The sequence below is a fragment of the Salvia miltiorrhiza genome, chromosome 3 (genome assembly GCF_028751815.1).
Source record: "Salvia miltiorrhiza cultivar Shanhuang (shh) chromosome 3, IMPLAD_Smil_shh, whole genome shotgun sequence".
In the NCBI taxonomy this organism is placed as follows: domain Eukaryota; kingdom Viridiplantae; phylum Streptophyta; class Magnoliopsida; order Lamiales; family Lamiaceae; genus Salvia; species Salvia miltiorrhiza.
In genome coordinates, this window is record NC_080389.1 from 45,963,939 (window position 1) to 46,087,263 (window position 123,325).

The 123,325-nt window shown below is 37.3% G+C and overlaps 8 protein-coding genes and 5 long non-coding RNA genes across 36 annotated transcripts; 8 read left to right on the forward strand and 5 right to left on the reverse strand.

Annotated features, from left to right (window-relative positions):
• Window positions 1–27,804: 27,804 nt before the first annotated feature.
• On the forward strand, window positions 27,805–28,788 carry LOC131016145 (uncharacterized). The gene is made up of 3 exons (XR_009098868.1): window positions 27,805–27,974; window positions 28,465–28,547; window positions 28,610–28,788. It is a non-coding gene; the product is annotated as an uncharacterized LOC131016145 (long non-coding RNA).
• Window positions 28,789–33,865: 5,077 nt separating this feature from the next.
• LOC131016090 (uncharacterized) lies at window positions 33,866–36,386 on the reverse strand. 3 transcript variants are annotated; one of them, XM_057944667.1, is made up of 6 exons: window positions 36,027–36,386; window positions 35,144–35,481; window positions 34,964–35,065; window positions 34,726–34,768; window positions 34,399–34,593; window positions 33,866–34,309 (listed from the first exon to the last, which is right to left on the reverse strand). In XM_057944667.1, the coding sequence occupies exons 1-6, from the start codon at window positions 36,036–36,038 to the stop codon at window positions 34,061–34,063; spliced, it is 939 nt and encodes a 312-aa protein (XP_057800650.1). In that variant the 5' UTR covers window positions 36,039–36,386; the 3' UTR covers window positions 33,866–34,060. The 3 variants fall into 3 exon arrangements, with proteins under 3 accessions (XP_057800650.1, XP_057800648.1, XP_057800649.1); XM_057944665.1 differs by having other exon boundaries at window positions 33,867–34,309; window positions 35,144–36,385; XM_057944666.1 differs by lacking the exon at window positions 33,866–34,309 and having other exon boundaries at window positions 34,496–34,768; window positions 35,144–36,368.
• A 2,829-nt stretch (window positions 36,387–39,215) lies between these two features.
• Window positions 39,216–55,746, forward strand: LOC131016140 (uncharacterized). The gene is made up of 4 exons (XR_009098863.1): window positions 39,216–39,936; window positions 41,550–41,804; window positions 41,908–42,046; window positions 55,565–55,746. It is a non-coding gene; the product is annotated as an uncharacterized LOC131016140 (long non-coding RNA).
• On the forward strand, window positions 42,724–45,692 carry LOC131016139 (uncharacterized). The gene is made up of 3 exons (XR_009098862.1): window positions 42,724–42,891; window positions 44,746–44,812; window positions 45,416–45,692. It is a non-coding gene; the product is annotated as an uncharacterized LOC131016139 (long non-coding RNA).
• Window positions 52,475–55,442, forward strand: LOC131016138 (uncharacterized). The gene is made up of 3 exons (XR_009098861.1): window positions 52,475–52,642; window positions 54,496–54,562; window positions 55,166–55,442. It is a non-coding gene; the product is annotated as an uncharacterized LOC131016138 (long non-coding RNA).
• A 12,503-nt stretch (window positions 55,747–68,249) lies between the features above and the next one.
• On the forward strand, window positions 68,250–73,177 carry LOC131016107 (inositol-tetrakisphosphate 1-kinase 2). 17 transcript variants are annotated; one of them, XM_057944709.1, is made up of 6 exons: window positions 68,250–69,463; window positions 70,890–70,947; window positions 71,255–71,311; window positions 71,398–72,071; window positions 72,164–72,694; window positions 72,765–73,177. In XM_057944709.1, exon 1 carries the CDS (start codon window positions 68,367–68,369, stop codon window positions 69,333–69,335), a length of 969 nt encoding a protein of 322 aa, XP_057800692.1. In that variant the 5' UTR covers window positions 68,250–68,366; the 3' UTR covers window positions 69,336–69,463; window positions 70,890–70,947; window positions 71,255–71,311; window positions 71,398–72,071; window positions 72,164–72,694; window positions 72,765–73,177. The 17 variants fall into 17 exon arrangements, with proteins under 17 accessions (XP_057800692.1, XP_057800693.1, XP_057800697.1 ...); XM_057944710.1 differs by lacking the exon at window positions 71,255–71,311 and having other exon boundaries at window positions 71,784–72,071; window positions 72,164–72,439; window positions 72,610–72,694; window positions 72,760–73,177; XM_057944714.1 differs by lacking the exon at window positions 71,255–71,311 and having other exon boundaries at window positions 71,784–72,071; window positions 72,168–72,439; window positions 72,610–72,694; window positions 72,760–73,177.
• LOC131016104 (transcription factor MYB39) lies at window positions 71,445–73,018 on the reverse strand. Its single transcript, XM_057944689.1, has 3 exons — window positions 72,708–73,018; window positions 71,909–72,631; window positions 71,445–71,828 (listed from the first exon to the last, which is right to left on the reverse strand). The coding sequence occupies exons 1-3, from the start codon at window positions 72,962–72,964 to the stop codon at window positions 71,807–71,809; spliced, it is 1,002 nt and encodes a 333-aa protein (XP_057800672.1). The 5' UTR covers window positions 72,965–73,018; the 3' UTR covers window positions 71,445–71,806.
• A 4,343-nt stretch (window positions 73,178–77,520) lies between the features above and the next one.
• On the reverse strand, window positions 77,521–81,338 carry LOC131016115 (histone acetyltransferase MCC1). Of its 4 annotated transcripts, none has more exons than XM_057944724.1 (6): window positions 81,055–81,338; window positions 79,875–80,097; window positions 79,642–79,786; window positions 79,007–79,106; window positions 78,691–78,919; window positions 77,521–78,039 (listed from the first exon to the last, which is right to left on the reverse strand). In XM_057944724.1, exons 2-6 carry the CDS (start codon window positions 79,979–79,981, stop codon window positions 77,853–77,855), a joined length of 768 nt encoding a protein of 255 aa, XP_057800707.1. In that variant the 5' UTR covers window positions 79,982–80,097; window positions 81,055–81,338; the 3' UTR covers window positions 77,521–77,852. The 4 variants fall into 4 exon arrangements, with proteins under 4 accessions (XP_057800707.1, XP_057800710.1, XP_057800708.1 ...); XM_057944727.1 differs by having other exon boundaries at window positions 77,521–78,595; window positions 80,942–81,286; XM_057944725.1 differs by having other exon boundaries at window positions 80,942–81,282.
• Window positions 81,339–89,370: 8,032 nt separating this feature from the next.
• On the reverse strand, window positions 89,371–92,916 carry LOC131016096 (uncharacterized). Of its 2 annotated transcripts, XM_057944677.1 has the most exons (12): window positions 92,531–92,916; window positions 92,346–92,444; window positions 91,823–91,880; window positions 91,538–91,618; window positions 91,384–91,458; window positions 91,058–91,305; window positions 90,881–90,952; window positions 90,415–90,531; window positions 90,234–90,315; window positions 90,068–90,114; window positions 89,847–89,928; window positions 89,371–89,570 (listed from the first exon to the last, which is right to left on the reverse strand). In XM_057944677.1, exons 1-12 carry the CDS (start codon window positions 92,728–92,730, stop codon window positions 89,487–89,489), a joined length of 1,245 nt encoding a protein of 414 aa, XP_057800660.1. In that variant the 5' UTR covers window positions 92,731–92,916; the 3' UTR covers window positions 89,371–89,486. The 2 variants fall into 2 exon arrangements, with proteins under 2 accessions (XP_057800660.1, XP_057800659.1); XM_057944676.1 differs by having other exon boundaries at window positions 89,371–89,928; window positions 92,531–92,876.
• Window positions 92,917–94,926: 2,010 nt separating this feature from the next.
• LOC131016089 (heat stress transcription factor A-1b) lies at window positions 94,927–98,081 on the forward strand. Of its 2 annotated transcripts, XM_057944664.1 has the most exons (4): window positions 94,927–95,372; window positions 96,139–97,174; window positions 97,205–97,469; window positions 97,834–98,081. In XM_057944664.1, the coding sequence occupies exons 1-3, from the start codon at window positions 95,145–95,147 to the stop codon at window positions 97,435–97,437; spliced, it is 1,497 nt and encodes a 498-aa protein (XP_057800647.1). In that variant the 5' UTR covers window positions 94,927–95,144; the 3' UTR covers window positions 97,438–97,469; window positions 97,834–98,081. The 2 variants fall into 2 exon arrangements, with proteins under 2 accessions (XP_057800647.1, XP_057800646.1); XM_057944663.1 differs by having other exon boundaries at window positions 96,139–97,469.
• Window positions 98,082–98,254: 173 nt separating this feature from the next.
• On the reverse strand, window positions 98,255–100,579 carry LOC131016075 (pentatricopeptide repeat-containing protein At2g29760, chloroplastic). The gene has a single exon (XM_057944649.1). The coding sequence runs from the start codon at window positions 100,534–100,536 to the stop codon at window positions 98,347–98,349; it is 2,190 nt and encodes a 729-aa protein (XP_057800632.1). The 5' UTR covers window positions 100,537–100,579; the 3' UTR covers window positions 98,255–98,346.
• A 2,824-nt stretch (window positions 100,580–103,403) lies between these two features.
• Window positions 103,404–106,653, forward strand: LOC131016110 (binding partner of ACD11 1). The gene is made up of 5 exons (XM_057944718.1): window positions 103,404–103,776; window positions 104,622–104,725; window positions 104,844–104,919; window positions 105,761–105,841; window positions 105,920–106,653. The coding sequence occupies exons 1-5, from the start codon at window positions 103,771–103,773 to the stop codon at window positions 106,523–106,525; spliced, it is 873 nt and encodes a 290-aa protein (XP_057800701.1). The 5' UTR covers window positions 103,404–103,770; the 3' UTR covers window positions 106,526–106,653.
• A 6,413-nt stretch (window positions 106,654–113,066) lies between these two features.
• On the forward strand, window positions 113,067–115,239 carry LOC131016144 (uncharacterized). The gene is made up of 2 exons (XR_009098867.1): window positions 113,067–113,686; window positions 114,656–115,239. It is a non-coding gene; the product is annotated as an uncharacterized LOC131016144 (long non-coding RNA).
• The last annotated feature ends 8,086 nt before the right edge of the window (window positions 115,240–123,325 follow it).

Here is a 123,325-nt window from a genome sequence, read left to right on the forward strand (position 1 = left end):
CGAGTCAACTACCAAATGAGAGTAGCCCGGGGCTATTGGATCTGCATTCGTTTGACACTGAGCTACTTCCGGAGGTAGATTTCTTGATTTGAGAAGTGGAGTAGTTATTTTTCGTTAATCAGTATATGCTAGTTTGTGGGCGTCGGTTTTATGGGTTGTGGTTGTAGTTTATGTGGTAGGAAATGAACTCTATCTTACATTGTGGATAAAGTAGTAGCTTTAGCCGTCATGTTCGATGGTTTTGATAGAAATAGGGGTTGTTGTCAGATGACTCCTGTCTAGCAATGCAATTTTATGCTTTGTATCTTGTGTATTTGATGAGGTGGTGTTGCTTCATTGATGCTTTACGGATTTCTGATGCTGTTTTACTATAATTTTGGACGCTTTGGTTGATTCCTTATGTATGAGAATTTTGTGCCACGGGTGGCCGGGTGGGTTTAGGTTCTGTTAAGTTATAACCTGCTGCTGTTTTTCTCGAGGGGTTTAATTAAAATTCAGAGTACGCCTGATATGTTAATATACATTTGAAAGTTATAACCTCCTTCCTTAAATGACTGTTTCTCCATCAGGTGGAATTGTGTGCTGTATACTTTCTATTTGTTGTCTGACTTGTTTTAATTTCCTCTATGTAGAGTATCAATCTTGAAATGATTTTAGTATCTAAACTCAACCAGAACCCAAAAAGAAAAGTCTTGATAAAACCTTTTTCTTTTTCTTTGATGTCATCATTAATTTCTACATCCCTTTTTTGTGTTTACTTTCTCCTATTCAAAATTTCATCAATCTCTAATTTATCAGGAAGTGGCAAAACATATACAATGAAGCCACTGCCCCTTAGAGCAGTGAGAGACATCTTGAGGCTCATTCATCATACCTACAGGAACCAAGGCTTTCAGTTGTTTGTCAGCTTCTTTGAGATATATGGGGGGAAACTCTTCGATCTGCTCAGTGATAGGAAGTAAGCTGTTTTCTGGGTTTTTTGTTGGCTTTCACCCTCCAGTGCAATCTCAACTAGTTCTTGAGGACTTGGTGCTAGAACACATAATATGATAGATTTTTGTTTTAGCTATAAGATAGTTGGTACTTTCAATTTTGAATCGAAATATGCAATGATCATATGTACTTGATACTTGGTTCATTTGGATGGTAATGTATGAATATTTTGGATGATATATAATATTGTTATTGGTGATTTTATCATTTTGTTGTTTTAAAGTTATTTATTTATTTCTTGAGATAAATAACATAAAAATTGAGAAAAAATATTAAATATGCTAGTTGTAGTTGAAATACATAACAGTATAAAAAGTACAAAAAAATCGTTATATATTTCTATCAAAGATAACGGTAAAAACCGTTATAAAAAGTAAAAAAACTGTTAACTATGATAGAAAAAAACAAAAAAAATACAAAACATAACGGAAAAATCCTCATACATAACGGTAATAAATCGTTATGTATAAGCATTATAGATAACGGTTTCATACCGTTATGTATAGAAAAAAAACTGTTAACTATGATAGAAAAAAACAAAAAAAATACAAAACATAACGGAAAAATCCTCATACATAACGGTAATAAATCGTTATGTATAAGCATTATAGATAACGGTTTCATACCGTTATGTATAGAAAAAAAACTGTTAACTATGATAGGAAAAAAACAAAAAAAATACAAAACATAACGGAAAAATCATCATACATAACGGTATAAACCGTTATGTATAATCATTATAGATAACGGTTTCATACCGTTATGTATGAGCGTCTCGTACCGTTATCTATTCTCATATACATAACGGTTTTTTAACCGTTGTCTATGATACGTATCATAGATAACACCACTATACACAACAGTTTTTTTGCTCATAGATAACGGATAAAATCCGTTATCTATGAGCATTTTTCTAGTAGTGCTGTACTATGATTTTCTGCGCAGGCAATAGCATGAAACCCGCCTCCGCAGACCTCTTGCTATTCTCTCCTGCGCTGATCATTTTCTATTCATTAGAACTAGAACTTTGTAAATTCATGTAAAAATCTACATCTTTTCGTAGACTAGGGGGAGTAGCTGATAAGGGGTAAGATCCTCATCAGCGCAGGACCTGATACACACTTCACATTTTACTAGCATTGATTATTATTATTATTATTATTATTATAATGATTACCGCACAAACGGGAGAACTAACAGTACAGGTTAAAGAATAAAGATTCCCGCGCAGCCAAGAGGTCGGCGCACCCAACCAAAGATACCCGCACAGTCAAGAGGCCGGCGCAGCCAGCTAGAAATACCCGCGCAGCCAAGAGGTCGACGCAGTCGACCCAAGACACCCGCGAAGCCAAGGAGCTTGCGCAGCTACCTAAGGATACATGCGCAGACTTATACCTACCCAATTGTCCGAAGACACTTGTGCATGCAAGCATTCCCCAACTACTTTCTGAAGAAAGCAAAAGCTGCAAGGCCGTTAGAGCAAAGACAATCATCTGTGACAACGACATCGAGAGTACGCTGAGCACGTGCCACGAAGGAAAAGACGACCATGCCCCTCCACCTTTGTTCTTTATAAGTAGCACATCTGTAATAGAATAGAGGATCCGGATTTTCATTTTACCACTCCATACTTGTACTCCCAAAAAACTAATACCTTGAAAGAGAATGAAGGTTTTATTGAAGAACATTTGAGTGATTATCTGGTTTTGCACTTCAGGTTTTAATCTTGCACTCATTTACTAGTTTCTTAGGATGTTGATGAACCTACACCTCATCAGTATTAATCTTTGTGAACTTTTAAAATTGATTTTTCTAAACTTTTAAAACCATAAACATCTTTAATCAGATTTCCTTACTTCTGCATATTGATTAATGGAAGTAAATGATAAAATTTGAAGAAACATTGTAGTCAAATGGCCATAATGAAGATTAAAAATCAATTTTTGGCCCCTAGTCTTAAAACATCAAAATATGGCCATTAATTAGGTGGTATACCTAATTTGCCCTTTTTACTCGGCCGCTGGGGTGATTTCGCGACCGCTGGATGATTACGTGGCCGCTGGAAGCCAGCGCCCGCTGCGCGTATGGCACTAATAGTGCCATAAGTGTCATACGCATCATTTTATTACTTGGTTTTGTTTTGGATTTCTGTTGGCACTTATGGCACTATTAGTGCCATAAGTGCCAAAAGAACCATTTTAAACATTTCCCCGTAGGGTTTAGATGCTTCATTTAGGGTTTAGATGTTCGATTTAGGGTTTAGATTATCCATTTAGGGTTTAGATGATCCATTTATGATTTCTTGATTCTATTACTGTTGTTTCTATTGCACATATGTTACTTATGACACTATTAGTGCCATAAAGTGCCAAAATGACCATTTTACTTGGTTTTATTTTGAATTTTCGTTGGCACTTATGGCACTATTAGTGCCATAAATAGTGCCATAAGTGCCAACGGAAATCCAAAATAAAACCAAAGTAAAATATTGGCACTTATGGCACTAATAGTGCCATAAGTGTCTAACCCGACCCGGCACGCGACCCGCGCGCCTGATCCTACCCGGTTCGCCTCATTAAGGGTAAAAACGTCCAAATCAATAAAAATGGTCAAATTTTATGTTTTTTCAATGTGTGGCCATAAATTGTGTTTTATGTTTCATTTTGGCTACTTCAAAATTTTACTCAAATTTGAATATGAGATAACAAGAAAAATTGCAATTAATCAGGCCACCACACTCATTTTTGGGCCATGGGGCTCAGGCTACTGAGTTACAAGTCATTCGAGTTCAATTTTTTTCAGACTAAAAATCTTTATTTCTAACTCTATCGTATTGTCGATCTATGTGAACCTACCCATGAATTTATGGCTAGAACGACATTATAGAGATGATACTAGAAAAAATGAAAAAAATAATTTTCAAACACAATGGCTAATTCTGGAGAGTCGGGAGGAGGATCTGCCCTTTTTTAGGTACAACAGTGGTTAAGTTGCACAACATAACATTAGGAATAGGGTTGGGAAAATATACCGAAAACTCGGTATACCGGCCATACCGTACCGTAAAATATCGTAAAATACCGAATTTAAGGTATACCGATTTTTTTGGTAAGGTATGATACCGTACCGAAGATTTACGGTAAGGTAAATGTATGGATTTTCCAGATACCGGGGTATACTGGTGTATATCGATACTGCGGTATATACCGGAAAAATCAATAAATATCGTATTAAAGGTATATATCGGAACACGGTATGATACCGTATTACTGGTATACCGAATATTACTGTATGTACTGGTGATGCGGTATCATACCTTATACCTTATTCTGGTATACCTTAATATTCGGTATATACCGGTAATAAGGTACAATACCTTATTCTGATATACCACAGTTGTCCGTATATATTGGTATATTGAAAATCGCATCAAAATCTATAATTTTAAAATATATAATATATATTTTTATGTTTATATTTTTAAAAATATTTATAAATTTTATAAAATGATGAATATAATCTATATTATGTGAATATATACAATTGTACATGAATTTATAAATATCATCAAATGATACAAAAACAAATAAAATATAGTGTATAGTATAAGTCATACAATAAAATAAAATTGTTTATTTTGATATTATAGTATAGTTATAATATATAACTAAAATTATTGTTTTACAATAGATTATACATCTAACTTATAATAGTTACATATATAATAGCATAGTTATAATATTAGTATTATATTATAAATAATATTAAATCTAACATATAAAGTATATGTAACTTATAACATCTATATAATTTACTATATATTACATGAATGCATACAAGTATGTGAATATAAATGTAATACCCCGTTCCCCGAGCTAAGTTTAGAATAATTTTGAACTTAGAAAGTAAGATGATTCACGCCGGATAAAAGAAAATGAATTTACTTTAATTCCAACAAAAGTGATTTACAAATTTTTTGTAAGAAAATTTGTTATTTAAATTCTTATGCATTGCATATTTATTTAAATTGAGCATTTGAACATTTACACGAGCTATTTAATTAGCAAACCCTGACGTATTATTACAGTCCCGATATTTAATCTTGAGGGATTTTTTTTTTTTGTGTCCAATCAACCATCATATCCTATGTAGCCGCCCTACATCATCCTTGCCCCTCCAAGCCACCCCAAAGGTTAACATTAGCTATGCCTTTGCAGACACAATCCAACCCCTTCTCTGCCAAATCAAAATGCAAAGTCACTTTCTTTGGTATTTCCTTACAACTTGAGCAGCTCCCTCAAAGAAGAGTAACCACATAGCTCGATTCATTTGACAGCAGACCAGGCCGCTAACCTCTACCCATTTCTTCTTATTCACGGTTAGCATCACGAAATTTAGTTCAACACCCTTATCAAATCTGTAATGGGCAACAGACAAAAGAACACCTACATTCATGTACATATATATGTATATACATCACTCATACTCATGTATAAATTGAACCAAGGTTTTCGAACAAAATTACTTGTACAGATTTCATTTCGTTATGCACGATCTATTCATATATTGTACTACATCCGTCCACGAAAAAGTGCCCCATTTGGGTGCCGACACGGGTACTAAGAAAGCTGATAAAGTTGTTTTGAGTGGGGTAAAAATTACAATAGGGGTAGTTCTAATGACATTGATTAGTTTGTTAATATTTTCTTGTCTTTTAGTTGTTGAGAGTTTAAACAATCCTACTCTTTATTGAGTTCGATTTTAATGTTAAAGACTAGTATTTAATTTTTATGCCTATTTTAATTCTTGTGTTTTTTTTTAAATATTCATTCTTGTTTTTTTTATGCCTATTTTAATATTAAAGACTATTTAATTTTTATTTTATTGTATAATTGTAGAGCAATCAATTGATTAGTTGGCACTAATATATAAAAATAAAATTAAATTTACTTTAATTTGCCATAATATAAATATAAAAATTATTATCCACACATATATTATGTGTGGTTTAAAAAAATTAATAGAGGTGCACACCAAATATAAAAATAAACTTCATTAAATAAAATAAAACTTAAAAAGGAATTACCACCATATAATAAATGTTACAAATAAATTTTCTGCTACACATTTTAAATGTCAATAACTAATTGAAAGTTTCAAATTGTTTCACCTACACATTTTTTAAAATATGTGTGGGTAATTATGTGTGGGTAAAACATCAATTAAGATTTGCATAAATAATTAATTAAAGCCAAAATATAAATCTAGCTAAAAATATTTTCCCACGTTTCTTACATGTCAAGAATAAATAATGATAAAAATTCATTACCCACATATAGATAATTTAGAATTATGTGTGGTTAATAACTTTTATTAGTTCGTCACGTTGGCGCAACAAATTTTAAAATAAATTTTATTATACATAAATAAAACTTAAAAATAACCGTAAAATAATGAATGTCACGAAAATATTTTTGCCACACATTTTAAATGTCAATAACTAATGAAATTTTTTTGTATGAATTACCTAAACATTGAAATTATGTGTGGCTAAACTACCACACATTATTATGTGTGGGTAATTATGTGTGGGTAAAAACTCAATTTCTTGTAGTGCGGAATTCACACGTGAAGTGAAGTTAATTTTCAGAACATATTTATTATTCCATTGAGCTAATCAACAAACACACATAGCCCAAAAGCCATTAAATCGGGTTGTAGATACAATTGGAGATACAATTTGGAGGGTTTGTGTGTATTTCTTCCACTTGTTTGAGTTCAAAGAAAGAGTAATTTAATTTTGGGGGAAATGGGATTGATTAGGCGTAGGGGAGTTGGTTTCGTAATTTTAATTAGTGAGTTAATTGTGTGGGTTAATTGCATAGATTAAATAAAAGTGTGGATTTATTAATGACATAAGTTGTAAATGAATTGAAAAGTAAATGGTATGAATGTACAAAAAGGTAAACATGACACTTTTTCGTGGACAAAAAAAAAGGGGGGTAAGTAGGGCACTTTTTCTGTAGTAGCCCGCTATTTTAATTATGATTAAAACTAGTAAATGCAAATTTTTATAAATGAATCCAGTTTATGGTCCTGATTTTTTTTTATCAGAGACGGAGTTATTATTTTAGCTTTATACTTTTATAATGTATGAGAAAAACGTGACGAGAATTATTGAGCCATTCAATAATTATTATTTCCAAGTTATAACTGACTTAGCAAAGTCATGTTATTTATTAATCGAAAAACAGAAGCAGTTATATTTTATTAGTGCTACTAAAAGTCGAGGAATTATTCCGACTGCAACGCAGATTAAATCTACGGATTTAATTTAAGTTATATTACAGTTTATCAAGTTAGCAGGCAAGGAAAAAGATATCAAGCTAGATGATTTTTATTAGTAACTTCAATACTTTACAATCATCATTATTCTTTCCACTCCCTAATGTCTCCTACACTATCAACATACCATAGCATAATTTAGACCTCAAGCATGAAGCATGTATATACGTTGACCACATGAGTAACATCATAAGCCTCTTTCATACATAGCATAATCAATCAAGAAGACAACCAAATCAATTAGCAAAAGCAAAAGCTCTTCAATCACCAACTCCACTCCACCAACTCCACTCAATTATTCATTCCCTTTATACTATCAGCCACCACCCTTTGCTCCCCACCCAACAAATGCAATCAGCCAACAAATACAGTTTTCACTCTCAACTCATCTCATCCAAAAGAGAATCAAAGAATAGCCCAGCTCATTCAGCCGAAGCTCACAAGGTAAGGCTGGGCTTCAATGATTTCATTCCATTTGATTAGCACCTGCATTAACACAAGAATCATTCATTTCCTCTTTGCCAGGAACCTTAAGTTCAGTTACTCCAGTTCAACAAACAACAATATTTAACCAACAACACATTTCAAGGTATTGATTCTATTTCAAATACCATTCCAGTAAGCATTCATATTAAAGCATGAGCACGATCAGTTTCAGTTTTAATTATAGAAGACCTTATAGACATCTTGAACTTAGTAAACACCCAACTATGCGATTGAGCAAGTGACAGTCTTATGTAGTTTTAATCGAGCACAAATTGAGATGTAAGCAAAACAAAGAGAGATTACACCTCGTCCAGTTCACATTTACGAATCGTTTAAGTCGAAATAAGGGAGTTACTTAGCTTTAAAGGAGAGAAGGGCTGACTGCCCGATGATGACGACGACGGTCGGGACAGGGCGAACTCGCCCAATCTCATCAGAGCCCCGAACAGCAGCTGCCCGGCGACGAGCTGAGACCCGTGCGCAGCAGCAGCGGTCGCTCGCCGGATTCAGACAAGGAGTCGGCGGCGGCAAAGATTTCCAGGATTCAGGACTCGATTGGGTCGTCGCGTGAGAAATAGAAAAGAGATAGGGCGGCGTTAGGACCAGACGCGTCGGCAGCCGACGCAGGACGAAGTAAATGGCGGCTGAACGACTGGAAAGGAGGAGGCCGGAGCAGCGCCGCTCCCAGACGACAGCAGCCCGTCGGATTTCGGACGAGGATGCGGCCGCAGCAGCGACCTGGTATTTGACGATTAGGGCTCTGCGATGAAGAGGAAAGGGCGGCGCTGGAATAGACGCGTAGAAGAATGACGCCGGTGATAGCAGACGATGGCTGGACGGCCGGAGTAGGCGGAACCGACCGGATTTTGAGAGGAGCCGAGCGAACAGGCTGGAGAGGAAGGGGCTGGGCGGCGTCTGGTTCGAGTTTTTGAGAGAGGAGAGGGATCGTGAAGCTGAGAACGGCGGCCGACCGTCGGATTCACAGCAGGAGCAGCGGCGGAGCTCACGAGGCAGCCGTGAATCGAGAGAGAGAGATCGATTGGATTTTGAGCGAGAGAGAGATCGGCTTTGAAGAAGAAGGAAGAGCGGTCCCCTTGAGAATGAGAGAGAGATCGAGAGTTTAGAAAGAGAGAGATAGAGTGGGCTTGATTTGGGCCTTTTCATTTAATTCTTTGGGCTTGATTAATTTTAATTGTTTGGGCTTTCCTCTAATTTATGTGGGCCGAAATTTTGAGCTTATTTTTAATGAAATTGGGCTTCCAATTTTAATTGCTTGGGCTTTCATATTTAAATTCGAATTGGGCCAGTCTTTTATATAATTGGCTCTTCTCATTATTTTTATTGGGCTTGAATTAATTTAAGGAATTGGGCTTTGTCTTTTAATTCTTTGGGCTGCTGTATCATATCAACTGAGCCGAGTTTTATTAAATTTTAAGCTCAGAATAATTCATTCTATTCTTGGGCTAATTTTAAATTATGGACTGAAATTTTATTTAGTTGGGCCTTACATGATTTATTTATTTGAGCCCAACTATTCATTATTTAATCATTTGGGCCAAGATTTATTTAATTACTAAGCCCAATGAATTATTTCAATTGGACCTTTCATTTTAGCTATCCAGGCCCATTTCTACTTAATTAATTATTGGGCTACCTTATGTTGAGCCTTTTAATTATTCGAACTCATAACATTTCAAATTCTCATTATTAAGCCCGGTTGATTATGAGTTTATAAAGCGAATAAGCTGAAGTATTTAATTATTTTCTATCGACTACGAGGAGTGGGATTTATTTAATCGACGGATTAGAACACCCTGAAGAGAACGGATTAATTTTAGTTAATTATCCGGCTTCATGAGACGAGACTTAGCTTTTGTTTAAATCCGATAGCCTGGATTAACAATAGAAATTCCCTGATTATTAAGCCGAAATAATAAATTATGCATAAGAGAGTCATGCATATTTATTTTACGCTTTCTCATTAATTGAGAATTTTCCTCGAGGCAATGTCTTATTTTACATTCTCGTGATTAAGGTCAAGCGAGAGAGTAAGAATTACTCAAGGAGTCACAGTACCTTAACAAAACCTTGCTATCAGGTGGGCAATTTCTTACGCGTAAATAAAATGCTATGCAAGTGTTATGCTTTAAAATGCAAATTGGATCTTCAAGTGTGGTATGCTTTATTACGCTTAAATGAGTTAAGCTTTATTATGCTGCACGTTAAATGATTTACGCTATGCTATTTATACTATTTACGCCTATGTAATTTACGCTTATTTACGCTTGAATGCTTTACGCTGATAAGTTTATGCCTGTGATTGATGCTTGCGTCTGTTGGGGGAGGCCTCCCTCAACAGTACGATGCCGTGTCCGCTGAGGAGGGCCTTCCTCACGGCGCGATGCCCGTGTCCGCTGAGAGAGGCCTCTCTCGCGGCGCGATGCCAGTATGCCAGTGTTACAGCGTCTATTGGGGGAGGCCTCCCTCAATAGTACGATGCCGTGACCGCTGAGGGAGGCCCCCTTCACGGCGCGATGCCCGTGTTCGTTGGGGAAGGCCTTCTCCACGACACGATGCGTGTTTATGATTGTTAATGATGAAAAATGCGCTCATGCTGTTTATGAATATGGAAATGTTTAATGAGCAAAGGATTTGAAAGAAACTTATGCCTCTTATGCGAAGTTGTGTTTTGTTGTTGATATTATGTTATATGCTTGGCACTGCCCACTGAGTACTATTGTACTCAGCCCTTCGTATGTTTATGTTTGTGCAGGTTGAGTTGTGATGGGCGATGAAGTGTTGCTGAGTGGAGTTTTTGTTGAACTTAAAGTAGGCTCAGAAAGGATACATGTCTTCATACATGTATCTCAGTTATGCATTCCGCTGTAAACACTGATTATTTCAGTTACACCTTCCGTTGCAAACTCTGATAATGTTTTAGCCAAGCCCCTAACGATGCCTTTTTCCTTTTAAGGAATATAACGCTTATACAAGTTCGTTGAGTACCCTTTTATGCGAACTATGCCTTTTTCCTTTTTAAGGAATATTTCACGCGTATTCAAGCTCTTTGAGTATTCTTTTATGCGCCCCTTTCTAAACCCGCTTCTTAATTTCCCTTCCCCAGTCATGGTTTTCCCGGATTAATTATCCTTAATTAAGGCCGGTCGTGACAGAGTGGTATCAGAGCAGATCGTTTGCTCTGAGCCTAAGAGTTTATTTAAGCCAAACTTAGAATGGATCACTAAAGTGTCTAGAGTTCAATCGACAAAGCTCAGCACTTCATCGCATCACACTCAACGAAGCAGAATGGTAAGCTATTCCAAGTTTTGAGTTAATGTTTACAAAAAAGTGAGAATTATCGTAATAGCAAAGTGAGTAACTGCCAATAGCGATGTTATGTTGTTAATGAATGAAATGATTTACGCAAATATGATTAAGTATGCCTATGAAATGAATCCCTATGAACATAGAGCTATTAAGATATGGGATCACCACTACGACAGAACATAGAAGCAAACATAGAAGAAATTAGATTGTATCTTTTGGTGGCTATAGTGAAGGAAGCAAGATAAGTGATACGTATAGAATAATTTTTAAGCTCATGATATTATAGCCGCTATAAATCTCCATGACTTATGCCTAAGTATCCAGTTTAGATGATGTGATATTATATGCTTAAGAATTGTTATGACTCATAGATTTGAGATGCTAAGGACCCTTAAAGCTTACTACATCAATGCTGTCATTGGAGTTATGACTTGTTTACAAGTTATAATAAGTTGACCTTACAAGAATTCTTTTGAGGTTTGTATTAGATTATGCTAGAGTGTACTAATTGGCACATATTTGCTACCAGAATGCCGCCTAAGAGAGGACGCCCTGCGAGAAACAATAACAATCGCAGAAACCGTAACGCTGTACCCGAAGAACCACAAGATGCTCGAGGACATAACCCATCCCCTCCGCCCCCAACTAGGAGAGTCGAAGAACTCTTTTTAAGGCAAAATCCACCTACGTTTGACGGAACGAGTGAACCGGCTGAAGCTGAGATTTGGGTGCGTGCAATGGAACGCATTTTCAACTTTCTACGTTGTACTGATGAGGAGCGCCTATCTTGCGTCTCTTTCCAGCTAACAGGATCAGCTGACTTCTGGTGGGAAGCACGTCGAAAAATTCTGACACCTGAACAATGGGCAATTTACACTTGGGAAGATTTTAAGACAGGATTATATGATAAATATATTCCGAAAAGCTATAGGAAGAAGAAAGAAGCTGAGTTCTACGAGTTGAAGCAAGGAAAGAAATCTGTGGTTGAATACGACAAGGAATTCTGCAACCTGTCGAGGTTTGCTCCACAACAAGTGGACACAGAGGAGAAGATGGCAGAGAAATTTTGTGCCGGACTGCGCTACGAAATTAAGATGGCTCTAGCAAGCCACGGAGGACTCTCATACACGGAGTCTCTGAACAGGGCACTTGACATTGAAGCTGCAATGCCGTCGGACAAGTTAGCCTCACCATTTATCTCGACGCCAAACGACTTACCAGCAGTCTCACATACCCTCAAAGGGAAGCGCAAGTGGGACAACAACGAAGACAATATCAATCAGAATAGTAAGAAAGTGTGGCAAGAAAAGGAACGGGCCGAACAGTTTATTCAACCAAGGTACGAGGCACAGACTAACCTCAAGTCAACTGGGGGTAACCAAGGTCAGAAAGGAGTTTTACCTTACCCAAATTGCGGTAAGATGCATAGAAGTGTTTGTCGATCTGGGACTAACGGTTGTTACAATTGTGGCCAAAAGGGTCACTACTCCACGCAATGCCCCAACAGACAACAAGGTTCAGCAATTGGGAACACCCACACCCCCTTGCCAGCAATACGTGGACACTTGCGAAATCAGTCACATCAGAGAAAATCTTATATAGACATCACGGTCAAGAAGAAGCCACGTGGGAACTAGAAGATAAGATGAAGGAAAAATACCCCGAACTGTTTTAGCAGAGACATGCAAATTTCGGGACGAAATTTTTGTTAAGAGGGGTAGTATGTAGTAGCCCGCTATTTTAATTATGATTAAAACTAGTAAATGCAAATTTTTATAAATGAATCCAGTTTATGGTCCTGATTTTTTTTTATCAGAGACGGAGTTATTATTTTAGCTTTATACTTTTATAATGTATGAGAAAAACGTGACGAGAATTATTGAGCCATTCAATAATTATTATTTCCAAGTTATAACTGACTTAGCAAAGTCATGTTATTTATTAATCGAAAAACAGAAGCAGTTATATTTTATTAGTGCTACTAAAAGTCGAGGAATTATTCCGACTGCAACGCAGATTAAATCTACGGATTTAATTTAAGTTATATTACAGTTTATCAAGTTAGCAGGCAAGGAAAAAGATATCAAGCTAGATGATTTTTATTAGTAACTTCAATACTTTACAATCATCATTATTCTTTCCACTCCCTAATGTCTCCTACACTATCAACATACCATAGCATAATTTAGACCTCAAGCATGAAGCATGTATATACGTTGACCACATGAGTAACATCATAAGCCTCTTTCATACATAGCATAATCAATCAAGAAGACAACCAAATCAATTAGCAAAAGCAAAAGCTCTTCAATCACCAACTCCACTCCACCAACTCCACTCAATTATTCATTCCCTTTATACTATCAGCCACCACCCTTTGCTCCCCACCCAACAAATGCAATCAGCCAACAAATACAGTTTTCACTCTCAACTCATCTCATCCAAAAGAGAATCAAAGAATAGCCCAGCTCATTCAGCCGAAGCTCACAAGGTAAGGCTGGGCTTCAATGATTTCATTCCATTTGATTAGCACCTGCATTAACACAAGAATCATTCATTTCCTCTTTGCCAGGAACCTTAAGTTCAGTTACTCCAGTTCAACAAACAACAATATTTAACCAACAACACATTTCAAGGTATTGATTCTATTTCAAATACCATTCCAGTAAGCATTCATATTAAAGCATGAGCACGATCAGTTTCAGTTTTAATTATAGAAGACCTTATAGACATCTTGAACTTAGTAAACACCCAACTATGCGATTGAGCAAGTGACAGTCTTATGTAGTTTTAATCGAGCACAAATTGAGATGTAAGCAAAACAAAGAGAGATTACACCTCGTCCAGTTCACATTTACGAATCGTTTAAGTCGAAATGAGGGAGTTACTTAGCTTTAAAGGAGAGAAGGGCTGACTGCCCGATGATGACGACGACGGTCGGGACAGGGCGAACTCGCCCAATCTCATCAGAGCCCCGAACAGCAGCTGCCCGGCGACGAGCTGAGACCCGTGCGCAGCAGCAGCGGTCGCTCGCCGGATTCAGACAAGGAGTCGGCGGCGGCAAAGATTTCCAGGATTCAGGACTCGATTGGGTCGTCGCGTGAGAAATAGAAAAGAGATAGGGCGGCGTTAGGACCAGACGCGTCGGCAGCCGACGCAGGACGAAGTAAATGGCGGCTGAACGACTGGAAAGGAGGAGGCCGGAGCAGCGCCGCTCCCAGACGACAGCAGCCCGTCGGATTTCGGACGAGGATGCGGCCGCAGCAGCGACCTGGTATTTGACGATTAGGGCTCTGCGATGAAGAGGAAAGGGCGGCGCTGGAATAGACGCGTAGAAGAATGACGCCGGTGATAGCAGACGATGGCTGGACGGCCGGAGTAGGCGGAACCGACCGGATTTTGAGAGGAGCCGAGCGAACAGGCTGGAGAGGAAGGGGCTGGGCGGCGTCTGGTTCGAGTTTTTGAGAGAGGAGAGGGATCGTGAAGCTGAGAACGGCGGCCGACCGTCGGATTCACAGCAGGAGCAGCGGCGGAGCTCACGAGGCAGCCGTGAATCGAGAGAGAGAGATCGATTGGATTTTGAGCGAGAGAGAGATCGGCTTTGAAGAAGAAGGAAGAGCGGTCCCCTTGAGAATGAGAGAGAGATCGAGAGTTTAGAAAGAGAGAGATAGAGTGGGCTTGATTTGGGCCTTTTCATTTAATTCTTTGGGCTTGATTAATTTTAATTGTTTGGGCTTTCCTCTAATTTATGTGGGCCGAAATTTTGAGCTTATTTTTAATGAAATTGGGCTTCCAATTTTAATTGCTTGGGCTTTCATATTTAAATTCGAATTGGGCCAGTCTTTTATATAATTGGCTCTTCTCATTATTTTTATTGGGCTTGAATTAATTTAAGGAATTGGGCTTTGTCTTTTAATTCTTTGGGCTGCTGTATCATATCAACTGAGCCGAGTTTTATTAAATTTTAAGCTCAGAATAATTCATTCTATTCTTGGGCTAATTTTAAATTATGGACTGAAATTTTATTTAGTTGGGCCTTACATGATTTATTTATTTGAGCCCAACTATTCATTATTTAATCATTTGGGCCAAGATTTATTTAATTACTAAGCCCAATGAATTATTTCAATTGGACCTTTCATTTTAGCTATCCAGGCCCATTTCTACTTAATTAATTATTGGGCTACCTTATGTTGAGCCTTTTAATTATTCGAACTCATAACATTTCAAATTCTCATTATTAAGCCCGGTTGATTATGAGTTTATAAAGCGAATAAGCTGAAGTATTTAATTATTTTCTATCGACTACGAGGAGTGGGATTTATTTAATCGACGGATTAGAACACCCTGAAGAGAACGGATTAATTTTAGTTAATTATCCGGCTTCATGAGACGAGACTTAGCTTTTGTTTAAATCCGATAGCCTGGATTAACAATAGAAATTCCCTGATTATTAAGCCGAAATAATAAATTATGCATAAGAGAGTCATGCATATTTATTTTACGCTTTCTCATTAATTGAGAATTTTCCTCGAGGCAATGTCTTATTTTACATTCTCGTGATTAAGGTCAAGCGAGAGAGTAAGAATTACTCAAGGAGTCACAGTACCTTAACAAAACCTTGCTATCAGGTGGGCAATTTCTTACGCGTAAATAAAATGCTATGCAAGTGTTATGCTTTAAAATGCAAATTGGATCTTCAAGTGTGGTATGCTTTATTACGCTTAAATGAGTTAAGCTTTATTATGCTGCACGTTAAATGATTTACGCTATGCTATTTATACTATTTACGCCTATGTAATTTACGCTTATTTACGCTTGAATGCTTTACGCTGATAAGTTTATGCCTGTGATTGATGCTTGCGTCTGTTGGGGGAGGCCTCCCTCAACAGTACGATGCCGTGTCCGCTGAGGAGGGCCTTCCTCACGGCGCGATGCCCGTGTCCGCTGAGAGAGGCCTCTCTCGCGGCGCGATGCCAGTATGCCAGTGTTACAGCGTCTATTGGGGGAGGCCTCCCTCAATAGTACGATGCCGTGACCGCTGAGGGAGGCCCCCTTCACGGCGCGATGCCCGTGTTCGTTGGGGAAGGCCTTCTCCACGACACGATGCGTGTTTATGATTGTTAATGATGAAAAATGCGCTCATGCTGTTTATGAATATGGAAATGTTTAATGAGCAAAGGATTTGAAAGAAACTTATGCCTCTTATGCGAAGTTGTGTTTTGTTGTTGATATTATGTTATATGCTTGGCACTGCCCACTGAGTACTATTGTACTCAGCCCTTCGTATGTTTATGTTTGTGCAGGTTGAGTTGTGATGGGCGATGAAGTGTTGCTGAGTGGAGTTTTTGTTGAACTTAAAGTAGGCTCAGAAAGGATACATGTCTTCATACATGTATCTCAGTTATGCATTCCGCTGTAAACACTGATTATTTCAGTTACACCTTCCGTTGCAAACTCTGATAATGTTTTAGCCAAGCCCCTAACGATGCCTTTTTCCTTTTAAGGAATATAACGCTTATACAAGTTCGTTGAGTACCCTTTTATGCGAACTATGCCTTTTTCCTTTTTAAGGAATATTTCACGCGTATTCAAGCTCTTTGAGTATTCTTTTATGCGCCCCTTTCTAAACCCGCTTCTTAATTTCCCTTCCCCAGTCATGGTTTTCCCGGATTAATTATCCTTAATTAAGGCCGGTCGTGACAGAGTGGTATCAGAGCAGATCGTTTGCTCTGAGCCTAAGAGTTTATTTAAGCCAAACTTAGAATGGATCACTAAAGTGTCTAGAGTTCAATCGACAAAGCTCAGCACTTCATCGCATCACACTCAACGAAGCAGAATGGTAAGCTATTCCAAGTTTTGAGTTAATGTTTACAAAAAAGTGAGAATTATCGTAATAGCAAAGTGAGTAACTGCCAATAGCGATGTTATGTTGTTAATGAATGAAATGATTTACGCAAATATGATTAAGTATGCCTATGAAATGAATCCCTATGAACATAGAGCTATTAAGATATGGGATCACCACTACGACAGAACATAGAAGCAAACATAGAAGAAATTAGATTGTATCTTTTGGTGGCTATAGTGAAGGAAGCAAGATAAGTGATACGTATAGAATAATTTTTAAGCTCATGATATTATAGCCGCTATAAATCTCCATGACTTATGCCTAAGTATCCAGTTTAGATGATGTGATATTATATGCTTAAGAATTGTTATGACTCATAGATTTGAGATGCTAAGGACCCTTAAAGCTTACTACATCAATGCTGTCATTGGAGTTATGACTTGTTTACAAGTTATAATAAGTTGACCTTACAAGAATTCTTTTGAGGTTTGTATTAGATTATGCTAGAGTGTACTAATTGGCACATATTTGCTACCAGAATGCCGCCTAAGAGAGGACGCCCTGCGAGAAACAATAACAATCGCAGAAACCGTAACGCTGTACCCGAAGAACCACAAGATGCTCGAGGACATAACCCATCCCCTCCGCCCCCAACTAGGAGAGTCGAAGAACTCTTTTTAAGGCAAAATCCACCTACGTTTGACGGAACGAGTGAACCGGCTGAAGCTGAGATTTGGGTGCGTGCAATGGAACGCATTTTCAACTTTCTACGTTGTACTGATGAGGAGCGCCTATCTTGCGTCTCTTTCCAGCTAACAGGATCAGCTGACTTCTGGTGGGAAGCACGTCGAAAAATTCTGACACCTGAACAATGGGCAATTTACACTTGGGAAGATTTTAAGACAGGATTATATGATAAATATATTCCGAAAAGCTATAGGAAGAAGAAAGAAGCTGAGTTCTACGAGTTGAAGCAAGGAAAGAAATCTGTGGTTGAATACGACAAGGAATTCTGCAACCTGTCGAGGTTTGCTCCACAACAAGTGGACACAGAGGAGAAGATGGCAGAGAAATTTTGTGCCGGACTGCGCTACGAAATTAAGATGGCTCTAGCAAGCCACGGAGGACTCTCATACACGGAGTCTCTGAACAGGGCACTTGACATTGAAGCTGCAATGCCGTCGGACAAGTTAGCCTCACCATTTATCTCGACGCCAAACGACTTACCAGCAGTCTCACATACCCTCAAAGGGAAGCGCAAGTGGGACAACAACGAAGACAATATCAATCAGAATAGTAAGAAAGTGTGGCAAGAAAAGGAACGGGCCGAACAGTTTATTCAACCAAGGTACGAGGCACAGACTAACCTCAAGTCAACTGGGGGTAACCAAGGTCAGAAAGGAGTTTTACCTTACCCAAATTGCGGTAAGATGCATAGAAGTGTTTGTCGATCTGGGACTAACGGTTGTTACAATTGTGGCCAAAAGGGTCACTACTCCACGCAATGCCCCAACAGACAACAAGGTTCAGCAATTGGGAACACCCACACCCCCTTGCCAGCAATACGTGGACACTTGCGAAATCAGTCACATCAGAGAAAATCTTATATAGACATCACGGTCAAGAAGAAGCCACGTGGGAACTAGAAGATAAGATGAAGGAAAAATACCCCGAACTGTTTTAGCAGAGACATGCAAATTTCGGGACGAAATTTTTGTTAAGAGGGGTAGTATGTAGTAGCCCGCTATTTTAATTATGATTAAAACTAGTAAATGCAAATTTTTATAAATGAATCCAGTTTATGGTCCTGATTTTTTTTTATCAGAGACGGAGTTATTATTTTAGCTTTATACTTTTATAATGTATGAGAAAAACGTGACGAGAATTATTGAGCCATTCAATAATTATTATTTCCAAGTTATAACTGACTTAGCAAAGTCATGTTATTTATTAATCGAAAAACAGAAGCAGTTATATTTTATTAGTGCTACTAAAAGTCGAGGAATTATTCCGACTGCAACGCAGATTAAATCTACGGATTTAATTTAAGTTATATTACAGTTTATCAAGTTAGCAGGCAAGGAAAAAGATATCAAGCTAGATGATTTTTATTAGTAACTTCAATACTTTACAATCATCATTATTCTTTCCACTCCCTAATGTCTCCTACACTATCAACATACCATAGCATAATTTAGACCTCAAGCATGAAGCATGTATATACGTTGACCACATGAGTAACATCATAAGCCTCTTTCATACATAGCATAATCAATCAAGAAGACAACCAAATCAATTAGCAAAAGCAAAAGCTCTTCAATCACCAACTCCACTCCACCAACTCCACTCAATTATTCATTCCCTTTATACTATCAGCCACCACCCTTTGCTCCCCACCCAACAAATGCAATCAGCCAACAAATACAGTTTTCACTCTCAACTCATCTCATCCAAAAGAGAATCAAAGAATAGCCCAGCTCATTCAGCCGAAGCTCACAAGGTAAGGCTGGGCTTCAATGATTTCATTCCATTTGATTAGCACCTGCATTAACACAAGAATCATTCATTTCCTCTTTGCCAGGAACCTTAAGTTCAGTTACTCCAGTTCAACAAACAACAATATTTAACCAACAACACATTTCAAGGTATTGATTCTATTTCAAATACCATTCCAGTAAGCATTCATATTAAAGCATGAGCACGATCAGTTTCAGTTTTAATTATAGAAGACCTTATAGACATCTTGAACTTAGTAAACACCCAACTATGCGATTGAGCAAGTGACAGTCTTATGTAGTTTTAATCGAGCACAAATTGAGATGTAAGCAAAACAAAGAGAGATTACACCTCGTCCAGTTCACATTTACGAATCGTTTAAGTCGAAATGAGGGAGTTACTTAGCTTTAAAGGAGAGAAGGGCTGACTGCCCGATGATGACGACGACGGTCGGGACAGGGCGAACTCGCCCAATCTCATCAGAGCCCCGAACAGCAGCTGCCCGGCGACGAGCTGAGACCCGTGCGCAGCAGCAGCGGTCGCTCGCCGGATTCAGACAAGGAGTCGGCGGCGGCAAAGATTTCCAGGATTCAGGACTCGATTGGGTCGTCGCGTGAGAAATAGAAAAGAGATAGGGCGGCGTTAGGACCAGACGCGTCGGCAGCCGACGCAGGACGAAGTAAATGGCGGCTGAACGACTGGAAAGGAGGAGGCCGGAGCAGCGCCGCTCCCAGACGACAGCAGCCCGTCGGATTTCGGACGAGGATGCGGCCGCAGCAGCGACCTGGTATTTGACGATTAGGGCTCTGCGATGAAGAGGAAAGGGCGGCGCTGGAATAGACGCGTAGAAGAATGACGCCGGTGATAGCAGACGATGGCTGGACGGCCGGAGTAGGCGGAACCGACCGGATTTTGAGAGGAGCCGAGCGAACAGGCTGGAGAGAAAGGGGCTGGACGGCGTCTGGTTCGAGTTTTTGAGAGAGGAGAGGGATCGTGAAGCTGAGAACGGCGGCCGACCGTCGGATTCACAGCAGGAGCAGCGGCGGAGCTCACGAGGCAGCCGTGAATCGAGAGAGAGAGATCGATTGGATTTTGAGCGAGAGAGAGATCGGCTTTGAAGAAGAAGGAAGAGCGGTCCCCTTGAGAATGAGAGAGAGATCGAGAGTTTAGAAAGAGAGAGATAGAGTGGGCTTGATTTGGGCCTTTTCATTTAATTCTTTGGGCTTGATTAATTTTAATTGTTTGGGCTTTCCTCTAATTTATGTGGGCCGAAATTTTGAGCTTATTTTTAATGAAATTGGGCTTCCAATTTTAATTGCTTGGGCTTTCATATTTAAATTCGAATTGGGCCAGTCTTTTATTTAATTGGCTCTTCTCATTATTTTTATTGGGCTTGAATTAATTTAAGGAATTGGGCTTTGTCTTTTAATTCTTTGGGCTGCTGTATCATATCAACTGAGCCGAGTTTTATTAAATTTTAAGCTCAGAATAATTCATTCTATTCTTGGGCTAATTTTAAATTATGGACTGAAATTTTATTTAGTTGGGCCTTACATGATTTATTTATTTGAGCCCAACTATTCATTATTTAATCATTTGGGCCAAGATTTATTTAATTACTAAGCCCAATGAATTATTTCAATTGGACCTTTCATTTTAGCTATCCAGGCCCATTTCTACTTAATTAATTATTGGGCTACCTTATGTTGAGCCTTTTAATTATTCGAACTCATAACATTTCAAATTCTCATTATTAAGCCCGGTTGATTATGAGTTTATAAAGCGAATAAGCTGAAGTATTTAATTATTTTCTATCGACTACGAGGAGTGGGATTTATTTAATCGACGGATTAGAACACCCTGAAGAGAACGGATTAATTTTAGTTAATTATCCGGCTTCATGAGACGAGACTTAGCTTTTGTTTAAATCCGATAGCCTGGATTAACAATAGAAATTCCCTGATTATTAAGCCGAAATAATAAATTATGCATAAGAGAGTCATGCATATTTATTTTACGCTTTCTCATTAATTGAGAATTTTCCTCGAGGCAATGTCTTATTTTACATTCTCGTGATTAAGGTCAAGCGAGAGAGTAAGAATTACTCAAGGAGTCACAGTACCTTAACAAAACCTTGCTATCAGGTGGGCAATTTCTTACGCGTAAATAAAATGCTATGCAAGTGTTATGCTTTAAAATGCAAATTGGATCTTCAAGTGTGGTATGCTTTATTACGCTTAAATGAGTTAAGCTTTATTATGCTGCACGTTAAATGATTTACGCTATGCTATTTATACTATTTACGCCTATGTAATTTACGCTTATTTACGCTTGAATGCTTTACGCTGATAAGTTTATGCCTGTGATTGATGCTTGCGTCTGTTGGGGGAGGCCTCCCTCAACAGTACGATGCCGTGTCCGCTGAGGAGGGCCTTCCTCACGGCGCGATGCCCGTGTCCGCTGAGAGAGGCCTCTCTCGCGGCGCGATGCCAGTATGCCAGTGTTACAGCGTCTATTGGGGGAGGCCTCCCTCAATAGTACGATGCCGTGACCGCTGAGGGAGGCCCCCTTCACGGCGCGATGCCCGTGTTCGTTGGGGAAGGCCTTCTCCACGACACGATGCGTGTTTATGATTGTTAATGATGAAAAATGCGCTCATGCTGTTTATGAATATGGAAATGTTTAATGAGCAAAGGATTTGAAAGAAACTTATGCCTCTTATGCGAAGTTGTGTTTTGTTGTTGATATTATGTTATATGCTTGGCACTGCCCACTGAGTACTATTGTACTCAGCCCTTCGTATGTTTATGTTTGTGCAGGTTGAGTTGTGATGGGCGATGAAGTGTTGCTGAGTGGAGTTTTTGTTGAACTTAAAGTAGGCTCAGAAAGGATACATGTCTTCATACATGTATCTCAGTTATGCATTCCGCTGTAAACACTGATTATTTCAGTTACACCTTCCGTTGCAAACTCTGATAATGTTTTAGCCAAGCCCCTAACGATGCCTTTTTCCTTTTAAGGAATATAACGCTTATACAAGTTCGTTGAGTACCCTTTTATGCGAACTATGCCTTTTTCCTTTTTAAGGAATATTTCACGCGTATTCAAGCTCTTTGAGTATTCTTTTATGCGCCCCTTTCTAAACCCGCTTCTTAATTTCCCTTCCCCAGTCATGGTTTTCCCGGATTAATTATCCTTAATTAAGGCCGGTCGTGACATTTTCGTGGACAGAGGGAGTACCTGAATTTCTGTTTTCAAAGAAAAGAAGAAATAGAAGATTTAATCTTGAAGCTCTGTTTTTAATCTTCAACCTTGAATGAATTGAGTCAAGGTGGACGGAGGCAGGGCGCGGCGGCTCTGCTGCTACTGCCCAGCCACGGTGAGATAGAGGGGAAGGAGAGGGCGGCGGCTATCATGGCTGCTTGCCAGAAGTTTCACAGAGGGAGTGGTGTGCTGACGCTGGTGGCGTGGAGCCACTGACCGCAGCTGCCGGATCTGTGAACAGGGGAAGTTTGAGAGAGCAGAGGGAGAGATGGGCTGGGTACTGCTGAGGGCTGGTCTGGAGGAGCGAGGGAGGAGGCGGCGCCTCACCGTCGCCAAGGAAGAGGGTGGAGGTGACAAGGATGTTGTTTCCGCCAGGTCCAGTAACACAGAGGGAGAGAGATGGGAGTCGCGGTCGGCGGCAGCTTTTGCTGCTGTAGTCGCCCGAAATGGGCAGAGAGAGAGAGAGAGAGAGTCGGCGGTCGGCGGCTGCGTGCTGCCTGCGTCCATGTGTCTGGGTGTGTGTGTAGAGAGCCGAGGGTGGCGCGGCCTATCGCCGCTGCTCCTCCGGCGAGTTCCGCGGCGGCGGATTTCGGGATAGGGTGGGCGGTTTTCGTGAAAGAGAGAGAGAGTGATGGAGCGGCTGAGTGAGTTTGAGGAAGAAGAGATTTAGGGTTGGGGTTGCTCTGTTGGGCCGAAAATGTAGAAGGAAAGAGTGAATGGGCTTAAGTCAGTTGGGCCTTTGTTTATTTATTTATGTGGGCTGCGAATTTTTAAGAAGTTGGCCCTTACATTTAATTTTTGGGCAGTCCACATTTTAATTAATTTGACTATCACTAGTTGATTAATTATTTTAAAGACAAATTGCATAATAATATCATATTATTATTATGTGCATATTTAAGTAATTACTTATCATATGTTTAAAGCATGACATGTATTGCATTTGCATTTTGCAATAAAAGCATTTATGATTTAATTGGTTTTATTTATAATTCCATTTATAAAAGAAAATCGAGTAAGGATATTGTTGGTGTCCTTAACTCAAGGATTTTAGTTTTCAAGTATTTATTCATTAAATTTGAAAACCTGGCGTGATGAATCATAGTAGTTAAGCACACCCACTAAGACTTTAAGTTAGCTTCACGAGACCTATTAAGAATAGAATTTCTTGTAGGCTTTGTGGATCAAGGGGATTAGCGATGTTTTCCCAATGCGAGTTTATGTGATTATGATCTTCAGGCTTTGCCTAACCAGGTGGGCTTACTTTCCAAATGTATAAAGTATGATTGAGTTATTAAGCTCTAAATGTTTCAATGAAATGCAAATTATTTATTCAATGAAATGCAAACTGTTTATCCAATAAAATGTTTATGTGCACTCTGCTCTGTTTAAGGCTCGCCACAATGAATCAATTGAGGTTCTCTTATAGCCTAACACATTATTTGAGGATTGTGTACACCGTTAGCTGACTCGGTGGGTTGATCTCCATCGGGCACTAACTAAGAGGTGTTATAAGGGTGCAGCAAGGATGTGTTCCGAAGCATGTAATGTAAGGCCTGCCTGGGTAGCGTCCCGAGGTCAAAGTAAACTTGTTTGGGTTACGCCCTCAGTTCAAGTAAATGGGATAAATGGATCCGTCGGTGGCTAAAAGGTCCGGGATCGCAGCGAGTAACAGAAAGGGAGTGTGACATGTGCGCACAAATGAAAGAAATGTTTTAACATGCTTAGAAGTTCTTTCAATTTAAAACCTTCTAAGTTATGTCAAGTAAATTGGATAAACTGTGTTTACGAAAATATGAAATGTTTCAGAAAATGCATGCCCACTGAGTACATTAGTACTTAGCCCAAAAATACTTTCAAATATTTTTCAGGTTGGTTGGCCGGAGCTGACGGGACGGAGCTGAGGCTAGGATTCAATATTCTATTAAGACTTCCGCTGCAACACTAGCTTTTAACTGTCTTTTGTTTTATCAACTTAAGACCTTCATGTTAAATATTAAATGATATCCCTGATCGAGTTTAGACTCTTAACTCCTAGATTTATGCTAATGAATGTCGGTTGTTAGAAGCATGAAACAAAACTTGTGATCCAAAGGGGACTAGCCCGACTTGTCATCTTCTTCGGGTTCAATAAGGATTGTATTCTTTCAAGAATTGGGGTGTGACAATAAATATCATCAAATGATATAAAAGTGAATAAAATATAATATAGTATGTAAGTTATATAATTTTATATAACTGAATTATTTATATTGATATCATAACACAGTTATAATATAATATTCTATATTATATAACTAAGATTATTGTTCTACAATAAATTATACATCTGACGTGTAACATCTATGTATATAATAGCATAATTATAATTAATATTGATATTATATTATAACTTAGATTATATCTTAAATTAATCTCATATAACTTATAACATCTATATAGTATATACTATATACTATATAACTTATAAATTTATATATATCATCAAATGATTCAAAAACAAATAAAATATAGTATATAGTATAAGTCATACAATACAATAAAATTGTTTATTTTGATATTATAGTATAGTTATAATATATAACTAAAATTATTGTTTTACAATAGATTATACATCTAACTTATAATAGTTACATATATAATAGCATAGTTATAATATTAGTATTATATTATAAATAATATTACGTCTAACATATAAATTATATGTAACTTATAACATTTATATAATTTACTATGTATTACATGAATGCATACAAGTATGCGAATATAAAGTGCGGTATACCGATTGAATTTTTTCGATTTCGGTAATACCGATTATTTTGGTATATCGTTAAAGTGCGGTATACCGTGAAAGTACGGTATACCGAAATTCGGTAAGGTATATCGAAATAAAGGTACGATAAAGGTTTTATATATTCTCCATACCGTACTTAAGGTATATCGAACTAAGGTATACCGTAGGTAAAAGTATGAATTTTCTCCATACCGGAGGTAAAGGTAATGTGGTCGATTTAATAAGGTATACCGTACCGTCCCACCCCTAATTAGGAATAAGTTGAATTTCAGTGTAAACCCTATAAATATCTTGGTTAAGTAGAAATTCATAGCAGGTAAATTGCAGTGGTGCAATGAGTTCGATTGAAGGATGACAACAATAATAATTCGATTGGAGATTTAGCATATTATTACTATCACCGGTGACACAACATCTACCTATAATTTGTTGACACTGCAATAGGAGTATGCCTCATTCTGATCTTACTTTAATCAAATAACCTGCTTTGTTTGCTAAATGAACGTGGAACTTGATCATCAAGACATGATTCGTGGAACGGGACATTTTCATTTTTTCCCAAGAGACGGAGTGAAACTGTCAACTATAAACATATCCACTATCACTACTTCAAAGAAACAATAATAACAATGAAATATGAAGAAAAAAAATATTTTCAACACAAACTGGAAGCAATTTAAGAGAGTAGCAGCAACCTCAGCTTAAATGGAAATAAAAGAGTAGCAGCAACCTCAGCTTAAGTATACAATACAGAAACAGAGCTCCCTGGGGACTTTGTCAACAATATTTCAATCAAAAACACAAACCACCCAAATCCACCTTCATGCGTCGTCATAAACCTCCTCTGATGCACACCTGCTCATGGAGGAGAGTTCTCATATCCGGTGGAGTTGTTCCGACGAGAGATTGGAACTGGGCCCATAAGGTCAACATTAACCATCTTGAACCCAGTTCAATCCACTAAGTTTAAGTTCATCAACTGAGTGAAGCTCGGCTTCCCTCTCTGCAAAATGCACTCTTTGAAGCCATCGAGTAGGGATGTCGTTGACGTATGGCCCTTGAATATGTTAAGCATTTCCAAACCTTTCTCAAAGCTTATCTGAAGAGAGACTCAAAATAAAAAAGAACATCTTCTCCACATAATGAAGACATAGGACAAAGAAAATACAATTATAAATACCTCTTGTGTGTCTCTGCAGTCAGTCACTGACCTGTTCTCCAATCTGATGTGCCTAAAATTTGAGTTTGACAAATCCTTTATGATGTGCCACTTTACAGGAAAGCTTAGAATCCATGTATTTGGCGTAGGGGAATTCATATTTTTGTATAAATCCCCTTGGCCAGTCATTTCTGCAATACCACAGAATTGGCCACTTGCTTTAACCTGGTTTCCACAAAGGGAAGGAAGAAAAGGGCATCAGTCAATACCAGTACATGAATAAAGGGAAATCCCATAATCAAGCTCATGAAAACATAATATATAGGAGTATATATATATATATATATATATATATATATATAGGAGGAGGATCCATAAAGAATAACCCCTAAGTTGAGAATAGAGAATAATCCTAAGCCTTAAGATCTACCTAATCCAACGGTGGCTATTAAATTCGAACAATAAAAAAAACCATAAAAAAAGCTGAAAATGCATAAATAAATAAGTTTTGAATACGGAAGGAGGGTATTCACCACAAAGGTAAATCGGGTGGTTCCGGAAATTACTCCTTCCATAATCTCACCCACCCAGTCCGCCTTTCAACTTCTCTAGTGTAGGGTTCAGAAAATTCAAATTTTTTAACAGCGAGTTCGAATAGAAAATCGGAGGAATCTCTATAATTCTGCAAGATTTAAAAGCTTTTCGACATTGGAAGAGAAGGAGACGACATCGACAAAGGTGTGTTCGAAACTTTTTGAGAAAAAATTCTACACAAACAACACAATTAAATTTTTGAACAGTATTAGAGATTGTTAATTGTTCATTTGTTTTTTAGTAGTTAAATAAGCCCACAATTACTTTAAATGTGAAAATCTTAGGGTTTCACTGAAACATGAAATTTGTTTTTTTTTTAATAGTAGTTGAAACCGAGATAAAGTGAAAATTCGATCTTGTTTTACTGCTTAGATTCCAATTCGATCTTGTTTTACTGCTTAGATTCCAATTGATTCGAAATTTTAATATTTTTATTCATTTTTCATGTCTAATACATTGTGAAATGGTGCGCTTTTAAATGCTGCTGCATAAAGAGAAATGCTTACAAGGTATTGCACTGACTCCTAAGATTTTTATAATTATGCTTACATTATTCATAAAAAATAATAATAATTTATTATGAAGAATACTTTGCAGTTCGAAGCTCCAAAAAGAACAAAACAACACATGGCGAATCATCAAACACCAATACTGATGTGATGATGGTACTCTCTTTCACTCCTCATTTAGAATAAAAATTCTAAATGATTTCTTTAATATTAATACAATTATATCCAAATTGACTTACCATGCATTCGAATAACAATAGGTATATATTCACTAAATTTATTCAATATTTTTTTCTATTTATTCGAAACTGATTTGCCATTCATTCAAAACTTAGTTGACATTAATCTAAATTAATACAACAATATTCTAACTGATTTAGAATTCTCATTCTAAACTGATTTAGCATTATTATGAATTTATTTACCATTCAAAATTGGTTTGCTATTTATTCTAAACTGATTTACCATTAATTCGAAACTTAATTAACATTATTCTAAATTGGTTTACTCTTTATTCGAAACTAATTATCAACTGATTTACTCTTATTCCAATCTGATTTGCAATATATTTGAATAAAAAGAGTCTTTATTCGAAATTATCAACACAAACTGTACCATGCCATTACTATTGTTCCAATAAATGCAGATTTCCAAGATGTACCACCGATGCTTACCCAAGGTAAACCAAAAGACAGAACTGCTACACCAAAAAAACACAAAAGAAGAGAGGTAATGACGAATACTATAGTTTGTATAAATAAACTACATTACTAATATAATGTACATAACAGTTAAATGCAGTAGCAACAAGAAAAGAAATCAAATGCAAAGCATAGCGGATAACAACAATGACGAGGAAGACAACTATCCACAGCTAAACATAAGAAGCACACTACAAGAGGCTACGTGATCTCAACGATGCCCAACTTAGAGCTGTTAATGCTATTGGATTTGGCAAAATCTTGAAATTCAAAACACTAACAACACTTGTTCATTAAATTGATCAACTTTGTTCGATTATAATGTATATTAAAATAGTACTAGTGATTTTTCAATACATTAATTTATTGGATAATGATTATTCAGTGATAAATAACAACATATTCTTTGAACGATTATTCAAAATATTTATCGGACTTATTCATTGAATTATACGATTATTCAAAATATTTATGGAACTTATTCATTGAATTATGCGATTATTCAAAATATTTATGGGACTTATTCATTGAATTGTAATGTTTATTCAATAAATTATCAATCCTGTTCATATTATCGAATTTTTTGAATAATAAAAAAAAAATACCAATGAAAAAAAGATTAATATTGTTAACAATGTTTTGACAATAAATGCATAACAAATAGCAACTTTATAATTAACTGAAAGCAAAAAACCCAACGTAAAATCACAATATAAAACAAATAATAAGCAAAAACTATACAAAAATAAAAATCTACAACAGGCGAATAAATCAAAAAAAAAAAAAATGAAAAAATCATTACCTTCTTCTTCCATTATCAACGACAGAAAAATTGAAAGCTTCAAAACCTTTAAGTATATTGTGAGAAAATGGTTACTGAGAGAAAAGAAGAGGAAGATGGAATCTCCAGCAGCCATTCTCTTGGCATCTTTATATGCAGCCGCAAGCTTTTTTTTTTTTTTTTTTGATGAAATTACATTATAAATAATACAAACCACACACACACCCCACCTAGTGGTTATTGTGGCCCCACCTAGTGGTTATTGTGGCCGAGAGTACTCGAACCTGTGACCTCTTGAACAACAGACAACCACTCCAACCACTAGGTTATCCCAAGGGGACTGCAGCCGCAAGCTTCTTTTTTCCAATGGAAGTGGATGACCACATCTCATATAAGATACTTGTCACGACCGCACTTGCTAAGGATAGCAAATTCGGGAAAACCGCGACTAAGGGAGGGAAATTAGGAGCGGAATTAGAAAATGGGCATGTTTAGCTTCTTGATGACTCGACTTGTATAAGGAAAACGATTGAAATTAACTAGAATTTAACGAAGGTCAAAAGGAACCGTACATAATATTATCCAAAAGAGGTACTCAACGAGTTTGAGTACATTATTAAATCAAAGAGTACATATTATTTGACAAGATAACATAATGTCTTTAGCAAAATCAGTGTTCGCAGCGGAATAACAATTTGAGTATATGTATGAAGACATATACTCTACTCTGAGGTACTCATCCTAGATCGACAAAAGCTCCGCTTGCACACTACATCCTCGATCACAGCTCAACCTGCACATTTAAAAATACATGCAGGGCTAAGTACGGGAGTACTTAGTGGACACTTGCCGAAATTTATATACATGCATAATATTTTATTGTCAAGCCTTTCAATAGTAGTAAGATACGAGGGTTTTCCTTTAAAGACTCGTATTTACCAAAAATAATATCATTTCTTTCATCAATAACCTGTACAGGTATTTTATATCATTAATCACCATATCAGTAACTCGTGCCGAGAGGGAGGCCTCCCTCTACGGACACTATGATCGGCCAACCCGCTAGATGACTCACGATCACAAGGGTGTACACTAATTCCGAAGGGATTTGCGGTCCCATCCAGAATCCGAATTCGATTAACATCAGATAGGCAATTAATAATAAAACATAAAGCATTTAGGCATTGACAATATCATTTAAATTCATAAGCATAAAGTCTTAACAATTCTACTATATGGTTTTAGTTTATACGTAAGAAAGCCCACCTGAATAGCAGACTCACGGTTTAGCTCTAACTCTGGTGCTTGACCTTTCATCCGAGAAAATAAAATAAGATTCTAATTCTCGAAAAATCTCAATAAATGAGGATGCGTGAAATGATTATGCATGACTCATATTCCTTTAATTAAATTATGAGATGCTAATCCTATTTAAGGAATTAAAGCTCGTCTTATGAGGACGGATTATTAATCTTTAATAATCTACTCATCTTAAAATAATCTAATTTACTTACTAATTAATGATTAGTAAGTCTTAAAAATTTATCACTAATTAAAAATAATTAGGATTAATAATGGAGCCTAAATTAATAAATCTCATTGGGCTTAACTAAATAAATTTCATTGAACTTAATCAATTAAATAGTAGGAGTTCAATTAATAAAAATAATAAATTCATTATTAACAATTAATAGAAGCCCAATCAAAATAAATAATAAGAGCCCATTTATAAAAATAATAGAGTCCAAACAATATATATATTAGCCCAATGGAAATAAAATAAGCAAAGCCCAATTGAATTAATCTCCGGCCAAACAAATAAAATAAACTAGGCCCAAAGAGAAAGCCCAAAAATCCGGCCCAAACCGGCTCAAACCCGGCCCAAACCCGGTCCAACCTCACTCCCTTTTTCTTTCAACAATCATTCATGCACACACACTTTTTTTTTTTTAACTCTCCCTCTCTCTCTCAATTCACCGCACATACACACACACACTTTATATCTTCATCAAATCTCTCTCTATCTTTTATCTTTTATTAAAGTTAACATTTTCCTCTTTCTCTCCCACTATCTCGGTTCCCTCTCTCTCCTTATATTAAAATATATAACACTTCCTCACTCTTAATAATTCATGCCATCAACATATCCATTTTCTTTTATTAAAGCAAAATCTTCTCCCTCTCTTTTATTTAGCAAAACCGAGGCTTCAACATCATCTCTCTCTCTTTATTCAAAACAAAACACATGCACACACCTTTTTTTTTTCTCTCAAAATTATCAAAGCTTTCTCTCTCTTTTATCAAAAACACTCGGCTCTCTCTCAATCAAGAAAAACGCTGCTCACTCTTCTCTCTCTCTCGTTCGATTTTTCTCCCCATCATCCGGCGTCCTTTTTCCCGGCGAGTCATCGCCGGAAACCATCTCTCTCTCCCTCGCATACATCGGTAACCACCCAAACACTCACCTCTCAAACTCTCTCGGATCTCCTCCGGCGAAGAACCGCCGGTCAGTCACCTCCTCAACGTTTCACTACAGCGCCGTTGTTCCTGCTGCTCCGGCGACTCACGACGAGGCCACCGCCGATTGCTGCTGTTTGTGGAAGCGCCGCCGACTGCTGCTGTTCGTGGAGTCCGCCGCCGACTGCTGCTGTTCTGGAGTTGGCCGCCGACTGCTGCTGTTCTGGAGTTGGCCGCCGACTTCTGCTGTTCTGGAGTTGGCCGCCGACTTCTGCTGCCAAGCACCGAACGCCGCTGCTGTAGGGAGGCCGTCGCCGCTCACTGCTCTCACGCACACGTTTGTGCCGACATGACGGAGGCAAGGGTCGAGCCATGATCTCTCGGCTCTATTGTTGCTGTTCGGTTAATGGCGAGAGACGGCAGCACACGTTGGCGCCGCCTCGTTCGTTCTCCTCCATTTCTAGTCATCTCTCGGCCCGACTGAATAGGGCCGCGTCCCTCGTTGTTTAAAAGCTAAGTTTTTCAAGTTTCGTTCTCCTCTTATTCTACGAATTATAGGTGTTGTTGTGCTAAGTAAAAGGCTGTGTTTGTTCTATAAGTTCTGGTGTTCCTTTCTCTATTCGCTTGTGAATACAGAGTGCCATGTAACTAATTAATCATGCTCATTATCTACTGCATTTCTAATATATGAAGCATGCTCTACTGAGATATGATATATGTATATGAAGAGAGTGAACTAAGATAGCATGAAATACCTTGAATGGTTTTGTTGGTTGGTTATTGTTTGAATGAACTGATACTTGAAAATGCTTTGGCAGAGAATGATGAAGAGCAGTGCAGTCTTTCCTCTTTTTGCTAGGAACGTTTGTGGAATGGGAATGAGGAGATTATGCTTGGTGATTTCTCGATGGAAGGAGTAGATTTGTTGCTGTGATGAAGAGGGTGAATGAGGATGGCTTTATACTGAACTTAAGGAGAGCTGATTAGTGTGAAAAGATGATGAATAGTACGGCTAAATTGTTGAGCGTGGTTGAAGAATTAATGAGGGAGCATTAATTGCTGTTGACATTCTTGAGATTAATGAGCGTGGTTGATGAATAGTACGCTCAACAATCCTAGGAGATTTGCTGAATTCTTTTTGACTATGTAGGAGTGGAAAAGAAAAGCTAAGCACGGGTGAGAATAGAGTGGCTGAGGGAGCATGGCGTGCTAAATTTAAAACACGGAATAATATCTAAATTAATAACGTAGATTTAATTCTTCACAAGCCGGAATAAATTCACGACTCAAGAAATAATAATAAAAATAGAAAAATAATTCTACTGTGATTAATAAATAACATGACTTAGCTAAGTCAGTTATGAATCTGAAATGAATAATTATTGGTTTACTCAATAATTCTCATCGCGGTTTTATTTACGCGAAGCTACTGACTTGGTAATAAAATAATAATCCTGCTTAATTGAATATAATCCAGTGTCATAAGCTGAATTTAAATCATAAATAATTACTGGGCTTGATTTACTGAAAGATGAAATAATAATTATCGTATTACTGGATTTAAATATAATAAAAGAGCGGGCTACTACAATACTCTTACACACATCATTCTTAGTAGGGGTGAGCATTCGGTTATATGGTTTGGTTTTTGCTAAAACCAAACCATATTTTAGTTCGGTTTTAAAAAAAAACCGAACCGAATCGAATTAATCGAACAAACCGAACCGAATTAACCGAAATTTTTATAATTAAAATCGAACCGAACCGAAAAACCGAATTAATCCGAAGAAAACCAAAAAAACCGAAATTTTCGAAAAAAAAACCGAAAAAACCGAAATTTAAAAAAAAAAACGAAAATTCCAAAAAAAAACTATAAAATTAAAAAAATATTAGAAGTTAGATATTATAAAACTATCATTATAATATTATATATATATATATATATATAATTCGGTTTTTCGGTTTTGTTCGGTTTTAAAAAATCCAAACCGAACCGAAAATTCGAAATTTTTTATAAAAAAAATCGAACCGAACCAAAAAACCGAAAAAACCGAAACATATTTTAAAATTCCGATTTGGATCGGTTCGATTATTCGGTTTCGGATTTTTTGCTCACCCCTAATTCTTAGTACGTGCCTTGATTACGAAAAACTTTGCCTTTGCATATTCCACTTGAAAATCAACTCTGTTACACCGATCTGTAGAGATATTTAGTGCATCAGGTTTTTCATCAGCCAATTGCTTCTTTGATTTATCAGGACCAACTCTCATCATTAGAAGCACTCCCACTCAGCACATTGGGCTTAACATTTTTTACATGTAACCTCCTCCGTTGGCCTCCACCTGCTCAAATCCAGTGGAGTTGTGACATCATTTACCATCTCTACTGCCATAGTATGCCCTGAGCCCGGCTCAACTGAAAATATGCTAATTTTAAGTTCATCAACTGAGTGAAGCTTGGCTTCCCCCTTTCTCTGCAAAATGCACTCGCCATCGAGTAGGGATGTGTTTGACGATTGGCCCTTGTTCTCCAATCCTTGAGGGCCTATAATCTAGAAAGAAATTTTGTGCAGGAGAGGTATAAGAAATTACTAGAATAAATATAGAAACTAAATCTATGAAACAAAATATAAATTGTAACCTGGGGAGTCGGTGCAGCTTCACTTGTAATACTTGATGCAGAATGCTGTTCGCCAGTCCCCATATTAACCCCACCTTCACACAATATCTTTGCAGCTACATTGGGACGAATAGCCTTGTATGGGTCAAAAGGAGACTGCCTATATACATAAACGGGAGATTTATATACAGATGGCACGTTCCCATTTGTCTCAACCTGCACCACATGTTTTTAACATCTTCAAACCGAATTTCCTAGAATCTTGTCATAAAACGGTCAGTCTATCATCAAACGGGGTGTGTGGGAACTCAAAAGAATGAACCAAAAAACAAATTTGAACTAGAATACCTGCTTCTCCTCCTCCTTCGCTATATCATTAAGGATGCGAAAACTACAGTCACACATGTTTAATTAGTAAAAGAAAACTAATCTAAAACACAAATAATTTGTGCTACTTAAGAAACTAACTTTATACAAATATAATACCATGCATGCATCACCTATATATTCAAAATTCATCTTTATGTAGTCCTCCCGTTTCATTTGTACAATGTCAGGATCAGAACATATCCACAAAAAAACGTACCCGTTTTTATAAAAATCATCAAGAGCCAACTTCATGACGTTGTCCTCGTCCTCGTCCTTGTCCTTGACGAAAGGAACACAAGGATTATTAAGAAAGCCGGATCTGCACCCACACATCCATCATGTTTAGTCAAATATGATTGGAACAATGAATTAAGAGAAAGAATGGTAGCCTACATACCCACAGATTGAGTGGGGCAGCACAACGGTGCTCTCAACATAACAGAGAACATCGGTTCGAAAGTCAGAATTATAAATACCAAGTTCCATGCACACTTTCTTATTCCAATCGTAAGCTACTAGACGATGTGTGAGCTCATCCGGTTTGCCAGCTATTCCACGAAGAAAGAAGAATGAACCGTATATAGTCCCCTGGGCTCCAGTAAGAGCACCACCAAGAGAGACATTAAGCTCTCTATTCCAGAGCAACAAATCTTCTTTCCATACCCAAAGCTCATAGTAATGACCGGGTTCATAATTTTTAATGCGAACAACACCTAACGAATCTCCACCATTAAACTGGACAAGTTCACAGTAAAAGTGATCAGAGTTTGGTGGTAAATCAAAGTAAGAGAAGCTTGCCTCAATACAATCGAACGATGCAACCATGTCACAATCCCCAACAAACCAATAACACTTACCTCCAACAGGTATAGCGCTAAAACTATTAAGATAACAACCTTCTCGCCTAGGACTCCCAACCTCCGTCCAAGAATTCTGTCTTAATGAATACAATTCAAAAGTTTCGTACGTCCTACGGTTAATACTTTTAATAACTCTTAGGATTTTGTAATCATCAGATTTAGAATCATAGCAGACACAAGCAGCAACCAACGTGGTGCTATTCTTAAAAAATGGACAGGCTTCCTCGGTAGGAAAGAACTGAAACTGTTTGGTTGTGGGGTTGCAAAGATAAATATGGCCAGAAACTTCGTAGATACACAACAAACCCTCGCAACAGTTAAAATCAATATCCTCCGTTTGATGCAGAAAAGGGAGGTCGAAACTTTCCTCGCGGATTTCAGATAAATCTCGCGGAGAAAGAGCAGTTAAATGATACGTACCCAACTCTCCATTGATACGTTTCACAAGAAGCCGTTTCTCGTCGGAATTCTTCATCGTCGATCAAAAATTGATGGATTTGGAAGAAAGGGAATCAACCCTAACGCGTCAGAAAGAGGGGCGAAGGTCGCTGAAGCAAGCTTATGTGGTTTACACCTGCGTTGAAACAACTAGTAGAATTTATCAATGGAAAGAAAGCTAGATGATGGATTTGGAAGAATTTGGAAGACAGGGAATGAACCCTAACGCGTAGATTTGCACTTAGCAATCCACCTCAAAAGCTTTTATTATTATTTATATTATATATACACAAAACTAGTACTCTCACCCATGCCATGCACGCTAATCATCAAACTATATATTATAAAATATATGTTTTCTAATATTTTGTAAGTAAACAAAAATATTGATAAAATAAAAATGACAGTAAAATTTACTTAAAAATCCAAAAATATAATTTAGTAAACCAACATAAATTTATATTTCTCACCAAACAACCTTACATATCACTCACACACACTTAACAGAAATTTAAACATAAAAAAATAGGATTGACGTACTAATAACTCTTTCTCGATTCTAAGTGATGGTGCAGACTGCATCATACTTGTACAAACATTAAACATGCACATCTCTAGATGTTATAGTTGGAACAAAAAGTAACTGGGCAATGCAAATCATAATATACATGTTTCCTTTAAAGGGGGATGAACATCTTGTGTTAGTAAGTGATTAAATCTGAGAACACAATAGGAAAAAAAATGTTAGTATAAACCAGAAAACAGATCATCCTAACAATGTCTCATGCATGTAAGATTTCACATGCAACACATTTTAATTTTGTTCAAATATTTAAGACAAACACGAAAATTCATAGTATCTCATTAGCTTATCTCTTCTTCAACATATCTTTAAGAGGAACTTGAGACAAATCTCATAATATTTTTCCCCCAAGATCTGTACCACATTGCAAGTATTGTGGAGAAAAGAATAAAGAATACATTTGAAATTAATCATCACAAAAAATTCTCTAAAATTATAAATCCCTTCAAGTAACACAAAGCAAAACACTGGAGTATCTTCCACAACTAATTCACACATCTTAATTCGTATAAATTAACATTTCAATCAAAAAAACTAAAATAAGAGTTCAAAACTCAATTTACTTAGAGCGTGAAATAGAGAGACTTGAATTTTAATCCCCTGTATTTCCACTTCTGTAAAGATATGGAAATCATCACCTATAAAAAGTTTAATTGACCCTAAAATGAGAAATAAATTAAGATTCTCCAAGTTCTCACAGGCAATGCCGGTGGTGAATTTATATACATACGTTTATTTGTTGCCGGTGGGCTTGAGATCCACTACTGGTACATTGATTTCGACTAATCAGAAGAGATTGAGCGGTTTTCTTCTGTATAGGGAGGATGAGTTGGGTTTTGAAAAATTGAGAGAGGAAATTGATGATGTTTTTCCATCAGTTGGCGATTGAAGAATTAAAGTAATATTTTGAAATTCATTGATGTAGTTAGGACTTAGGGTAGAGAATAAACTCATCTGGGTTTGCATATGAAAAGCAGGATAAAGTTTAAGATTTAGGGAAGAGAGTTCAAATTTTGCATATAAGGAGCAAAAGAAGAAGTGGGGAGAAACGTGGGAGAGAGAATGATTTAGCGCTAAAGATATGAATATGGATATAGATTACGTGTTTAATTTCTATAGTTATCTTTTAAGTTGGTCGATGTTAGTGGGATGTAGTTAATTATATGTGAGTTAAAACTACTCTTAACAGCCGTTAAATAATTAGTATGATTCTGTTAGAAATTTGACGCTAAATATTTTTCCGTTAAACTCCTTCTTTATATAAATATAGATATAGATTAACACCGACTTAATTTATATATATATATATATATATATATATATATATATATATATATATATATATAGGGATATGAACAAATCAAACTTTGATTTTTTATGTCATTTATAAAATTAATGATCCTAATAACGATTTATAAAGTATTAGAATAAAAATAAATGTCTAAAACAAAAAAGATAATGCTAACGAGGGGGGGTTAAACGTGAGTGGTGCTCACATAAGGTGTGTAGCATAACATTTCTCATACCCTATATAGGGGAGAGCTCAATGGAGACCACTCCCTTAGATAAAGAATAAAGACCAAATCTTGTGCATCGATTTTGTTTAATCTAATGGTGATCATTCAACTGATTAATTAAGATTATTAATTTTTGGTTATTTTATTTAATTAAGGTATGTATGTAATTATTGCACTAAATATATCTAATAAAATCTTTTATTTATGGAATATCCATTTGTTACGTGAATAACGTATTCACAGAACAAATGAACATACTAATGTTCGTCGATATGTTCGTATAAAAACAAATGAACATACTAATGTTCGTAGATATGTATTATGTTCCTATAAAAATAAATGAACATACCAATTTTCGTCGATATGTTCGTCGATATTTTCGTATAAAAATAAATGAACGTACGTCGATTTGTTCGTATAAAAACAAATGAACATACTAATATTCATTGATATGTTCGTCGTAATAGATCAGTTCCCAGAATTGGAAGAGAGAAATTTCCGAATTTGTTAAATAAATGTTAATCACCTATTTTCAATTACATGAAAAATTAAATCCGAATGCAATCTGGATCGTTGATTGGGATTTAATGAATGACATTGATTTGGTCTTTATTCTCTATGTATATGGTGTGGTTCTAGAGAGAACTACATTATTTGTGAGAACGAGAGAACCATCAAATCTAATGCATCCACTATAAAAATTAATGCATTCGCTGTTAAAATTAATGCACTAAAAAAATTTAAAAAAAATGCTCCCTTCAGGATTCGAACCCAGGATCTGCATTCATCCAACAAGATGATGCATCCACCGTAGATCTTGATGATCAAATGGCTGAAAATGATTCTCTGGTCTTCTTTTATTTATGGTTCTTTCTTGAACCTCTCCCTATATATATACTCCCTCCGTCCCACGAGTCTTGACACGTTTTCCTTTTTGGGCCGTCCCACGAGTCTTGACACGTTTCCTTTTTGGGTAATAATTAGGAAAAAATTAGGGGTCTTAATTGTGCTTAAGTTATTCTAATAAACGCGTGTAAAAAAAAAGGCAATAGTTGGAAGCCTCATTTCTCCTCTGTCCTCATTTTGAGATCCTTGCCTCAAACCCTAGTATTCCGCCTCTCTCTCTCTCTCTCTCTCTCTCTCTCAGCAAATCACCACCTTCAATTGCCTCAAACCTCCGACTAACTTCAGCCGCCACCGTCGACGACGGCCGCCCATGGAATCCATGCCGCCTTCGGATGAGAATGGTTGGGTGAATCCTCGTCGGCCCTTAAATCGCCCTCCCGTTGATTTAATCCTTAAGAATCTCCGACCTCCACCTCGTAATCCCTCTCCGATCTCCACCTCAAAGTCGAAAGAAACTCCGATCCCCACCTCCAAGACCGAAGAAACTCCGATCTGTATGTTTTCGCCGTATCCCTCTTCGATCTCCACTAATCACCCGAGATATGGCCGTCTCCGCCGCCCCCCCACGGCGATGACCGACGAGAGCGGAGGGCTCGCCGGCGGCGGACGGCTCGTCGATGGCAGAGATCTCTGTAAATCTGCCGGTGGATCTCTCAGTAAATCTTCCACCGATCCTTACTGGATTCGTGGTGGATCTTATGGCTGGAGCGCCGATTTCGATTGGGAATCCGACGATGATATGTCTTCGATGGAAAATGAGGAAGACTTGGTGGATCCTTACTTTCCTTTCCCGAAGGAAGGTGAGACCTGGGATGCGGCCGTCGAAGAGGCTGAGCGGCAGATGAAGGAGGAGGGTTTGTATTCTGTTGGTATTGCTGATTGATGGGTAATTTCTGATGGTCAATTTTGGTGAGATCTTTCAATATCTGCCTCTAATATCGATTGTTGGTGGTTGTGGTGTTCGTATTGCTTGTGTTGGTATTGCTGATTGATGATGATAATATTCTCTTTGGTATCTGCTCTGTTGGTATTGCTGATTGTTGTTGATAACCCACTGTGCTGGGTTTTGCTTCTGTTTGGAAATTGGTTTTATGGCTGATAGTTGTTCCATATCTGCTCTGTTGGTATTGTTTGCTTGTGTTTGGGTAAACATGAATGCATAATTGAAAGCATAATCTAATTTACATACAACTTGTGCTTCTGAATTGATATGATCACTGTACTTTACAAAAAGACTCATTTCACCCCTAAATTTGAAATGAGTCAGTGGACTTTACAAAAAGACTAATTTCATCCCTAAAACTGAACTGAGTCACTGCACTTTACAAAAAAGACTCATTTTCCACAAAAAAACTGAAGTGAGTCACTGGACTTTACAAAAAGACTATCATTTTCTCCCTAAAACTTGTTTACAAACCTAGAATGGCCATTATTTCAACCATCTCTTCGTTGCATCCAGCTTCTTTAAGGTAATCAAGGCATTGAATCACCAATTCCATAGGTACCTCCAAATTCTTGGGTAGTTGATCTGCTCTAATCAATGCTCCTTTTCCCATATGTGGGATTTTATAGGAGTTTTGCCCTCTTATCTTCATGATTTCAATCATGCATCCCTGTAAACTTAGAAAAACATTATTCAATGTGTTAGCTTCAAGCTTGTTGAAAGAGTTGATAACTGCATGAATAAGTTCATCCACTGTGTTAGCTGATGTCTCCACTTGTAATGATTGAATGGCCCTAAACCACCCTAAATCATTAACATTACAGTCAGGGGAATTTGGTGGCTGCTGTACTATCCTGATATTGAACCCATTTTTCGTTGCAGCGGCCCTGAATTCTTCATCATTGTCATTGATGTGCGGTCTAGCATTGTCTTGTTGGATGTATATGTCTTTACTTGCACCCGCTGGCCATATATCCATGATGGCTGGCACAAGCTGAAATTAAGGCAATTATGTGAACATATATAATCATTATGTGATGCATTTATGTGTAATAAATGCAGAGAATTGATTAAGAACAGATACACTCTGCCTTTAGTGCACAAAACTGAATCTAGAACAGATACACACTTCAATATGCATTAAAAACTGATTAAGAACAGATCAACACTTGGTACGAGGGGTACTTAGTCTATGATGATGAGGAATACTCATTCTGAGACCTCTAAAAACAATAAATTCATGTTATCAATAACATGAAGCTACCTTGTCGATGAAACATCTCCTCATGACTTCTCTTGTGATTGAATCGATGGGTTTGGTCTCTAAAGTTCCCGCTTCTCTGTTTCTGCTTTTTCTTTTTGCTGGTACGTGCTCTATAAATGGAAAAATACCAATTTTTCCATTAAACAACACCAATCCAGTTGCTGAAATTAGTGGTCTTGATACGGCGCAGATGAACATGATTTTTTTAATGAAATTCTTGCTCCTACATGTTCTGTGTGGGTCTACTTCTTCTGGAGCCATGTAAAATCGTTTGCTGCCTTGTGTGATGTAGAACCATTTTTCGTCAATATGCACGGTGTTGTGCATATTGCGAAATCTGAATACGTCAAGGATTCTATCAAGCTCTAAAGCTCCAAGGGCAAACCTCAACCTTAACATCTTGTTGGGGGCTGTTAAGTTGGGTTTTATGGCTGATGTGTGAGTTCGAATTGCTCCAGTGCGCACCCATCTGCCCACTGTACTCTTGCTTTGTCCTAAACCCTTTGCTAAAGTTCGTATACTGCCTCTCTTTGATAACTGTATACTGGTAAGTAGATTAGTGTCAAGAATCAACACCTTTTTCTTTTTAAAATTTAGCTTTCCACTTTGAAGATGAATCACTCCACCATTTTGTCTTTGTTTTTTTGCAGCTTCCCATAGCCGGTAAACAGTTGAACGGGAGATCGAGAATTTCTCGATGGCTTGATGCTTCTTTCCACGAAGGGGCTTCCCATTCACACTTCCTTCAAGAAGATATTGCACAATTTCATTTCTTTTTGGGGTGGATATGTAATACCCGGGCTTTTGATGACGTGTTTAATTGCTTAAGTTTGAGTAATTAGGGTATAGATCCCTTGTTTGATTACTTTGTACATAGATGATGAGTTATGAAGTTTTCTTTTTAAAAAAAAAAAAAAAGATGTTGAGTGTTCTTTTGATGATGTTTGGATGATGTGAGATTTTATATCCGAAATTGAGTTTGAGTATTCGAATAATTCGAGATAATTATTTGAATGAGAACGGTGAACTCGGAAGTGAGATCTGAGTCCGTTAAGACGTTTTTGAAAATTTTGACTTTTTGACGATGAATAGTAAAATACTGCTATTTCGTCTTTTTGTCGACTTTCAAAATCTTACGTGCACGTCGTCGAGAAATATTCTTAGTTTTTCGATACGAGTCCAATAATGAAAGTTTTTATTTTTGGACGACGAGTGAATAGTAAATCGGGATTTCTCGATAAACGTGTAAATCTCGTTTATCAGAATTTCGAGAACGAGCTTGTATTTTCTATATTTATATAGAATTACGAGTGTAATAAAAGTGAGTAGGAGTTGAGAGGGCGAGTAACGAAGAGTATGGGTAGTTAGTCGTTAAAACGAGACGAGACGAAACGAGATATTTAACGACTAAATATCTAGGCCTACCCTACCAAAACCACCCCCCAACCGCCCAAAACCCCTTTCCCCTCACTAACTCACGTTGATATCAGCCACAACACTCATTCTCTATCTCTCTCTCACACACTCACACTCAAACACGCCAAACACCATTTTTAGCTTGGACGGAGGTTTCAAGCTCCGATTTGAGCACCGAGACGAGCGCCGATCATCTTTTCGATCATGTATCTAAGTAGGTAAGATCTCTACCTACGTTTTGATGGTTTTATTTTCGATTTTCGTCGACGTCGAAAAACGTCGATTCTCGACTTTATTTTGAAACGACGTCGGATCGTCGTGAAATTTTAGTATGTTGTTCTTGGGTAGATGTTGAGCATGTTTAATGAAGGGAGTAAGAACGGAACGAACCGTAGCTATGAAACCCATGAGGGCAGCCCCGTTTTTCACATATTAGCTTGTCTTTCGATTTTTGTTTGATCGTTTTGACTTGATATTTGTGCTTAGGGGTATGCTAGAATCGATATATATTAAATTCGTATTTTTCCAAGCACGAAAATTGTATAAATTTTTAGAGTATGATTATTTAAATTCGTGAAGTTTGAGACGTTGCATAATGAATATTATTGCGTATATGTGTTCTACGATGTCACATGAGCATGCTAATTGATTTACAATTTATGGATGATAATTGTTGAACGAAATTAAAACTGGAATTCTGTCAAAATTTTACAGCAGTTTCAAGCTTATGTTTCGATGAGTTTTCATTGCTTGATGGCTCTGAAATTTTAGTATGTTTATCTATGATATGTGTATTTCGTTGCTGCAAAATTTCATGTCTTTTGGATGATGTTTGCTATTTTAAAGATATTTTGAAAAATCCTTGACAGAATCTGTCAACTATTGGTAGACTTCACAAAAACGTTTATATCTATTAATCCATGAAGGATTTTGCATCACCGTTTTTTTTAAACGAAACTAGACTTCAATACTTTTCTAAAAACATAAGATTTCGATTTTTATGACCTCTGAAACAGAGCAGTTTATTATTTCAAAAATGCCCTGTTCTGCTGTCATATTTGTCCAACAGTAAAAGTGTATGAGTTTCATTGTTTATTTGGCAGATCATATGAACGTTTTCTCTTGTGAAATTTTAACCAAATCTTCAAGGATACCTTTAGTTTTGGATGATTAAATTTGATGGAATTTTATTAAGGTTTGCCTTGGTTTCTAATGGCCTAAACAAAATTGGCAGAAACTGTCAATCTTTGACAGCCTGCACTAAAAGAGCAATATCTCCAAAAAAACCTTTAACCTTTTTGGTTAACTACCATTTTTAGAGTGAACTACACTTCATGAAGTTTTTGAGATCAATTGGTATGAGAGTTTATGATGATTGAGTTGGTTGTTATGAATTTTTAAAGATGACACAAAAACAGCAAAACTTTCTAGAAAACAACTTGATTATATTTGTTTTGATGGATGATACGATATGACTAAATGGTGTGAGTTGTGAGAGTTATGATTAACGCACATAAATGTTGGTATCTGACACTCGAACAATTGGTGTCGAGTATAAATGATAGTTTACTGATAAAGAGTTTTGATGATTTTGAATTGTTTGGTTTGCGTTGAAAAGATGTCAAGATGTTAAGTTTTGAGTCGAGAGACGAGTTCACGTAGTGAGATTCACGCGTTGAAATCTCGTGGCTGACATTATATATGAATAGGTCATGCCGAAATTTTTAGTGAAATTAGAATTTGAGCATAGTCAATTCTTGTTGACCGTGACTCAAATACATGCCTAATGGAAAGTTTAACTTTCTAATCGGTTAATTAGACGAGATGAGAGCGAATAGATCTACTAAGAAAGTGGACTTTTCGATGTGTTAAATATTTCTTTTAATTGAAGCGCTGCTAATTATAACATAAGGATGTTATAATTAATGAGTAATGACGAGAGATAATAATTGTTATATTGATTAACAATCAAGAGAGATGAACATTAGAGATACTAATGTTTCATAAAAGAGATTAGATTATTAATCGAGGTTTCTTTTATAACTTCTCACCAATTCTTCATAACGATGAAGGTCCTTTTGGGAAGTAACGACTTGAGGGAGAGAGTGACGTTACTCATTGATACAGAGACACAACGAGGTGGGCATTACTTTTACTATACGTATATAGAGATCCCCTGCTTGTCGTAGGCCTCTTATACGAATGAATGCATGAGATGATTTAACTGTTAATTTCAGTTTTATATATCTATCAAACGAGTTTAATGCTACCTTTGAGCAAGTTATTTCATGACAAAATCTTTGAGTTAAAGTTATTTCAAGTATTGTCTTGCCATAAAATGTTTAAATTTTAGTATGATATCTATCTGCTTTGGCTTTGCCAATGATGCAATCGAATTCGGGTCCTGAGCAGTTGATAGCTATCCTGTCAGGGCTAGTGTACACCAGTGACCGTGAGTCATCTAGCGGGTTGGCCGGTCAAGTGACCGTGAGAGGTGGCCACCTCTCCGGCACACAGTTTCAGATATGATAGATTACAAAAGAACTTAGTCTGATCAGACGAACTTTAAGAATCACAAATGAACTTAGTAAGCTTGGGCCTTTTTAGCGAAAAACTCCCTTGCTGTACTGATTATGATGGCATGACAATTTATAGTTTTGAAGCATGTATTTTTATACCTAGGCATACGTGCCCACTGAGTGCTTTTGTACTCAGCCCTGCATATGTTTTCTAAATGTGCAGGTTGAGCTGATGTGATGATGGTGCTGCAATGAGCGGAGTCTCCAGGGTTGTTAATAAATAGTTAACCTGTCTAGAATATGTCTTCATACATATGTCTAGCTACTTTCCGCTGCAAGATGTTGTTGATGTTATAGTATGTTATGTCATACTTTGAGTCTTAAGAGAATGGTTGCATATGATGTATAACTTGATTAATGATATTAATTAACTTTTATGCAGTCTTTCATAGACTGTTTTCAATTGAGTATTAATGAATAAAAATGACGAGTTTTATTAAGATGAGTAAGTTTTACGGCTATAAATGACGCCCCTTTTCTTCCCCTTCTTCTTTAACCCCATCCCTAGTCGTGGATCACTCGGCCTAACTATCCCTAGTTAGGGCGGGCTGTGACAGAGTGGTATCAGAGCGAAGGAAAGCTCTAAATTAGAAGTCTTGAGTTTAGTCTAGAATGAGTCACTAGACTAATAGTTATTAACAACCGTGAGCTCAGCGCACCATCACACCAGGCTCAACGAGGTATGTAAAATTTCAAAGTTTATTTGACGTTAAATTTTGAAGAGCATGATGTTGAGGTTATATGATGAGTTATGATGTTACACTTTAAAGGTGCATAGTTTGAGTTTGAGGATGACAACATGATTAATAATGAGTTATTATGTTGTAAGAGCATATGTTGATGTTACATGATGAATCATGAGAGCGTTTATATCATATGATGTTATATGATTGAGGATGCATAATTATGAGTTATGATGTGATGTATTTGAGATGTTTTGTGATGAGAATTGTTTGAGCAGTTGTGATAAGTCACGATGATTTAGATGAAGGAATCTAATGTCATTGTTAATAGAGATTTTTTTTACTAAGTAGAAGGATGAAATGAGAACTTAGAGCTAAAAGCTTGAGAGAATTAGCAATTGCTTTAAGTACTTGTTGGTTTGAGTTATGAGTTTGAGTTATGAGCTTGAGTATAATAGCATGATTAATGATGAGTTATTAGCATGCTGCAATGAGATATTGTACGATATGTTGAGTTATTTTGTGACGCGAGTTTTGCTCACGCAACCTTAATGGTACTTGAGGAGGTATCATGAGCCATAGTCTTTGGAGATGGCTTTGAGAGAGAATTGTTGAGTTGTCTTACTGAGTCACGATGATTTAGATTAAGGGATCTAATATCATTGTTTAGAGAGATTCCCTACTAAGTAAAGACGGGACGAGATGAGAATTTAGATGTTTTGAGCTTGAGTTTTAAGATAACAGTACTACTTAATAGGAGTTTTGCTAAGTTATGTTTTGTTTATTTCTGTTGCTGGAGCCAAGTAGAGTTAGTTCCTAGAGTCACCTTTAAGTTCTCCTTATAGGTTGGCCAGGACTGTTGGCACTGCACGAAAGTGGACTGTTGTGAGATCGAACTCAGGAAAGATCGGATACGAGGACGAGGCGTACAGTATGTGGTACAGAGATACCCTAGCAGATTTTCAAACACATGTTCATAGACTATGAAAGGATGAAAGCCTTATGGTTGTTACTAGACTGGATGGCATCGTGCACCTAGTCCCCGTGCTACCAATCGAGTGGTAGGATTGAGCAAGGAAGAAAGCCACTCAATATGATGGGACATGTCGTCTTGAGCATTGGACCCACAGGAGATGGGATTTGTTACAGATACCCAGATTTTCTATGCGGATCTACTGACCGGATGCTTGTTTTCTACCAGGGACTCTAGAAGAGTGTAGTAGATATCGAGTCGATCCTTGAGTATCAGTTACCAAAGATGATAAAATGATAAACGATAATGAGGATGAGAAGTAGCCGAGGAGGGCTAGAGTTGATGAGGATGAGAAGAGAAGTCGATGTAGGCTAGAGCTAAGGATGATCTTGAGAGTATGCGCGGTACACCCTCGTTTTTGATTAGTTGCAATTACATTGCGATGTATATAACTTACTTAGGAGATACTGGTACTTGAGATTTTGACATGATGATAGATAAGCATGCGAATTTAGTACCCTACTGATGTTAAATAGATGGATGTTCCTAGTGTGCTAAAGTAGCAACTAGATGAGTTAACTGGTAGCAATTACCGTAGGAGGTCCAGACCGAGACATAGTACTATTAATGGTGTCGATTTAGAAGGGACATTACGATAGATACTATGGTTTTTGTAGGGTTTAAATAACCCCTTTATGTAAGCCCTCTAAAAAGAGGCATTCTACTGATGGATATATTAGGTTGACCAGAGTGGTCTTTTTGTTAGCATTTCGTGAGTGCTTATTGCCTTACAGATGAATGTTAAGGTGACCGTGAGGGTTTCCTTAAAGTTGAGTTAGTAAATTGAACTTGAGTTTTGAGGATGCTTAGAGCGTTGGTCGAGTTGAGTTTTCCTTTTGTGATTTCAAAAATGCCTCAAAGATGTCATCAAGAGTGTGATGTGAAGGATAGGCGGGATAATACTCCGCCACCACCACCGCAACATGAGAGGAGAGTAAAAAATATTGAACTTTCGAAACAAGAGTCTAGAACATAGGACCCTGAGTTTAAGCTTTTAGCTTGCTGGTGTGAACTTAAGTTTTGTTATGTATAGTATGTTGAGGGTTTAGAAGACACAGAATTTCCAAGTTCGGGATAGTATATCCCGTGTGACTGGGGAGTGATTATGTTGGACCTGGCCAGTCCGCATGATCCAAATCTCAGTAGACGTGTTTTGGGTTTATAAACCCATGTGTTTCAACTTTCGGTTGAAAAGCCAGATGGGTTCTTACTCTAGGTCATTTTTGTTCGACCTGGTAGTTACTTCATTCCACCCTCTGGTCATTCATTTGAGTCTCTTGAACAATTTGTTTTGATGTCATTCTAGGGTTGAACCCTTACAACTTTTGAGTTATCCTAGTAGATTCTTTTGATGTATAAGACCAGTGAGAGGCACGTCAGAGGACTTTAACACCCGAGCAACTGGTAAACTACACCTGAGAACAATTGAAGACTACTCTTGAGAAGTATGTACCGAGGAGTACAGTAAGCAGCGAGAGGCTGATTATCGAAGTTTGATGCAAGGAAAGAAATCGATTGTAGAGTATAATTGACAATTCTGTGAGCTATCACGTTCGCTCATCAGAAGATGGATAATGATGAAGAGATGTCTGAGTTTTAAGTGCCGGTTTAAGGCAGGACTTTAAGGTAGTATGGGCAAGTTATTGGATGCACCAGTTAGAATCCTGTTTAATACAGGAGCTTCGCATTCTTTAATTGGTTGAAGCATGTTACCTTCAAACTCGAACCAAAAACGAGCTAGTCCCAAGTTGAGAGTAATCACTCCTGTAGGAAGAGCTACTACAGTTTCTCACATGATTTCTAAATTAGAGTTGAGTTAGGATCACTAAAGATGAAAACAAGAACCTTGCACTTAATGCCTATGTGGAACGTAGACATTATTCTAAGGATGGACTGGTTAGCAGAGAACTTTGCCCCGATTGATTGTAAGAAGAGACAGATAACTTTTCAACCACCTGGGAAGGAACAGACATGTTTTCACGGCATTGATAGAAAGAAGAGAGTTCCAATCGTTTCGGCACTTCAGGCGTCGAAATTGGTAAAGAAGAAAGGAGCACAAGCTTACCTAGTTTACTTGAATGATGAAGGATAATCAAGTAAAAAAATAAACTTTGAGGATGTAGCAGTGATAAGGGAATATAGAGATGTATTTTCCGAGGTTTTACCAGGATTGCCACCAACAAGACAGTTGGAGTTCACTATCGATCTAGAACCTGGATCAGCACTAGTGTCGAAGGCACCCTATAGAATGGCGCCTAAGGAGCTACAAGAGCTGAAGATTCAGCTACAAGAATTGCTCGAGTTAGGTTTTATTAGACCTAGTGTATCCCTGTGGGGAGCACCAGTCCTTTTTGTCAAAAAGAAGGATGGCACGTTGAGAATGTGCATAGATTATCGAGAGCTGAATAAATTGACACTCAAGAACAAATATCCTTTGCCGAGGATAGATGACTTGTTTGATCAATTACGAGGAGCGCATTTTTCTTGAAAGTTGACTTGAGATCATATTACCACCAGTTCAAATTTTGACAGAATGATATACCTAAGACAGCTTTTCAAATGAGGTATGAGCACTATGAGTTCATAGTTATGCCATTCGGTTTGACGAAGGCACCAGTAGTTTTCATGGATCACATGAATTGAGTTTTCATCAATAACTGGATAAATTTGTCCTAGTTTTCATAGATGATATTCTCATCTATTCGAAGAATGAGCAGGAGCTCCAAAACATTTGAAAACGATGTTGGAAACACTAAGAGTTGAGAAGCTTTTTGCCAAATTCACCAAGTGCGAGTTTTGGTTGAACAAAGTAACTTTACTAGGACATGTTATATCATCTGAAGGAATTAAAGTTGACCCCGTCAAGGTACAAGCTGTACATGAGTGGAGATCACCAACTACGCCTAACAAGATTCTCAACTTTTTAGGCTTAGCAGGATACTATCAGAGGTTTATTGAAGGATTTTCCACGATAGCAAGACCGATGACACAATTACTTAGAAAATAAGCTAAATACAATTGGAAAGAGGAGTGTGAAAAGAGTTTTTAAGAGCTTAAAGGAAATTGACTACAGCACCAGTGTTGATAGTCCTAGAAATGGATAAAGAGTATACCATCTACGCAGATGCGTTAGAGAGTGGGCTAGGATGTGTTTTGATGCAAGAAGAAAGAGTTATAGTCTATGCATCACGATAACTTAGACCCCACGAGATAAATTATCCAACGCATGATTTAGAGCTTGCAGGCGTTGTGCATGCCCTGAAAATTTGGAGACATCATCTCTACGGAGTTAGATGTGAGATTTTCACAAACCACAAAACTTTGAAATAATTTTTCGAGCATAAGGATATTAACATGAGGCAAATGAGATGGCTCGAATTAGTAAAGGATGTTAACTGCGACATTAATTATCACCCTAGCAAGGCCAATGTAGTAGCCGATGCATTGAGCCGAAAAGTCTCGTCAAAGTAAGGATGTCTTCTCACGAGAGAGGATGAGCTTATAAAGGACTTTGACAAGATGAGGATAGAGATGATAAAACCACCAGGGACGATAGCGAGTATTGTTGAGACGATGCCTAGTTTGAGGAAAATGGTGATTGAAGCACAAGGAAAGATGAGACAATGAACAAGTTACGAGAAAGGATAAGAGCAGGAGATCTCAAGAGTTACAAAAAAAAAAAAAAAAAAAAATCAGACAATGCTATCTTATTTGAGGGGAGAAGATGCATTCCCCGCGATGATGAACTTAAGAATACGATCATGAGTGAGACTCATGACACGCCTTACACCGCCCACCCAGGAGGCACAAAGATGTATCAGGTTGTGGAAAAAAAAAAGAGATTTTTGTGGGACGGAATGAAACGAGACATAGCTTTGTTTGTAGAGCGATGCTTAGCTTGTCAGCAAGTGAAAGCATTACACCAACGACCCTATGGGAAGTTAAAACCGTTGGAGATTCCCGAGTAGAAATGGGATCACATAACGATGGATTTTGTGACAGCTTTACCCAAAAGTCAAAGAGAAAATACAGCAATTTGGGTGATTGTAGATCGACTAACAAAATCTGCACATTTCATACCGATCCTAATCGCGTATGGACCAGATAAGTTAGCACAATTGTACGTTCGTGAGATTATAAGATTGCTTTGAGTACCGGTGTAGATCACCTCAGAGAGAGATCCAAAAAAAAAATCATCACGTTTATGGATGAGTTACAGAAAGAGTTGGGTACAAGGATGAATTTTAGCATAGCAAACGATAGAAGATATGATAAGAACTACTATCCTTGATAGAGGAGTACATCGGGAGAATGTGTTGCCACTAATTGAGTTTGCCTATAAGATGTGAGACAAAGTATCGAGATAGGAGACGAAGTTTTCTTGAAGGTTTCACCCTCAAAAGGGGATGAATAGATTTGGAGTTAAAGGACAGCTTAGACCCAGAGTTATAAGTCCTTACGAGATATTGCAAAAGATAGGTCCAATAGCGTACAGGTTGGCTTTGCCACCTAGCTTTGGAAATGTGCATAACGTGTTTCACGTGTCACAATTGAGAGGATATATATTTTCGACCCAAACCATGTGGTTTACTAAGAAGAAATGATCTTAGAACCAGACTTGAGTTATGAAGAGAGACCTCAGATGATGCTAAATCTTAAAATTTGGCAATTGAGTAATAAGTCGATTGCATTGGATAAGGTCCAATGGAGATATGATAGTTAGAAAGAAGTGGAAAGAGAGCTTGAGGATAAGATGTGAGAGAAGTACCCGAAACATTTACAAGAGGTACAAATTTCGGGACGAAATTTATTTTAAGGGGGAAGGTATGTAATACCCGGGCTTTTGATGACGTGTTTAATTGCTTAAGTTTGAGTAATTAGGGTATAGATCCCTTGTTTGATTACTTTGTACATAGATGATGAGTTATGAAGTTTTTTTTTTTTTTTTTAAAAAAAAGATGTTGAGATGTTCTTTTGATGATGTTTGGATGATGTGAGATTTTATATCCAAAATTGAGTTTGAGTATTCGAATAATTCGAGATAATTATTTGAATGAGAACGGTGAACTCGGAAGTGAGATCTGAGTCCGTTAAGACGTTTTTGAAAATTTTGACTTTTTGACGATGAATAGTAAAATACTGCTATTTCGTCTTTTTGTCGACTTTCAAAATCTTACGTGCACGTCGTCGAGAAATATTCTTAGTTTTTCGATACGAGTCCAATAATGAAAGTTTTTATTTTTGGACGACGAGTGAATAGTAAATCGGGATTTCTCGATAAACGTGTAAATCTCGTTTATCAGAATTTCGAGAACGAGCTTGTATTTTCTATATTTATATAGAATTACGAGTGTAATAAAAGTGAGTAGGAGTTGAGAGGGCGAGTAACGAAGAGTATGGGTAGTTAGTCGTTAAAACGAGACGAGACGAAACGAGATATTTAACGACTAAATATCTAGGCCTACCCTACCAAAACCACCCCCCAACCGCCCAAAACCCCTTTCCCCTCACTAACTCACGTTGATATCAGCCACAACACTCATTCTCTATCTCTCTCTCACACACTCACACTCAAACACGCCAAACACCATTTTTAGCTTGGACGGAGGTTTCAAGCTCCGATTTGAGCACCGAGACGAGCGCCGATCATCTTTTCGATCATGTATCTAAGTAGGTAAGATCTCTACCTACGTTTTGATGGTTTTATTTTCGATTTTCGTCGACGTCGAAAAACGTCGATTCTCGACTTTATTTTGAAACGACGTCGGATCGTCGTGAAATTTTAGTATGTTGTTCTTGGGTAGATGTTGAGCATGTTTAATGAAGGGAGTAAGAACGGAACGAACCGTAGCTATGAAACCCATGAGGGCAGCCCCGTTTTTCACATATTAGCTTGTCTTTCGATTTTTGTTTGATCGTTTTGACTTGATATTTGTGCTTAGGGGTATGCTAGAATCGATATATATTAAATTCGTATTTTTCCAAGCACGAAAATTGTATAAATTTTTAGAGTATGATTATTTAAATTCGTGAAGTTTGAGACGTTGCATAATGAATATTATTGCGTATATGTGTTCTACGATGTCACATGAGCATGCTAATTGATTTACAATTTATGGATGATAATTGTTGAACGAAATTAAAACTGGAATTCTGTCAAAATTTTACAGCAGTTTCAAGCTTATGTTTCGATGAGTTTTCATTGCTTGATGGCTCTGAAATTTTAGTATGTTTATCTATGATATGTGTATTTCGTTGCTGCAAAATTTCATGTCTTTTGGATGATGTTTGCTATTTTAAAGATATTTTGAAAAATCCTTGACAGAATCTGTCAACTATTGGTAGACTTCACAAAAACGTTTATATCTATTAATCCATGAAGGATTTTGCATCACCGTTTTTTTTAAACGAAACTAGACTTCAATACTTTTCTAAAAACATAAGATTTCGATTTTTATGACCTCTGAAACAGAGCAGTTTATTATTTCAAAAATGCCCTGTTCTGCTGTCATATTTGTCCAACAGTAAAAGTGTATGAGTTTCATTGTTTATTTGGCAGATCATATGAACGTTTTCTCTTGTGAAATTTTAACCAAATCTTCAAGGATACCTTTAGTTTTGGATGATTAAATTTGATGGAATTTTATTAAGGTTTGCCTTGGTTTCTAATGGCCTAAACAAAATTGGCAGAAACTGTCAATCTTTGACAGCCTGCACTAAAAGAGCAATATCTCCAAAAAACCTTTAACCTTTTTGGTTAACTACCATTTTTAGAGTGAACTACACTTCATGAAGTTTTTGAGATCAATTGGTATGAGAGTTTATGATGATTGAGTTGGTTGTTATGAATTTTTAAAGATGACACAAAAACAGCAAAACTTTCTAGAAAACAACTTGATTATATTTGTTTTGATGGATGATACGATATGACTAAATGGTGTGAGTTGTGAGAGTTATGATTAACGCACATAAATGTTGGTATCTGACACTCGAACAATTGGTGTCGAGTATAAATGATAGTTTACTGATAAAGAGTTTTGATGATTTTGAATTGTTTGGTTTGCGTTGAAAAGATGTCAAGATGTTAAGTTTTGAGTCGAGAGACGAGTTCACGTAGTGAGATTCACGCGTTGAAATCTCGTGGCTGACATTATATATGAATAGGTCATGCCGAAATTTTTAGTGAAATTAGAATTTGAGCATAGTCAATTCTTGTTGACCGTGACTCAAATACATGCCTAATGGAAAGTTTAACTTTCTAATCGGTTAATTAGACGAGATGAGAGCGAATAGATCTGCTAAGAAAGTGGACTTTTCGATGTGTTAAATATTTCTTTTAATTGAAGCGCTGCTAATTATAACATAAGGATGTTATAATTAATGAGTAATGACGAGAGATAATAATTGTTATATTGATTAACAATCAAGAGAGATGAACATTAGAGATACTAATGTTTCATAAAAGAGATTAGATTATTAATCGAGGTTTCTTTTATAACTTCTCACCAATTCTTCATAACGATGAAGGTCCTTTTGGGAAGTAACGACTTGAGGGAGAGAGTGACGTTACTCATTGATACAGAGACACAACGAGGTGGGCATTACTTTTACTATACGTATATAGAGATCCCCTGCTTGTCGTAGGCCTCTTATACGAATGAATGCATGAGATGATTTAACTGTTAATTTCAGTTTTATATATCTATCAAACGAGTTTAATGCTACCTTTGAGCAAGTTATTTCATGACAAAATCTTTGAGTTAAAGTTATTTCAAGTATTGTCTTGCCATAAAATGTTTAAATTTTAGTATGATATCTATCTGCTTTGGCTTTGCCAATGATGCAATCGAATTCGGGTCCTGAGCAGTTGATAGCTATCCTGCCAGGGCTAGTGTACACCAGTGACCGTGAGTCATCTAGCGGGTTGGCCGGTCAAGTGACTGTGAGAGGTGGCCACCTCTCCGGCACACAGTTTCAGATATGATAGATTACAAAAGAACTTAGTCTGATCAGACGAACTTTAAGAATCACAAATGAACTTAGTAAGCTTGGGCCTTTTTAGCGAAAAACTCCCTTGTTGTACTGATTATGATGGCATGACAATTTATAGTTTTGAAGCATGTATTTTTATACCTAGGCATACGTGCCCACTGAGTGCTTTTGTACTCAGCCCTGCATATGTTTTCTAAATGTGCAGGTTGAGCTGATGTGATGATGGTGCTGCAATGAGCGGAGTCTCCAGGGTTGTTAATAAATAGTTAACCTGTCTAGAATATGTCTTCATACATATGTCTAGCTACTTTCCGCTGCAAGATGTTGTTGATGTTATAGTATGTTATGTCATACTTTGAGTCTTAAGAGAATGGTTGCATATGATGTATAACTTGATTAATGATATTAATTAACTTTTATGCAGTCTTTCATAGACTGTTTTCAATTGAGTATTAATGAATAAAAATGACGAGTTTTATTAAGATGAGTAAGTTTTACGGCTATAAATGACGCCCCTTTTCTTCCCCTTCTTCTTTAACCCCATCCCTAGTCGTGGATCACTCGGCCTAACTATCCCTAGTTAGGGCGGGCTGTGACAGGATAGATCCTTGATCACCACCATTTTTGCCTCGTTTGAAACTGAAATTGTTGAAGCTCCACTTTGAAGGGTACTTGCTGTCCGATTCTTATTTATAGAATAGGATTTTAATTTTTGGTGGGAAGTTCAAAATTTTTAGCTTTGGAGCGGAAATTATGTATGTTGGCAGACTTTCACTTAATGAAATGAAGTTTTTGATATGCATATCCACTTGTGTCGGATGAATCATCATTTTGACTGTTTTTTGCTTTTTTTTAATTATGTTTGCCGAAATGGTAAAAAAATATTCAGCTAATTAAAAATAATTTTGAAAAAGAAATTAAAAAGGAATTAAAAAAACAAGTCTAATTATCTAATCACTTTTCTACTTTATTACCTACACACTTAACACACTAATCTACAATTCCTTAATTCCCGTGCCGAAGTCAAACGCGTCAAGACTGGCGGGACGGAGGGAGTATATATTAATTGCCCCTAAATACACCACTTTTCCTTGAATTCTACAATTGCACATGTTGGGAACTTAATGAAATATCTTAATCCTTGTTTTGATGATACCAAAATCAATAGGTTTCTTTTGTAATAGACTAGAACTCCTTGAACTCAATTGTTAGAGTTCTTTTTCTAGTTTAGCTTGCTGTTATGAAGACTGAAGAACGAAGGACTGAAGACTAAAGTTGACGACTGAAGCATCAGTTGAAGAATCAATTTTGACTTATTACTTAATGTGTGCCACGTGGAATCAGAGGCAGCCCCGTTCCGGATATTTCATGGGCCCTAGGCGAAATGAGAAAAAATGGCCCTTTTAATTGAATATGATTGTGTGCTTGTGGGCCCTTTTTTTTTAATAGAATAAGATTGGAGCTTTTGGGTTTGTATGTATTTTTTTACTGATTTTGAGACCCATTGTACAACTAAATAAAAATTATTTTCATATAATAATAGCAATAAAAATAAAAATTTGGGGCCCCATTTTGCCCTGGGCCCTAGGCGGTCGCACTCCTCGCCTATGCCCAGGGCCGGGCCTGATCAGAGGACTGATACTAAAGTCAAGTATCAGTTAAACATTCTTCCTCGGACTGAACCTCCAACGTTCAAAGTAAGCCATGCACTCCAGAAGTACAGCCGCATTAAATGCAGAGATCTCAGGATCGTCCTTTCTCTGCAGAGGCCATTCCTCTTTCGTGATTACCTTTTCAGAGATGTCGCATCTCCTGCTCTTCAAAATAGCCGTTCTCACCAAACAAGGAACCTCGAAGATTGAAGTCTCAGCCCAAGTTCAAATTACTCTCTAACGGAAGAAATCTTGAAGACCTTCACCGCCAACGGATCTATTCAAGACTTCTCCTATAAATAGCGCTCGAGGATCACTTCAATCTTCACCGATTCAACAACATAAGCTGAAACTCTGCCGAAATTGTTTCTCAGCTAAAGCACAGACTCTCCAAAGTTTGAATCGAAGAAGGGAATACCTAAAGTCAAAAATCAGTCACTGTTGATTACATAATGTCACACCCCAATTCTTGAAACAATAACTATAATTGGGGTACGACTCATCATTTAAAATGAACAAGGGAAAAACCTTGTGAAATCCGAATAAAAGGGATAACAATCGGGCTTAGCCCCTTTGGATGAAGAAAAACAGGTATTCAAGTGATATGAATCCATCAACAAACATAATAACTTCAAGATCACAAGTTTAGTGTCATGCTTCAGATAACCAACATTTATAGAATGAAATACTTGCGAATTAATAGTTTCGGCTCAACAAAAGATATTGTTTAGAGTCACAACATAAAGGTCTTAATTAAGGAAACAAAAGACATATACTGGCTAGTTGTACAGCGGAAGTCAAATAAGGAGTTGAACTCTAGCCTCAGCTCATCCCGTCAGCACCAGTCATTAACCTGAAAAATATTTGAAGATATTTGGGCTAAGTACTAATGTACTTAGTGGGTTGCAACTTTTGAAACATTTCATAATCTGAATAGCAGTTTATCCAATCATACTTGACATGACTTAGAAGGTTTTGAAGTGAAATAACTTCTAAGCATGTTAAAACATTTCATATAATATTTAATTATTTTGCGCGCGTTTGCACACTCCATTCTGTTAGTCGCTGTGATCCCGGACCATTTAGTCACCGACGGATCTCTGTCTCCCGCTGACTTAAACTGAGGGCGTAACCCAACCAAGTAAAATAAACCTCAGAAATTAATCCAAACAGGCCTATCATAACTATGCTCCGGAACACATCCCGTCGAGCACCCTTATAACGCCTCTGGTTAGTGCCCGATGGAGATCAACCCACCGAGTCAGCTAACAAGTGTACACAATTCTCAAATAACGTGTTAGGCTATAAGCGAACCTCAATTGATTCGTTGTGGCGAGCCTTAAATATGGTAGAGTGCACAAAAATATTTTATTGGATAAACAGTTTATATTTCACGAACATTTAAGCTCATTAGCTCAATCATACATTTGGAAAATAAGTCCACCTGAATAGGCAATGCCTGTCGTTTAACTTAATCTCTGAATCAGAATAGCAGTGCTAATCCTCCTGATGTTCAAGGCCTACAAGAAATCTATTCTCAATAGGTCTCTTAAATCTAAACTCAAGTCACGGTAAAGTGCTTAACATTCTATGATTCACTTAGTCGGGTATTCAAAATTTAATGAATAAATAATTGAAAATAATTCTCTTGAGTTAAGAACACCAACAATATTCTTACTCATCTTTCTTTTGTAATTGGAATTATAAATGACCAATTAAATCATGATGCAATGCATGACTCATTTCATACTTAAGCATATAAGTGTTTACTTAAAATGCACAAGTCCAAATAAAAACAAAGGCAGCCCACTGCCGCCTCTCCCCCCTTTCTCTGCTCTCCAGCTCTGGTCATTCAGCTCGGGTATCCTAGCTTTGCTCTCCAGCTCTGATATCCCAGCTCTGATCTTTCAGCTCTGCTATTCAGCTATGCTAGTCAGCTCTGCTCTTTAGCTCTGCTAGTCAGCTCTACTCTTCAGCTCTGCTTTGCTATCTTATCTCTCTACTCTGCTCTACATCTCTCTACTCTGCTCTCACTCTCGCTCATCTCCCAAATTCTGAACACCGCCGACTCTCTCTTTCTCAGCCCACCAGTACAGCTCACGCCGATCACCTCCTTGGCAACGGCGAAGCACCGTCACCTCCCTCTATTTATCCGGCGACCGCAGCAAGCCACGGCCGCTACCCTCACTCTCATCTCTTCCAGATCTGACAGATTTTTGCAAGCGATAGTGACAGTCAATTTAGTTGGTATTATGAAGAAACTAAACAACACTAGTTATAATTGACAAATATATCCCGTCTTATTTTAAGGGACAGGGCAGGAACTGTGGTACCTAAATGGTAGGAGACCATAATGTATTGGATACACAGAGAAATCAAAGGAAGTTTGGGCACATATGCAGCACTCTTCTAGAAATGCGAGTTAATTATAACCTCAATGCATATATGACTAAATAACTTCTACAGAAAGTATGATCAGTTATTTTACGAAACCAAAAATTAGAACTAGATCCTAATGGCGGTGAACAACAGATTAAAATATTTTCCATCTGCTGTGCCCTGAATTTATTAATGATCAAGTTAGCAGTTTGTTGTTGATAAACACACCCGACTTTGTTATAGTTGGAGAAGCTCCATGTTAGTCAAGAACGTTTAATATCCAACACGAGAAGTACATCCAAAAATAAGGTGGCTTGCAGTTGCATTCATATAGATCCCACTTCACCCCATTGTTGGTCCCCTAAAAAACGATTTGAAGGTAACTTAGTGACAACTAAAACGTACCTATTTGCCTTAAACAGTTAAATTGCCGGACTCAAAGATGAGGAAATGGATTTTCACAAAAGATTCATCATTGATGAGATATGCTTTTCTACAAATAGCTAATGGTAAGTTAAAAATAAATGTGATTCAAGAAATGGTTGCACTAAGAACTAATTATAAATGGCAGCACTCCCTTTGTTAACCCAAGACCTGCTTAACAAACAAAAGTTGGTTGATTGGAAGTAAATCACTTACCATGCTCCCACGTCTTCGAGGAAAAATATAGCCCTGATAGTTAACCCTCTCCTTAGCCTCCTCTAAGTAGAACTGAATTAAAAAAAACAGCAGCAGAGTTGGAAGAAGATACAAATTTTAAGTATGAGTCTTAGGACATGACGGAAATTAAAAGAACTGAAGCTATGGTAAGCTATGGAAATTAAAAGAACTGAAAAGGATGGACGTACATTGTGGTGTTTTCAAATTTTATGGAATGAAATGATTAAGTTTGGACCTCAAATTCTGCCGCCTTTTTTTCCCTCTGTACAGCCGTGTTTTCCTTTAATTAACTGTAGTGTTTAAAAGTAAATCTAATAAAGATAAAATCACATTAAATAAAGCATTTTAAAAGTAATTAACTTTGTTGACTTAGGGGGGTGTATTCGTTGTGGAATTTGATGGATTTCTATGGATTTTAAAAGTTTGGGTGTATTCGTTCAAGACTTTTAAAAGTCTGCAGAAATCTGGGTGTATTCGTTCAAGACTTTTAAAAGTCCATATAAATCTGGGTGTATTCGTTCAAGACTTTTAAAAATCCATACAAATCTAGGTGTATTCGTTATTCCATTGACTTAAAATCCGGAATGACTTCCATGGATTTCATCCAAAAAATACACACGACGAAATCCGGCCAAGAACCACGAGAATTGAAATCCATGAAATTTTAAACGAGCGCTGAGTTCCAGCGCCCGCGGCCAAGAAGCCAGCGAGCGCTGGAAGTCAGCGGGCGCTGGGTATAACATAGCCCACTTTTGGCTTATGTTTTCGCTTACATTGTGCCTCGAAGCTTTTGGTGCTGTGTGATGTGCTTTTGATAAGTGATGGCTGACAAGCTTGTGCAAATACATAATTATTAATGGACCGACTGCATGGCTGACAAGCTTGTGCAAATGTCTTTCAGGTGGCAGCCTTTTTTGATGCCACAAGGCCCACAATTGCAACAGATGCTGATATTAAGCTAGCTGCGAATTGGATATTAAGCTCGCTGGAACCCAGCGTCCGCTGGGTTTCCAGTGGTCGCTGGGTTTCCAGCCGTGCTGGGACTCAGCAGGCGTTGACATCATGGATTTCAATTCTAGAATTATCCCCTAAATTCTTCGAAAATCAGTGAAAATCGGGGTGAAATCCAACCACGAATTCTTTGAAAATCGTCTGGAATCTATGTGAATTCCATGGAATTTAAATTCCATGGACTTTTTAAAGTCTGTGTAAATCCACAACGAATACACCCCCCTTAATCTAAAAGGCATTTTATTAGTCACTTTAATTAGTTAATAAAATAACATTAAATAAAGCATTAATTATGTGGTCCCTACTATTTTTACATCTAATTTAACTCTCCTTAATATTCGTGTCCAAAAGCAAGGTGACTTGAATATTGGGACGGAGGGAGTACTATTTAAGATGGGTGAAGGAAATAATTGTGGTTATGTGTATGGATTGAATGGTGACAGTAAAAGAGGTTATGTTTCATTTTTTGAAATTCTCAATCGATGGTGAAAAATATACTAACTGTAATTAATTTTATTTAGAAGAGACAATTCTACCATTCCAATTAATTTTTAACCCATTTTTTAATTAATTTTTGAATTCTATATATAAAATTGCAAAAGTTGAGGCACTTAAAGTTAAAGACACTCCCTTGTGAGAGGTCTTGGATTCAATCTCATCTATGTGGGTTAGTTTTCCTATTTTTGTGTGGGTAGTGTCTTCTCTTCTTTGTGAGAGGTTTTGAGTTCAAGTTCTCACATTTATGTAGGTAGTGATTCTGTATGTGTGCGATTACTTTTCCACCTTTGTGTGATGTATAGGTCCCGCATGCGTGCAAGTTGCTTATTTGAAAATATATTAGATACCTCTTGTAATTCTTAAAAAATAAATAAATTGTCTTGAGATTATTTAAAATTGAAATGACTTGAAAAATAAATTTGCAAAACATAATTAAAATGTAAAAATTACTATTCTCTCCGCCCCATAAAAACATGCATAGTTTTCCTTTTTTGTCCATCCCATAAAAACGTGCATACTCCATTTATAGTAATAAAACTCCCTTATACATCACAATCAACGTGTGACCATTTATCCAATTACACTATATTTTATAATATTTCTTAAAACTTGAATATACACTAAAACCCATTTTTTTTCTTGATGCCAACTTGCGGTAAATTTTGAATATGCACTAAAATTATTTTTTTGTGGCTTTTGCAGATCTTCCATGCTCCATTGAAAGATTGAGACTTTTGCAGATCTTCCGTGCTCCATTGATCTGCTGAGAAAATTCATAATATTTAGCTACTTTTTATATTGTATCTCAGCTATAATTGAAATTAATAGTAAACAGCAAAAAACTAAATAAAAATAAAAGTAAAGTACCACATAAAAACATAAAAAATATACAAAAGAATTAGCATAACATGTAATGAACTCTGCATAGAGAGAGAAAGTTTGCAGGAAATTACCACAGAGAGAAAAAAAAATATGCATTGTAAAAATGTTGGCTGAAATACCATGTAATGAACCTGTATTTATAGAATTCCAACCACACTTATCAGATACAAATGGCTCCAAAATTCAAATTTAAATTTGGGCTCCAAAATGAAGAGCCAAAACTGTAGTGCTTAAGATAATACAACAGATAATATGGAACAGATTTGCACACTGGATAATTGGATGCTGCTGTTGGCGGGAAAAATGGTGCTGCTGAAAGTGTGCTTTAATAGTATTAATATATTGTTCCAAGAGTTGAAAGACACTAACTAACTATACTTAATATTCATATATATATATATATATATATATATATATATATATATATATATATAAATTTTTGCTATATTTGGGATTCGAACTCATGACCATAAATCCACCTAACAGGGTTACGAATCAACCGTAGATCTAAATGATCTAAGGGCTGAAGATGATTCTTATTCTATATCTTAATAAATGTACTTATTTTAGCCCTCTCATATATATATATATATATATATTAGGTGGATTTATGGTCATGAGTTCGAATCCCAAATATAACAAAAATTTATTTTTCACAATTCATAGCTTTACACAACGAATTCATACATGTTCTACATAAAATTTATACATTGGAAATTACTCTTATTTCTTATTTTAAGATGTGTTCTCACGGTAGCCCACCCCTATATATATATATATATATATATATATATATATATATATATATATATATAAATTAAGGTATTATGAGATTTTATTTAAATATTATAATAAAATTATATTTTTTATCTCATTTATATGATAGTTGAATTATTATTAATTTTATATATTCATTTGTAGTATAATAGTCTATTCATTTGTAATCTATAGTTTTATTATTATATAGTTTTAATTTATTTTTGTTCCAATCCTATGTTTATTAATTCATTCAACCAACACTACTAGTTTTGGCCATTTGGCGACGGGGGGGCAGCAGCATGATTTCCAGAATGAAGGCCATGAGATGGCTGGCAGTAACCCAGTTCTGGATTCCAAGAGGGTTGACGATCATGGCTCTGAGGAGAGAGCGTTATACGAGCCGGAGGCAGCGGTGTTGGTTTCGGTTGATCAGGAGCTTCATAAGACGACTGGTAGTGAGGACGAGGTGGACGAGGAAATTGAGATGGAAACGCCGGCTGGGGATCCGACTGAGATTGTTACGGCTGCTGCTGATTTGGATGAAGCTCGCAATTCTGAGCAAGCTGGAGAGTTCGTTGGTCAGCAGGCTAAAAAATTGGATGGTGATTTGGGTGAGCAAAGCAAAGACTCGCACACTACTGCTCCAGAAGATATTGATAGTCGTATCAGTCGGTTGGAGGCGCAGGTTAGCCAAGGAATGCAAATGCTTGTTGAGCAAGCACCGCCTAAGCGACGAGGACGTCCTCCAAAAGGTATGGAGCGTTCGCGCGTTACACAGAATCATGAAGATAGCATAAAAAGCCGCCTCAGAAATGCGGAGGAAATGGGTCAGAAGCCGAGGGACTTCGTCATTGATCATAGCGGAAGTGCTAGTTTGCGTGTTATGAATAATATCGCCACAGGACGTTGGTCGGACGAAATGGAGGTGGACGATTTTTTGAATGGTTTTTAAATCGCTTTTTGCTTTGTTTCCTGTTTGACGAGCTCCTTTCCGAGTCTCGTGCCTCTAGTCTGCATTACTGTGCTTTCATTGGCTTTTTTCTTTTTCTTTTTATAAAAAACCTCAATTTAATATAAAAATTCATTCAACCAACACTTGCATAAGCGCATATAGAGAATGGATCCGTAGAGAATCACAAATATTTTAAGAATAAAGAATTGATCCTGTCTATCCAATTGTGCATATCCAACGGGTTACATAGTTAAGTTATTATAGTTTTTTTAATTAACTGAAGGTTAATTATGTAATTACGGTTTTTATGCTAACCGTATATCCTTAATTAAACTCACTCACACCTCTTTGATTTCGGAAAGTCAAAGTAACCGATATAGATGATGTGATAATTTATTATTTTATTTTGAAAAAAAAAAGAAAAATAAAGCCCAAGTTATTACGTTAAAGAAATGATGAGCTCAAACTAAGGGGGTGTATTAGTTCAAGACTTTAATAGATTTCTGCAGACTTTTAAAGTTTGGGTGTATTAGTTCAAGACTTTTAAAAGTCTTTTAAAATCTGGGTGTATTAGTTCAAGACTTTTAAAAGTCTATGAAAATCTAGGTGTGTTCGTTAATCTATGGACTTTAAAGTTGGAATGACTTTCATTGATTTCGTTGAAAAAATAGGCATGAACAAATCCGAAGATAGACCACGAGAATTCACAAATCTTGCAAAATCATCGCGCTCGCTGGGTGCCAGAGCCCGCGGCCAAGAAGCCAGCGGCCGCTGGACCCAACGCTTGTTGTCAACAATTCCAGCGCTCGCTGGGGCGCCGCGGCCGCTCAGACAAGCCAGTGGTCGCTGGGCCCTAGCGGGCGCTGGGCCCAGCGAATTGTTTATAAATAGTAGCAGCCCGTCAATGTATTTCATCACACAAAATTTGAAGCCTACTCGAAAAACAACACAACTTTAGGGTTTTGCATTGGCTATTAGCAAGGTATTATCTCATAAATCTTGTATCTTTATATTATTTTCTTATTCAAATTTTCTATTGCATAAATCTTATATCTTTGTAATTTGTTAGCAGCTATATTCTATTTTTCTATTGCATGTGAGTTGATTCCAATTATTGTTATTTTTATTTATACTTTCTTTTATTCATTGTTATAGTATTATATACGTATATATATATTGTGTCTAGTAATATTATCATGGGAGATTCTCAGCAACAACACACGAAAAAGAGGGCAGTCTATGAACCATGGAGATTCGCATTTTGCTACTAGTCGGAACTTCAATAAAATCTTGAGAGCATTGAACACCATAGCACCGGACATGATGGTTAAGCCGACTACAGCAATACCCGCTAAAATTCGGGAAAGTACAAAATTTAATCCTTTCTTTAATGTATGGATTATTTCGATATTATATTGTTGCTCTTGTAGTGTATCAAATTTTTATGCTTTATTTGTATAACATATTCACTTTATTTTAGGATTGTATCGGAGCTATAGATGGAACTCATATCCCGGCCATGGTCACAGGCAGAGACGTAAACAGTTATCATAACCGTCATGGGGTGCAATCGCAAAATGTTTTGGCAGCTTGCAACTTCGATTTGCAGTTCATCTATGTGCTTAGTGGATGGGAAGGCTCGGCCCATGATTTAAAACTTTTAAGTGACGCATTATCGAGACCTAATGGACTTCATGTGCCTCAAGGTAAATATTTCCTAGTGGATTGTGGATTTGCTAATCGCCGTCAGTTTTTGGCTCCGTTACGTGGTGTTCGATATCATCTCAAAGATTTCGGTGGTCAAGGTCGTCACCCCAGAAATGCAGATGAGTTGTTAAATCTTCGACATGCATCATTGCGAAACGTGATTGAACGAATTTTTGGTATCTTCAAATCACGATTAACAATTTTCAAAATGGCTCCTCCGTTTTCATTTCAAACACAACCAGAGTTAGTATTGGCTTGTGCTGAATTACATAACTTTCTTCGAAATGAGTGTCGCACTGGTGAATTTCCAGTCGAAGATGAAGAAGAGAATGCTGCACCAGATGTTGAGAACGATGCAGACTATATCTTTCTCAAAACCAACTGTCTCAGAGGAATGAAGCTAATGCATGGAGAGCAAGTATTGCTAATGCTATGTGGGAAAATAGGCCAATGTATGGAAACGATGGAAACGAAGATGATGAGACCGAAGATAATGTTTAGGGAGGTGTTTTGATGGATTGTTATCCAAATGTCGTTGAATTATAATTTTTTTTATATGGATGTTGGATTATTTTTTTAATGGATGTTGATGAATTATAATTTTTGTATGGATGTTTATGATGTAGTTTGAACGAAAAATATGATGTTTGATCTAAAAATATGATGAATTATTTTTGTATGGAGTTTTGACCGAAGAAAATATGATGAGTTATAAATATGATTAATCGGAAAATAGGAAATTGCTAAACCTTCTGAACTAGCGACCGCTGGGACTCAGCGATCGCAGGGTCCTAGCAGTTCAGAAGGTTTAACAATTTCCAGTGTTTTTTCATTTCGATTTCTACACATCTCCTCAATCCTATATCATCTATCGCAATAATATATTATCAATACAATGAACTCCAAACAATGAATTCAGAAAACAAATAACATATTCCATCATAACACAAATTCATAGTCGAAATCCAAATTCAAATACAAACCCAAATTAAAAAAACACAATCGTCCAAATAAAACAATCCAAACATTCATCCAAATTTAAAATTTAAAAAGATCACCCACGAGGTCTCCACGCCTCCCACTGACGCTGTAACTCGGCCATCTGCTGGTCTTGTGCATCAAATCGATCATTCATGTCTTGCCTCAATGATCAAATTGAAACGTCGAAATGATTACGGAATGAAGTCAAATCATTATGAAATCGCTGATAGTAATCTCCCGACATTTAACCACCAGCTTGTTGATCTTCATTCCCCCCTTCTTCTTCCTCTTGATCATCATCTTCGTTATCCTCTTCTTCATTGCCACCAGTAGCAGATGATGTGCCGGTCCCAAAATCACCAAAAGTGGGAGGACGACAGCCAGCTGCAATCTCGGAGTGAACGAACGACCTAACACATTGCCTTTTTGCATGTGAATCGATCAGAAATCAACCGAGCTCCTTTTAGCTCACTAAAATCAATGAATTCAGGCCCGATTTCCTCATGACCATCCTGAGTGCCCTCGGTGTTAGTTAGAACTCCAAATGCATATGCCAAACCAGTGACAATGGGACAAAAAGAAGCATGGGCAGAAGACCGTTTCTGCATCGTTTCTGCATCTGAGTCATAGCCGACCAAATAAACTGTGAAATGCAAACTTTTGTGCCATTTAAGGCACAAGACAACAGATACACTTCATTTGCATTCACTTTATTTGCCTGCTCCTTTCCAGACACGTGATATGTAAGAAATTTGTGCACTATGACCAATGTCGGATCTTTAATGAATCCATTCGGCATACCAGATGAATTTCAATTATCAAACCCCGTCAATTCAGTCCAAACTTGATTAGCATTGAATGACCGAGGTCTCTCAGATACCCCACTAGAGGAAAATCCAAAAATAGATTTCATTCTTGTCAAACTAACTTGATACTCCCTCCCATTCATCATAACTGTAATCATCTTCTTATCACCACGCACAGACATAGTAGTCAAGAATTCATAACACAGAGGATCATATCCAGAAAATTTAATATTCCTAGCAAAAGTATCCATTCCCAAATTCTTCAACAATCTCATTACTCTACCCTCAAGTCGAAGATCCTTAATCAAATCCAAATCTAAATAATGAGGAGTAGTAATCTCTGATTCGTTAAATTTTTTAAATACTGTGCCCTCGCATTCAGAAATCAATTGAAAGGGACACATGTACCTTTCCGAGAGATCTTTCTTCTCCTCATGCTCCGAATCTTCCTGCTCCGAATATTCCTCTTCCACATCTTCGTCTCTCCTGATGTTGGCGTTTTTTGTTCGAACCATATTGTATGTCAGCGATCGTTGGATGTGAGTGACAGCGGTAGAGACATGGGTTGGCAGCGTTCGCACGGTGGAGATGGGAGGCAGCGGTCGCTGGGCTGGGTGGGAAGATGAGGTGTTTGCAGCGCTTGGAGTTGGAGGAAGTAAGAAAATTAGGGCTTCAACGCGTTCTGACCCCTATTTATATCAAGAAGCCAACGGTCGCTGGGTATTGAAATTTCAAGTATCCAGCGGTCGCTGGGCTTCAGCGAGCGCTGGGCCTCAAGCACTCGCGTGAACTCAGTGCTCGCGGGGCCTGCAGCGCTCGTGAGGTCTCCACGCCCGCTGGCTTTGTGGATTTGAACTCCGAGAAAATCACGACAAATTCTTGCTAATTCATTAAAAATCCGACCAAGAATTCATTTAAAATCACGAAAAATCCGTGAGAATTCTATAAACTTTTAAAATTCATGGACTTTTAAAATCTACATAAGTATACACCCCCTAAATTTGAAATTAGCGGCCAAAAAAATAAGGGAAGAAACCCAAAATCGTTTGCCCTAATTATTCTACTTCTTCCGCAGCAGCAGCGCAGCGAAGCGAAGCGAACAATTCCAACTACGATACGATGTCAGAGGATTCTACGACGAGGTACCGTATAGGTTACGCTCTGGCGCCAAAGAAAGTTCAGAGTTTCATCCAACCATCGCTCCTCAATCTAGCCAAAGAGAGAGGAATCGATCTATTTCCTGTCCAAATCACCAAACCCTTGATCGATCAATTCCCCTTAAATTGTATCATCCACAAATTATCCGACCCGGAATGGCGGAATCAGCTCGAGCAGCTCCTCGTGCAGAAGCCAAACGTCGTCGTAATCGACCGGCCGGAGGCAATCGAGCGCCTCCACAATCGGGTCTCCATGCTGCAGGCTGTGAACCAGCTGGAAATTGCAAGCGGGTTTTCGGTTGGGGTTCCGAAGCAGGTGTCTGTGGAAAATCCCCAATCGCTGATTGAATGCGTTGCGTCGAGTGGTTTAAGTTTTCCGGTGATTGCGAAGCCGCTGGTGGCGAACGGGACCGCGGGCTCTCATCAAATGTCGTTGGTTTTCAATGAGGAGGGCTTGCGAGGGCTGAAATTGAGCCAGCCGTTTGTGTTGCAGGAGTTTGTGAATCATGGAGCGGTCATTTTCAAAGTTTATGTGGCGGGTCAGCACATTCAGTGTGTGAAGAGAAGGTCGTTGCCGGATATCTCGGAGGAGAAGTTGGGTGTTTTGGAGAATTCGGTGTCGTTTTCACAGATTTCGAATGTGACTGCTCAAGATCAGAGTGGTGACGGCGTGGAGAAGCTGATGGAGGCGGCTGAGCTGCCCCCATCTAGTTTTGTGACAAAAGTAGCTAGTCAGTTAAGGGAAACTTTGAAACTGAACCTTTTCAATTTTGATATGATAAGGGACAGTAGTGTTGGAGGCCGGTATCTAGTTATTGATATAAATTACTTTCCAGGGTATGCCAAGATGCCGTGTTACGAGACGATTTTAACTGATTTTTTCCTCGACATTGTGCAGAAGAAGCCAAATGCGGTTTCTGAGGATTGTTAGTGAGTATAACCGAGTAGTTCTATGGCTCCAAGCTGATATTCTGGCCTATCATGGTGATAAACAACGACCATTGGGTTCATCTTGGTTGATGAAATGCTGAGATTGTGTGGAAATTCTCAGGATAGGAGGTGAGTGATGAGATTGAACTTGAGCAAGACTTGCGTGGACAATCGGCAGCAGGAACCTAATTATGTGCTTTTAATCTTTGTTTGTTTTACTGTTTTGGAATTCAAGACTGCAATAAAAGCAACTCATTTCACGCTTGCACAAGGCTAATTGTCAGAATTGTTGGCAACAAATGATTTGGATTTCCAACACCCTTGCACCTGTTCTGTTATATATATATACAGATTTTTGTGTCGAATGCTAACTCTGTTGCTTCCATTTTGTTTCATCCTGTGCATTGTTAGACTATTCATTCTCAATGATTGTCAGTTCTAATCGCAGATTGTTTGGAATGGTGTCATTTATTGTTTTTAATGTTCTATTTAGTAATAAGGCTGGATTTCTGCCTAGACTTGTTCTTAATCTGAGAGGAATGTTTTTATTAATCATATTCCAATGACGGGGTCCAGTTTGTCGTTGTAGATTCATTAGCAATGTAAGAGGGAACAGGAGTTGTAAGAATAGTTAACCAAGCAATTGAAGCTCCTGAGCTAATTTTTGGACCTCTGTTATGATTTACAAAGACAATTTGCTTCTGCCTAGCCATGATATTGTGACCTTTAAGGTTACGGTAGAAGAAGTTAGCAATTACAGCAAAGTTTATCACTATCTGGTTGGTATGGCTGGCGTTAGTTCGGGTTGATTTAGAGAGATTCTACAACCTCTAATAGTTGTTTGATGACCTATAAGAGGAATGCTGGTTTGATGCCTAATATTTGCAGGAGATTTTGAAGTGATTTGCTAAGAATACACAGATCAGTTGAAAATTGGTTTCCTGTATCATATTTTCCTATTTAGTAGATGGCAAAAAGCATTGCTACTCTACAGCGAGAGTATACAGTAACTGTTCAATGCTTGTGGTTTTGCATTGGAGCCGTAATTTCCATGTCTGCAATTACATAGATACTGAAAAAACTGCCGCTAATAGTTATGCCAATGTCTCACCTCCAAGTAGAGAGCTTTTCTTGATAAAAGTAAAAGTCTCATTAAAGTGTTGATGAGAAAATCAATGGTAGTTTTACATAGTAGGTGATGGTAAAGATACTCATTTATGGTAAAGATATTCATTTATGCCAAACCTTGCTATGGAGGTTCCTTGTATTATAACTGATGCCATACTGGTTCTAGGGGAAGTCTGGTGTGCACAGGGTTAATGAAGTTTTGCATATGTAGATTGATACTTGATCTTGGCTATCAAGAAATTTAATAATTTTCCTTTTTTTTTGTTTTTTTACTTTCGATTAAGTGAAAAGTTTGTTCTGAGTGCAAGTATCATGTATACTCTTCTTCTTATATGTTCTAAAGGTTGATGAGATAGGTGCAGTTTATCAAAATATTGGTAAAGGTAGGTGGTTTAGTTTGTTTATGAGATCATCGCTTGTTACACAGGGTTAGCTGCTTACTTGGGACATTGTGAAATCTTATACTCCAATTGCTTTTGTATCAGGTAAGAACCTACGCTTATATCACATATTGTTATTTTCGGATATCTATGGAAGGAACAGGCATTTGAAATTATGGATTCTTGTGTTGACTATCCTTATCTCTGTTATGTTATTTCTAGCCAAATTAGAATAATAGTTTATATCAAGATTGTATATCTGTTAAAAAGTTTCTCTTTATGTATCTATGTGATTTCTACCCTACCTAACTATTTAGATATTGCTTGCATATTGACTTCTTTAGCAGATTAAAGCTCACGTAAGTCATAACCTAATACTCTTATCCAATCCTAAAATACTATTCTTAACTAGGTAGATTTTACCCAGACCAAGACCCATGAATGCCTGGATTGTGACACTCCACATAAGGTGATTTGACATTTTAGTTCTACCCTTTTTTTATGAACAATTTCCTTTTACCTAATAGTAGGACTTCTTCGTGTTACTTCTCATAGAAGCTGTTACGGTGAGCCAAAAATCAGAACGAACCAGGCGAGAAAAATTCAAAATCAGGGAGAGACTGATTATCGTACAACATAAACCAGCCTGAATAATTTCTGTTTACATAGGCTCTGTGGCAGTCATGTGTCCTACTGTGAGTTTGGAAATGGATTATTACATGATAAGAAAGTAGAACTTATTTCGCACTTATACATGGAAAAAATGGGGGAAAAACTTGTGGACAACATGAATCACACTGCTGATGATCATACAGGCTGGGGAGTCTATATACCACCGCAAAGAAATTAGTAGTACATGAAATCTGGAAATTTTCTCAATGCTAAATGTTAAAGTATATTCCTTGAGATGTGATTTATCTCTTGACACCATCTGTTAGCAGCCTCTGTCCAGATACGAGATTGATCATGGCGACAGTCTGGCTTGACTGCAATCAACAAAGCGCTGTTAGTAATATTTGAGTAAAAAGGAGAACATTTTTTACAATGGAAGCATGATTTTACTTACTCAAGGACTTGTTTCCAGTAGTAGTTGCTTGCTTCATCATCCATTAGAATATCTTCTAAGGCTTCAGAAGTAGTTGGAGGGTTGGAAAATTCAGCCAGGCTGATGAAATTGTCAGGTTCTTGATCTGTGCTTAAACACACCGGAGATGCTGAGATGAGATCAGGTACTTCATAATCTGTGTACATGTTAGATGATTCCCCAAATTTGTTGCTATTTATATCCATCACATTGTTGGTTTCCATTGTGTTCTGGAAGACAGGTCGAAGTGCATCTTTGAAGCTCGGTTGGCATGTCAGAGCGTCAAACTCAGGTTTCTGAGTGAATCTTTCCAACTGCAATCCCATCATATGGGAATCCCATGGAGGTCTGTTTGTGACTTGAGCTGATCCCAGGCTAGGACTAAAAGTTTCCATCGCGACAGGAGGCAAAACTGAAGTAGTACCAGTGTTCAACAACTGTAAAATGTTACCTACCAGTAGAACTTTTGCGAGACGAGCAGCATCCTCTTGAGATCTCACAATACCTTCCCAGGTAAGATTTCTTGAACTATTATAGCTGAGAAGCTGAGGTAATACAGGTAACAAGGTATCAAGATGAGTTCTTGGCATATGAGTATCGGGGTCTATCCCATTCCGAAGCAGCTTTTTCTTCAGACGAGTATTCCAGAAGTTCTTGATCTCGTTATCGGTTCTCCCTGGCAGGTAACTAGCTATGACCGACCACCTGGAAAACATAAAATGGGTAATAATCATCAAATGCATCAAAGGCTACAAGTTACATATTGAGGTTAGTTCATTACTTGTTGCCTAGCTCTGCATGAAGATCGATAATGACCCTTTCTTCCTCGTCAGTAAAGGCTCCTCTCTTGATATCGGGGCGGAGATAATTTGTCCAACGCAGGCGGCAGCTCTTCCCGCACCTATTGAGCCCCGCAAGCTTTGGCAGCTCTTTCCAGCTGCCATGGCCGTGTTTCTGAATGCAGTCAACGAGCATCCGGTCTTCTTCAGGTGTCCACGGCCCTTTCTTTAAGCCATTTTCTTCTGTCGTCATTTCCATCGTGTTGTGTGTGTGTCTTGAGCAATTTTAGATGAACATGAGTCAGTTTTGTGTGAAATGTGTGTGTTTATAGCATGGTTTTTATAGTGTGGGAGTGTTTGAAAATTTGGACAGTGGCGTGCTGTGGAGAGTCATTGACTCTTGTTTCTTTGCTTTCTTTCTCTCTTTTTCTTCCTTCCTTCTCTAGGTATCGAAATATCGAGCTGGGCTATATTTATTTGTTGTGCTGCAAAATTATGTATAAACACTTAGTTAGAATAATTGAGACAAAATTTTTTAGTCCATTTCAAAAAATTGTCCAAATAAGGAATCAAACCCAAGTGTAGTAAAAAAAAGAAGTTCTTCAAGTATAGATCTCGAGTTATTATATTTGTTTTGATTTTCGATCATATCGATAAACCTACAATTTGCACACAAATCATTTTTCCCTCCCATTTTGGGTACATTTGTGATTCTATTTTTGCTAATTACGTATACGATTTGTTCATCAGATCAATTTTGAATTACTTAAGTGGTTAATACTAAATACCAAACCCCACCAACCGGCAACGTAAGAATAGGGAAAAAATGAAATGCACTCAACTTTGAATGCAATTTCTAAGTCGGAAATTGCATGGGTCCTAAAAATCTTCCCCTCCAATTAAATAAAGTTACGACCGAAGCAAAATCTGCTTTGAAAAATTTCAAGTCTTATTTGTTTAGAATAAATTTGCATACTGTTTTTTTTTTCCTTATCCAAAATGTACATTGTTTTTCATTTTTAATTCTTGCTGCCGAGGCGGCATTTGAAAGCATTGTTGGTCTATTGATTTTTTCTTCTTCTTTAAGACGAGTGTTTCAATTTCATTTTATGTTTTTTTTTGAAACGGAAATTAATTTATTAATAAGCCAAATCCTCTGTTACAATTTCCTTGAGCCAAACAGAAAAGTCACCGGTCCGACAAATTGGCAGTAAAAGGTTTCTAACAAATTGTGCTACTATATGAACAACTCTATTAGCTGATTGATACATGTGAAAAACATAAAGGAAAAATTCTCTCTCACAACTTGAAGAATCTCACACACATCATCAAGGGAGGAACTTACTATTCCCTACGTCCCACTAAAAGTGACATGTATTTCATAAATAAAAAATTTAATTCTTAAAAAAGTGTAGGCACTATCATTTTTAACCAATTTACATATTCTTTAATTCCCGCGCTGATAAATTTTAAGTCACTTGTAATGGGACAAAGGGAGTATTATCTTCCGTGTTGACCATCACCCTCGCTGCGTCGCTAACATGGAATCGGTGTAAATCTCAATGGGTTCCAATTGATGATGCTAATGTTTAGTGTGATTTCATAAAAGACAACCATAATCTCAGCCACCATCACATTAGAGAAAGGTCGTGTTCTTCTTGACGCTGCCACCCGAATCCAGCCATCATGGTCACTGATTATGATTCCAACTCCGAACACACCTTCATGCTCGTTGTGAAGCGCATCAACATCCACAAGCAGCAGATACAATTCCTCTCCGACACCAAACTCAACTCATTGCATCCATCCTTGCAGATGGATGTCCAAACTTGCCAAAGCATGATTGATCAAACTTCTTATTAATCGCATGCGCAATGCACTCCTCTTTCAACCAACATTCCCCGCTGGTCGACAGGTAATTTTTGGAGGTGCATTGCAGTGGTTATAGGAAGCTTCTGGAAGTAGGGAGTGAGGCAAACTAACCACGACTTGGAGGTCTATAAAAGTAGCAAGAAGCCTCTCTCATTCTGACGTTTTGGGAGTGCATTTTTACCGACCTAACATTCACTCACAACCAACTCGTCATTTTGTCTTGCTGCAAACATGACACCAGTTCTTCAAGTCTTGCTTTGATGGAGGAGTCTTAGGCAACCAATCTGTAAAGGCTTACTTTGTATTGACGGGAGATCAAGGGCAAGGATTGAAGATCGAGAACATTGGAGCGTAGCAAACTGTCTTTGTCCGAGTAACGTTTGTTATTCGACTGTGTAGTGGGCAAAATTCGTCAACTTGGCTCAAGCCCAATTAACATTTCAGGCTGGAACAAAAGCTAAACAGCCCGGTCAATCCAGCTCGACAAACTTCGAACCAACTTGGATCAGTAATGGGGCTGACCCAATTACTTAAGAAAACTTGTTTGCCCAGCCTGATAAGTCAAGTTATACTTATCTCGAGATCAACCTGGACCGACCCAGGATGACTATCCCACTTCAAATCCAACTTGTCTCAACAGTCCGGTTGAATAATTCACACTTAGTCCAAACCCATCAAGTTAGTTCGCCAACCTGGCATAACCCTAAAAAGTCAAATTGGCCCAACAGATTGGTCCATCTAGCCCGGAAAGCTATAGACCTACTAGAGTCCACAACCAAGCTGGATATATTGCATGCGGCCCAATGGTTATTGACAACTTAGAAAGACAAAGTTACAAGGCCCAACCGTCAAACCCTAAAACACGTTTCCCACCAAGCTGACACGATCAGACGGGTAAATCTTTGTGATCCCGTCCAAATCGCACCAACCCGAGAGATAAGGGCCTTGACGAGGCCAAACTGTAGAAACCCTAACGGCTGGATGTCCACTATATAAACAGCCCGACTAGGTCATCAAACGGACACACGAAATTCTACTTGCTCTCTACTCTTTGAACTCTCTACTCCGCCACTACGCTAATCGTTCTTCCAAACCGAAAATAGCCAGCTTGGCCTACCGCCGCCTCACATATTTCATTATCACAACACACTGTCACGTTTCCACCCTCCGACACCGCTTACAGCCTGGAATAACCACGCATTCCAGCCTGTCTTTCTCCCTTAGTCCATTCTATTTTTCATTCTATCTTGCTATTCCGTTACTGACTTGAGCGTCGGAGGCTCTAAGGTCGATACCCCCTCCCGGTGCTCAACCTAGGGCTCTTACGCGTTCTTGTGTTGACAGGTTGCTAGTGCCCAATCTATCCGGACGTGCAGACGTCAACTTCAATTGTAGATTTTAGCCTCTACAAGCTGTTTTGGTTTTCTATGTTGATTCAACATTTTAGTACAAAGAATTGATAGGTAGATTTATCTTAGATAACTAATCTATAAAGATAGATTACCAGAGAGATCTAAATCTGTACTGTATATTGTTGATTATCATAGTGAATTTAGCCTTGAGGCACTCACGTGTTATATGTATATAATCCATGAAAAAATATTCTTGTGTGTTCTTTAATTTTCGCTGCATGTTAGCTTGAATGTTATCAATATTCCTGCTAACATTACTCTTACGAATTACACAGTATTACTTGTGGTAATTTGGGGGCACTAAACTCTTTCATTAACGCAATTCTACCAATTAATCTAACTCATAAATAATGATATTTTAATATTTTTACATAATTTAAAAATTATTATTAAATTACGATATTATTAATTTAATCTAACTCATAAATAATGATATTTTAATATTTTTACATAATTTAAATTAATACTTTTACATATTTATATAATATATAAAAGAGGAGTTTTTTCCCTCCATTTTTCTCTCTCCTCTCCCACCAATTTTTCACTATTATTTTACTCTTTTCTCCTACTAATTTTCTCTCTTTCTCTCTCCTTTTTTTTTTCAAAAAATAGTTTGACTATTGAAAAAAAAATTCAAGCTTAAATTTAAGTTCGTGACAAGATCTTTAATATGGTATAAAAATCATCAAAAGTAAATTTAAACAAATAAGTTGTGAAAAAAATTTAAATTTAAAATATTTTATTTTCTCTATCTTCATTATTTTTTATAACTTTTTATTTATGCCTATGTATGAAAATATTTATTTATTTATTAAAACATATTTTATATTTATTTATATTTTGATTATATTTAATATTTATATTTATTTATTTAAAGATGCCGTTTAATTTTGATATTCGATGATTCATTGTGCATCGCACGAATTGATGTTCTAGTTTTTACATCATTTAAAAATTATACTTCCTCCGTCCCATGAAGCAAGACCTAGTTTTTTTCGGCACGAGAATTAAGAAATTACGGGAATTAAGAAATTGATATTTTGTGTGTTAAGTGTGGTAGGTGAAAAAGTGAATAAAGGGTATTTTTTTGCCATTTTTAGAAATTAGTCTTGCTTTGTGGGACAGACCAAAAAGGAAACTTGATCTTGCTTCATGGAACGGAGGGAGTATTTGAGACGTATTGGTCGTGCATTGCATGGGGAGGAGTACTAATTATAATTAATCGTGACAAAATTGACTGAACACCATTTGTTTAGTTGGAAAGAGTAGCTGTAAAATTAGACTATAAATTCTCTCTTTACACGGAAAATTTTCATTAGATTCGGCACTCTCATTTACTTTTTCAGAGATTAGTTGAATATTCAATATTATATTTCAAACATAGACAATTTTATTATATTTGTAAAGAATTTTAGATGTAAAACAATTCTTATGTTACACCAAAATAAATAACTATATACATACATAGATATACAGTAAGTAACCTGGATGCAACTTTGGTATACTGGTTTCATTGGTATGTAACGATCCATTAAGCATAAACGCGAGTGTGATTGAATCAAAGAATAAAAACAAATGTTACAACACAAGATCGGCTGCCAATTTCAAACTTCCAAATACAAGAAATAAATCTGAAACTTACCATTTTCTAGCATGCATAAAACATAGAGTTTGGACTGCAAAAACTATGAAGAGAAGCCATACACATACTCATCAGGATTCAACTAAATACACCGTATAACACACCCACTCCAAAAGCAACCAACATGTAGCCGAGACTTCTAACAATACAACATTGCTTATAAGTTATTATGTCGACAAAGGAATGTGAGACGAGTTTCTAAATACCCGAGGGCGTTGGATTTAGTCGAACTGGCACCTAGAGCCCTCATTGGTGAGGATTCTTTTGGTCTGCACTGTCGGAAGAAGGTAGCTCGATTCTTTATACTTGGGCCACTTGGAGATCTTCCTTTCGTCGTTTTTCCACAGCTTTGCAGCCATTGATTTGAACCCACTCCTTGCATAAGTGACAAATATTGTGACAAGTTCTCTGCAAGATGCAAGGCAGAGTTACATGCAATACGTATAGCTTTAAGCGTGCAAATTAGGATTACTAGGTTAGGAAATGGTATATACCATCGAAGAAACTTAAGTAAACAAGAACTGACTTAGATTAAAGATAACATTTACATGAAGGAAAATGCTTTTGCCGAATAAGTCTGCCATGGTAGGGTCAGGTAGAAAAATTCAGGCCTCGTAGAATACTTCAAATTTCCATTTTCTTGCTTTTTTTCTTTCATAACTACATTTACAAAGGTTGTCAGCATTTTCACTACAAACTTATGTTATTTATCTGTTTCAATAGAAATGAAGATCTCACTTTTCTAGCACTCAGACGACAAACAGAAACTAAATATAGCTACGAGATTATGAACTCAATCAAGTTGCTGTGAGGCACGATTCCTTTTCTTTAACCACTGATAGCTTAGGAAGGTTGTTGACACCTTCTCCAAAACTCACATTTTACTACGAAGCCTAAGTCGCTGATTAACATAGTAACATACTCTATTTCTTTATTACCACCGTTGTAGTAAACAGATGATGAACTGAAAATAAGAAGCATGAATATAAGAACAATGGGTGCTTGAAGCAAATTATGCAAATTAGTGTTAGAGATGGAGTATTGGAGTGTTTCACTTACAGAGGTGAGCAGGGAGATCGGCCACCATTCACGTAGTATACAAACAGATAGGAATCATAATGCTGCCCATTGATGTAATAAAAATTGTACAGCCGCCGTACACACTGAAACGACATTTTCTTGTACAAATGTATGGCTGGGTTATTGTATGAGATCACGTGTAGATAAACAGCACGGCAACTTGAAAGACTCGAGGCATACTTTATGACCTCATGGATTAATGAACTGGCTGAAAATCCAATATCATAGGTTCAGCAAAAGAAGCCTACGAGGCCCTACATATTAGTTAAGAAAACAGGGAAAAACAACAAATTACCAATTCCCAAATTCCTGTACGAATCGACAACTCCCAATGTTAGGATGTATACTAACGTTTGGTCTGTTCTTGATGCCTCAAAGCTCAGTAAATCTTCTATCTGGAAGAAAAGTCAAAGCTCGATTGAAATAGGGGAACACCTTATCCGAGCAAAACAAATTATACTTCTATTAGAAGTGAAGTTTTCAAAGAGAAATTAATTCTCTTAGACAGCATTGTTTTAATTATGAAATCTATCTTAACTTTTATCCATTTTATCGATTCTATCACAACCTTAAAACTTATCAAATCTCTCCCAATCTTTTCAGTTTATATCAATTTTATCATCAGAGCTCATAACCGGCGATTGAATCGCGACATGGCGTACCGGAGGGTGACGTGTTATTTAGCCAAAAAATAGGGTGTACACTTGACAAAATAATACGATTCGGTCACTGTAGAAGAGCTCTTATGATAAACTTGATACAAATTGAAAAGAGCTAAATAGATTTCATAAGTTTTAAGGTTGGGATGGATTTCATAATTAACTCTAAAAATAAAGAAAAGGGATCAATGCAGTAGAAAACCAAAATTTTCATACTAAAGTGTACAACTAAGAATTTAATCTAATGACAATCGACTCCAGCAAGGCTCACCTCACTATCTTTGGCTGGAATAATTCTTACAGTAACAAATCCGATAAGTTCGTCACTCAGTTCATCGGGCCGACTTTGATCAACAGCTCCCCAGGACACGATTTCATGGCCAGTGACAACATTGTGAAAAAACTCGGATTCATACCTGGAGGGACCATCAGATGGTTTTCAGACAAGAAGAAAAAAATCCGTCCGGACCATTTTTCTAGCAACCAGAAATCATGCTGACCGACCTTATGGGAAACAGTTCGCCATGAGTTCTCTCAAGAATCGCCAAGTCAGATGGCTGTATCGGCCTATAAGCTATAGCTGGACGACGGTGAACTTTGATGCTTACCATTGAAGGATATGACGTCAATCCCCAGAAAAGATTTTATGTATGCGGAGACTCCACGAGCCAACGATCTCTTCCATTTATGCAACATTAATTACATCAGCCATGCAGCCTTGAGAATCCTACCAAAGACGTTCAGTCATTAACTTAGTCACAATGATATGCATGAAGCGAAAGGAAGACAGGAGTGAATTAAGCATAATATAAATTAGTGGAAATTATGCAAAATGCTGACTTGAAATGTACAAGTTTATACCCATGTTTCTGTAAAAAAGTTTTATCCCCATATTGATTTGCAACATCATAAATTGCCCCTCAGGCAATCTTTTAACATAAAAAAACACATTCTCTCTATCTCTTCATGCGAAAAAAACACCAACGGTTATCTCTTTCGTGCGCACACACACACCCATAGATCTCTCCTGTGCTCATCCACACACCATGCTGTTTCAGCCACTCGAAGAAAAAAATCATGGTTTTGATAATAAAATCTTCCGGCCAAGGAATTCTAGAATCATAGGATTAGGGTGTTGTTGTGGAAACCTATGAGATACATTTAATATGCTTGTTGAATCAATGTGGCCAAAAAATTGTGGCAGGGCAGCCCGAGCCACAACATACGTGCCAAACTTTCATAAGTATTAAATTAGCTGCGTAGGAAGCATGCCGCAACCAACCAGACTCAGTGCTACAATAAATAAAAAATAAAGAATCGTATCAAAGCCCAAAAAGATTTTTCAACAGAGAAATTCCTCCAAATTCAACCAATTCAAGGTATACTCATCCAAGAAAGCTTGTTCAAACTCATCAACGACAAATGGAATATTATGATAACAAGCATCAAACACGAAATAAGCCAATTATTCTACAAGAAACTGAAGGCGGACCAGTTGAGCAGCTCTCCACAAATAATAGCATAAGAAATTTACACAAAATAGTAAAAAATAAATTACAACTTAGAACTACCATATCAGCAAACGCTCTTCAGAATTGCGTATCAAATCCGCCAATACAAGAACAATTTGAGAGTAAAACAGATGATCGAAAGTGTAAGATTCAACAGAAATCAAAGTTCCAACCTTTAATCGGGGCCACATAGATGGAAGAAACAGAAGCGGAAACGGGACCTAAAAAGGAACGATTATTCGAGTTCCCTTGGCTGATACGAAATAAGACTCCGATTGCAAAAAGGGAATAAATCCCTCTTTCCTTCGTCTTTCGTTTTCGAACCTTCTTCTGCGTAATCAAGACTCGCCTTTACGTATTATTCTCGAGAATTTAGTTTTTTCGTTTGTCCAGAATTTGAGTGAATAGTCAACCAACTTATATGAGTGCAGATCAGGTGAGGGATCTTTTTCAATCATCTTTATTTCATTTGGGCTTTAATGGATTAATAGTAAATTTTACACATTTTCAAAGATAATAAAAAATAATTACACAAATTAAAATATAAAAATAATACTCATCTTTTGTAAATTTTAATATTTATAATTTTATGGGCGTTTATTTTACATGATTGATAAGATGCATGAATAAGTATTTTTATCCTTAAAAATATGATTTCTTTAGTCTCGTATTTTTAATGAGATAAAAATCAATCAAAATTACCTTTAATTGTATAAATAATCAATGAACTTGGTATATCCCAAAATTTCAAACCATCAAAGTAAATAAATGATTAATTTTATTATTTTTACATGTTAAAGATTAATCCTTCAAATAAACGTCCTCTTAATGAAATCATAAATAAAAATTAAAAACACCCCTTCCCAATTTCAGAAACTGTCCCCCGCGGCGCCTCGCCACATCGCGTCGCACCTCCGCCTCACCCAGGGACGGAGCCGGGGGGCTAGGGCCCCCTTCCAAATTTTGAGTTTTTTTTTTTAATTTTTAAAAATATATAGATATATGTTTATACCTATTATAAAATAATTTTATTTTATAAAAGAGTATTTGGTTATTATATTCTCTCATATATACTTAATTTAAGGATAATTCTGTTATTTAAAACTATATAATCTATGAAATATTGTTTATTATTATTACTATTATACTTGTCTTTTAATAAAAAATGTCTAATATGTATGAAATGCTGAAAAAAATTATAATGTATTGAAACTAATTTGTAATATATAGAAAATATATAATCTATGAACATGTTGTTTGTTATTATTATTATTATGCTTGCCTTTTAATAAAAAATATCTTAAATATACGGAATGTCCAAAAAAAGTTTTGTGATATATTAAAACTATATAATCTATGAAAATATTGTTCGTTATTATTAGTATTATGCTCGTATTTTAATAAAAAAAATACCTTAAATATACAGAATGCCCAAAAAAAAAATTCTCGGGGGCAAACCCCCGTACAATTTCAGCCCCCCAAACTTAATTCTTGGCTCCGTCCCTGGCCTCACCTCACCATGTTGTGTCGCACTTCCGCCTCGCATCACCTCGTCGCGCCTCCACATTTCCGCCTCTCTCTCCCACTCTTTAGATCTGCTGCTCGATACTCAATGCTAGCTAGCATTTATACTGGTGTTGGTGGATCTGTGAATTTGTGGTGACAATGACGGTTGATCAATGAATTGGTGGTGTTTTGTCTTTTTGCCCCAATAATAATTGCATAATTGTTCAATTAGCGTTAAATATTAATTAATCATTTAGCTTAATTCTTTTGTTACAAGTCGAGCTCGGATTTTATTTATAGAATATTTTATGGCTTGTCGATTTAATTAGGCCTGACCTAGTTTTCAAAAATCAAATTAATTAATTATTTAAGAAATTAATTGATGAGTTCAAAAATAATTCTAATAGTATAAAATAGATAAAAGCATAAAACGACACCAAAATATACGTGGTTTGATCATAAATGATCTACATCCACAGAGGTTACCCGAGTTTTCACTATATCCCGTGTAGAAAGTACATTTTACATGGTGAGAGTGAAAGAGAATCCATTATCCAACAATGGAGGCCCTATTTATAAGCATTAAAGTATAGCATTTGAGCCTATTTGACCCCCAAAGCCCATTAGCCCAAACCCCTTTATATTAATTTGCATCCTGGAATCGGGTATCAGAGCTGGGAAATCAGGCTATTAGAGCGAGCACGTGACATAGCTGAAATGCGGAGCTGAGCTTTGCCAAACTGAGACCCAAGTCAGCGCTGCACCAAATATCAGAAATAACCATAACAGTAATAATAATAACAAGAATAAATAGAAATATTCCTGCCTCGTTGTGCACAACGCAGATGCATATTTTACTACTCATCATTAATTATTTTAATAAATATACTATTTTGACTTAAATTCATCATGTTATTTGTGAGTGATAAGACAAGGTTTTTTTTTCTTTTTTCTTTTAGTTGTCAATTTAGTTTTTCAGTGATGTTTAATTAATCATTTGTGGAGGGCTTATTTGTCAATTCATAATATATTATTCAAACCTTGAAATTCTTTCTAATCTATAATAATTTAAAAGGCAATTCTAATTTTAAATTAATTTCAATATAAATTGGTTATTACAGGTAATTTTAAGAGAATATGCACTCATATAATCATATTGAGCAAATGAAACTCAATTTTCGGCAACTCATCTAAAAAACACAAATTATGACTATTTTTTACAATTTCGATCCAAAATACCCTTAATCCCACGAATCCTACTCTACCCAGCCCAACCTATACACGTGATTATCCCCCTCTCCCCCTCCCCCGGGCACAAATGAGCATAATTGTGTCAAATGTACCTAATGAATGACACTCGCTCTCTTTCTCTTGGCACAAATGGGCATAATTGTGCAAAATGTACCTAATGAATGACATTATTGACACGAATTTACTCATTTGTACCAAATGTACCATCATTCAATCTTCAATCACATTGGGCACAAATAGGCATTATTGTGCCAAGTGTACTTAATGAATGTCACGATTGGCACAAAATTAACTTAAATGAGATTGTAGGTTAAAAAGAAGTTCATGCTTGGAACTCTCATATCTGAAAAGCCATTGTAAATCTCATCTCGTCGGAGCTGAGTTATATAAACTAAAAAGTTACTATAAAGAATTCAGATTTGAAGCCAGAAGTCAAATCCATGAAGGATATTTAGCAGACTTAAAAGCTTATCGGGTCCAATAAAGGAAGGTACACATTCTTGTGGAATATCTCAAATGACAAAAAAAAAATACTCCATCCGTCCACGAAATGAGTACCCATTTGTGGATGACACGGGTTTTAAGAAATGTATTGAGTGTAGTGTGAATAGAATATGGGTCCCACCTTTTTTAGTGTATTAATTAAAGTGTTGTGTGGGGTACACTTGCCAAAAAGGGAAATGGGTACTCATTTCGTGGACGGAGGGAGTACATATCTCAAATGCAAATATATATATATATATATATATATATATATATATATATATATATATATATAGGGAGAAGATCCATGAAGTATGATAAGTAATTTGAGAATGAAGAATTAACAAGGGCCCTTGGATTTAGCAGATCATACGGTTAAGATAATTGACATTAATTAATTCAAAAATTATACTAAAGGTTAACTTGGTAATTTATTTTTATTTGTAACCGTCCTAAGTTTGACCGAATCATATTCATTTCGGTTGATTAGATTCATATGTTTATTTTGTGCCTTTTTTGTTTTTTTGCCTTTTTTAGTTTGGAAGATTATAGAATTAATTAAAAGATATGTTTCATATCCATATTTACATATATATAATATTATTTTCATTAAACTACTTCACATTGAATTAATTACGAGTATTAAATAGATCTGCATAGATTTCACTTAATTAATTTGTATATATTCTATTAATTTTTTCGTAATAAATTTAACAGAATTAACATATCTTATTTTTTGTACCTTTATTCAAAATGTTTCATGTTAATTATTTTAGTTTATAGCAATAAAAAAATTCTAATATTTTATTTTGATGTTCGTGAGTTTATTAAGCTTATTCAAAATGTTTTATGTTAATATTTTATGTCAGTTAAAAATTCGAATATTTTATTTACATGTTCGTAATTTTAATAAGCTTATTCGAAAAGTTTTATACTAATCAAATATCAATAATATTATTTAGGAATATAATATGTAACGAATAATCACAAATTTTCAATGAATAAAGCATAAAACATTTTATGTTCTATATCAGCAAGAAAAATTCGAATATTTTATGCAGATGTTCGTAATTTATTTATGTTTGTTCGAAATGTTATATATTAAATATTTTACGTAAGCAAGAAAAATTCGAATATTTTATTTAGATATTTATAAATTTTGTACACTTGTTCGAAACATTTTATGCACAAAGCGTAATGTTAATCATTTTTTTATAGGCTAATAATATCAATTAAACATGGTGGATGAAAAAAATAGGGATTAAAATAGGCTAATAATATCAACTAAAAGAAGCAGCATCTCAAGCTTTTCAGGTAAAGGAATCATGCATCATCGAGAGTTTATACAATTGGGCTGGAGACACATTCAATCACAGCAACATAAGTGGGAAATTAGTTTTATGTTTGCTTTGAAATATACTAGTATATGCGAAAAATGATATTGGTATAATAAACATTTATACCAATCAAATTATCACCACTTGGGGCAAGTTGTCACGAATTTGAGCAATCGAAATGCAGAAACAAAATAGCATCAATAAAGATTTTATTAGGAGACTCAGAACCAAAACTATCACTAATCACAAGTGGGCCTTCTCAAATTCTGTTGCCGTTGCGCCATGGCCGCTTCTGTTTTTTTGAGGTGTGCGAGCAGACCCGGGCCTCCTTCGCCGGCAAGGCCGACGAGCCTCCGTCTGCGCCGACTGCGACCGCGACATCCACTTCACCAACCCCTTCGTCTGCCGCCATGAGTGCGTTCCCGTGGCTGTGGTCCTCTTCTACAACTCAGCCACCAAGTTCTCGCCCCCTCCACCGAGCAGCAATTTCGTAGAAGAAGAAAGGGAATGAGAGATTAGAGAGAGAGAGAGAAAATATGGTAGTTTAGGAAGATTAGAGAGAGAGAAAACAATACACCTTAGGAAGGTGGAAGACGCGTGAAAGACGGGAAGTGGAGAATCTTCCAAATTTATCTTGTGGGTAAAATTCCGAATAACCCCCAAAAACTGTAGAAACTCGACTGCAATAAATGAAACGTGGTTTTGTTTTTTAATCTCCTAAAAATCTGGAGCCGTTCGATTTGATAGATCTAATGGTACATAGTAATTCTCTATTCTCTACTAAACACTAATTCTCTATGGATCCCTCCCATATATATATATATATATATGCAGTCTATATCCATTGAGAATCCCTCTTACACTAATTTATTGCGTTGGATTTGATTGATCAAACTGTTACCATTTTATTTGATGTGAATATTAAAAATACTGAAAATTCAAAGGATTTTGTTTTCACATTTAGATAGTCATGCCCGGGGCAGAGACAGGGATATGATTTTGAAAATATACAAGTGAAATTATATTTTTATATTTAGAAATAAATTTGAACTGAAGAAATTATAATTTTATTTAAAGTAAAAAAATTTACAAAATACAACTTAAATATAACAATTTCAAAAGGTTAATTGCATATAAATTACTGAACTTTCAACAAATTCTCATTTTGCACATGAACTTTAAAATCTTTATTAAAATTACTCAGTTATTATTTATTTCTCATTTTACATATTCGCCCATATTTTTGTCGTGGCGACATGGTATAAATATACTCGGTTGCATGAATATGCTTTCGTGGCATAAATATGACCATGTGAATAAATAGAACTGGCGTCGTATTGCATAGTTGGATGAAAATGGCGTCGTTTCATGCCCAAAATTTAGTCAGAAAATGGGTAAATATGCACAATCAGAAAAAAGTTAATAGCTGAGTAATTTTAATAAAGATTTTAAAGTTCATGTGCAAAATGAGAATTTGTTGAAAGTTCAGTAATTTATATACAATTAATCCTAAAAAAAATTAGTAGGACGACCTCCGAGTCGAGCCTGGTTACTGGCTTTGTCCCTACTCAGATAAAACAATCCACTACCTAAAGTCAAGTTATAAAAGACTTACACAATAAGATTCCACCATATTACGTCAAGTAATTTTCCAAAATTCCATCAATGATAGACTGCTAAATGTGTATGCATCACACACAACTTGAACGTGAGTACTGACAGTCACCACTCAATCCCAACAAACAAACAAGAGTATACAACTCTTTTACAATGAAAGTTTAATAATTTCTAATCTCACAAAAATACTATACTGCTAGCACTAATACTGGAACTCGTAGAAAAAAAAAACACAGGATGATAACACTCTTCAACTGAATAATATGAATGGGGCAAAGATAATATCAATTGATCTGCATTTTCTTAACGTGAGATGGCCTTTAAATACTCTCCACACCCTAAATATTGACATGTAGGTCGGACGCATAAAGATGCGTTTCTTAAATTAAAAAGTTGTCTTGTAAAAATAATCTAACCCAAAAGAAAATTACTCCCTTCATCCCATGAAGCATGATCCATTTCTTTTTGGCACAAGAATTAAGAAATTGGTATTTTATGTGTTAAGTGTGGTAGGTGAAAAAATGAAAAGGTGAATAAAGGGTAAATTTTTTGCCATTTTTAGAAACACGTCAAGCTTCGTGGGACAAACCAAAAAGGAAAGTGGGTCATACTTCGTGGGACGGAAGGAGTATCATATATATCAAATACTGCGTCATGACACTCATGAAGATACCCATACCTCAAAAAGTACTTCGGAACAAAAAAATTGTTTACCTACAGTGACAAACTTCAACTTAATACTCTCTCTGTTCCATAAAAACATGCATAGTTTTCATTTTTCGTTTGTTCCATAAAAATATGCATACTCCAATTATAGTAATAATTCTCTCACTAAACATCACAATCAATGTGGAATCATTTATCCACTCACACTACACTTTACAGGATTTATTAAAATATGTGCCGTCCCATATTATACATGTTTTTATGGGACAAAAAGAGTATAAGCATACACTCACATATGTATAAGTGAAAATATGTTTAAAAAAAATCGATCAAAAATTAAATATATGACGTTAAGTTATTTAAAATATCCATATAATAAAATATAATAATATTGTGTACACACACACACACACACACACACACACATATATATATATATATATATATATATATATATATATATATATATATAGGGAATGGCTAAAATAAGAGCATTTCTTAAGATATAAAATAAGAATCATTTTCAGCCCTTAGATCATCAAGATCTACGGTTGATTCGTAATCTTGTTGGATAGATTTATGGTCCTGAGTTCGAATCCCAAAGGTAGCAAAAATTTATTTTTCACAATTCATATATTTATACAGCTTGTACATAAAATTCATACATTAAAAATTGCTCTTATTTCTTATTTTAAGATGTGCTCTCACGGTAGCCCACCCCTATAAGCCTAATTACGTGTAAAAAAAATTAGAATCCCACAACAAAGTTAAATAGTTATTTATTTATGTAATCAAAATATATCTGTTGAATTTTATTTTAAGTCAGATTCTCAATTGAAAAAGTTAATGACATGAATTCTACATAGATTGTAATATTAATGTATACATATTTAAATATTTTAATTACGCTCTTCTAATTTCAAATACTATTGTTCAATAATTGAAAAATACTTACTAAATATACTTAACACATGCATTTAAATTAAGTGATTAGCTGACTTTATTCAAATATTTATATTAAAATTATGATCTTTACTATATTTATAAATTTTATATGATACTTTTGGTAGTATTTATTTTATACATAAAATAAAATATAAAAATATTTTTCATGTATCACACGTGTGCAAATATTAGTATATACATAATTCATGATGAAGAATGTTTTGTATAGAAAAATCGCGATACAAGACTCTCACAATAAAAGAAATATACTAGTAAAGATAGATTAGTAACATTCATAAATTACTATTAATGTCCTTGTTGATTCATTTAATAAATAAACAACGAGGATCTGCTCGATGTCGACAAACGCTTCAATATTACTCAATTGAGATTCGAGAATATCACAAGAAAATGGACAATTGGAGAGAAGCCTCAGAAGAAGCAATCCTAGAGTATGCAAATCATGTCCCCCAATTTTATTTTATTTGTTTAAAAAAAAAAAAAGGAAACGAGAAGATATGCAAATCATGTGCGACGTGCTTAATCCAATCACGAGATAAGTAAATTAGTTTCTCGTGGATGGAGCTCTAGACATGAAGAGAGAAGACAATCTCCCGGAGTTTGTCTCAACTTCTGTGTTTCAAAACATATACCACAACCTCAGATAATTGTACCATGTGATGGTGGTGGATGAATGCTGCTTATCTATTTTTATTCTTTAAAATAGCATTTGCTAATAGAAAATCTTTGGAAGGGTATATAGAAAATAATGCAACACAACTGCAGTTCCTACCTACATGTTAAAGGAAAGCTCCAGCCAGAAATCTATGGTTCAAAACAGCTTCTGCTATAGGCCTCTGTCGATAATCACGGTTCAGCATAGCCTGAGAAAACGAGAGCAACCGACCAATATCAGTGAAAAAACACTGAGAAAATGCCCAGCAGAGATCGTTCACGAAAAAGGAGAATTACGCAGAGCATACTAGATATCTTTGCTTTTCTTCGCCCTAAATTAAAGTACAAATGTTGTTGGAGGTGATGCTTTGTACTTTAATGAGTCACTAATGTATCAACATGACAGATAACAATGCCTTGTTTGTTTGAGGAAAGCGAGCGCCTAAAGAAAGAAACAGAAATAGATATCGTAGAATGGAGTAAACCTGAAGTAACTCCCATCCAGCACCATCACCAAGATCTAGAAATTTAACGGCTTCCAGAAGACGATCATCAGCTAAACAGTATCTGTCACAATGCAAGCAAATAAACTCTGAGCCTTGAGAAAGGTTAATTTAGTGTTTAGAAACTCTGTATAGACATTTGAGAGTTCACATCTCATACATGAAAATATATAGTTCCAATAGTACGAAGTATGACAACTTACTCTCTCATTGCTTGGACATCGAGTTGGAATGTATTCTCAAAAAGTCTCTGGTGATTCAACAAATTATTGATTAGAAGCTCTTATGATAACAAGCCTAGTTAATGCAAAACAAATGTCTACTAGGCATTGCAATCAAAAGACAAACTATGGTGCACATGTGACTCACTCGCAATGAAAGACTGTCCATCACTCCCACCTCACAAAATGGAATGAAAGATACATAGGCAAATAGAAGACCGGCTTCATATCTGTGAGGAGCCGAAGATAAAGAAAAAATAAAGATACATAGTTAAAATAGCAAATTTGCTTAAATTGATTGAAAGGAAAAAAGGGATTGTTCCATATACATGTCATCTGCAATTCCAAATGCTCGTTTCTCCATAGGAGTGAAAGCACCAGCAGCAGATGCTCTTCGCCAGAGCCCTTCGGATAGTGCATTTGAATTTCCCTCTAGCTCAGAAAACCTTAAAAGCCATCAAACTTTCCATCAGTTAAAGAGGATGGCTTATGTTTTCATATCCAAGCTACACTGGTGAGTCAGTTTCGCTCTTTTTCTACACTGAGCATCAAATGACATTACTACTTTAGATAATACATCACACCTCTTGAGCAAGCCTACGATATTGCCCATTTTAGGACCATAAACCAAACAAATTCCACTACTCAAGAGAGTAACAGAATTAAAATTCCATGGGAAAAATCATATTAAATAAAATTGGTGGGACTAAATGTATGTGGATTTCACCTGCTTTCATGTTACATTAATATTCATACACTGATGGTGGATCATATATTGTTAGGCATACCACGTACCTTATATCAACCGAAAAGGCAAGGTCCCGAAGCCTTGGAACCAGATAAGCAGCATCTTTCTCTACAATTGTACTTAAATTTGCAAAAGAGGAATGTTTTAAATTATCAAATAGGCAAAGGAAGTTCAGAAAGGAATAAAAAAAGTAATTTGTTTGACGTAAGTCTTAAGAGGCATACTTAAGAGCAATAGAAGCAGGTCCAAGACTTTGATGCAACCTCTCGTGGTCGTGCATGTAAGCTAAGCCACGAATAGCTCCTTGAAGGAGTTTTGTAATGAAGTATCTTCTCCTCTTTATAGTTTCACTTTTTTCGAAAGGATTCCAAAATTTCTGCCCTCCAACATCACTATATTTTGACATCTTTTCACTCGCAACTTGTGCATAGCCAGCAGCAGTGTACTTTCCATCATTCCGAAAAGCAAGCCACTGCAGACAAAAAAAATATGCTATAATCATCTTGGGTAACTTCAGCTTAAATTTCAGCCTCGATGATACATAACATACCTGCTCACCAGTTTTCGTCTCAAAGCCTCCAATAAGTACTTGAATATTCGAGCAGGCTATGGATTTTGAATTGCTCTGCAAAAATGAGCATTTCATATTATAAAATGAAGGTATCTAAACATATAGAACAAGAAGAGGGGTCGAGACAAAATACTTGAAGGGAAGCATGTGCACTGAGCTCATTCGCAGCCATCAAGTCAGCTTCAAAGCCACCAACTTGTTGACCAGGATAGACCTTCATGACATTGTAAGTCCGATTTGAATAAGAATACAGCAAAAAACATGAAAGGTGCATTATGGTTTCAGTGCACAGAACATTTAAAACAAGACAGCTAGTTTAGCTGGCTCTCTAGCCCAACTACAATGCTTGACATAGTCAAAATCTATATACAACATTAAATCTTTCAAACATATAGCACATGAATACATCAATGATCACCTTAAAAATAACGGGGCTACCTCTCTGTGGACCTTGAGCTATTCTTCCTTCGTACAGTCTGCAAAGTAGCTGCCACATATAATATAAGCAGCACGCCCAATAACGGCAAACCAAGCCAAGAAATGCTACTTAAAATTCCTTAAAATAATTCCTGTTCCGTATATTTCACACTAAATATCTCATTTCAATCCACATTAAACACACACACATAAACACATGTATACAAGTATAATATATGAATAAGGCCGAACCAAGTCAACAAATACTATTGCTACTTAAACTCTATGAATTCACTTATATTTCTTAAATTTCACGCTAATATCTCATTCCAATCCACATTACTGACGCACACACGACACACGCATAATATATGACTAATGCCGAACCAAGTCAAAAATTACTACATAAATCCCTTAAATTCACTTATCTTCCTTCAATTTCACACTAAATATCTCATTCCAATTCCCATTAAACACACACAACATACACGCATATATATGCGTATGCAACTGCGCAGGCGCACCTAATTTTCACACTTCCTTCTCCAACATCCTGAGCTCTCAATCTCCCAACATCTCCCGGCATATACTCCATATCCGTCCCCGATTGCAGCCCAGAGTAACTGCATAAAAACATGAATTACGAAATGAGTTTCTTAGCTTATCATTCTCATTCTTCTCCACAAGAAATACAAAAAGTATATCAAACCTAGTAATGTTCATGAAGCCATAACTGCCAATCAGCCTCCCGACCTCGAAGGAATCGGAATTCGTAATGAGAGACGCTTTACAGCAGCGACCGCCAGCTCGTCGGCGACGGAGATTCAATCCTGAAGTGAGATTGATCTCTCCGATTCTAAAGAAGCAAAGGCGGAAAGGCAGAGACAGATAATCAGCTGCTAACAGCATTGTATCTCCTCACAATCTCTCTCTAAATTACTATTCCTTTTTGTTGTTGAGAGACTTGATAATCAAAGATAGGCCTTGCTGCCACGTGGTATTGTGTAAAAATATCTCACAACTTACTCTCGGTGAAATCATACGTTAAAATAATTGTATATCAAGTTGCTACAAAAAGTTTATAGCGAATATAAGTTGGTAAAGTAAAATAGTGTATTGAATACTTTTGGTTTTATTCTCGCATCTAGCAGCTCAAATAAAATACTTATATAACTGAAAAGTTTATCACTATCCTGATCCACTGACTTTTAAATTATTTTAATGTACTGGAAATTGAACTTTGATTGTTTTCGAGATATAATTCAATAATGGACTATTTATAGTTTTTTTTTCACGTTTTTATCTTTTACTTCCCCCCTCGTTAAAATTGGTTTAAAATGATAATGGACTATTTATAGTTTTTTTTTTTTTTCACGTTTTTATTTTTTACTTCCCCCATTAAAATTGGTTCATTTTTCATTTTGAGGTGTTCCATTAAAATTAATTTATTTACATAAAAGGTAATATCTAACTCTTTGTAAATTCTATCATTTTTATTTAATTTACACTTCGTTTTAATTTTAGTGTCCAAAAAATTAAACTAATTTTAATAATATATATATATATATATATATATATTATGATAAATTTATAACAAAACCAATGTACGGTGTGACCGTGAGTAATAATATGACAACCCCCTCCCCCCTCCAAAAAAAAAAGGTAAAAATGTGCCAATGAGGCAATGAACCCCTAAAAGCTTAGTTGTGGTACCCATTTTTCTTGCTAATTACCAAAAATAACATAAAATTATGGAACTTACAATTTGCTGATAGTTCTAAAATGTGTAATTGTGATACTATATAAGGGCAAAACAGTTTGAAAACATAAAAAATAGTTAAAATTTGTGTTTTTTTAATTACTGGCCAAATATTATGTTTGCATCTTCAAAATAGTCATGTGAGTATATTGTTTCATAATATTATATGGATTAGTGTGTTTTCTTTATATATACACATAATTAAAAAAAAATATGCAGTCATATGGTCATTTTGAACAAGCAAACATAAATTTTGGCCACTGATTTGAAAACCACAAAATATGACTATATTTTACGCGTTCTGCCCAAACTACCCTTTCACCCGTCGATCACGTCTATTTATGCTGCACGAATAGTACTAATTACCATATTAGTGTCAATAATGAATCAAGATTACTCTAAAATTTATTACTTTGCATTAGTTACACTGTTTTGGAATATACAAACAATTGATGATATCTCATATAAATCGTATAGTATTCATCTGATGTCCAATTTTGTATCCTAATGTAATTATATCAACAATTAGTTTATCAAAGTTTTGCCATATTTATCATGAAATGAAACTGTCGATCAAGATATATTAAGAAGTATTTAGTTCGTACGATTTGACATAATTCATATTTTAATAATCTAATTAAATAATTATTTATCACTTAAAGTTAGGTGAATTATTTAATTATTCTCTAATCTTATCAATTTTATATATCATATTGATCAAAGAAAAAGATGATGATTAAATAATCATATTTTATCACTTAAATTAAATGACTTCTATTATCTCATCCACTGAATCAAAGACCCTCGTAATGTATGCATAGAGATTTGGTGATGATCGTCGAAATCAAAATTAATTTGTTTAATAATAATGATATTTATAAAAAATTTAAAAAATATATTACTCTTTTTATCCATGTAAAACAAACATTATTATGTGTTGGACATGTATTTTATAAAATTATTGTAAATGAAAAAAATATACAATTTGTATATTTATATAAGAGTAAAACATACTAGGTAAAAATTATAAATAAAAGTAATTTATAAATAAATATAAGAAAAAAGGTAGTATAATAAAAAAAATAAAAATTGAAGTGAAATTTCTTTTGTTGTATACTCCCTCCGTTTCATTGTATATGTGACTCTTTTTATTTTGGACGTCCCACTGTAAGTGAGACTCTTTCTTTTTTTGGGTAAAAGTTTTTCCCTTTAAATGTTTTTTCCCTTTTTCATCTACACACAAAATATACAATGCCAAAAGTGGGACGAATGGAGTAATAAAAATAAGTAAGTATATATTTTTGTTGAAAAAAAGGAGCCGTATTAGTGGCACAAATCAACAGTTTATGGAGGCTTCTGGGGTTCTATTTTTCTCGATCCCGTTACCGTCAGTAAAAAACGAGCCCATCACTGCTTCCCTCTCTCTCTCCTCTCTCTCTCTCTTCTCTTTCTCTCTCTCTCTCTCACACATACACACTCTCGCACACATCTCTAGCGCTTTCCTCTTTCTTCTACCCCGCCCCTCTCTCTCTCTAAATTTCCCTTAGTTTGTGATTCAGTAGATATGGAGGCCGGAGGCGGAGGAATTTCAACGGCGGCGACGTCGCCGCCGCCGTTTCTGAGTAAGACTTACGACATGGTGGATGATCCGGCGACGGATGCGGTGGTGTCGTGGAGCAAGAACAACAACAGCTTCGTTGTCTGGAACGTGCCGGAGTTCGCTAGAGACCTTTTGCCTAAGTATTTCAAGCACAATAATTTCTCCAGCTTCGTTCGCCAGTTGAATACTTATGTTAGTAGCTATCTCTACTGTTTTTTCTTGCTTCTAGTTTTTTTTTTTTTTAATTAAAGTTAGCTGCGTAGAAAATGCATATTTTACCCTTTTAGTTTCAAGAATTCTGAAATTTTATCGATGCGCTGGAAATTGATAGTGATTTTTGGTGTTAGAGTTCATTATTAAAACATTAGAGTGTGAGTTCTGATTTCCGCTTTGTAACCAAACAGTTCCGCATTTTGGCGGTTTAGTGTAGAAGTAGTAATTTTCATTTTGATTGAAGTTGCCTGTTGTATAATTTTCTAATTCTTGCTAGATTGTGAGGTACAAATGATTAGGTTTCCTTTTGCAAAGTGTATTTAGATAAGCATATTATAGAGTTGCTATGAATAAAAATTGTGGAATAGAAGAGGCGATTGAAGATGTTGGAAATTGATAATGATTTTTTATGTTTAAGCTCAGTGTTAAAAAAATCAGATCAGATTGTTAGTTCTGCTATGGGCTTTATGACAAGCGGTTCCTAGAAGTAGTAAATGACATGTTGGTTGAGGTTGCACTATGTATAAACAAACAAAGGAATTTTTAGTTGGTACTTTAGATTCCAGTTTGCAAAATGTATTTAGAACTGAACTGCTGATGAGACTGCTGCTTTGATAGCATTTTGTTTATGTAAAGCTGTAGGATTTGGTGCTTAAAGATTTTGCGCTCCTATCATCTTACTTTTTTGGTGTATGTCGAGCCTCAGTAATTCTTTTATAGTTTGCCCTCCTCTGTTGTCAATCAGGGCTTCAGGAAAGTTGATCCCGATCGTTGGGAGTTCGCTAATGAGGGTTTTCTTAGAGGTCGTAAACATTTACTCAAGACCATAAACAGGCGTAAAACATCCCATGCACAAGGCCAACAGCAAAACGTTCAAGTTCAGAATCCCTCTGTCCCGTCCTGCATTGAGGTTGGTAAATTTGGGATAGAGGAAGAGGTTGAAAGGTTGAAAAGAGATAAGAATCTTCTCATGCAGGAACTTGTTAGGTTGAGGCAACAGCAACAATCGACCGACAGTCAGTTGCAGACTGTTGGTCAACGTGTTCATGTAATGGAGCAGCGACAAACACAAATGATGTCCTTCCTTGCAAAAGCTATGCAAAGCCCTGGTTTTGTATCACAGTTGGTACATCAACAGAATGACAGTGGTAGACATATTTCTGGTGCTAACAAGAAAAGGAGACTGCCAAATCAGGATGAAGAAAGTTTAGCTCGCAAGTTGAGTATTACCTCGCCTGATGGACAGATTGTCAAATATCAGCCTTTGATGAATGAAGCTGCAAAGGCAATGCTAAGACAAATCATGAAAATGAATACTTCAAATAGGCCCGAGTCTAAACTGAGCAATCCTAATGGTTTCTTGATCGATAGTGCACATCCTCCCTCTGATTTAATAGATAGTAGTAGTTCTTCCAGTAGAATATCGGGAGTGACTCTTTCAGAGGTTTTACCCAATACGTCCACCCTATCTGAGGTCCAGTCTTCCTCTTGTCTGACACATGCTAGTGCTCACAATCCTCTCTTTCCGGAGGCAAGCACAGGGTTACCTGATTTCATTCAGGCACAAGGAATCAGTCCAGGAAATAGTATCGACCCTCCTAATGGGCCGTTTAAGGGGTCAGAGCCTACAAGTTTTAGTTCTGTGGATGCACTTCCGGGGTTCGTTGATGCCCCTATACCTCCTCCGTCAGATGAACCTTTGGAAGATTATGACGTTGACATCCTGCTCGATGATATTCATAAGCTGGCAGGTATGGATGATGATATTCATAAACTGTCAAGTATGAGTGATGATATTCATAAGATGCCAGGTATAAGTGATGATATTCATAAGCTGCCGGGTATAAACGATGTATTCTGGGAACAATTCCTTCCTGAGAGTCCCCTTATTGAGAAAACAGACGAGATAAGTACTGTCGATCTGGGACATGAAATGAGCACAGATCAGTTGATCGAACTAGAGAGCGAATGGGATAGACTAAAGAGTTTGAATAATCTTACTGAACAGATGGGCCTTCTTGCATCATCTGCCAAGATTGGTTGACTCTCTGTTGAGAAAGCATCTGTTCACAGAAGGTATAGTTTTATCTTCAGTTTACTAGAGATGAATCATAACCCATTTTGTGTATGTATTAGTATATGCTTAATGTACCTCACATGACTGCAAACATACAGAACATCAAATATTACACATATATATTTGCTACTCTCTGCCTACCAATGTTTTTGATGAACAAGTCCATTGATTGCACAACATGTGGCAGTTGGACTCACCCTTCTTATTCGAAAATGGGATCAAGTTGAGGATTACGGTGGGGGTCCAACTGCGATGTGTATGACAATCAATGGATTGGTGCAGAACATGGACATGTATATAAGAATTTTCCGTGTCGAATTTGTTAAATATTATATGGAAAATTGAAGTTTTGGCTTTCTTCAGGTGGGTGTAGCATCAGGCTTGGATACAAAATACTCTACCAAATAGTGTGGACGATATGTTGCAGTTTGAAGCTTCTCTGCTGCACTCGTCTGATATACTGTTTTTGAACTAGACAGAATATGTGTTTTGACGCAAAATGTGTGAACTGCTGCTGTATCAAGCCTGCAGCATCATTTTGAGTCTCGAAACAATGTTTTAGAAACTTCATTATGCTTTTGTCTGCATGTTAATAATGTGTGTATTTGCAATTTTCGGAGCTTTTGTCTTTTGATTTCTCTATGCAACTGCTTTCACTTCCCCACATCAGTAAATACATCGCCACTGCTCTTTTTGCTTGCTACAGACTGTGAAAGGCCTCGAAGATGGTTCACGTTGTCAATTGAGTAAGAACTAAGAAGGATAGGGTACAAAATGACATATATTTGGATAATACATTTCCGATCCTTATTTTATCAACGACTTTTAATCCTCGAAACCAATAAAATATTAACCTGTCACTCTTATAATAGCTCTTCACCAATAGTCATTACAAGAGCAAGACCCCTCCTTGAAGTGGTGAAAGCGATACCTATCTCTCAACACAATATCCCTATCATAAATCTTCGACACAAGCTTGAACACAGAGTGACAGTCTTCACAGACACGAAGGTTCTTGACGATCCGAATTCGTCGCGTCGGCGGCTCGAGCGCGATGAGCCCGTAAGCAAGAGCTAGTCTCTCGCTATGGAGACTCAAAGCCTTTTCTTGCATATCTTCTTCTTCCACCATTTGCAGCACCTCTGATTTCTTTGTTTCATAGCCTTCACACTTGACTCTCTCTGCAATTTCCTCCAATTTCGAGTATATCTTCTTCGACATAGGATGTGTGTTATCTCCCACTAGAAACTCATGCATTCTGCCATTCACCTCAACCGAGCTGCACCCTGGCTCTTTCCTCAGCCCAACATCTCTCATCCGCTTCCTCACCTCCGAAACCTTCTCCCACAAGCCCGAATTCGCGTATATGTTCGACAAAAGCACGTGTGCCCCGTGGTTCCGTGGCTCGATCTCGTGGAGACGTGCCCACGCCTCCTCGGCCAGCTCGACGTTCTTGTGTAGCCTGCACGCCCCGAGCAGAGCCCCCCACACGGAGGCACCGGGAGCCACCGGCATGGTCTTGATCAGCGCCATCGCCTCCTCCAGCAGCCCCGCCCGTCCCAGAATGTCGATCATGCACGCGTAGTGCTCGACCCCGGGTGCCACGCCGTGCACCCGCTCCATCTGGTCAAATAACTCCCTCCCCTCCTCGACCAGACCCGAGTGGCTGCAGGCAGATAGCAAGTTCGTGAAGGTAACTGCTGTGGGTTTCACATCCATCTTCCCAAACATCTCCAGCGCGTAGACGCCACAACCGTGCATCCCTAGCCCTGCAATCATCGCGCTCCACACGAAGACATCCTTGCCCTCGGCTGAGTGGAAGACGCCGAGCGCCTTCTCCAGATCGCCACACTTGGAATACATGTCGATCAAGGCAGTTGCAAGGTGACAATTCAACTTCATTTTTTCCTTCTTTACATAGACATGGATCCAACAACCCAACTTGATCGCCCCCAGCTCGGAACAGGCTGATAAAGTGCTAACAAGAGTGACTTCATCCGGTTTCGCTGTTTTGCTCTGCCGCAGCTCATTGAAAACGGCCACGGCCTCCTTAGGGTTACCATTCTGCTCATAGGCCAAGATGAGAGCGTTCCACGCTGCAATATCTTTGGTAGGCAACGAGTCGAAGAGTCCTCTGGCCGCATCAAAATCGCCCAGGCTACCATACCCCACAAGCATGGTTGTCCATGAGATGATGTCCTTCTCCATCATCTTGTCGAAGAACATCTTAGCTTCGTGCACGCCCCCACACCTCGTGTACATGTCAAGAACCGCGTTGCAGAGGATCAAACTCTGTTTGATCCTGTTCTTCTCTATGTAGGAATGCACCATCTTCCCAAACCTCACATCCACCTTCACCCTCCTGCAGGCAGTCAAGACTCCCACCATTGTGATGTCGTTCGGCCTCACGCCTTCTTCTTCCATGCGGCAGAAGATCTCCATCGTTTCATCGAAGAGGCCGTTCTGAGCCATCCCATCAACGATGGAGTTCCAAGAGATCACATCCCTCTCAGGCATATTGGAGAAGACACGCGACGCCATATCCAAACACCCGCATTCCACGTAGAAATGGATCAAGCAGTTGGCCACGTACAAATCGGAGGAGAAACCCTCCTTGACGGCCATGCCATGGATCCCTTTCCCGAGCTCCAAATCCTTGAGCTTAGCCAAGGCTGTGATGACGAAGGGGTAAGTGAATTTATTGGGCTTCTCGGGGCAATCTTGGAGCAAACGGGAGAAGATGGAGAGACAGTTGAGGGGGTGAGAGCGGGTGGCGTAGGCGCGGATGAGGGTGTTCCAAGAATAGAGATTTGGTTGGGGAATTTGGTCGAACACCTTGTGGGCGTAGTCGATGCTGGAGAATTGGGAGAGAGCGGATGACTGGATGAGCTTACTGGCGGAGAAAGGGTCGAAGAAGAGGCCGACGCGAAGCATCTGAGCGTGGATCTGCTTGAGCTGCTGCGGATTTGAGCATTTTTCGATGAGTGTGACTGTGGGGTGGTTTGCGAAGTGGCGGTCGTTATTGACGGTTGGGGAAATGGTGAGTGGTATGCTTGGCGCCGCCATCGGATGCTTCCTCGCGATCCTTTCCTTAGGATTTAAGTATCTCAATATTAATAGGGAAACAAAAGTAAGTGCTTCATTTGAATATCGTAAATAGTCACGTGCAACCGATTGCACCGTGCAATTAGTTTGCAAAATAATACTACTTCATTCGGAAAATGACACTTGAACATTTCATTTATATGTTGAAATAGTGTGATCTTCAAGTGTTATTTGTATGTTGAAATAGTGTCATTCAGAAACCAATTGCACGGTGCAACCGATTGCACATGAGAGTACCTCTTGGAATATGTACAGATTATTTTGAGATTTTTTTCTTTAAATATATAAACAAACATCTTTACTGGAATAATAATAATAATAAAAATAAGAAGTTTAGAGAGTATAATTTCAAGGAGATTCCTTGGCATTTTGATTTTGGGTGATTCTATTCATATACTACCGTTTTATTCACTGGTACGATGCTCATCTGTGCTATGCACGGCGAACATTAAAATTAAATGATATGTTTAAATAAAGGGGTAATTGCCTGTAAATTCCCAACGTTTATACGGAATTGGTTTTTGCACCATTTTTTATTTTTCTTCTTTTAAATACCTAACCTTTAGTTTTTTGTCTTAAAATTATTCGGCGACCGGTTTTTTCTTACGTCAGCGCCGGAAATGCCACTGTGGCAGCCGGAATTGATGAGGTGGCAGTCGGAATTGCCACCTAGACCTATTTTTTACATGTGAAAAAAAAATTAAAAAAAAAAAGAAAAAAGGAAATCCCCCCCCTCCCCCTCCCCCGTCTTCTTCCCTCTGCTGCCGCCACCATGCCGCTCCCTCCCCCCAGCCGCCGCCGCTCTCATCAAACACCCCCACACAACACCTCTTCTCCTCAGATTCCACCGTTGCCGATGACCCTTAAGCTCCGGTAAACGGCCGCCGATCGTTGTTTTGAGGGGAAAAGAAAACCCAAGGACCATGGAAACACATAAATACTCATATATTTTACACGTATTTATAGGCAAATAACGATGAATTCTAGTAGGAAAATGACTCATATTTGAGTCATAATCGGACTATGACTCTTTATGATTATCTCGTATCTTCATTGCGATCTTGGCTTCGGACTTGGTTGACTATGAACATTGGACTCTTTCGAGATAAGGTCATCTCCGTGAATTTAGGCTCGTTCCGTTAAAGGCAGCGCTGATTGGGGTCTGGAAACGCTATTTTGGGCTCAGCAGCGCTGTTCGTCGGGAATCTCTCTATTCATTCGTCATTTTCCTTCGATATTTTTGGGATGCATATTTTTATCATCATCACACTTTATTCATTTTATTACTCCATCTGTCCCATAACAAGCGTCATACTTTCCTTTTTGAGTTGTTCCACAATAAGTGCTATCTTTCTAAAATAAGAAAGTGAGTTCCATCATTTTTTACCTTTTAATCATCTTCAATTTAGGGGGGTGTATTCGTTCCGGATTTTTATAGATTTCTGCAGACTTTTAAAATCCGGGTGTATTAGTTCAAGACTTTTAAAAGTCTTTTAAAATCCGGGTGTATTAGTTCAAGACTTTTAAAAGTCTTTTAAAATCCGGGTGTATTAGTTCAAGACTTTTAAATGTCTTTTAAAATCCGGGTGTATTCGTTAATCTACCGACTTTTAAGTTGGAATGACTTTCATTGATTTCGTTCAAAAAATAGGCATCACCAAATCCGACCAAACACCACGAGAATTCACAAATCTGCCAAAATCACGCGCTCGCTGGGTTCCAGCGCCCGCGGCAAAAAAGCCAGCGGCCGTGGGTGCCCAGCGCTGGAGCCTGACGAAGCCAGCGGTCGCTGGCATGCAGCGCGCGCTGGGTCTGCCGCTGGCTCCGCAACTGAATGCTTGCTCAAATCTTTCCCTACTCGTACGCCTCACACCAACGAGGACAATCTGCATCCTCCTCATCTTACAGAAAGAAAAAAACAACAATCGTGCAGGAGAGATCATGTTTCAATCTGGGCATCTTCATCAATTAATGGGGAAGATAATGGTGGGACAGCTAATTCATCGGAACAGATAATGTTGAAAGGTTTACCATGGGATCATAGATCCGCGTTAAGATTCCTTTTCTCGACAATTTCAAATTTAGAGCCCTATCAGTCCACACAACATGCTCGCGGTACCTGTTGCAGAATTAAGATATAATGAATGTTTCAAGAGAGAGAAATACAAGCAATTGGCATTCTATCAGAACCAATTCGTTCCACAATACTACAAAAGCTATTGGTGTTTTGTCAGAAGAAGCAAGCGCTCGCTGGTATTGCGCGCTCGCTGGGTATCCAGCGGTCGTGGCATGCTAGGGCCGCTGGCTTCGTTTTTATCGCCCGTGGGTGCCCAGCGCTCGCTGAATTTGTGGAATTCAAATCCGAAAATATCACGTCAAATTCTCGCGAATTCATTAAAAATTCTATCAAGAATTCATTCAAAATCATGAGGAATCTGTCAGAATTCTATAGACTTTTAAAATCCACGGACTTTTAAAATCTATAAAAATCCGAAACGAATACACCCCCCTTAATCTATTTCTCTCACAAAATAAAATGGACTACATCATTTTTTTAATTACTATTTAATCATATTCATCTAAATTTTCATGCTGAAATAAATTAGGATATATATTATGAAATGGAGGGAGTACTAAACATATTTTAGATATTTTCTTAGTAAAAGAATATACTTTAAATATTAAATATTGATTTTTTAAATTTTGTGCTGAAAAGAAATTGATGAAGTTAGGTGAGAAGGAGGGAGTATTATTAACCTAAAAAATTCATGTATAATGGGAAGAGTTGATATCAATATTGCTTTTGTAAAAACAATTTGGCTTGTTTTCCTTTTGAGAAAAATAAAAATGGCAGATTTAGTAGGAGCGTTTAATTCCACGTGATGACGCAACGCGTGGACGCCCAAAAAGCGGGTGCTCTTCTGTGCGGTTCAGTCCAATTCCTTGTGATGCGCCTTCAAATTCCCATGAAAAACTTTTTGAGAGAGTCGCATCAGTAATTTAACTGTAGAGAAAACTGGAAACCCCAAACACTTTTCTGCCTTCATTTCTAAGACTCATAAATTAATAATCACATCTCCAACTCTTCTCTCTCTATCCTCCTCTCTCACACGAACTTCGCCCAGATTTTTTCAGTTTATTCACCGATTCAAATTTCTCTCACGTCTCTCCTGTAATCGCACGGACTCGTTGGCAATGACGGTCAGTATAACTGTTGTTTGCATGTGATTAATTCACTTTTTTTTTTTCAGTGTTTTCAGAGACAAATTTATCTAGTAACATTATGTATTTTTTTTTATTTCATTTTTCTTCTCCTTTTTCTGTTTTTTCGTGGTATCGATGTTGAACAGGATTAAATAGAAATTAGGTTTTGCGAATTATATATATATATATTCAGAGTGCTTAACTGGATCGAGATGGAGATTAACTATTTTCGTTATTGGTTTTTGATTTGTTGAGATTTTCTTTTCTATTTGTGGATGTTTTTCACATGAGGATATCACTAATTCAATTAATTGAGGTTTATTGATATGTCTATGTGTGTGCGGGTGTGTTTCAATGAGCTTAATAGATGAGCTGATTAATTTATTCGTAACGAGAGCTACGAGATCTAGGATATATCTTTTGCTCCTGGACTGTTGGTAATAATGGAAAGTATCTTGATCGTCCGAGCTAAGATATGGAAATATTTTAATTTTTCGCTGTATGAGAATGTTTCTGCACATGATAGGTTGTTGCGGCGCGATCCTGTTGGTGTATATTGGTGCCTGTTCGCTCACTCTCTCTCTCTCTCCACCAATACTATAGTAAAAAAGAATCTGCAAAATTGATGAACATGCACTGTACAACCAATAGGGAGTAGGGACTGATATTTTATTGTGTTCTTACATTCAATTATTTGAGTGAGATGGAGATCATCTATCATGGATAAACCTATTGAACTTTGAGCTGAAATTGTATATGCAAAATCCTCTCAACCTTCCACCATTCCCTGCCCTCTTCCCCTTCTCTCTCTCTTACTTTGCCAGCTTCCTTGTTCATGGCAGACCAGGACTGTGAAAGTGAGCAATGTGTCGCTGAGTGCAACAGAACAAGACATCCAGGAGTTCTTTTCCTTCTCTGGGGTAATTCAATATGTTGAAATGAAAAGGTTCGATCACAGATCCTTAGATTGTTTCTCCTTTATGATTCCAGTCTTGGATTCTTGTTCCATGGTGGTTGGCATTTTTTGTATACCATTGCTCATTTAGTATTTGCTTGGTTTGTAGTGAAAATGAGAGATCTCAATCTGCGTATGTCACTTTCAAGGATGCTCAGGGTGCAGAAACTGCTGTTCTTCTTTCGGTATACTTCTCCATACCCTCACTCTATCTGACGGTGGCTTTGCATGATCAAAATCCTTGGGACATAGATGATATGAAACTCTACCTAATTTTTTCATGCACACCTGCTAGAAGCGAGTGGGATTTTGTTTAGTTTTTGGAATGAGATTCATTTGTTATATTTCTGGCAACACAGTATGTAACTGCTCACAAATCAAAACCATTTGGACTACCTACCAGTGCCGCAGCCACATCCCTCCCAATCATTTTTTTTCTTTCTTTCTTTCTTCTTATAATTGTCCAATTATTGATATTTTATGCGAATTCTGGTGCATAAGCCCCTCCCACTGAACCAAATCACATAAAAAGTAACTTTTCAAACTTTTGAACTCAAAATTATAGAAAACACAGCCCCATTCAACGAATTTTTCTGCCTGCGCCCCTGCTGCTGGGACGTTACATTTTTGTTTTTCCCAAGATACTTTGATATTGTAATGTACTGTTTTTGCTGAGCCAAAAATGGACCATTCCCACAGACTAAAAAGTATCTATCTTTTTTCTCCTTACAGCTGAGTATCACTCCTTTCCTGAATCCATAATTGTTTTGGTCTAATAAGTGATTACCCATACGAAAGTTCATAATTCCCCTCTTTGTTGCTTTCCTTCCTTTCTCCTCATTATTGGGGTTCTTTTTCCTTCAATTGAATTTGGCTGATCTCTTTGCCTATTCGTCAAACTAGTTGAACTATAGAAAGGTGAATATAGGAATAAACACCTAGTCTGTTGTAGGAGACAAATTTCTTTTAGTCTGAATTCATGTGTGATTCCCTGTCTAAAGAGTTAATCCTTCTGAACCTCTGCAGGGAGCCACGATAGTGGACCAGTCAGTCACCATTGCCCTTGAACCAAACTATACACTGCCAGCATCAGCAGCAGCATCTACCGTATGGAAACTTTTGGTTCTTCATTTTTAAAATCCAACCTCTTGTGAGGAATTATTTAGGATATTATCTCTTTTTCAGGCATCACAAGGCGATACTGCTGCTGGTGGTGTTGCAGCTGCTGCGCAGAAGGCAGAGGACGTTGTTAGCGGCATGTTAGCCAAGGGTTTTATCTTAGGGAAGGATGCTCTTAACAGGGCAAAGTCTTTCGATGAGAGGCACCAACTCATATCAACTGCTTCAGCCAAAGTAGCATCACTGGATCAAAAGATTGGACTGAGTGAGAAAATCACTGTCGGAGCAACCATAGTCAATGACAAAGTGAAGGAAGTAGACCAGAAGTTCCAGGTCTCTGAGAAGACTAAGACAGCTTTTGCTGCTGCTGAGCAGACTGTTAGTAGTGCAGGAACGGCCATCATGAAAAACCGATACATCTTAACTGGCACTACATGGGTTACCGGGGCTTTCAATAGGGTCTCAAAGGCGGCCGGGGATGTCGGGCAGAAAACGCTGGAGAAAGTGGCTGAAGAAGAGCAGGGAAGAAATGAAGCTCAAGGTTACACTCAGCTTCACACAACTGATTCACCAAAAGCTGCTCCAACTACAACTCCGGCTCCAACCACAACTACTCCGACTCCAACTCCAAGCGACAAAAAACCAGACTCTCCGAAGGGCTTGATTCTCTAAATTATATGAGGTGAGAATAATTTGTGTATATAATACATGCTTGCGAGGCTGAATCGTTTACCTAGAAACTAGTTTTCCGTTTGAATATTTGGTTATTGCCTTTTGAATAAGATGTGAAATTACTTCTAGATATTGACCTGCATTCGTCATACCAACTCCTTTTTCTTTTCTTTTTTTTTCCTTTCTTTCTAATTGGAATTTACCATCTTTTATTTTAATAGTAGGTAAGTAGATATACCATTCTATAGCATTACATCTTTATATTTGTGACGAGTCTCATTTATATGCACCATAAATTTTCAAAATTTTGAAGGAAGTCACGACACGACATTCTAGTGTGTTGTATGTCTTTCCGGTTGGATTAACATGTAAGCATTTGTGAACCCTAATGTCATATCAAGCTATGTGTGTGTTTCTACTCAAAAATAAAAAATCAGGCAAAGTCCCACAGCACTTATAATTGATGTTAATCCTAATTTCTGGTCTTTTTGGATTTGGCGAATTGGTTATAAGTCGTGTTGTACCCCTTCAAAATTATGTAATGCATTAGTGACGTTAATTGCTCTATTAACTCTAGTTTGAAAATTTGGTGAATTGCATAAGAAGCATATTCCATAACTGTAGGGGATTTCATGGTGTCATATACCTACCTATTCATTATCACTCGTAAAAATTGAGTTGAAAGTCTGATCCTAGGCTTCATCATTTGGTGGAGTCTTTATTCTAAGACCAATTTAATTACCAAACTTCCATCTCAAGTTTGCTTATTAGTTAGTTGTTTCGTTGCAATAATGTGCATAATTATATTATTTATAGGTTTATAGATTAAATCTAGTTGTTGCGGCACAATCTCACTAAAGACATCTTTGAAGCATAACTAGATGAGAAAGTCTATCTATATAATTAACTTATGCATGTTGACTTGTTGAGTTACAAACACACAATCACGTTAACTATATTACATCGTCGAAGCAAAACGTAAATGAGGATTACATTTCTAATTTGTCAATACAACACAATCTTTCAAAACGAGCTTGTTTATGTAAAGTCCATACAATCAATGTAAGCTCAAGAAAAATCTTCGAAATTGGTTTTGGTTTGTATTAAATTTGTTTTCGAAATTTTAAATTCTACTTAGAGCATCTACTATGAAAGGTTTTGAATCCCATGTGGCGTGATGCTAAGGGCATCCGTAATTGTGGTAATTTGATGGGAATTTAGTGAAAAGTCCAAGGAAGCATTATTGTGGGGAAAATTAAACGAGGAAAGGAGATGAGAGATAAGAGAGAATAAGCACAATTACTCTCAAGAAAGCACCACATGAAATGAGCCCAGTTACCAATTTTTTATTTTTTTATTTGCATTATGAAAGGAGAGGAGAGAGGAGATAGAAGAAGCACAATCGCTTCCAAGAAAGCACCGCATGTAATGGGCCTACTTATCAGTTTTTTATTTTCTACTTCCCAATATGAATTCTCATGCTTTGATTTCACTTTTTTTGCTAAAGTTTATATACGTTGGAACTTGGTAGTGCAGAAATAAATTTGAATTTCTTTTTAGATATGTAAATTGTAATACTACGTTATTTTCTTATTAAGTTTAAGTAATTTTTAAATTTAGAACTTTAAGATAATTAACGTCCGTAAAATGAAAATAAATTTATTTTAATTTCAAAAAAAATATTTATAAAAGTTTTTGTAAATATCAATTATTTAAATTTTTATACATCACATATTAATCGAGTTATTTTAATTCAGCAAAACCCTAAAGAATTTCTACAGCATTTCAATTGTCACGTCATGTCTTTTCCTTACTCTTTGCATTGCAACACTTATAATTTAAATCAAATCATACTTACCTGCTAGCTTTTCTCAACACTCAACATCACAATTGAGGTTTTTTTTGCAAAAGTTGCTCACTTTTATCAAATGAGTTATACTCCAGCCAAGTACTTCATTCTTTATTTCTCCACAATTCATTCAACAATCCATCACAATTCATTGAACAAGCATTTGGGCATAGGGCTCCAAATGAATAGAGCTACTCACAAGCTATTCAAGATTCGACTAAAAAAAAGCTCATTCGAAACTCGATTCGATAATAAACGAGTCGAGCTCGAGCCTAATTTCGAGCTCGAGATTTTTATCGAGTCGAGCTTGAGTCTGACAGTGCTCGGCTCATTGAGCTCGTGAATATGTTCGGATTTGATTGTTCGTGAGCCTGTTCACGAACCTTCAGTCGAGCCTTCAATCGAGTTAGTGCACGAGTCTTAAACGAGTCGAACTCGAGCTCGAATAACATATTACTTAAGAAAATTTTCTTAAATTTATAACAAATTCGAGCTTGAACATCATATATACAAACATCAAATGAGCCGAGCTCGAGCTCAAGCTCGAATTCAACTTTATCGAGCAACATCACCCGAGCTGAACTTGCACCGAGCTCAAGCTTGGTAAGCGGGTGACGAGCCGAACTCAATCATCAAGATAAAAGCTCGAATCGAGCTTGAGCCGAGCTCAAACACCCGCATATTTAAACGAACCGAGCTCGAGCCTGCTAGTATTCTGCTCGGCTTATTTGCACCGCTATTTGGGCATGGGTTCGAATTCTTGAGATGGTGGAATTTTCACTAGATTAAATAGATACGTTCATCAGATTTATTGGTTTATTCGAATAAATTATTGATTTATTCATTATTCTTAATTCTCAAAATATTTAGCATTCTCAATAAAACCACACCATATATATATATATATATATATATATATATATATATATAGGGGTGGGCTAGAATAAAAACACTCTTAAGTGTATAAAATATAAACGTTTCTTAATGTACGAATTTTATGTAGAACACGTATGAATTTATCCAACAGAGTTACGAATTGCAAAAAATATTTTTTAATACCTTTGGGATTCGAACTCAGGACCACGAATTCATCCAAGAGGGTTACGAATCAACCGTAGATCTTGATGATCTAAGGGCTGAAAATCATTTATATTTTATACACTTAAGAGTGTTTTTATTCTAGCCCTCCCCTATATATATATATATATATATATATATATATATATATATATATTGGGAGAATTCTATATTTGATGGAATGCCAAAACCAACGATGGAACCTTGCTGATGACCAAAACATAACTTATGAATATCACAAATATTCTAAGCTGATGTAGTTTACTAAAGAAGTCGAATGTTGCTTGACCCAACTGAAAATCCAGCCGGAGTCCCAGGCTGATGGGAACATCCCAAGCTAAAGAGTCAGCAATGCGGCTGAGTTGATCGGGGTTCGTACCCAGACCACAGAGTACGAGGACTTTGCTGCTCTAAATGCTCAGCTGATAAAAGCATCAGTTTAACCTAGTGGACTTACTAAAGGACAACATGCTGATTTGTGCTTAGATTCATTCATGTCACGTCAATTCTTTAGTCAAAAGGCTCAAAGCAAAGTCAGCCCCTAAAGCGTAAACTCTTCCAAACATTAAATGCCTCTGAATATGCATTAAATGTGAATCCCACTTTTCAGAATAAAGTACAAAGGATGATTGTTGGACAACAACATCAAGTACGGATGTGCAGATCTTTCATCTTAGCCATTCCTTGCTACAACGGGAAGAATGCAAAGAGGACATCATATCAAAATCTGAAGAAGGTTATGTCTAACAACTAGATTCATTTTTCGGTCTATATATACATCGGAAGAAACAGACGCGTGGTGGTGGTGGTGGAAAACATGAAGTTGTTGTGTATTGTTAGACTACATTCTTAGATTCCGACAACTCTCATGAATAGGAACTAGATCTTCATTGTAAATTCCAAGCGTATAACTTGTAATACATTTGTAGTTTGTAGACTAGGCGTTTTCAATGTAAACATCCTAAGCCTAGCATTGAACACACTGATCTTCAGAAACTATTCATTGTAACAATGTGTTCACTTAGTTGGATAAACCCCCCTTCTATAACTTTTCACCAAGCTGTTAAGACAAAGTGAAGAAGTAAGGAGAAATCGACGAGTAAGCCTTGAGTGAGAAGTGTGAAAGTAGGCGAGCAACATGATCGCAACCACAAAAGTTGTCAAGTACGGGATTGCAACCACGTAAATTGCCAACGAGACTGCAACAATAGAAATTTCTAAGTACGAGACTGCAACTGTATAAATTGCTAAGCAGCGAGATTGCAACCACAGAAATTGCTAAGTACAAGGTTAAGGGATTACCCTGAGGATCAAGGTCGTGAATGTAGGAAGAGTTGCTCCGAACCACGTAAAAATTCTTATGTGCTAACTTAAATTTTCTTTTACTGTTATGTTGCTTGCATGGTTACTTTGCTAGACTAACTGTTATCAAGTCAACAAGGCTTTGGTAAAAGAAAATTGATTGTGTTTTACAATATGTACTTAGATTCACATTTTACTTGCAAAACCTTTTAGCAAACTGACCTCATGTATTACAAACTGCACCTACACAAACTGTTTATCAAAACCACACCAGTCTGACTCAAGTAATCTGCTATGAGAATCAACAAAAGATTTTCAACAACGCGAGTCTCATAGTCCGCCGAATTTCGCATGATAGTAACTAAATTCACCAAAAGACTTTCACAGCAACTCATGAGAATCAAACAAAAGACTTTCACAGCAACTCAATTCACCAAGCAGGTTGTAACTCTTATTAAAGTGCATTATTCATTGTATTAGAGCAGCAATCAAGAATAACAAGATTGAATAATAGCTTCAAACACATTTCTAACTCTAATTTCCACAAACACGGTATGTTCCCTACCATCAAAGCCTTAGTTTTTCAGTAAATCAATAAAGAAAACAAACATAGATGATGATGATGATAATAATAATAATTTGAGCAGCGATATTAGGAAACAGAGTTGCCTCGTCGGAGACATCTTGAGTCGATGGCGTTCGGCCGATTCCTAAAATAGGGAGATAATTAGGCATTACTAAGTATAAGTTTTTCAATAGATTAAATAGAGAAAAAGAAAAAGAATTAGAACAGGGGGAAGAGACTACAATTGCAGTCGCGAGCCTGTTATGATATCCCACATCGGTTCGACATGAAAGTGTGGAATGGTATATAAGAGGGTCAACCCTTTACTTTTGACCATGGTTTTGGGTTAAATTAAGGCTCCCTAACTTATAAGTCTAACAATTTGGTCCAACCTGCCATATCCGGAAGTTTACGGGAGAGGGCTACCTGGGGAGAGTGTCGCACGACTCCAGGGGCTCGAAGGCGACCTGCCTGGGTCGATCCAAGGCTTCACAGAGTGAGAGTCGTCCCTGGACGTTCGGTCTTAATGAGGGATGGATTGTTACGATATCCCACATCAGTTCCATGTGAAAGTGTGGAATGGTCAATAAGAGGGGGTCAACCCTTACCCTTGACCATGGTTTTGGGTTAAGTTAGAGCTCCCTAACTTATATGTCTAACAGAGCCACTGCGGCGGAGGCGACCGTTAATGCTGCCCGCACCATCGTGGTCCGGGGTGGCCGCCAACAACAAAGAGAGAGAGAGATTGAGCAAGGAAGAGAGAGACAAAGAATAAGATAGAGAGAGAAACAGATGTGAGAAGGAGATGGATGCGGAGTGAGCGAGGAAGAGAGGGGAAGCAGAGGCGGCGACGATCGTCGGCGCTAAATCCGCAGCCGCGGCTCGCGGCGGCCACCGCAAACAGAAGAGAGAGAGAGATAAATCTGCTTTCATTTTAAGAAAATTCTAGATTTATTTATTTATTTATTAAATCTAAGTAATTAATTTAGTTGGGCTTAAATGATACTTGGGCCAGTGATGGGCTTATTATTATTATTCCTAATAGGCTTATTAAAATAAAGTTTCTATTGGGCCTTGATAGTAGATTAAGTTATGGATATAATTTAATGAAATTGGACCCTTAAATTATTTTATTAGACTATTATATTTTTAAGGGTTAAGTACCAATTTCCCCCCTATCGATGGCGTCCCTATCGCGTATAGGACCCTATAGTCAGGGTAAGCGCTGTTTACTACCTCAACGTGGCAAAATCGAACCAATTTTCCATCCGCGTTTTAACACCGTTAAAACGCCGTTAGATTTTTTTTAATTATGGTGGGCCCCAGCTCTCTCTCTCTCTCTCAATTCCGGCCAAATCTCTACCCTTCCTCACCGGAATCGAACCCAAATTCAACCGGTGGTTCAGTTTTTCCGTTTGGAATCGGGCAAGCACTATTGTGCCTTCGGCAAGCGCTATGGTGGCCAGCGTTGTCTGTAGATGACAGTCGCCCTAGATGTAGTTCCTTTCAGCGTCATCGGCAGTTGGGGATGCTACATCATCCTTTACCAGCACGACCGTCGTGCAAAGGCACAGCAGCCAATCGCAGGTGGGGCATTGAATCGCGGTAGCGACGGGAATGTTTCGGCCGACGTGGGACTGTGGAGTAGCGTGCGGCAGCGCCGCGCTACAGAGAGAAACCCTAGGCGACGCAAGTTTCAGCCAAACCTTAGTCCAGATGCGGGTGAGAGAGAAGGCGTGTCACAGCCCAAAACCATTTACTTCATTTGCAAATTTTATTTGAAAATTATTATATTTTTTAGTTATTAAAATATATATCTATGAGTCGAGTTTGTGTTTAATCTAGTTGCGCCCCTAGTTAGATATATCACTTTAAATTATAAATTATGCCTTTAAAAAAAATATAGATTTATATTATCTAATACTCTGATTTAAGATGGGACCACGATTACATTTTATTTTACATATTAGACCTTAATTATATTTTTATTCTTATTTTCTTGATATTGGACTAATGATATAGTAAAATCCCATGACATTTTTTAGTAAATTGTGAGCATTAATTTCTTTCCTTTACTAATTCCTTGAGATAAAAATTACGTGCCTTTCTTTTCAGCCACATTTTTATGTTTATTCCTCAGCCACATTTCTTTAATTCTTGGGGAGCACGCATCATTTTAATTTAATAGTCTTGTGCATCATGAAATTCATTCAATTTAAAGTTTATCTACCAGTTTCCACCGCCTCATTTTTATCATGTTTACTTCTTTCCATTTTCTGAAAAGATTTCAAAACCTTTCAAAACCGTAAATTCAACCATTGATGTTTCCTCTCACCACATATCTCATTCTGCTACTCTCATTCAGCTGGTAACTTTAATTATTTCTGTAGTTTCATTTCAGTACATCGGTTATTTTATTTTAGGCAAAAACCAAACTCCCCAAAATCCTATTTATTCTACACAGCATAATAGAATCCATAGCAGATGCATAATCATTTTATTTTTCTGTAATAATCAAAAGAAAGAATAAAATGAAATTAGAAACATAGAAGTAGAGTGGAGACGGGGAGTTGTTGGTGAGCGGATGCTGGACCGCCGGTGAAGCGGCGGCGGTTAATAGTTAGCGGCGTAAGCAATAGGAGAAGGGGAGCCACGCCGCCGGCGCTGTACGCCATGGCAGCCGGCGGAGAGAAGCCGGGGTGGCGACCGACGAGGGAGGAGCCAGAGGCCGCGGCGCGGTGGCTTTGGCCGCTGCCGTGCTATTCCGGGCGGACAGAGAGAGCAGGTGGCGGGGCGGTGCTGCTGTCAACGCAGAGGGCGGCGATGGCAGCCCCGCTGCTGCTGTCGGCCAGGAGGTGAAGGAGATGAGGACGGGGCGGTGGCACTGGCAGGCGGCGAAGAGAAGGACAGAGGGGGATGAGAGGCGAGGGCGAGAGATGAGGGAAGAAGGGAGATAGGAAGAAGATGAGAGGGAGGAGGGCTGAGAGGGAGTGAGACTGCGTGAGTTTGTGTGTTGGTGTGCGTGTGGGTGAATTTAAGTTGAGATTAGATGATGGGCTGGGGAATGGGCTTTAATTGGGGCTTAATTTTATTAAATGATTGGGCTCTTTTTAAATATCATATGGACTTCATATTTTTTTAAATTTTCATTATTACATTGGACCTGATTTTATTAAAACCCAACTCAAAAGAAGCATGCATTTTTATTATTCATTAGACCAATTATTTTCAAATGATTTTATGATAATAAATTCTTAAGATTTAAACTAGTACTATTATTATTATTTTTAAGTTCAATTAGGCCCTTATATTTTATTATTTGAATTTATCTGACTAGGTGCGGCGCGACTAGGACGTATATTTTGTTTGAATTACTCAGAATTAGCTTTCAAGTTGAAGTTCAAATTCAGGTGTGGGATTTATTTCAGTACATGCTGTGGTTAATCTTTGTCCATTTTAATATTATGTGTTTACCATATGTGAGTTGCATTAAATTATATCGCTAGGGGCCCGCTCAATGGGTCCAGGACTTCACAGTCCTTGGTATGCCACAATGCGATTTCATGTTAAAGTTATGGTTGCAACCAGTCGCCAGGGGCCGGCTCAATCGGTCCAGGACAGAAAGGTCCTTGGTATGCCACCGTGCGACTTTCAGTTACGAATGTATTGATCATATGTGATTCTCATTTTATTAACGTGGACAATGATTGCATGTTCCCACACTGAGTGTACCCTGTATGCTCATCCCATACTTAACATTTTCAGGTTTTTAAAGGCCGAAGGCGCGTGGAAGGTCGAATGGCGAATCAAATGTTTTGAATTTAGCATTACTTAAAAATGTTATTTTGAGTAAAGTATTTTAAATAAAATGTTTCTTTTCTTATTTTCACATTAAATATTTATTTATATTCATAGTTTTTCCGCGTGCGTTTTCATTTAAAATTAAAATGGATTTGAGTGTCACAAGGCGGACCGGGTCAGAGGAGTTGGGGAGGAAGGAGGTGGCGGATTTGGAGGGTTTCAGGGGCGGGGGAAGCTGCTGGGTTTGGAGCTGGAGGAGAAGAGGGTGGTCCAGTGGAGGAAGGGCCGAGATCTGGCCGGAATTGAGAGAGAAAGTGAGAGCTGGGGCCCACCATAATTAAAAAAATATATATTTTTTCTAACGGTGTTAACATCCGTTAAGTAGCGGGGGGTATTTGGTGTGATTTTGCCACGTTGAGTTAGTAAACAACGCTTACCCTGACTATAGGGTCCTGTACGCGATAGGGACGCCATCGATAGGGGGAAATTTGGTACTTAACCTTATTTTTAATTTGAGACTAATAATTAGATTGGTTAATTAAATTTCCTAAACAAGTTGAATTATTTTAGTTAATGGTTATTTATTAAATTAGTGCGAGTAAAGTTATGATTAACGCTAGAGTTATCATTATCGCAGTTTAAGTCTTTGTTTAGTTAATATGTTGGTATTTATTGGTAGATTTGCCAAATAACAGCTAGTCTTTATACCATAATTTTCAATAGAACTATCACCTTAAGACCAACACAAGTATTCTTTTAAATCAAGTCCATATTATTTTTTCATTATTTATTAGTCAGCTAATTTATACTGAAGGTCAGATACAAGAAAGCGGGTAAAACAATAGTTCAGAAATATTTGTATCGTTAGGCCACGATCAGGTGGGCTTTCTTATGTAAAATTTGAGGTTTTAATTACGTTGTAGTTAAACAAAATTTGTGAACTATTATCACTGCCTATCAATTTTAAGATTTATGTATGATACCTATTTGGCACCAATAGTTATTTTAATCCAATTCGGATCATGTTCTATCCAGATGTTTAACAGGATTAGTGTACACAAGGGATCGTAAGCCGGTTTAACGTATCAGCTGGTCTGTGACCGTAGAAGGTGGCCATCTTCTCGCCGCACAGTTATCATTGCAAATATGGTAGAATACGAAGAAATATAGTCTGATCAGACGAATTTTAGTATAAGTAAAATGACTAGTGGGTACAGAGTTTTTACTAAAACTTTTGTGCGCCATGAGAAAAGGCATGACGATTACAGCTTAATATGCATGTATATAGCTTTGGCTCGTGTCCACTGAGTATTTTAAACTCAGCCCTGTATGTATTTATAAACGTGCAGGTTGAGCAGAGGCGATGATGATATGGTGTCGACGATCCTTTTGTTATTTTGAATGTAAATACTGAGATGTATGTCTTGAACATGTTTTTCAAGACAGTCATTCCGCTAGGAGCACTTGTTTTGTTTAGAAATCACAATAAGCATTTTCCATTATGATCTTTATATGTAAATTACACTTTTTTGCTCGTTATAATCTTTTCCAGTTTATAAATAGTGACTTCTTTATGTGTTAGAGTTTTCTTTCGGTTCAGTGCAAACATTCGATCCACCTTTATGAATTTATGCCCTTTCTTATTCCTGCTTCTTAATTCCTTCCCTTGGTCACGATTCCTCGAATTAACTATCCTTAGTTAAGCCTGGTCATGACAATTATGGTCTTTCAAACTCCAAATTAGATTATGCTCATAAGTCAGTTATTATCTTTCAAGCTCCAGACAAGATGATGTTCATAACTATTACGGTCTTTCAAGTTCTAGATGAGATGATGCTTAAAACATAGTTATAGTCTTTCAAGTTCGAGACGAGAGGATATTAAGAAGTCATATGTGATCTGTTAAGTTCTAAACAAGATGATTCTCATAAGTTAATTATAGTCTTGCAAACTCCAGACGAGATGGTATCCACAAGTAATTTATGGTTTGTAAGATCCAGACGAGATAATGCTCAAATGTTAAATTTGGTGTTTCAAGCTTCAGATGAGATAATGCTCAAAAGTTCGATGTTCAAAAGTCAAATGTGGTATTTTGAGCTACAGATAATGATTTGATTTTATAAGGTCCATATAAGATGATACTTAGATGACAAATGTGGTCTTAATTAAATTATTTCTTATCTGTCAATTTTTTTTTTAAATACAAACTTAAATAAATATTTTTTTTATACGATTACAGCAAATGAGGCACATTAATCTTCTATTATATCCTACATCAAATTTATAATTTTTTTTCTTTATAAATTTATAAAATCTTCAATCGCATATCAACCTTTTATAAAACTTTATCAAATGAAAACTTATATAAAATGATATTTCTATTATCCCAACCTAAAATTAACATTTAATTGACAAAAGTGATTGAGATTAATACAATTTCAAATATTGTACCACCAATTTAATTTGATCAAATCAAATTAATTAAAAAAATAACTGATATACAAACTATTTCATATGATATAACCATAAAAATAATAAATAATAACGTAAAGTGATTTTTTGTCGAATTTCGACGAGTTACATGCTATTTTATATAATGGGAATGATTATAAATAAATAAGAGTTGAGAGATTTTGAAATGGTCGGACTGTCACATATGATTAAGTCATTTTCTTATGTGAGAATTGACATTTGTAGCCTAAAGCACACAGTTTATGACTTTTTTAACCACCTCTTTTAAAGAATGACTTTTCTAGCCAAAATCCTCTTTAAAGACAATTGCGCCCCTAGGTCAACTGTGCACGTTGTGATTCAACTGTGTACAAGTATTGAAAAATGGCTTAATTATAGTGCTGATCCCCCGCTTCTCAAAATGGTATCAGAGCGGGTTTTTAATGAGGAATTATATTATGTTTAATTTATTTTATAGTTAACCTAAGTGGATTAACCTATGTGGGAGGAGACTCCATTGAATTGGAATGGATCCGGACGAATGTCCGAGATGTCTTGTATACAGGATATCTTTCCAAATTTTGGAAAGAGAGGCACGTCACCTAATGGGTGAATTACGATGGTGTTGGAGAGCACTCATGCTCAACCTTACCGAGGACGAGGAAACTATCCGTGAGATCATTACGGACTTTCGGGGGCATCTTGATGCCTTACTGGAGAATGCCGTGGCCAAAGCGGCAAACAGACGAGCCAGAGACAACCTCCATCAACAATATCATATTTGATGGAACCAAAGGACAAGGCGGGAGTAGCTTATCCAGGCTACCACAAGATCGAGCCAAACTCTTCCGACAACGTCAACTTGCAGGAGATCCAAAGAACGGTAGAATATTTTGGCGTGAAGCTGTATGATCTACCGATGGAGTTAAGCAGAATATCACTCAAACAAGAGGAAATCCTGACCCTCTTGCGTGATATCCAGAAGAAGGTGGAGGAAATCGAAAGGCGAAAACCATGTTCCGGAAGAATTCGGAATAAATGGTCCAAAGACCCGACGTATCCACTACCAATCAAAGCCGAGCCCAAGGATTTGAGCCCGGAGGACATAATCCGAATCATGAAAGGCAAATCTCATGAATAGCCTTGATCGAATCGGATTGGAGGATCTACAAGAATTAGTAGAATCATTTGCTAATTTAAATATGGTAGATCTAAAGATGAACCAAGGAGGGGAGATGCCTAAACAAGAGTATCAACCCGAAGGATCATCCAGAGGAGATAGGGTTCGTGAGGAGGAAGTTCATCAACAGCGAACCAGAAAAAGGAGATGGCCCAAAATGCAGGATACACCTGTAGGAAAGGTCACACTAGAACCAATCCACCCCTATGGATTGATTCTCAACCTTGATGAAGCCAGTTTTAAAAATTGGGAAATTCTCATCGACGACTGGACTTCAGCCATGAAGATTTTGATTGCCACGATGGAGTACAATAAAGAAGAATTTATCAAAATCTTCGAGGCAAGCTTTTCCGGAATGCTAAAACAATTCTGGGAAACAGCGTCAACTGAGGCAAAGAACGAGTTGTTCAAAAAAGAATTAGCTCTGGAAATCCTCAATGTTGCTTCACACCAGGTGAAAATCCATTTCCTTGGAATGGGTTTCTTCGAAGCGGCAGGAGACGAAAAGCGGAAGAAGTATCAAAAGGCACTTTACAATCTAAGATTGGTGGTGCTCGAGCCAAAAGCTCTTGATCAATTTCTGCGTCTTTATACCCTATATACTCATATGGGGTCAGTTGATGATCGGATTGCCAGGGACCTCTTTTTTACAAAGTTTCCGAGTCCATGGAGGGAAATGTTCATCAACGAATACGTGTCACCAGGAGATTATCCACTGGATAGTACATCAAGGCGGATGTCCTATGTTCACAAAAAGCTGTCCGAATGGTGCCAAAAGGCGGCGGACCAGAGAAACCTCAAGAAATTGAGGAAGCTCAATAAAGACTCTCCATTGATGTGCGACAATCTTGATCTTCCGACAGAGATTGGAGCCGAGTTGCTGTATCAACGGAGGAGTAGAAAGAGACATAGGTATCAACCCTATGAAAGAAAATAAAGGAGCAGTTCTTGGAAGCCAAGAACTATGTAGACCAGACAGAAGGCACGCTCCTACAAATCAGGCCAACGGAGCGGACCATCCAGGAACCGATTCTCATCCCAAAAGAGAATCCCGGCAAGGAAAACTTTCAGGCGTACTCAAGCCAAAGCAAATGAAAGTTTCAAAGATTGCAACTGCTGGACATGCGGTGCAAAGGGGCATATTTCAACCAATTGCCCAGACAACGAGAAAAGGAAGATAAGAAGATTCGAATCCACACCGGATATCGAAGATGCTATCTACCACCAGGAATTGATACCCGTATATCAGTTCGAAGATATATCCTCTGATGAGAGTATATACGAACAAGAAGAAGTCTTTAGTTCTGAAGAGTCGGAGATGACCGATGGATCAACCGGAAACGAGTCAGACTAAAGAAGAACACGAGGTCTACCATACCCAGAAGGAGGATCAGAATGGATTCATTAGCCATTTTCTGATTCTACAAGAAGTGGTGGTGAAGAAGCTCGTGAAAAAACTCAAGAAGGAAATCGAGGAAGTTAGAACCTACCAAGGGTTTTCTAGTGGAAGAATGAATCAAGTTTTTCAAAGCTTGATTCCATCCAAAAGGAGGCATCATGTCTATTTCGGCGTTACCAACCGAGAAATGGCGCTTCCAATCGAGATTACAAGTAATCAGGTGGAGATCCAACTTGTTCCAGCCGAAGATATACGGCGGGATCTTCAAAGAATGAAGCCAGAAGTCGCGAATACGATGAAATGGATTCATATTGGAGCAATTCAATTGATAATCAAATCTTCCCTCTTCCCAGGGACAGACCAACCAATTGATGTTGCACTCTGCGACAAGAGAATTAGAGATGCCAAAGAATCAGTTCTTGGAGCTTTTTCAGGCAATCTCTATGCCAATAAGATTATAACCGAATTCTACCCACAAATCGCTTATAATCTACAAGATTCATCCTTCAGCAGAGCCCTGACACTCTATCAGGACTACAAACGGAAGGAGCTTATGACGGGAGGAAATAGGCCATACTCACTGACTTATCAAGTCTCGTATGCCTTATCAAATTCCCATCACACGGAATTATTTCTGGGAAAAGAGTTTATTGAAATTCCAGAAATATTCAAGGAGGTAGCCAAGGCAGTCAATCCAAACCGAGTGGAAATTCCCCAAATCAGGGAAATCGACATCGACGTTGGAGACAAGCAGGTGCTAAGCCATGATCAGAGTCTCAGAATGGGAGCACCAAGGCTATCATTCCAGGGAAATAGGCTAACTTCAGGGCCTATTACAAGAAGCTTCTCTCATTCATATGAAAGAAGGGCGATTCAGGAAACACCAATCCCGAACATGAGAATCAAGCTCAAATGTCCCGAAGGATGGAGAAAGGTTTCCACAAGATTTGATACAACCGAAAGGAAAAACCAGTTTCCTTGCGACACGTTGTATCATCTGGCAAATCCAAAAAGCAACCGATATATCGGAATTCTGGAGGTCGGAGGCTTTGAAATCCAAGTCGAAGGCCAAGCCGGAGAAGAAGCTGACGTCCTGATCTTAGGATGAGATTTCCTTGACAAATATCCGCCATGGTCATGGAAAGCAGGAGGAATGGAGATCACAATCGGACGCAAAAGATTGATGATCCAATGACAAGTCCATTCTCAATATACATCTCTGTTGGGATGTTATACGAAAAATTCAAAGCAGAATATTTTGCTGCTTATGTGGATTCAGGAGCAGGAATCTGTACAGCAAAACGAGGAGTCTTTCCAGCAGAAGTTGAAGAAGAACTGCCTCGAATTGCGGGAAGAGATTTCTCTAAAAAGATTTTGCTCCTATCAAAGGGAGTAAAACAGACGGAAATATTGATCGGAGGTGCAGGACAGACACCTTGGTACAAGGTCAAGACTCCACCGATATATTTCCATGATACCGGAGCAGATATATTATTTGGAAATAATTTTCTGCAAACCTTCAAGAGGTATACACAGGACAATGAGGCCAGGAGGCTGGTGTTCACAACCAATTGTGACCACAAGATCATTGTGCAGAGGCTCAACGGAGCTTTTAATCGCTCGATGCCAATCAAATTCCGCAGCAAGCGTGGTGATGATGGCAGACTCCGACGACCACAAATGAAGGATCAACGGAGATTCAGAGATATTATGCTCAAATGCAGAATCGAGGGATTCCCAGATCTCTCCGAGGAAGAAACCCAAATCCTCAAAGTCTCCCTGATATCACACCAAGATATCAAGGAAGAAGAACAGGTGTCCTTAGCCGACGTCAAAAGGAGGATTCAGAAGTGTTACCATGAGAATCCTTTGGCATGGTGGGACAAGAACCAGCTCAAAGCTACCTTGAAAGTTAAAACTGGAAAGGAGCATGAGTTCGTAAGGTTCAGACCTATCCTGATGAACACTCAAGATCAACAGGATATGAGGAGTATAATCAAGGAACACCTTGATTTGAAGCTGATCGAACCAGGGAAGTCGCCCTACAGCAGTCCTGGATTTCTGGTGAGAAATCATGGGGAGATCAAGCGAGGAAAACCAAGATTGGTCATTAATTACAAAGGGATTAATGATATTCTTGAGTTTGACGGATATTTCATCCCAAGCAGAGAACACCTTATCAACTGCATCAGAAGTGCAAGGGTATTCTCAAAGTTTGATTGCAAGTCAGGTTTCTACCAGATTCGCATGGAGGAAAGGAGTAAGAAGTTCACAGCCTTCTCAACTTCACAAGGACATTATGTCTGGAATGTCATGCCACTGGGGTTAGCCAACGCGCCTCAGATATTCCAAAGGAAGATGGATAATCTCTTTAAAGATTATTCTTCGTTTATGTTTGTTTATATTGATGACATCCTTATTGCATCAAAGAACATTCATGAACATGTTAGGCATCTGGAAATCTTTGCGGATGTTTGTCAACAAGAAGGACTAGTGCTGTCTGAAAAGAAGGCAGTCATAGCCACCCAGAAGATGGAGTTTCTGGGTATTGAGATCGATGAATCTGGAATGATTCTACAAGACCATATTGTGGAAAAAGTCCAGAATTTCCCAGAGGATCTCAAGGAGAAGAAGCAGCTCCAAAGTTTTCTCGGAGTTGTCAACTTTGCATGGATGTTTATCAAAAACCTTGCAGAACAGAGAAAAGTCTTCAGTCCACTACTGAAGAAAGATGTTCCATTTATATGGAAGGAGGAGCATCGGGAGGGTATGAAGAAGTTGAAAGAGATTTGCAAAAATCTCCCGAAACTTTCAATACCACAAGACGAGGATGACTTGGTCCTCTATACAAACGCGAGTGATTCATGGTGGGCAGCTGTGCTCACAAAGATCACCCCATATGGAGAAGAACCTTGCAGATATTGTAGCGGTCTTTTCTCCGACAACGAAGCTGTGCGATGACACATCAACGAGAAGGAATTCTTTGCAGTGCGAAAGGCGTTCAAAAAATGGCCTCTTTTCTTACTTGCTAAGAAATTCGTTTTGAAAGTTGATAACACTAATGTTAAAGCTTTCTTAACAAAAAAGATTGAATCTAAACCTGAAAAGGCTAGATTGCTTAGATGGCAAGCAGAATGCCAATATTATGGTTATGATATTGTCATCTTGAAATCTGA

Coding starts and splice junctions, on each gene's coding strand:
- LOC131016090 (XM_057944665.1), bottom strand. CDS start 36,081: ATGAAGAATTCCGACGAGAAACGGCTTCTTGTGAAACGTATCAATGGA. Junction 35,066..35,143: donor CTGCCCCACTCAATCTGTGG/GTATGTAGGCTA, acceptor GTGTGGGTGCAG/ATCCGGCTTTCTTAATAATC. Junction 34,594..34,725: donor CGAAGGAGGAGGAGAAGCAG/GTATTCTAGTTC, acceptor CATGTGGTGCAG/GTTGAGACAAATGGGAACGT.
- LOC131016096 (XM_057944676.1), bottom strand. CDS start 92,730: ATGCTGTTAGCAGCTGATTATCTGTCTCTGCCTTTCCGCCTTTGCTTC. Junction 92,445..92,530: donor GGCTTCATGAACATTACTAG/GTTTGATATACT, acceptor GTTTTTATGCAG/TTACTCTGGGCTGCAATCGG. Junction 91,459..91,537: donor GTGCACATGCTTCCCTTCAA/GTATTTTGTCTC, acceptor TCATTTTTGCAG/AGCAATTCAAAATCCATAGC.
- LOC131016115 (XM_057944724.1), bottom strand. CDS start 79,981: ATGGTAAGCATCAAAGTTCACCGTCGTCCAGCTATAGCTTATAGGCCG. Junction 79,107..79,641: donor TTCCAGCCAAAGATAGTGAG/GTGAGCCTTGCT, acceptor CTTTTCTTCCAG/ATAGAAGATTTACTGAGCTT. Junction 78,920..79,006: donor GTACAGGAATTTGGGAATTG/GTAATTTGTTGT, acceptor TTGGATTTTCAG/CCAGTTCATTAATCCATGAG.
- LOC131016107 (XM_057944697.1), top strand. CDS start 68,367: ATGTCAGAGGATTCTACGACGAGGTACCGTATAGGTTACGCTCTGGCG.
- LOC131016104 (XM_057944689.1), bottom strand. CDS start 72,964: ATGGAAATGACGACAGAAGAAAATGGCTTAAAGAAAGGGCCGTGGACA. Junction 72,632..72,707: donor CATGCAGAGCTAGGCAACAA/GTAATGAACTAA, acceptor TATGTTTTCCAG/GTGGTCGGTCATAGCTAGTT. Junction 71,829..71,908: donor TACTGGAAACAAGTCCTTGA/GTAAGTAAAATC, acceptor TGTTGATTGCAG/TCAAGCCAGACTGTCGCCAT.
- LOC131016075 (XM_057944649.1), bottom strand. CDS start 100,536: ATGGCGGCGCCAAGCATACCACTCACCATTTCCCCAACCGTCAATAAC.
- LOC131016089 (XM_057944663.1), top strand. CDS start 95,145: ATGGAGGCCGGAGGCGGAGGAATTTCAACGGCGGCGACGTCGCCGCCG. Junction 95,373..96,138: donor TTCGCCAGTTGAATACTTAT/GTTAGTAGCTAT, acceptor GTTGTCAATCAG/GGCTTCAGGAAAGTTGATCC.
- LOC131016110 (XM_057944718.1), top strand. Junction 104,726..104,843: donor CAATATGTTGAAATGAAAAG/GTTCGATCACAG, acceptor CTTGGTTTGTAG/TGAAAATGAGAGATCTCAAT. Junction 105,842..105,919: donor CATCAGCAGCAGCATCTACC/GTATGGAAACTT, acceptor TCTCTTTTTCAG/GCATCACAAGGCGATACTGC.